This window comes from Phalacrocorax carbo, chromosome 2, assembly GCF_963921805.1.
Source record: "Phalacrocorax carbo chromosome 2, bPhaCar2.1, whole genome shotgun sequence".
In the NCBI taxonomy this organism is placed as follows: Eukaryota; Metazoa; Chordata; class Aves; order Suliformes; family Phalacrocoracidae; genus Phalacrocorax; species Phalacrocorax carbo.
In genome coordinates, this window is record NC_087514.1 from 42,904,808 (window position 1) to 43,037,614 (window position 132,807).

The 132,807-nt window shown below is 41.7% G+C and overlaps 4 protein-coding genes, 1 long non-coding RNA gene and 1 other non-coding gene across 14 annotated transcripts; 5 read left to right on the top strand and 1 right to left on the bottom strand.

The window, feature by feature from the left end:
* Positions 1-4,022: 4,022 nt before the first annotated feature.
* On the top strand, positions 4,023-5,174 carry MOS (MOS proto-oncogene, serine/threonine kinase). Its single transcript, XM_009513315.2, has one exon. It carries the CDS (start codon positions 4,125-4,127, stop codon positions 5,172-5,174), a length of 1,050 nt encoding a protein of 349 aa, XP_009511610.2. The 5' UTR covers positions 4,023-4,124.
* A 16,939-nt stretch (positions 5,175-22,113) lies between these two features.
* Positions 22,114-24,847, top strand: RPS20 (ribosomal protein S20). The gene is made up of 4 exons (XM_064442696.1): positions 22,114-22,265; positions 23,300-23,399; positions 24,143-24,216; positions 24,624-24,847. The coding sequence occupies exons 1-4, from the start codon at positions 22,263-22,265 to the stop codon at positions 24,804-24,806; spliced, it is 360 nt and encodes a 119-aa protein (XP_064298766.1). The 5' UTR covers positions 22,114-22,262; the 3' UTR covers positions 24,807-24,847.
* On the top strand, positions 24,007-24,071 carry LOC135312323 (small nucleolar RNA U54). The gene has a single exon (XR_010371894.1). It is a non-coding gene; the product is annotated as a small nucleolar RNA U54 (small nucleolar RNA).
* A 2,619-nt stretch (positions 24,848-27,466) lies between the features above and the next one.
* Positions 27,467-53,241, top strand: LOC104040591 (kinesin-like protein KIF20A). Of its 2 annotated transcripts, XM_064442697.1 has the most exons (18): positions 27,467-27,941; positions 29,082-29,156; positions 31,907-32,026; positions 32,950-33,088; positions 33,193-33,377; positions 36,819-36,915; positions 37,365-37,559; positions 37,644-37,755; positions 39,402-39,473; positions 41,466-41,612; positions 42,288-42,453; positions 43,774-43,944; positions 44,609-44,748; positions 45,957-46,122; positions 47,749-47,866; positions 47,950-48,017; positions 49,693-49,812; positions 51,885-53,241. In XM_064442697.1, exons 1-18 carry the CDS (start codon positions 27,765-27,767, stop codon positions 52,164-52,166), a joined length of 2,550 nt encoding a protein of 849 aa, XP_064298767.1. In that variant the 5' UTR covers positions 27,467-27,764; the 3' UTR covers positions 52,167-53,241. The 2 variants fall into 2 exon arrangements, with proteins under 2 accessions (XP_064298767.1, XP_064298768.1); XM_064442698.1 differs by lacking the exon at positions 37,365-37,559 and having other exon boundaries at positions 27,469-27,941; positions 51,885-53,240.
* A 979-nt stretch (positions 53,242-54,220) lies between these two features.
* On the bottom strand, positions 54,221-109,337 carry LYN (LYN proto-oncogene, Src family tyrosine kinase). 8 transcript variants are annotated; one of them, XM_064442700.1, is made up of 13 exons: positions 109,056-109,337; positions 87,528-87,601; positions 86,194-86,242; positions 85,995-86,100; positions 85,550-85,648; positions 85,340-85,443; positions 83,776-83,925; positions 82,343-82,495; positions 73,507-73,689; positions 72,489-72,565; positions 62,729-62,882; positions 60,957-61,088; positions 54,221-55,890 (listed from the first exon to the last, which is right to left on the bottom strand). In XM_064442700.1, exons 1-13 carry the CDS (start codon positions 109,294-109,296, stop codon positions 55,688-55,690), a joined length of 1,725 nt encoding a protein of 574 aa, XP_064298770.1. In that variant the 5' UTR covers positions 109,297-109,337; the 3' UTR covers positions 54,221-55,687. The 8 variants fall into 8 exon arrangements, with proteins under 8 accessions (XP_064298770.1, XP_064298769.1, XP_064298775.1 ...); XM_064442699.1 differs by having other exon boundaries at positions 87,465-87,601; positions 109,056-109,336; XM_064442705.1 differs by lacking the exon at positions 109,056-109,337 and adding an exon at positions 108,812-108,917.
* On the top strand, positions 109,125-112,747 carry LOC135311918 (uncharacterized). The gene is made up of 2 exons (XR_010371468.1): positions 109,125-109,283; positions 109,902-112,747. It is a non-coding gene; the product is annotated as an uncharacterized LOC135311918 (long non-coding RNA).
* The last annotated feature ends 20,060 nt before the right edge of the window (positions 112,748-132,807 follow it).

Here is a 132,807-nt window from a genome sequence, read left to right on the forward strand (position 1 = left end):
CAGATAATGATACTGCTTACACCTGTGTGATTCATCATTTCAGAACTGCTTTCAGGCAACTCTGAACATCATTTGAGGTCTATGAGGTGCGACTGGAAGCAGCATTTGGACGATGAAATACTATATGCATCAGGAAGAATATAGGTTCATCACCAAATCCTAAACTGTGATCACAGGGACTGACAGTAAATAGGGAAAAAAGAAAACTTTGGTTTAAAACTGGGAAGAAAACCTCTCAGAAATCACTAAGGCACAGGCTAAAGAACTGTGTTGCTTTGAGAGTAGGACTGTAATTTAAGTACTTAAGAGATAAATTTGACTCCTTTAGCAAGATTGTAAAGTAATTTAGTAGAAACACAATGCTACCTCTGTACTGTAAAGCAGTTCTTAGAAGCCACTGAACAGCCAGGCCTTCAAGGGTTTGTTATAGGGTACACCAAACAAATACACAAAGAAATAACGTCATGATTGTGGAGAAGAAAATAACTATACAGTCTTAAACTCTCCAAAATCAGTTCCAATCCCCCAGTTCTGTCCTTCTGGCTTAGTCAAAACTTCGGCTACTAAGAACTACAGCAGCGATGCACCTTGATCAGAATCAAACTGGTGCTTGGCGTGTCCCCTCTGTTGTGGCAGGTTACATCCACATCAGTCCTTTCAGGCCCTCGGTATTGGGGCTGACTTCTTCTGTCCAGCAACTCAATGAACAGCAGTAGTAACAAACAGTAATGGCAAACAAAGAGTTTCTATCTTCTTCATATACAAGTGAAATATAAATGGGTGAGCTGAGCGAGACTGATTCTGTATTCCTTCTCAGCCGGAAGCACAGATGAGGTTGGGCAGCTGTTGCAGCATCAGATGCACAAGCATGTTTTACTTGTAGAAATATGACATATAAGCCTGGAACAAAACCATCGCTGCCGCAGGTTATGGAAACTGTGACATACTGCAGCCCTCACGACACAGACCGTGTGTTTCCCTCTTGTCACTTGTAAAGGTTCCTGTTGCATTCTTTGCTGATGACTTCTGGTTCATACAGTTCCTTCTTACTTGTGGAAATAGCAGTGAAATGGGAACAGCACGGTTGAAGGCTGCCATGGGTGCCTGGTGTGATGCTGTGGGTTCCTCTGGGGAAGGGTGGCTGGGAGGGAAGGGGCAGCTTGTCCCCAGCAGCTCTGCTCCCCTCTGAAAATGGCTCCCCGAGCCATACTGCAGCCCCCTCCTCTGACCCGTGGTAATGCTGTGAAGTGTGGCAAGGATGTGCTACAGCTATTGTGTCTCGTGGGAAGTCACTGGGCCGGGTCATCAACTGGATCACAGGAAAATAATGTTTATTAAGGATACATGCCTGTTTGCTTTTAAATCTAATTGCGTTCACATTGAAAGACACTGGATGTCCCCCTGCTCCAGTCCTCAGCTGTCAGCTTGAGACAAGACAGTAAGTTATATTACGTCTGTTTAGATCCCAAAATATGCCCCTCTTCCTGTTCAAGAACTCGGTGTGTTCCCCAAGAACAATGCAACATCCCTGCCGTAACGGGCAATCAAGGTTTCTAGCAGAAAAGGATAACAGGAAAATTACTAAAAGGACAACTGGAAAGAGTGTGTAGGGGGCATGGAGTTTGAAAAGAATAGTACGGAAGGTCTGCTATATCTTTCCAGATGAGACTTCAACCAAAGAAACTGGGGAATGGCCCTAATCCTAACCCTGTGTTTTATAAGCATAGAGTTTACTGCTGTGTTCTGCAGCATTCAAAATCTCCATACGCACTCCTATAGTTGTCAGCTTAACTCGGACCCTTCATCCATCCGTCCTTCTCCCTCAACCAACTTTCCCTTTGAGCTTTCTCTGCCACCTTAACCTGGTGAAAACAGGTTGTAACAAGTGCACTTCTCCCATGAGAAGGCTGAAGTTCTTGGAGAATATATAGCAGAGATTGTCTCTCTGCTGTATTTATATACTACATGGCACAGAAATCCATGCCAGAATTAGAGCCCTAATGGCTCTGAGAAAATACGTATAAAACCCCCCTTTCTCTCTCCAGTATAGCTTCATCTGCTATTGCAGCTTTTTATTTCCATCAGAACTTGCCTTCCTAGAAAAATTTCTCCGCAAAGATCAGAAGTGAAGACTTTTCCACAGAAGCATAAAATCACACTGCTGCTCAGAAAAGGAGTTTAAAACACCTGTTGGGTCCATGGCTTACTTCACTGCATATTTAAAACTACACTAAAGCTCCTTTGGTCTTCCCCCCACCCCCAAAGCATCCCTGCGTAGCAATGCTGAAGCAGTGCCTCAGGCCAGATAGCCGCCCCTAGGAGAGGGCATTACCTGGCTGGCTTGTGCTTTACAACAGAAAGCTCGCCGGGTGTGACAGCACCAGGGGAGTCCAGGGGTCTTTTGTACTACTAGTCCTTTCTGGGAGGGGCAAAGGAAGAGGAGCCTTGTGTTGTCAGTCCCTTCTGGAGGGACTGTCCCACCCAGGGCCATTGAGAGGCCCTCTGGCATCCCTAACTCTTTGCACTCTCACTTGTTAACAACTCCTACAAATGCATTTTAGCACCTATTTATCTCGTTCTTCTCCAGCCTATCTGTTTCACACCAGCAGGTGACAACCCAAATTCCCCATTCTCATTCATCTCTGGCCCAAATTTGCTTCCCTGTGAATTGCAATGACAAATTTCTCCTGACGATCCTAAGTCTCAGTGGGGGAAGCTCTCCATTTGCTGATTCACTATAGAGTGATGCCTTTGAAACCCTCTGGCTGAGCTGATCTAGAGTTCAAGTAGGGTCTGAAGACGCCTTTGGGACATTAGGTTTTTCTGTTGAGGTGAACAACTGAACCCTTCTCAAGGTGGAGAACACTCCAGTTCTGTTTGCACATGTTCTGAGCACCCCTGAAACCTCCCTCAGCCCTTCTGTGCTGCATCTTACTCATCCAGAGAAGCAAACCAAAAAGATCAGAGAACACCAGGAAAGCTCTGCATGAGCTGCCTGCAGAGCTAGTGCCTAGAGGTAAACTATGGAGAAACAGGCAGCGCCAATCTTTGAAGTCCCGTGGCAGCATCCCTATTGGCAAAGCTGACATCCAGAAGAAGGTTCTGAAGGGCGAGGAGGTGGGAAAATAGCTTTCCAAGATATTTGCCAACATGTACGGAAAGATACTTACTGGGATATGCAAAAGCACTTAGCTGTGTAGGCCCCGTAAGGGTGCTCTGATGGAAGGGCAGAACAGCAGGTACCAAACACTTAAGGCAGTCAGCATGAGCATTGTGAATATGGAAAGCAGGGCCAAAAGAACAAAAGCCCCTCTGAAAAAACATTGGAACCAGCAAGGCAAAATTACATTTGTTTGATTTCTGCCAGAACAGCTCCATAAATTTAGCAATAAGTTTACTAAGGAGGATCTAGGAATAAAATACACACCTGTAGTAACTGCATGGGATGTGATGGGAAGATAACCAAATATTTGTGTATAATTACATTTATCCAATGGATGATGCAGAGCAATCATTTGTCTTTATGCTGATATTAAGCTCACTGTCCTGCATGGGCAGAGTCAACTAGTCAAACGGGTCCCCTTGTCCCAGCCACATTTAAGGAGCAGGTGTCTGCGAACACACTTTTATACTCAGTGGTGCCTGCCATAGGCTACTGAAATGCTAGCACTCACCATTTCAGCTACTCCCTCTGACAATGACTTTGAGCTGTTTAATGCATCTGATGGTGATCATTCTTGCCTGGAGCCATGGTGAAATACTTTAATCAATCACTGCTTTATTTACTGTCGGGGCATTTTGCTAGAGGCATTCGATGGGCAGGACATCTTTCTTTTCTCCTGAAATTAGAGATTATGTGAAATACATGTGAGTTAATATATTTTTTAGCTTTAAATCCATTCGCCTTGACTTTCTAGAGATTTACTTCAGGGTTGGAGAAGAATGTTTCCAGGTGAGCCTGATTGGGTTCAGCTAGTTGTGACAGATGCAGTTCATTTGGGGGTGGGAGGGAGAATGGTGAAGAGAGGATAAAAGGCTTTGGAAGGCACTGCAGAGTCCTTTCTGGCAGGGGAACTTTTCAGTTTTCTGTCTTAGTAACTCTCTGTTGTTTTTTCCACCTTATTATGCCATCACCTATTCCCCTTAATTGTTTTCTTCCTTTGGAGTTTTCCCCATCTGCAGATTTGCGACCCTGCAGCAGCCCCTTAGTTATCCCTGGCAAAGATAGCAAAAACTTCTTAGGGGGCGTTCCTTCAGCCAGGACCCGCCGTTTGCCTCCACGCCTGGCCTGGTGCTCCATTGATTGGGATCAGCTCTGCCTCCTGCAGCCCCTAGGCTCTGGTGGCTTCGGTGCTGTCTACAAAGCCACCTACCATGGTGCAACTGTGGCTGTGAAGCAGGTGAAGAAGAGCAGCAAAAACCGGCTGGCATCACGACAGAGTTTTTGGGCTGAGCTGAACGTAGCCCGGCTACAGCACGATAATGTGGTACGTGTGGTGGCTGCTACCACGTGTGCCCCGGCCAGCCAGAACAGCCTGGGCACCATCATTATGGAGTATGTGGGCAACATCACCCTGCACCATGTCATTTATGGCACTGGGAATGCGTGGAGACAGGGTGAGGATGATGAAGGAGGATGTGGAAGGAAGGCCCTGAGCATGGAAGAGACTGCGTGCTATTCTTGTGACATTGTGACTGGCTTAGCCTTCCTTCACTCACAGGGCATTGTGCACTTGGACCTGAAGCCTGCAAACATCTTCATCACTGAGCAGGGAGTGTGCAAGATTGGAGACTTTGGGTGCTCCCAGAAACTGGAGGAGGGCTTGTCCCAGAGTCCCCATGTTTGCCAGCAAGGGGGCACGTACACACACCGAGCCCCTGAGCTCCTCAAGGGTGAGAGGGTCACTGCCAAAGCAGACATCTACTCGTTTGCGATCACCCTCTGGCAAATTGTCATGCGAGAGCAGCCCTATCTGGGTGAGCGGCAGTATGTGCTCTATGCTGTGGTAGCCTATAACTTACGGCCTTCGCTGGCTGCTGCTGTTTTCCATGAGTCGCCAGTGGGCCAGAGACTCCAGAGCATTATTAGCTGCTGCTGGAAGGCTGATGTAGAGGAGCGCCTGAGCGCAGCCCAGCTGCTTCCCAGCCTCAGGGCCCTCAAGGGGAGTCTCTAGGAAAACGCAGGACTCTTCCCGTTTCTTTTATTGTCGACTTTTCTTTCCCTTTGCCTTTCTTCCAAACATGATGAATTTAGCCCCTGTGCGAGCTAAAGGGTCTGTTGCTGTTTTTATATATAGAAAAAAAAAACACAACCTGCTTTGTTATAAGAAGATTATAAATAAAGAGATTTAACAAAACTGTGGGGTTTTACCGTGGGAGGGGTTAAAAACAAGGAGAGAGACGCTGGCAAATATGACTTTTTCTGGTTGATCTGTTGTGTGCTGACTTGTTCAGGGAGATAATGGGGAATGTGATGTGCAGAAAAATAGTTGTTTTCACATAAGTGAAGTACAAAAAAGGGCTGCTTTTGGAAGGGTTTTTGTACATAATACCTTTTGGTATTTCCAAAATGTCAGATATGAATAGTTCTTTACACTAGCTAGGTTTTGCGTTTGAGCTTTTCCTCTTCATTTACCAAGGAATGAGTACGTATCACAAATGGATGAATGCAGAGAAACAGAGTGTCAGTGGGGGTTTGTCTTGTTCTTAGATGTACTTCATTTCAGTAAGTATGCTGTTTCTGAAATGGAAAATGTGAACTACCCTGTCTCCCCTTATTTCAATGAATCTTTTTGACAGTCTAAGGCTATTAAAAGTAAGAAGACGCATTAACAACCTCTGCCTTTATAAGCCCTCCATGCTACCAGGTGTGTTAGGTGCAACTTGCTAGTTGGTATATTGTAAACTTTAGTATCTGAAGTATTATAAGGACTTCTTGTGTGGAATAGAAAGTTCCCAGGTTTTGGAGGTACTGGGAGAGTTTAAAAAACAAAATAATTGGGAAAACATGAAGGGAGATATATAGATACAAAAACCCCTCATAAATTGGGGTAAGGGGGGGATTACTTGCCCTTTGTAGTGTATGGGTTGGTATTAGACAAGGTACTGGAAGTACTGAAAAGGCAGATTGCTTAAAGCAGTAATGATGATACTCTGCTGGTGCTCAAAGCATATGCTATTGAAAATCCTCTGCGCTGCTTATGTCTTATCTACTGTCTTTCCTAATCTGGTTGTAACATGTCTGGAAGAGGAAGTGCTGTAGGTGATGCTGAAGACAGAGAGCTCTGATCCCTAATTTATCAGAACTGATAACTATAGATCTGTCGAGATCTTAACCCTTCTCTAGAGCTATGAAGATCTGACTGCTGTAGCTGATATCGCCATTCTGCTCAAAGACTCTGCTTCTTTTTAAGACAGGAGAAAGTCTGATGTTTCAGACAAATTGTTTTTCTTCTTTCCCCTTCCTCCCCCTTGCTTCCATTCTGGAAAAAAAATCCCAAAGGAATTGAGCCAGTTTCCTGATTTCTGACACACATCTGTTCTTAGCCCCGTGAAATCCTGGAAATGAGCAACTATGTGAATTTGAGATGATTCTGTAGGTCTTTATGGTATTTGGGTTGGTCATTGAAATTAATGGTTTATAAAGTGAATCTAAGCTTAACTATTTCTTGCTCTTCTGTCCGCCTGAAGTGGAACTGTAAAATGCCGGCTAGAATCAAAAAACCGAACGTAAATTCTGGAATAGATTTCCTGTGTTTTCTCTGTCAAAATAATTATGCTACAGGACCATAACTTATGTTTTTTCATGTTGCATAACTTCTTCTAATGAACAAGAAATAGCCTATAAAAGTTAATCATAATAAGCCAGTTACCTTTTAAAATGATTAGCTGAGGGCATGTAAGGTAAAATGTCGGATAAAGCCATTGGCATGCCTCATCCTAAAATCAAACCTTACATAAAAATGTTTCTCCAGTCTTCAAAATAATATTATAAAAACTGAGTTAGTTTTTTTTAGTTGTTCCTAAACGCTTATGTGTTGTATTTATTTTGCCAATCTAGGTAGCTTGTTGTTTAAACTGCTAGAAACTTGATATTTTGTGCTTAATGATACTTTAGCATCAATAAGTGCTACTTGAGTCTCTGAAAAATCAAGCACCCTTCAAATTCTCTGTTATACTTGTCAGAAGAATACTGGATGGCCAAGACCTGCTCTTGAAACGTAATCAGCTCTGCAGATGTCTGTTAACTTCACTGGACTCCTTTTCGAGAGGGAGTGAGAACTGTGCACAGCACTCAAGATGTAGGCACATCATAGTCTGCTGTCATAATGATGTTCTCTATTTTTAAGTAACTTCTGAGATTTGATTTGCTTCTTTTTGATTATGAGCATTTGGTTAATACTAATCAAGAAACATCTCAGGCCTGATAGCTCAGAATCCATTGTTTCATGTGATAAGGATTATTTTGCCTGTTTGCCTCGCTTTACATCAATTTACCTTGAATTTCCTTCTGCCTGTTTGTAGCTGGCCCTTGCACTCACTGTCCTAAATAACTCCACCATCAGCAAAGTTGTTTTCCTCATGGCTCACCCTCTTGCCCTTCACTTATGAATGTGCTGAGCAGCACAGAACCCTGTGAACCACCACGGGCACTTTCTCCAGTTGAGAGAACTGACACTTTGCCTTTCATTCTCTGTTCCTATCTTTTGACTTATCCAGCCCAGGATTTTCTCTTAAACATGGCTGCTTAGTACCTTTAAAAAGTTTGCAGTGATTTTTCAAATACGTTTGGAAACCCAAGTGAACCATATCAACCAGCTCCTTATCTGCATGCGGTTGGTACTCCTAAAGAATTCCAATACAATTCAACATAATTGTGAAGCACAACACCTTCCAACCAATGCAGTATTGGCTCCTAAAGAAATCATATATCCCTGTCTGTTAATTCCTTTAAAAAAGTATCTGCTAATGTATCTTGTACAGATGTAAATCATAGCATTTAAGTTATTTCTTAAAGACTTCCATAGGCTATGGTCCTGTAGAGAAGAGAGGCCCAGGACACCTGGTTGATTTTGAAGGATTGCCTTTTCCAAGGTCAAGATTGGTCCATCCCAAACGAAAAGGAAATTGAGCAAAGGTGGTAGAATGTGTCTGAGGATAAACAAGGAACTCCTGATAAAACTCAAACATTAAAAATAAACATAAAAGAGGTGGAAGCAGGATCAGATCACCCAGGAGGAATATAGAGACAGTGCCCAAATGTGCAGAAATGGGGTTGTAAAAGTCAAAGCCCATCTCAGACTAGATCTGGTAAGGGATGTGAAGAGCAACAGGAAAGGTTTCTACAAGTGTATCAGCAGCAAAAGGAAGACAAGTGATAATCTGGGCCCACTGATGAATGGGGCAGGGGAGCTGGTGACAACATTGAGAAGGTCAAGGTACTCTTATAAGGTTTCTTCATCCTGGTATTTAATGGTAAGGCTCGTGTTCAGGAATCCTGGGCCCCTGAGACCAATGAAAAGTCTGGAGCAAGGAAGACTTACCCTTGGTAGAGAAGAATCAGGTTTGGCAACATTCAAACAAACAGGACGTACACAAGCTCATGGGACCTGATGGGGTGCACCTACAAATGCTGAGGGGGCTGGGTGATGTCATTGTGAGGCTGCTTTCGATATTATCTTTGGAAGGTCATGGCAGTCAGGAGAGATTCCTGAGGACTGGAAGAAAGCAAATGTCATTCCTATCTGCGAGATGGTCAAAAAGGAGCATATGGAAAACTACAAGCCAGTCAACCTCACCTAAATCCCTGGGAAAGTGGTAGAACAAATAATTCTAGAAACCATTGCCAAGCTCATGAAGGACAAGAAGGTGATTGAGAGTAGTCAGCGTGGATTTATGAAGAGGAAATAACGCTTGACCAAGCTGGTAGCCTTTTATGATGAGATTACTGGCTTGCTGGATGAGGGGACAGCAGTGGTTGTTGCTCATCTTCACCTTACTGTGGCTTGCAGCACTGTTTCCCATTGCATCCTTATAAACTGATGAAGTACAGGTTGGACAGTGAAAATTGAAGACTAGCTGAGCTGCTGGGCTCAAAGACCAGTGGGACACCAGTCACTGGTGGTGTACTCCAGAGATTGACACTGGGCCCAGCACAGGTTAACATTTCCATTAACAACATGGATTACGGGACAGAGTGTGCGCTCAGCAAGTTTTGAGATGATACAGAATTGGGTGGAGTGGTCAATACCTCAGATGGTTGTGCTGGTATTGAGAGGGACCTTACCAAGCTGGAGAAAATGGCTGATGGGAATCAATGCAGGGAACTGTGAAGCCCAGCACCTGGTGCAGGATAGCCCCACGCACCAGTGGGGTTCCAGGCGACGGACTGGGACGCAGCTCTGCAGGAAAGGAGCTGGATGGAGCTCCTGGCAGACACCAATTTGAACGTGAGCCAGCAATGCACCCTTGCGGCAAAACCGGCCAACAGCATCCGGGGGTGCACTGCAAAGCTCTTCCAGAGCATTGCCAGAAGAGATTATTCCCCTCTGCTCACTCTGCACTGGTGAGGCACATCTGGAGCACCGTGGCCGGCTCAGGACTCTGCCCGCACGAGGTCATGGATGTACCGGACCAGGAGTGAAGGGCCATTAAGCTGATTAGGGGATCGGAACCTCTGCATGTGAGGAGAGACTGAGAGATGGGGCTGTTCAGCCTGGCAAGAGAAGGCTCAGGGGGCTCTTACCAGTTTCTATAAATACTGACAGGAGGCAGTAAAGACGGAGCCGGGCTCTTCTCAGTGGTGCCCAGTGACAGGACAAGATGCAATGGACACAAACTGAAGGACAGGAAATTCCATTTCAAATGCAAGAACAATTTTTTTTTACTGTGAGGGTCAAACGCTGGAACGGGTTGCCCAGAGATGTAGGAGGGTCTTCATCCTTGGAGATTTTCAAAACCCAACTGGACACGGTACTGAGCAAGCTGCTCTAGTTGACTCTGCTCTGAGCAGGGGGTTGGGCTGGACAATCTGCAGCAGTCCCTCCCAACCACAAAAGTTCTGCAACTATAATAACATTTATAGATGTTTGAATTTCAGGCAGCTCCTGAGTTGTCCCACAAAAATGCTTCTAGCATGAGCCTATTTTGTGTTTTCTCCAGGGACGACACATGCAAGGCACACACCGATTCTTTGCAATGCCTTTGCTGTCCTGGGGGGAATCAGATTTCAATGATTAGAGGTTTGTTTTTTTTTCTTTTAAAAACCTGACAGGAGTAGATCTACCAGAGAGGTTTGACAGATTTCTTGTTCTTGATATTCTGAAAATTATGAATTATGGGGTTTATGTTAGTTCCTTGAAGTTTTTTCCATCTATTTTTATATTTAATCCACCAGAGTTTTATCCTTTCCATTTTCTTCATCTGGACATGGATTCAGGTTTTTAAAAGATGCTTTCTTCCTTCTAAAGCTGGCACAAAAGCTACTGTAGCTTCACATTGGTCTTTACCTTTGTCGCTCTTGCATACCTCTATATAAAATATGAGCAGACGGCACATGATGCTAGCAGAGAAGTTGCAAACAATTGTGTTACAATCCTCTTACGGGATTCCATTCATCCAAATGTTTCCCCAAGTATTTCTAGAAGCTGGTTTTGTTCTTTATCTCTCCTTCTCCGTACATATGTATGCAACACACTTCCAGGTGGTTAGCAAGACATAAGTCAGGATAAACTTTAAGGTTTATTTGTACCGACTTTATTTATTGTCTTCGTTCCTGGAACTGATCACCAGCAGCTCGATCAGCCTAAACAGAAGATTTGTTGAAGGCCTGGAGGAAGCACTACAACCAGGTAATAATCGTAGTTTATCAACATCTTACTCTGCTTTCTGACCATGAAACACTCGTGAAGCCCATCTGTGGATCCTTTGTATGGCTGCCCCGATCACCCAGCCAACCAAATACAAAAAGGGACATCACTTTTTCTTTCTGTGGACTAAGTGCCTTGGCAGGGTATACATAAAAGCATAATGAGTTTGAAAGGCTGAACCAGCACTCACGTCCTGGTCAGCTCTGTAGGGTCTAGCAAATTTGGAAGTATGGGATCCAGTATTGCACAGATTCAGATGACGCAGCATCAGTGTAAGCCTGGGCACAGTGATATTGTGATATGCCTTTGGGCTGTGCCCTCCCGCCCTCTGCCAGCCAGGTATGCTCTATTCAGGGCACGAGTTATCCGATGCTAAGAACAGGCTGATCCTCCTCAGATAAGAGTGACCATGTATCTTGATTGTGCTCTTAGCAAGGAACAAAGCCTCATTTGTCCCAACTGCTAAATGTCAGATCTCTCATGTCTTACCATCAACCAAGTTCCACAGCTTGATAGAATTATTTTCCTTCGAAACCAAACTATTATTATATTTAGGTTTGGAGGTTTTTTATCTAATGCAGCAACTTAAGTGCCATTTCTGGGACCCTGGGATGCCACGTCACAGTGGCCATTATCTCAAGGTGAGCTTTTTTTTTTTAAAATGTTATCTTTTCATAGGTAGCACAAGCTGCCTTTCAAACTTCCAGCTCTGCAGCACTGAGCGCTAACTATTCAAAACCAGGTGGTTTAGCTGCTGCCTCATAGCAGTCTGGGGTAACCACATGGAAACTTCAGCTAGTTCTCATTCATCTCCCAGTACCAAATCTGGCTGCATTTACTGATTTCAGAAAGTATGTGTAAGGAAAATACTGTCAAGTGCTTGCATCCTCATGTCTAGTCATCTACAGCGGTAGCTCCAGGCATATTGACTGTATTAGTGTGTTGTATTTTGTGCTTTCTTGGTTATACAGAGGGCATTGTCTACCAAGGGAAAGCATGAATTAAAAGTTCTAATTCTGGCCTTTTTTTTTTTTTCCAACTAATGGCATCCCCCATCCCCAAACTCCCCCACGTGTCTCCGCTTTTCCATCAAATGGGCACATTCAAGCCCATTTCACTACCATGGAAGCATGGTGGTGTTGGGTTGACGGTTGGACTTGATCCTAAGGGTCTTTTCCAACCTTAATAATTCTACGATTCTATGTGCAAAACTTGACCAGATGCAGTAAAGAAAGAGATTTTATGTAATTTTATCTAATTCAAACTGAAAACCCAAGTAAAAGCAAATACTAGTTAGTGTTGAAATGGTTTTAGGTCAAAATTAAATTTTTTCAGGCTTTTCTTCACGATGAAAGGAACTTCAGCATGCCCTCTTGAGTTCTGTGAATTTCAACAATTACTTTAGCATTCAAGATATTACAAGTAAGACAAGAAAAGATGATTAGAAGCACAGGAAGTATGCAGTTGCAATAAACAGTTTCTAGGAAGAATGAGAAAGAAGAAAAAGAAAAGCACAGAAGTGTAAATTCTCTATTACTCTTCACTTGCTAGAGCAATTACTGAAGGTTTAGTGTCTTTGGTTCCCAAACAGAAATATCAACAGATATTTCATAACCAGTTTTAAAAAAAGTAAGCATCAGCTACAGTTCTGATGCTACTTCGTTATTTGGGGCGGGGGATGGAAGTATTACCGCTAAATGTGTTTGATAATTAAACGGGGAATAGTTGTCCGTCTTTGACATAGCTTCTGGCTTCCCATCAACAAGGAGCCTCTGAAACCCTGCTCCTGCCTTGTTCTGTTGTTTGCTTCTCTTCCCTTGGAGGATTCTTCTACACTCACTTACTTCATATTCTTTTTTTTTCCATTTTTTTTTTTTTGGTGTCATGCTTTATCTCAGCTTAGAAAGAAAGAGGTAATAACACTACCTTCAAGTGATAAAGTACTGTATCACTTGGAGGTAGGCACATCCTTAATACAGAAGGAATGATGGGAAGCATGAAGGCGTAAGTGTGAAGATGAATGGGTTACTTCTGTATTCTGTGGTAAGATATATCTGCAGCAAAGGAAATAAAACAAAAAAATGTTTTACAGAATATACCACAAATATTTGTAAATTCAATAGGACTTAAGTGGATGCTTAATATTTGACTTGTATATCAATTTTTGCAGCATTAGCATCTGTGTCTATAAATTCATCCCCTAGAACAAAGACGAAAATGGGAGTAGAAAATGAATGGTTATTTTAAAAATTAACTAGACTTTGAACATTTTACTTATACTTTATTTTAGCCATTTATCTGCTGCAAATACCTTAATGCAGTGCTCAAAGAGCCTCTTTCTATGCTTCAGTTAACCCAGCTGCCAAACATTTGCCTGCCTGTCAAATGAAAAGCCTTAAAACCAGTTAAAGAAGGCAAATGGAACAAAAAAAGTCTACTGGCATCTATCCCAGTCTGCCATCAGCTAAGGATGCCATGGGACAATTTGATAGTAGAGGGACCATCTGCCCCTGGACTTCTCCAGGCACGAGGCTGAATTACACTCCCTATCCAGCCTGAAGTTCAATAGCCTGAGTGTTCAGCAGAGCAGGGAGGTAACTGCATTTGCCTTCACAGGACACCTGGGATAATAGGGTAATTCATAACCTAATAAATATTCTACTTCACACGTGCCAGGCTACAAAGAACAAAGTAGGCTTCAAATTGGAAACGTAAATGTCCAGCTCTTTTTAGGTTACTACCCCCAAAAGGTGGCAGGAAAACCAGTTTTATTTTCAAGCCATGTATTTTTCTCAATCACTTACTTCAAAAATGGTGAAAGGGTTTTGATTCAGATATGGCAAAAGTGAAGCTGGCCCCAGAGACAAGTAGAGAAAGTTGCATCTGAACACAGTAAAAAAGCTGACTGTAAAAATGGGAATTGATAGGCTGGGGAGGCTGGATTTTTTTTTAATAGTAATTAATAGTATCTATTAAATAATATGGTAAGTTTAGAGAGATATCGTATACTTTGGCCACATCCTTGTTTCTCTGTTATCTAGCAGTTCCATTAAAATGTTTTACAGATAACACAAAAGCCACACACAAAGCTTTTGAAGGAATGTATCATTGCACTGACATGCCAGTAGACAAATGTCACCCCAATTTCTCTTTGTATAGAAAGTGACAGAACTTCTCCAGACCTCCCTTGAAGTTTTCAATCCTTGTACAGCTTTTGGGAGTGAAATGATTGCTATTATTACAGAATCACAAGTTGGAAGGGAACTCAGGGATCATCTAGTCCAACCTTTCTAGGAAGAGCACAGTCTAGACAAGATGGCCCAGCACCCTGTCCAGATGACTCTTGAAGGTGTCCAACGTGGCCGAGTCAACCACTTTCCTGGGGAGATTATTCCAATGGTGACTGTCCTCAATGTGAAAAATTTTCCTCTCATGTACAATCGGAATCAACCCAAGAGCAACTTGTGTCCATTCCCCCTGGTCCTTTCCATGGGACTCCTTGTAAAAAGGGAGTCTCCATCTTCTTTGTAGCTACCCCTTAAGTGCTGGTACATGGTGATGAGATCCCCTCTAAGCCTCCCTTTCTCAAGGCTGAACAAACCCAGCTCTCCCAGCCTACCCTCGTATGGCAGCTTCCCAGTGCTTTGACCATCTTGGTGGCCCTTCTCTGGACCCCTTCCAGCCTGTCCACATCCTTTTGTATAGAGGTGACCAGAACTGCACACAGTACTCCAGGTGTGGCCTGGCAAGTGCTGAGCAGAGCGGGATGATGACTTCTTTATCTCTGCTGGCGATGCCCTTTTTGATGCAACCCAGCATCCTGTTGGCCTTCCTGGCCACAGCAGCACACTGTTCGCTCATGTTGAGCTTTCTGTCCACCAGGACCCCCAGGTCCCTTTCGACAGAGCTGCTCTCCAGCCAGGTGGATCCCAGGCTGTGCTGCACTCCCGGATTATGTTTTCCCAGGTGCAAGACCTTACACTTCTCCTTGTTGAACTTCATAAGGTTCTTGCTGGCCCACTCTTCCAGCCTATCCAGATCCCCCTGCAGAGCGGCTCTCCCTTCTGGAGTATCTACTTCCCCACTCAACTAGGTGTCATCTGCAAACTTCATCAGGCTACACTTGATGCTGTTAGCCAGATCACTTATAGACATTGAATAACATTGGGCCCAATATTGATCCATGGGGGACCCCACTTGTGACAGGCTGCCACTTGGAAATGGAGATATTTACCACCACCCTTTGGGTGTGGCCTGTCGGCCGGTTCCCCACCCACTGTATTAGATGTTTTTTAATTTAAAGGGGAGAAAAAGGATATTCTTACCATTTAAATAACCATTCCTGTCAACAGCTGACTTTCAGAGGCAATAAATGTTTTTAATATGAAGAATTCAATTAATTTAAAAAAATATTTTCATACTTGCATAGTTCATTTAAAAAGTTGTTTATTGAACTGCAAACAGCATTCGAAAAAGCGTCCTAACCATAAAAATTAGGGCTACTTGACAAAACACAGCAAGGGTGGTGTGAAAGAGCCATTTGGACAGGAAGACAAGGGAGGTGGCTGGAGGAGGCAATGAGACAAGCCTGAAACAGGGGGAGGGGAGACACCCCCAAAAATGAACCTATTTGCTACAAACCTTCCAATCAGTGAAGCTCTCCTTCAAAAACTAAGTTCATGCTGGCACATGACTTTCTGTGTTGTATGCTACAGCTACCTGCCCACTGGACTGTCAGGATCCCGTATGACATAAACTAGGGTCTTGAACCAATGCTTAAATTAGACGAGGCCACTGATTCAGTACAGAGCAGTCACCCATTACCACCAGGTTGCTGTAGCCATTAAAAGAAGTATAGCCTTCCCCTTGCTGCCAGCCCCAGACCTCCCAAACCCAACTGTCCTGGTCCACCAAAATAAAAAACTGTCTAATTTTAAATGTTCTGCAAACTGTTACCAGCCTCCAAACTGTCTGTGAGGTTTTTACTTTCTTTTCTTGATGATTGCACTATGTGCTAATTATGATGACAACTAGTTAGCGCTATACTTTAATTCCACAAATGATTCAGCAATCTGTACTAGTACACAAGTAATGGTAAATTCTTCAGAATTCATATATATAAAAGGAACTTCTTTTATATACAGGAGACTTTAAGAGTAAAAAGCTCAGTTTTGTGACCTTTTCAAAGGTGTGCTGGGTGTGGTGTTTTTTTTTTTCTTCCAGGAAAGAGGAAAATCAATCCCTAGCATAAGCATTTGTGCCTGCCAGAACAAAGTGGTTGACTCTACCTCACATCAGGAACATTTCACAAGACTGTATAAGAAGCAGTTCTTCCTCTGAACACGTAAGGGACTCTCAAGAAGGAAATGTACCCACTGCAAGGGTGCGGGAAGGGGGCCATTGGTAGAATGAAGTACTTGCTGGTGGTCCCATGGACATCTTCCAACAGTCATAATTATTGAAAAATTATTTTATAATATATATATTTTGTGTTTAAAAGAAAAACATGAGATCATAATGCTGAAAAAATTACAAGTATTAATATTTCTCAAATATTTTTCAGGAGGCATGGCTACCATACTCAAAACCAACTTCCATGTATACCACAATAATTAATTTTATTTGCCTAAAAATCGAATGCTTGACCACAACCCTCTTAAGTGCTAATACTATCTTTTCCTCAGTTTTAAACCAGTAGGCAATACTGCTCCCCTTGATCTGCACCTGGAAAACCTACCATTAGAGTTCTTGCTGTGCACAGATGTAGGAATGTTGGAAGTGCAATTGTGTACATCTACTTATAGATGCTCTTAAAATACTTCAGTGTTTGTTGCAAGGGAAAAAGACTTTTCTATTATAGTATTTCCTGGGAGGCTAACCAGGCCATATTACATATGTGTAACAATGATGTCTTGTAGGCTGGTGTGAAAGGACATGTACAAGCCCTGTTTTCATTACAAGTGAAGCAGGAACTTCTGCTGTGTATTTAGGTGAAAGACAAGTTTAATAGACTTGCTTTACTCTCCTCTAAGTTGTTCTCTCAAACAGAAGTGCCGGGTCTTCTAAGAAATAGCATTACAGACTCGACGGCTGTTGTTCCTGCCCCCTCTACCACAACCTCATAATTTCTACATAGTAGGCTGCAGCTGCTGCTTTGCCACGTTAGCTTTTTAGAGTTAGCAAGCCCTTTGAAACCAAAACTGCTTAATATTTGATGCCTCTTGGGTCACTTTCATGATACATTGTGGATCCGACCAGCTGTTCTGAACAATCACAGTGTAATAATTTCCTCCGTGGCTAATAATTCCTGTTTCTAAAGCACATCTTTAACACCACAGTATCTCCTTTAGTTCCAGGTCCTAAGTTTTATGTTATTATTCCTGTTTCTGTCAGGTTTTGAGTAATTTAACTTGCCTCATTTGCACAGGGTCAGGTCACAACAGGAGAAGCATTACTGAATTCTCTTTAGTCTTTCTTTACACACTCCAGGGTTGGGAAGGGCATCTCTCTGCAAGTCCCACAGACGTCAATCTGACACCTGGATATAATCTAGATAAAATTGTGAGATGCAGCTAATATCCTGCTCTAATAGTTCTGTACCAGCAAGATGGTGATTCCCCCTTGCTTTAAATCCCATCATCATCCATGGCAGGCATTTGCTAAATTTTGTGCTTGCAAACATTCATCGTCTGAAAACCAGTTGGACGAAGAATATCGTAAGGAGGAAATTAATCTTAAAGGGACAAAGAAAAACTTCTCAGAGGGAAAAAAACCCCACCAAACCATGATGCAGTGATGCATTCTATATCAAGAGAAGTTTTTCCTCTAGTTGTAAGGCAGTGTGAGGTCAGGATCATTCCTTAAATTATCCCTGCTCCATGATAGAGAGGCAGCACAAGCACCATGAAACAATTCCCTCCTACTCTGTCTCGCCAAAGAATTACATTAGATTAAACTGGTCTTTGGAAGAAAAAAAAACAGCGATCAATGACTTCATAACTGGGCTTTAAAACAGTAGACAAAGTATATGTGGACTACATATACTAGTAACCATAACTGCTGTAAAATTAATCAACTTTTTCTTCCTCAAGGACAGACATCCAACCATGCAAGCACCCTGCTGCTGGTAACTTCCCACAAAGTCTTTGCAGGAGACAGACATAAGGACGAAAGACAACTCCGAAGTCTTTATCAGCACAGTATTGCAAGGGTTTGTACGCACTGGCATGTACTGCTTGTTCCTAAATGGTCTGAGTGCAAAGCATCCATAGAGAAGCCAGGGAGGCGAGTCTAGCAAACCAATCTGTGTCCTGGAAGCCATTTGCAATTCAGTTGCTAAAAGAGCTTGCTATGTTCAAAGAGTCACGTGGATGTTATTTGACTAGATGCAGCTTTTCAACATGTGCTACAAACCTTTGCAGTCTTCTTGAACTGTCTGTTTTTTCAAAGTAAAACAGATCACAAGAAACTGTGCCAAGCAGTGCTGCTTCAAGTGACCGTATCTGGATTGGAGAGATTGTGTAGCCTGGAACACTTTTTTTTTTATACTTGATTAAGCTTTCCACACATGAAGTCTTCCCAGGTGATTTCCAAAATGAAAACCGGATGCAAAAATACCAGTTTTGTTTGTGTGTCTGCTAGTTCTGCTTTCACCAGACCAATGCTGGGGATTTTTTATACAGGAATTGCATGCCCCTCTCTTGGTAATGTGGTCTGGATAACAACAGCTGATATGGCCAGAATGTGCATGTAAATAGCGTGTGTGAACAGAATACCCAAACTGGTATGTTCTGAGAGGATGTTTGCCCAAAACCCAATAACAGTAAGAGGAAATTAACAATAACAAAGCTTTCTTAAGACAATGATCACCCAGATTAAACAGTAACCGGGGGATTAGATTACCAAAGACCCTTTGAGAAAAATTAGTTTGAAAAGCAGCATGAGAACTTGTGACTGTTGGAAAAAACTGTGGGGTGGGAAAGCAGTACAAGAGCAGCAGGCATCATTACTTCTAAGGCCAGACAGCATCCTTGCCCTTGGACACAGTAAGTAGCTGCCCCCAGTACTGGCTGAGGGTGGAGTATGAGGCACAGCAGTAGGGATCCACCTCTCAGGAGCACTTATGGGAACTCACAGGGTATGCTGGTGCAGGCACATGGATGAGCTGCACAGGCACATGCGCCCACATCTCCAAGAAGAGGGATTTAGAAACAGGGGAATTGGCACTTTCAAAGGTGGGAATATGCATTTGTGACCCACACTTCCTGTGAGAGAGAGGATGCACACAGAGCTGTGTCGATACGTAAGTGGGATCAGTTGTAGAAGGGTACGTAAGAGATTTGTAGGTGTTTATTAATACTCTAAGCACCCAGTATCAGGATTTCTGTTGTATTGTCAATACTGATCACAATATATAGTTCACTGATTACTGGCAACTTACATGTTGCTAATCAATACACTGCCTCAGTGCGGTCAAGACTATGAGCGTTATTCTGTGCAAAAAGTTGCCATTTCATTATTACAAATTTGAAGAAGCATCAAATCTGCAAAGGAAGGAGCGGAGATGCAACAAACATTCTTCCAGACAAGCAGAGAAGACATAATTTGATTTGAAAAAAAATCTTAAGACTGAACATAAGTTGCCCTGAGGGCAGGACAAATTCAAACAATATCTTCCTGAAAGCAGCCCAGATGTACAATCCTGTTTCAATCCTGAGTGTTCAAAGACATGTTGCAGTGATGTACCACAGATTCAGTGTCACTAGAAATGCTGTAGTGTATTACCAGTTAAGTATTTTTGTCACTGTCGTTTCTGTCAGAAGAACAAAAAGCAAAAAAAGGCAAAAAGTTTTATTGACAATGGATATTTACCCATGTGAATAGCATGAAGGAGGTTTTCTTGTAATACTGTATTTCAGAGAAAGCAGGATAAATCAGATCAGATCAATTTCTATTCTGCATTTGTGGAGAACAAACAACATATTTATATCCCTAAATTACAATAATAGTAAGGAAAGCCTTAAACATAGGAACAGAAGTAAGGTGATTTTTAAATCCGCAGCTCCAGATAGTTTGCATCCAAGAATTTTAAGAGCTGGCAAAGGAGACTTGTGTGCTTTTAATGCAGATTTTCCATAAGCTTTGAGAAATCTGGGGAAGCCCAGAAAATAAAATCTCAAAGAAAGCTGAGGTGGTGCCAATACTAGGGAAAGAAAAGAAAGGAAGGAACAAAGTTAGGAACTTACTGTCAACCTTGTCTTAATCCCAGGGAAAGAAAAAATACCGATATAGGAACAAGAAATAAATGAGGAAATTTTACTTGTATTACACAGCTTAAATATATGGAAAACATATCTTTTCAGATTGCCTTTTTTCTCATGCAATTAGAGAACATTTGGTAGACAATAGGAACAGTGTTGATTTGCACATTGTTCAGCAGGACACTGAGAAACGGGTGTAGTTGTGCACATACACTTCATAGTAAGTAAATTAAAACTAAAGTTACAGGTCTGTGTCATCAATAAGGAATCCGTCAGATGTATTTCTAATTGAATCCCACAGGAATTAGTTCTTGGCACCAAGCTATTCAATATCTTATCTGGAAATAAAGTTTACTAAGGACATTCATAAAAGCTCTCTGTAAATAATGTAGCAAGCTCGCTGACTGGGAACCATCTGGATTACTGGAAAAATAAGTGTTTCAGCATGATCACTGTGAGGTCATGTATTTAAGAGGGAAGAATATAAAACACTTATAGATGGAAAACTTCCTCAGGAAGTAGTTGGAATAGCTGATAACAGAGTAAACATGGGTTCCTTATGCATAAATGAGTTCAAAATTGTTAATATAATTGTTAAATGGCTCAGAAAACAAACCACCAGAAACAAATACTGCTTTCCTTGCAGGAAAGAAGAGGCCAGAGAAATAGGACTATCACCAAACCAGATTTTTCAAGTGCTGATCTACATTAGCAAAAGACGTTGCTGCATTTCAGGGAGCAGTGACAGGATGACTACTACCGTATCTGTGTTTACTGGAACTGCTTTATCAGAACGTAGCATCTAGTCCAAAGAACTTATTAGTAAACCAGAGATTTCAAAGAGCAAGAACAAATGATCCAAATGCAAAACAAGTCTAAAATTGACCACTACAATGGAATAATTGACATACAAACGTTATCTCCATCACATGAGGTTTGAGGACCATACTGAAGACCTACTCAAGTTTGGGTTGGTTTTTTTTTGGGGGGGAGGGAATTATATTAAGTGCAACATGACAGCTGAAAGTAAATTCAGATTAAAACTACCAGAGTCTTTTTTGAACAGCTGTAGTAATGACTAAGTTTCCAAAGGTGGCAGTAGCTTTGCTAACAATATACATGTCCAGTAATCATAGACAACTCCCCCCTCCCCCCCCCCCCCCCCGACTAGAATTAAAGTATCATTTTTACAGGGTAATCACAATGACCTTATTACAGGTCATCATTTCATGCGTTTCTCCAGCCAGACATGTCTCTCAAGAAACAGGCATCCTCTCAGCAAAATGCTTGTTTTGGGATTGACATCAGTATCCAGGCCAAATCAATGACAGTTATCATAAAAAAAAAAAACAAAACCCCAACCACAAAACAAAAAAGCATCCCTTCAACACCCAATCTTAATAAATAAAGGGACTTCGATAAATAAAATTAAGTTCTTATAGTCGGCGGGAATGAATGAAACCAGCGTTTTTACTGAAATCTACTTACAACTTCTCACACCTCTGCTTTCAGTAGTGACTAAAAGGAAAAAGAAAGAGGGGGGCTCAGATGGAACACGCCCACTGGCACTGGAAGCAGCCAAGACCTGCTCGTGTATCAAACCCCCGAAAAGAAAGCCCAAGTCTCCTAGTAAAGCCCTCCAGGAGCGCAGGACGCCGGCGGGGGCCGGGTCGCTGTGCCCCGCTGAGCCCCCGGGCCCGCTGCAGGGGCCGCGGCGGCCCCACCAACCGTCCCCGCCGCGGAGTCCGGCCCATGGCGGGTCCGGAGGGCTTAACCCTGCCCTCACCACCGCTCCCGGGCCCCATCTCCCTTCTTTGTTCGCCCCCAGCGCGGCGAGTAGCGCCTACGGTGTCGCTACCGGCGCCCACCCCGGAGGAGCCGAGCCGAGCCCAGGCCCCACTAAGCCAGGCTAGGCCGCCCCGGCGCTTCCGGGCCGCGGCTCGGGGTGAAAGGTCCCGCGGCGCCCGGATGGAGGCGGCGCCGCTCGCTATATAAGCGCCGGGCCGCCGCCGCGCCCTCCTCTCCCCGCGCCGCCCGCTGCTGCCGCCGCCGCCTCCTGGCTCACCGCTGTTCGCTGGGCCCCGCGCCGCCCCCCGCCCGGGAATAAGTCGGTCAGGAAGGCCTTGCTGCCGCCATGGTGAGGCGCTGGGGAGGTGGGGGGAGAGGAGAGAGGGGCCGCCGCCGCCGGCAGCGCCGCGTGGCCGCCAGGCCCGGGCGGCCGCGTGCGTCCCGCCGGTACCGGGTCTCGAGCCCGGAGCAAGGCCGCGCGCCCGGGGCGGCTTATGGAGTGCCTCCCCTGAGCCCTGGGGCCGCGGCCCGGCGCCGGCTGTCCCCGCAGCCGGCCTGCGGGAGGGCAGTGCGGGAGGCCGAGCTGCGGCGCTTCCTGCCGGCGGAGCCCCCCCACACCGGGAGCGGCGCCTGCGGCGGCGGGCGCCGAGGGGGCGAGCTCAGCCCGTGAGCGGCCGTGGAACGGCCTCTTGCCCTTGCCCTTAAAGTTGGCTTTTCTGAGAGGAACGTGCGCCAGTTGACGCCACAGGTAGTGCCTCATCAGCGTGAGGAACGCCGCGCTGCATCCACGGCTTTTTAAGACCTTTCCTCTTCCCTGTTTTCACATTCGTTTTCTTTCCTCAGTTCACCTGGTCCCCATTAACGCCCAGTTGTTTGCAGGCGTTTAATTGCATGAGCTTGTCACATCGGTCTCCCCAGTGGCTGAATTAGTCTTTCTGGCCAGATACCCCTTTTTGTTCTCGCTGTTTGAGTTGCTGCTGTTTTGTTGGTACTTTTATTGTTTAATTCGTGGTGAGGTTAAGGTGTGAAATACAGAGAATCTGAAACGTGGGGTTTTTTTGAGGAGGAGGATTCATGACTGGACAGCCTACGGTATGTAGGCAAGCCAGGGAGGGATGTTCTTGCAGCTTCCCACCACGAGATGCAGTTAGCTACTAAAAAAATTGCTTTTCCTCAGAGCAGTTGGGACCTTGCCCTTCCTTTCTGTTCCCATCCCTTCTTCCATGCTACTGTACCCTTTGGATCTGTCATCCGGTCAGTTGAATAAAACAGTCCCATAGCGAAATGGTTCATTGCACTCTAGAAGTCTGTTTTTCTGAGGCTGCAGAGAGTGTTAGTTGGCGTTGACTTTCGTGTCTCATATTTGTAACTTCAACATTGTAGGCGTTTAAAGATACTGGCAAAGCACCTGTGGAACAAGAGGTAGCAATTCATCGCATTAGAATTACTTTGACAAGTCGTAATGTAAAATCACTTGAGAAGGGTGAGTGATGCTTTTTTTTTTTTCAACTGGGGTAGCTGGTTAAGTAACGAATGATATATATGGTATAACAGATTGCAAAATACAATGTATTGAAGCCAGTTGTAATTAGTGATGTTAGCATTTGCCCATTTGTATGTGACTTGGCTGACAAAGTCAACCCAAAGCGCTTCATACGCTGACAAGTGGATTCTAATCTAATTTTTAGTGGAAGCTGGTGTTTGGGGTTTTTCATCATGCTGAAAACCTACGTCATAATGACTAACTTAAGAGAGTGCAGCTTCTTCACTTTAGTTCTTGTGGGGGGGTTTCAGTTGTCACCATTTCAGGGTGTAAGAACTGAAAGGCACCAGATTCTTGACTGGTATTTTGTCACTCTTGTTATGAAGAGTTTAGAAGTTTAACATTCTTTAAGGAATTATTTAATCTTGACTAGGAATTGGCTTTGCCAATGTTTTAATCATATAATGTAAATGTTGTAGAATCACTGATGCAGGATATTCAGGCAGATAGCAGCATAAATACAGCTTAAACTTGCGTTAATGTCTTTTGTTTACTGTTATGATGTGATTTTGCTAACCGTGGCGTAATGCTTCCACTTGTATGTGGTTGGCTGTGAGGATAACCCTTAAAATGAATGGCAATGATCATTTCATACGCTATTCTGAGCCAACATTTTGTTTGAAATCCTCACTTAAGAAAACAAGCAAAAAAAACCCTCACAAATCTGAGCTTTTTTTTTTCAGTCTGTGCTGACTTGATCAGAGGTGCTAAGGAAAAAAACCTAAAGGTGAAAGGACCTGTTCGCATGCCCACCAAGGTACTTAACGCTGTTTTCCTGTCTTAAAAGCTTTTTTCTGCAAATGTGTGCTTAAAACATCTTTTTTAAAAAAAAAAAAGTTGAAAAGAAATACTGCTAAATTGAGGGTGGCCCAGTGTAAAAGGATAATGACCTCGCAAGTCGTTTTTGATGCTTGGGGCAACTGTTCAGTGCAAAACACATTGAATATGGGAGGGTCTTTTTTGTCCTTCACTTTATTTTAATTGTGTATTTTTTAAATTAAACTGAATATAGGGAAGGAGTGTTAACTTCAGTAGAATATAACTTCGGAAGTAACTTTCCAGTGACATAGATACCATACAGTATTTTTAGGTGGATTGATTTCATTGTAGATCAGCCTTCCATATGCATCAACTAAATACCCTGTGTTAATGATTTCTCTTCAGACTCTGCGAATCACTACCAGGAAGACGCCTTGTGGTGAAGGTTCCAAGACCTGGGACCGTTTCCAAATGCGTATCCATAAGCGGCTCATTGACTTACACAGCCCTTCTGAGATCGTGAAGCAGATCACTTCCATCAGCATTGAACCAGGTGTAGAAGTTGAAGTTACTATTGCCGATGCCTAAATGATGGTCATCGTTGAATAAAGTTGATTTACAAATTTTCATCACTGTTTTGTTTTCATATGCGTACCAAGAGTGTTGGGTAGCCCTATGATGATTTTCATGAAAGACAACAGAGATCATAACCAAAAGGCTGTGTGAGAGGATTCTGTGGTATTTAAGGAAGAATATGCTACTTGTAAACATCAGGAAGATGAAACTTTGGCATCGTAGTTTCATTGGAGGTTGGTGACTGTATAGGTGTGCAGCACTTAAATTATTAAATAAATTATTAAAAATATATTTTCCATAAAGGGTTTAACTTTGGCTGAAATAGTAGTCTATCCCCAGACCAGCAGTAGCATTAAAATTAATGTTTAAATTACCAAATTTTCAGTTCTTTGTTTTCGCTCTGCAAGGCTGAACTAACCCTTAGTTTACTTGGCCTTTTTTTTCCCCCCATGCTTTTCACAGTCAATGGATCCTGAGGATGTTAGACATAAAACTTCATAATTTGTGTTGAATACGTTGAATTCGGCAACTGCTTTCTTTAGACTTGCATGTAGAGTCACAAAACTAAGCTGTGGATCTCTAGTTATCTTCCTAGGTTTAGATTTCCATAGATTTTAAAATTAAAGGTAATATAATATTACAGGAAAGCTTTATATGTAAAGCAACAAACCAGCCCTTTTCATTGCTGCTACTTAAGCCTCTCAAGTTTTGTTGTAGGTTTTTCTTCTGCAAATTTAATCATAGTTCCTTTAAGGATTAGTCTTAAACCTACAAGACAAAGACCTGAGTTAAATAAAAGAACGCCGTTGCATTTCATCCATTTAAGATCAAGTTGCTGCTTCTGCTTCAAGCATAGGAGAGAACTTGAAGTCTGATCAAACAGAAGTGAGGAAATGTGGTTTTGTGGACCTTGAGGTCCCATTTGTATTTGCTAAGACCCAGAACAGGGGCCAAAGCTTGAGCTTTCTTACTGAAGAGATTCAGGAGTCCCTCACCTGGCCACTTGTCTTAATTTCATTACATGTAAAGCTTTAGAAAGATTCCTTCCCTCTAGTTAGCAGGCTGAAGAGCTTTGGTAGAAGGGAGTGATGAAAAACTTAGTTGCGTTTACACACAGATTATTACAAGCCTGCTTCCTTGGGAAACATCACAAAGAACTGTGTGAGCAGAGAAAAAAAAACCAAAACCAAAAAACCCCTATGCCTTCCTAAATGTCAGTTTCTGGTAATAAGTTATAAATACGAGCTGCCTGACAAATACTTCTAGCCTTAGTTTTAAAATTATATTTTATGGGGTGCTCTGAAAAGCATGGTAAGAACTCAACTTTGTGACACCAGCCAGATTAAAAGGGGATAAACAGGTGAACAAGCAACAGACTAGAAGTGTTTCTAGCCGAGGTTGACTGACCTTTGTGCATTTACTTAGACCCAAGTTGTCTTCCTTCTGCCTAACCCAATAATCTGACCGAAAGTGCTTGGAAGGATGTAGGGAGGGGAGCGCTGGCTAGGTTGGACATCATTTCTGTCTTTGGTCTGTACTGTTGGTCAAAACAATAGCTTTTTATCAGCTTACAGCTGGCTGTGCCTCTGACTTAGAGGGTGCCCCTTAAACATATCTAAACGACCTGAAGTCCCACCTGTGTTCTTTGAGCAGCTGTGGCTCTTTAAAAACAAGTTTTCTGTGGCCTTTTGAGTGCACTTCTGTCTTCTCGCCTGCCTCCAACTTTTGAAAACAAGGACAAATACAGCTTTGCACCTGGGTCTTGCACTTCACAGAAATAAAACTCTCTCCTAGCCTCTGAACAGACGAGCTCATACATCACGGTTTTCCACTCTGCTGGAAAATCAGACGTTTGGTTGCTGAGGGGGGTGGACCCTGGGCACTCGAGTTCCTCCAGCGGGGTGCCGGGGCCCGCCTCCCCTCGGCAGGGTTCATCCCCCGGGTACTTGGTTTGCTCCACCTGAACGTTTTGTGGTTTGTTTTCTGCTTTGTTTACGACAATACGTCGTGGTGTCGAAACGGTTACATAACAGACATAAGAACTTTATGTAACAGTTTTGATGGAAATATTTAGGTATCTGTATGTCGTATCCCGTCCCCCCCCCAGCAGGCTCTCAGTCAAGCAAGACACTCCTCTGGCCGCTGAGCTGCGGCTCTCGGCGCCGCCTCACTTCGCCGCTCAAACCCCTTCCCTCCCCCGCCCCTTATTAAAAACGATAAATAAATCTGCGTCACGAGCACACGCCGCGGACGCTCCCCCTCTCCTCCCCCCCTCCCCCCGCCCGTTCTCTCCCCCCGCACGCCGCGGCCGGCGGCGCGGCTGCCTTGCGCTGTGCGGCGGCGCCCCCTGCTGGGCGGAGGGAGCCGCGCGCCTCCCCGCGCGGGGCCTGTCCGTCACCGCCGCTCCGCCCCGCCCGCTCCCTCCCTTTCGGCCAATCAGCGCTCGCCTTCCTCCCGCCCAAATGCTCCCTCCAGTCGGGTGGGGCTGTGTGTGGCGGGTTCCCGCGCGCGCGCGCGCGCAGGTAGCGGCGGTCGGTGCGGCTGGAGCGCGGTGCCCGCCAGCTGCCCCCGTCCCGTCGCGTGAGGGCGGGCCCGGCGAGCCGTCGGCTCGTTGAGGCAGGGCACGGTGGCCTCGGGCGGAGCGGGGGCTCGGGCCCGCCGGCCGATTGCCCGGCGCCCCGGAAGGGGTGCGCGTCTTGGGGGTGGGGGCTGCGGGCCTTGGCCCGGCGCTTGCCGGTGGAGGAGAGCAGTGCCCAACGGGCAGTTCGTGTGCTTTCACTTGCATGTTTCTTAGTATAACCCAGCTGCCAGTTGAGTTTCTTTTAAGTTGTTTTAAATTAAGTTATTGTGTCCCCTTCATATGCCCAGACTTCTTAAAGGACTTTATTTTCTCTGAAAGTGCTTGTTTATATACAAGCTACCCTGATCTCTACTTTGCTTTCTGTGTATTTTTGCCTGTTCTGTGAGAAAATGATGGATTGTTTTTTTTCCTTACAAGTTCCTTTGCACCTAACAATGGATCATGAGGGGAGAAACTATGTGCCTGCAGAAGTTTCTGATAGGTTGGAATCAGTTTCTTTCCTGAATGTAGCTGGTAAACCCTCGCCTGTGGAGTCAACAGTATTACCTAGCACAGAGGAACAGGAGGTGTGGATTGATTTTGTAATGTCTTTGATTTATTTTTTTTTTTAAAGCTTTAATTCTGGCAAACATTTATTTGGTAAGAACTGCTGTATTCCCCTGCCCCAAAGATGCGTTTGATTCTTTGGCTTACTTTGCATTGCTTACAAACACGTCATAGCCAGTAGCGAATGCAGATGGCCGATGCTATGTGATGCGTTGTGCTAAGCTTTTGAGAAGAAAGTAAAGGACTTCAGTAACTGCATTTTAAATGTAATGCAATTGTACTGTTCCTTTTAGTAAGCTGAAAAAGGGTGTAGATCCTTGCTGAAAGCTTGCTAGGTGCTTGGAAATTAAAACCTATAATGCTGTGCTGCAGTGCACTTTTGAAGACAGCATAGCCATCTCTGCTTTTTTAGAACGGTAGGTTTCCTCATTAACTTCCCTCAGGTGACTTAATTTTGTGTGGTTAGTAGAGTGCTGGTCATGGGAGGGCTGGGGAGACCTCTGGTAAGTCCATCAGCTGAATGAACAGGTTGCCAAAGTAGGGAATTTAAAGCCTCATGAGAAAGGAAGGAATGCTGGGATACCTCTAAAAATCTCCCTGCTGTTGTTGCTTCACCTGGATGGGGAGACCTTTTATAATGGTGTGGGATGGAAACACCCACCTCAGCAACTGAAAACTGTTTCATGGTTGTTTCTGTGAGGCAGATGAGGGGTTAGTGCCTGGATGGAGGTAATGAAGTGGTCTCTTGAGGCCAAGAACTTGTTAATCTATCAACAACATGCTCCATACAAAACGGAAGTGCAATAGTGCAGAGCAACTGTTAGAAAATATAGCTTGAATTCAGTACAGAGGGGAGACCAGAAGGTGGAAGCAGTGCAGCTTATGCCTCCAATAGTGTGCTTCTTTTAGATCAAAATCTTGGCTTTGTCATAAAAGAACATTAAGGGTGGGGAGGGGGAAACAAAAAAGGGGTTACTTAAGGACATCCGTAGGTAAAGAAGCAAATGAAAGCATAGGGTCCGAACTTCACAAGGAAGGAGAAAGTGAGGCAGTAAGATAAAATAGGAAATACTGCATTGGAGATGTATGCTGATATGATTTCGGGGTGTTCTGTTTAAAAAAGTGGCCATTATAACTATGTATATTTTTTTTATGAATAGGTGCATCAGCCTTTGAAAGTCTTCTTGAGAGTGAGGCCCTTTGCTATATCAGAGCTTGAAAACCATGAATCTCAGGTTAGTTGGAGAACTAAGAAATAAGTTTTTCTTCTCCCACAAAGAACACCTAGTATTGTAAACCAGGACTTTCTTTTATAAAAGCTGTGTACTTCTTCCAGATAGAATTAGTAGACAGCCGGATAAATGTGTGGGTTTTTTTAATCACAATTTTTACTAAGTTGTGTGGTATGTGCACACCTGTAGCTCTGCAAATTACCATGGGGTATGTTATTTCAAAGTTGGTGTCACTTTTGACTCTGTACAGTGCTCAAGAAACAAAGCCATTTCGTGGAAGAGATTATACAATTCTAGGAGAAATTCAGGTGCCTGACCCTTGAGTTTCTTTGGAATGCCTGAATATGCTATGTTGTCCCGGTCGTGCCAAGTTTTTTTCTAACCTCTGCAGCTTATATGGTCAGATGCAGACGCTTCAGTGTTTTACACACATATGCATGTGCATGTGGAAGCACACAGAAATATTTCCTCCCTCCTCCTGCCACCTTGCATTGTGAATACTGATGCAAAGAATTCATTTAGCTGTCCTTGGAGGGCAAGGTCTCTGCAGCATAACTCTCAGCCCTCATGTTTGCAGGGTCTCCCAGGCTCTCTGATAGACCTCTTGTTCTTAATCTGTTCAGAGAAGGATTTAATATTAGTTCTGATTTGCTTTTAAAAAATGTATTCTTGCATTTACTCTGCCAGAGTTGGAACATCTGTGGTTTTTCCACGTGGATTTTTTTTCCCCGCTCCCTCTCAACTTCTATTCACCTTTCCTTAGGCAGTTCTTGCTGAGTAGTATGCACTGCCACAGCGCTTCTGGTTTGGTATTGTTCATACCAAGTCGGTATTGCTGGTTGTAAGGGTAAAACCAAATCGTTTTAAAGTTGTTTATCTTATTCCTCTTTGGAATGGGTGATTTCTGACTACCTGACTGTTAGTGAAACTTTTTTCTTAAAAGCGGGGAGGGAGGAAAAAAGTAATTGTTGAAGTTTGTACTAATTTTTTTAAAGCTCTTGTCTTCAGGTAGTTCATGACAAAATAGTTGATTTTCCAACATATTAGCTGTATAACCTGTTTTGTGTGGTGTGAAGGCTTTTTCCTCAGCCTCCAGAAAATATGAATGTTTGAAAGGTCTTCAACTTCTTCAATGTTTTCTACTCCCTTAACTATCACTTGAATCAGTGAGGAAGATGTTTGGTAACAAATGAAAAATAAAACAAAACAAAAAAACCACCAACAACGAACCCCCAAACCAACCAACCACAAAACCCTTCCCGTCTCTATAATCAATTGGAGATCAACTGAATTTTTAGGTTCTTTTTTTCTTCCCTGCCATGTGTAATTTTCAGGAAAACATCTTTGTTCCAAATATGCAAAAAAACCCAGGGCTTGGGCTCTACTTTTTTTTTCTTAGAGAAGTAGACTGTTAATGGAGACAATCAACAGGGGAACTGATCTGTTGCTTATAGTGAGAATGATTTATACAAGTAAATCTTTCGAGCTCTGGATGAAGTTCTGTACTCTTGGTACAGCTGCCAGTGATTCTCCAGAGTCACCTGCTGGAGAGCAGGAAGTTGTGTTATTTGGATATAAATGATGTGTACAGTGCCAGAAATGGTCCAGCTCCTGCCAATTTACCTGTGGGGTTAGCTGCGGGAGACAAGAAGAGAGCAATGTTACCAGCTGGGTTCCAGCTCTGCAGGTCTGACTACTTCAAGGTCTCTACTCACGAGCATCTCTGAGGCTGGTGGCAGCCAACAGCACATGCTGCAGATATTGGATTCTTATGTAGCTCTCTAGGATTTGGTACATCTGACCTGCGTTCCTGTTCCTGGCAATGTGGGAGAGGAATGTTAGAGTATAAGGGTTTAGAGCCTGGCCCAGTGAGCAAGTGATTGGTCTAAATTCAGTACCCAGCTTCTTAGAGCTTCTATACCAGTTGATAAACAGACCTGTTAATTGAGACTCCTAGGAAGAGGAGTACTTCTGTGTGCATGCTACATGTGGATTATTAGTCTTACCAGCTTTGGGCAGCCTCTGAACATAAATGTGAGATTTAGTGACAGACAATTCTTGCAGCTGATGCTTCAAGACGCTGTTAAACTATACTGGTAGTTCAGTTTGTATTTTTGTTAGGCTGTCTGGTGTAAAATAAATTTTCCCGATAGACTGCATTCCTAATTTATCTAGTTAGTGAGTGCTAGGTAATTGCATCTCACCTTTACTTAATTGAGATACAGCAATCAAATTACTTGAAACTAATTCAGTTTTCTTCATGACCAATAACAGCATCTACCTATAAAAGGGTAATGCTTCAAACTGATTTTACTTTGTTTGTGCTGGTCATAGCTTGTTTCACGCTGCAAATGGTTGAAGTAGAAAACCAGTAGATTTCTGTGTAGCTTTGTTTTCATAGCTGGGATTGCGCAAGCCACAATCACAAAATACCAGGGTTTAGAAAGTTTTTTTAAAAAAATTGCTGGAAGGAATCCTAGAAAAATTTTTTACCTCTAGGAAAGCTCCAGACGATTGCCTTAACGTTGTCTGCACTCTGGCTTTCATGTGAAGTGGATATCTCTGTAGTTATGTGCCTCAAGAGTCTATATGTAAATTTTGCAACCCTTTGTAGCTCTGGTAATAGATGAAAACACTAGGGTTTTTGTTGTGAGGTTGTTTGGTTTTTGGTTGGTGGGGTTTTTTCCTTCCCAAATAGCTTTCCTCCTAAACAATTGTGTGGCATTTTCGTTTACCTTGTCTTGTTTTTTAAGGGTTGTGTAACTATTGAAGATCCCCAGACAGTAATTCTTAATGCACCCAAAGAGTCTTCTGCAATGAAAAACAGTGAAAGAGGGATTGGTCATTCTGTGCACAGGTTCACCTTTTCTCAGGTAGGCAAACTTCTTTCTATTTTTTAGTTATAGTTTGTCTTTTCTACCTGTAATGGTAAAAAAATGAATTTTCTACTGTATCATGCAATGTGATTTTTCTTTGAATTACATGTGGTGATACTTGCCTTAAAAAACCCAGACTGCTTATTATTTACTGTTAGGCTGTAAAGAAAGGTGTATTACAATGGAGGTGCCTATTAGATGAGACAAGGAAGCTTCGTTGGTAGCTTTGTTGCTTTCTTTGATTAGATGGCACAGAAGCTTCTTGTAGGCACAAACTTACAGCGGTTCTGCCGTTCCTGCAGATACCCTTATCTGGGAAGCGTTACAGGAAATCACCTGTTTAAAGGGATTTACGTAAGCATATGTTTAGGGACTTAGTTTTGAAAGAATAGCAGCCTAACTGCTTAAACCTTCTGTACGGGAAGTACGTTTCTTACCTCTGTTACCTACCGCAAGAACTTCTGTTCTTACAGCATCAAAACATAAACAGCTCCAGGCATTTAGTCATTCAGACCATTTTAATGCTGGTTTTCCCATCAGTTGTGGGTGACTGGTACAGAGTGAGGAGGGAGTCGTGCATCACTAGCAGAGCTCTTGAAAGTATCCACTTCAGTGGATCCACAAGTGTCAACAAACAGTATGTGCTCGGTAGCATTATGAGTAGTTTATTTTAGGAGTAGGAAAATATTCAAAAACAAGTACAAACCTGAGTGCCTCCCTGAATTAAGCAGACATTCCATGAGAACCCAGCAGAAAATGTTGAATCAGAAGGGCAAGACAGAAAACTAAGCTGGTATTTCCTGCTCAGCTTGCTCTGAAAAACTGGTCGCTACTAATCAGTGCTTAATATTTTGATATATTTAACTTCTTTGTGCCATTTATCCTGCCTTTTTTCTTCTTCCTCCCTCCCCTTCTCCAAGGTCTTTGGACCAGAAACTACTCAGAGCGAATTTTTTGAAGGCTCAATGAAAGACATGGTAAGAGCGTACGTTAACGGAGTGAATGGGCTGGTGTTCACTTATGGGGTTACAAACGCAGGCAAGACATTCACTATCCAAGGTATGAAGTGTTTGCCAAAGAGCATATGTTGCTTTTTTGACCAAGTAAAAATCCAATGAGAAAGTTATATGAACATCTGTGTTTTATCTTTTGTTATTTTTAAGGGACTTCGAAAGATTTTGGTATTTTACCTCGCTCACTCGATGTGATTTTTAATCACATAAGGGGAAGACATTATCTGAAGATGAACTTCAAACCATATTTGAGTAACGATGTTAAGAAACTAGAAGATACACAAGCTAAGCACGAAGAAGCCATAAAAACTGCTATTCTTGCATCACTGAAAGAGGTCAGTGATCAAATACTTCCTTGTTACTGAATGAAGCTTCTTAAAAACTTCCTGTCTAACAGACTATCTTTAATAAAATCTCTGTTTCACTATTGATTCTTTAGATTTATCTGAAGTATGGACACTTGGTGAATGTTGGAATAATAAGGCAACTGGCTGTTTTTTGAGATCAGGGTAAACTCAAAGAACTTTCCACAGCAGGCAGTGCACAGTTCAAACTGAAAACCATTGCAAAGCCTAGATTTCCACAGAGCAGCAGTTCTGACACTGTAGTGATGCTAGCCCTTGAAAAGTCTGAGAGCTGGCCTACCTAAAACCTGCTGCTAAGTGACTCTCCTTTTTGGTCAGGTTCCCAGGCTGGATCTCTGGGCATCTGCTCAAATTCCGGTACTAGCTCAGGAGAGGTGATGGCAGTGTCTTAGCAGGGGCAGTGAAGGTGGCAGAAGAGTCCCTTTCAGTAGAGGACAGTCTTAAGGCAGATTAAAAAGTTGATAAACCTGTGATTTATGTAACTTCAGACAGAAACTCTCTGATACAGCAGGTGAAGTGAGATGTCACAAAATGAATTTACTAAAAAAATTACAGCCTGCTTTAGAGGATTGTTATGTATCTTTAACTCTGGTCTCTGAAGATTGTAGGTAGAATAGAGGAGTCTTTACTGTGGCAGCCTCCTGTTCTCATTATTTAGTCATTTCTGTTTGCAGCGTAAGAAATTACTCTCACCAGAAAATGGGCACCCTTGTGTGTGTGTCTCTTATGTACTTCTAAGCCCAGCTGCAAACTGTCACAAGATGTCTGGCTTTCTTTTCTTAGGTTCAGAACATTTTTAACCTGAACTGTGAGCCTACTGCGTTTTGGGATTATCATTCAAAGCTACTCTGAATTCTGGGAAGTATAGAAGCAATGATTGACTAGGTTTTCTTTTTTCTGTGGTCTTCAATACCAATGTTGTTAAAGTACTTCAGTTAGCTCTGAAAGAATATCCTTCTGTGAATCAAATTAATATGTAAAGTGCCACTGTAAAGTCTGTTGCTTAATTTAAACTCTGCAAACTGAACTTCATTTAACCTGAGTCTGATTAACTTTTGAGGAAAGACCTCAGATGAAAAATGCTAAAGATTGCGTATTTATTTGAGAGTGTCTTAAGCTCACTCACACTGTGTGTGTATGCGCAGGGGGTGATGGTCTTAAAGAAAAATTGAGATGGTCAGGAGGATAGTAGGTAAATAAGAACTCTACAGAACCTACAAACTTGCAAGAAGGAACAAGCAGGAGTTCAAGGTCTAGAACAGGAGGACAGATATCTTATTTTGGAGATGACTCTATACTTTACAAGTATTTATTTCTGTTAAATCACAGTTTGACTTCATTAATAGTTTAGTTACTGAATGTTGCAGTAGGTGATCTAGATGCTGATGCACTACAGTGAAAAGCAAGTAAGACTCCACCATCAGGAAGGAAAGGTAAAAATGCATCCAGAAAATAATGTGACAAGACCTTGCTTCTGTGTTACAATGCTTCCATAGTGATAGCTCAGCTATCCCCAGTACGGAGGCTGTGCTTCCTGAGAGATTGTGAATAGCATCACTGTTTGGATGTTCACTCAGGCATGTAATCTGAGAGTAGATATGGTTTAGTGGGCTTGGTTTTGGTTTACGTGGATTTCTGAAGGCCCTTTTCCCAGGCTCAGTTTACGTGTCATGCAGAAAGAGCCTGCTGTTCCTTTCATTCTCTCAGTTTAAACTGCTCTGAGTTACTGCAATGGCCTTGTATTTAATGTTCTGCTGTTATGTTCTCTATACAGTACTGCTGCAGAAACTCTTGCTTGGCATGGTTCACACCCCCTCTTTCCTTCCCTTTGCTTTTTCTATCCAACTGATTAAATACTGGTTTTTACTGGATTAAAAGCTGCTTTACTTGCATTCTTATTCCCACCTGTCCTCATATTTTCTATTAAATGTCAGCTTCTGTTGCTGGCAAACAATGTCAGTTCCTGCTCCCGCTTGTTTTGAGGCAGTCATCTTCATGTTCTTCCCTGTATTTGATCTTAGGATTTGAAGAACAATATAGCAACATAGCTAATTCAATCAGTTTGGTTGAAATACCTTTACAAAATCTTACCATGTGCACAAGTACTGTGGTACTGAGTTTTTTACATTCAGTTACATTTTTGACATGCATAGATGTGCTGACACACATGGCACCTTACACTGCTTTAGGATTCTGCTTTGTACCTTACAGAAAGAATTAATAGAATTTGTGCTTGTCATTATACTTGTTCCAGCAACATAACATATAGACAGTGCAGTCTTTGCAGAATGGTCATTTATATAATAATTGACAACAAAATCATATGCTATTTCTCTTTAAAATATAAGATCTGAAAGTATGGCTTCATACTTTTCTGTTTGCAAAAATTCTGGTTTGGATATACCAAGGTGAGTAATGTAGGCATCAGCATACAATCTATAACGAACTTAGCACTGCATTCTAACAGCTATAACATTGAGGTTTACTTCTTTGAATCTGTTCCCTCCTTCTTCTGTAGGATAACCCCGTGTCAGGATTGGGTTTTGGGAAATCAGGGTGAAATGTCCTAATGAAAATTTGTATTGGTGTATAAAATATGGGGAGGGAAGGTGGTACGTGGAGATGTCGGAGTATAAATAGTGGGAGTTGCTACTTCATTACACCAGTTTTACTAGTGGTAATTTGAAGCCTATGCTTTGGTAAGCCTTGGCAGGTTTTTAAATAATTTTGTTGATGTAAAGAAGTTCAGCAAATGTGTCTACTTAAAGAAACTGTACTGTTATCTATACAGGATTTCTAATGGTTTTAATTCAGGCTGAATTAAACCAACATAGACTGTTTGTTTATCAGATCTTTAATTCCTTTATGAAGCTGTCATTTGACTCTGAGGTCTTCAAGTAAGTTTGACTCAAACTCTCACAGACCTGGCACAAGCCAGTGACTTGCAAAAGTGATTGGCAACAAGTAAGCAAATTAGAAATCCCTGTTGCTTTAGTCTGTCTGCCCATCATCCTGCCATCTGCCCCTGAAAGAAACTTACTTCTCCTGTTTTTGGTTGACTTAAATACTGTTCGTATTTGTCCAGTTGTTCATAAAGATGTTTTGGGCTGTTGAAGTCTCAGAGGATCTTGGTTCTCCCAGAACTGTGAAGTAAGTCTACTCTGTTAGCAGCAATTGGCCTCCAAAACAGGTTGCTGGGAGTAGCAGAGAGCAATAATTCTTGTGAGGGGAAAAGAGCATTTATTGATTTTAGTTTGTATTGTTAAAAACACTTCATTTGCAGCCAGAGTAAGGGGTAGCTTAAAATTACTTCAATATTCAAATCTTAAATATTGGAATTACTGTCATTTTTTTACTTCTGCTATTCTCATAGTCTGTCATGTGAATGTAATGGTCTCTTGTTTTCTCAAGGAGACAGAAAGCATCTCAAATACTGTTACAAATACATGTGATGTGGAGTCGGCTTCTTCCAACTGTACTTCAAAAGGCGCTTCTTCTGATTCGCTAGGTAAAGTGGAAAAGAATAGAAATTTAGGAATATAAATGGGTAACTATTGTGGATCAAAAAAATCTTTATACTATACAACAAAGTAAATATATATAGTTTTAAATGAAATTTTAATGGCTTAATTCAGGAGACAGAGTAAGAACATAAAAATAGTTTGATAGCTTTGCTCCTTTTGGGGGAAGAGGGAGGATTAGTTCTGCAAAGCTAATGTATAAGCTGCTGGAAGCTTGTGGTAGAGGGGGGCAAACAGCTCAGAACTTGAGCATGTTCTGGTTACAGGTGACTTCTGAGAAGTTTGGACGTTCTTGGGTAAACTCAGTTATGCAGTACTGTGTTGCATTGTACAACACAGATATATACAAGCCTCCTCCATTTAGAAGGTTCTATATAGCGCAATTAAAACTTATCAATGAGTTGTTTGATCACTGAACTCTGTTTTGGGTTAGCAGAGAACAACTTTGTTCCACTTGACATATATAGGACTAATATACACCAAAAAACACAAGCATCTGTGTGGATTTCCTTTTGTGAAATTTATAATGAATATGTGTATGACCTATTAAATATATTACCTACATCAAAAACTCAGAAGCGCAGAGTCTTAAGAATTTGTGACGATCAAGGAGGAAATTCTTACATTAAAGGTAATAATACTGTTTTATGACCTTGGCAGTTCCACAGGAATCTTTTGATGATCAGAAGTGTATATAAAAGGTTTCTTTTCACAGACTTAAAGTGGATTAACATTCAGAGCACTGAAGAAGCCTGCAAAATACTAAAAATAGGGAACAAGAACCGAAGCTTTGCTTGTACTAGAATCAATGAGCAATCAAGTAGGAGGTTTGTTCCTCTAATTATAAGCATACTCTGTCTCTTTTCTTTTAAGGGGAGGGGGCGGGAGGAAAAGACTTTAGAATGTGTTTTAAATGAGCCACTCTTCAATAATAGCTTAAGACTTTCCTTGGTTATTCTGGTTTTACTATGAAATTCTTTCTGGAAGAAAGCTAGGAGAGGCCTTATAACTTTAACAGTATCTGGTCTTGGGTTGCTATTTGTGGCTTTGGACAACCAACAAGATCAAATCACATTTGTTTTTGAGTGCCAACAGGGCTATACATCTTGGCAAATGCTAATGAGTGGGAATAGCTGTGTGAGAATGCTGAAGGAAAAGCTGGATAATTCTTCATCACTGGCAGTATAATCCTTGGAAACGTGGAGTCTGTCAGTAGGGGATGGGGGAAGGAGCAAGTCACACAGTACCTTTCAGTGCTGCTAGATTATCTAGATGCTTTTAAATTGCTGTGTTCTAGCTGAGCTTACTTGGGATCTTAAGAATTAAGGCCCTAGCTCTTACCCAGCTCTGGTAGGTGGATCAGGGAGAATCTAGTTTGAAGTGGGAGGAAACAAATAGAGGAGGTGGTACACTTTCTGTTGAAAATGCCTTCTTACTGGATTTAAATGCCCACTTATTAATTTGTTCTTTAAGTGTAGAAGGGCCATGTTGTATATTTAGCTAATATACTGTTACTAAGCCTGCCTTTTTCTCTAAAAAGCAAGAGTTATGGTGTTCTGTATTAGTTGAAGACAGCTGCCATTAAATTTCATGCTATGATTCCACCTGAATTTCACTCAGGCCCAAAGTAGTGCAGAAAAGAAAAACCGTGTTTTTCTGGCAGAATTTTGTGTCTAGAATGTCTTTTTGCTCCAGAGAATATGCTGACTTCCACTTAGCTTGTTTCTAAATTGTGTGGGTGGTGTTTTGGGCTTTGGTGGGGGGTGTGTGTCTGTGGTTTTTTTGGTTGGGTTGGTTTTTTTTTTAGAAACTCCATTCTTGAATTGTGGGTTGGTGCTGAGGAATAAAGCACTGCTTTAAATATATACTAGAGAAGTTTGTCTTCTGTGCTTCCTGAATTACTGGATAAACTGGGGACAGGGCACTTCTGGTTCTGGGGTTTTTCTCTTTGGTTTCAGACAGTATGTCCCCTGCCTTTTGTAGCTTGATGTCTAAAACAGAATAACTGGATTTTCAATTGTTACAAATTCAAGCTTTCTAGAAAACAGGAAAAATTTCAAAACTGAACAAATAACAGTGTATATTGAAGTAGTTAAAATTACAGGACTGTTAAACCTTAACTTAATCCCCCCCCCCCCTTTATTTCTAAGTTAATTCTTCAGATTTACTGAGTTCAGATATTGTCTAAAGTTTGTACATGAAGTGGCTACCTAAGTGTACCGATTAAAAGATGGATACTTACATGAACCGCCTTGTTCTTTCTCTAAGGCAGCTTGTAGGCTTCATGTGATGTTTTTCCCTCTCCTGTGTTGAAAGAAATGGAAAGTCATACAACCTTTATTACTGCTTTTTGAATTAATTCGTGTATTTTCTTTGGCACTGGACTTTCTGTAGCATACAAATTTTACTTTGCTTCAGTGACTGCTTAATTTTCATAATTGTAGTTATTAAAAAGGATTTCTTTCCATTCCAGTCACAGTATATTTTCAATCAGGCTACTAAAGCTAACTGATGAGCATCAGCCACGTGTTCTTGGAGTTTCAGAGTAAGTGAATGCTTCAGCTCATTACCAGAATGTAAATATTTTAGAAAAGTTGATAAGGTGTAAGCATGCTAAACTGGTGAACTTTCTTTTAATAAAACCTGTGAGAGCTGAGAAGGAAATCAGAACTCTACTGGTTGCATAAAACTGACTGGAAACCTGACAGGAATAGGTGTAGAAGTGTTTCCCTGTCTCTTTTATTTTGTTAAAGTTTGGCTGAAGAAACCTGTTTAAAAATCTCAGTAATATATAAATTGAGAGAAATATATGTATATCTTCTTAAATAATGGGGAAGTGGGAACAGAGCAGTATTACATAGTACCACACTATATATTCCAGTAATCAAAATTCAAATGGCTGGCTAACAGATGCTGATGTCTAAAGTCAGAGTGCAACAGCTAGTGCTGAAGACTCAAGGTGCAAGCTATGCCAGTTTATCTTTCTACTTTGGGACCAGACTAGAGTTTATGGGTTGAACGTTTGTGGCAGCACATTTGACGTGCTCCTGGAATGCAAATTGAAGTCTGTCATCCAAAAAGAATAAAGGCAACATGCTCTGGAACTGCCCCATGGTACAAGTAAGAGGTGATTTGCTTAAAAACTGTTCTCCTGATCTAAAATTGTAATGTAGGTGCACCGAGACCAGTGCTAAGTCCTCACACACCTCTGTTCTTTTGCTGTTTAGAGGAAGTGGCTTGGAGCCGCTTGAAGCTATTTAGATAGCTTTTTCAGTTCTTTTTTCCCTGATTAATTGTTCATTTAGCTTGATACGGAAAAATGAGGACAGTCCTGTAACAGTGTTTTAGTTCAGTCATAGCTCCTACTGATTTCTCTCATCTCTGCTGAGCAGAGTTGGTAATAAATATACCTCACTGTGAGATAACCCTTTTAATGTCAGATGTTATGGTGATAAATAATCTAAGGAAAGATAACTTGAGGAAATGACTGCACCTGTATTCCTTGCTGTCCGATGTCTTGGTGTATTCCCCTGGCAAAGCATGCAGCAGCTGTTAGATGAATGACAAGAGTTTGTATGTTGCTTAAGGAAGAAAAAAGCTCTTCATCTTGTACTGAAAAGGATAAAGATCATAAGATCATAGCCTTTCACACAGCTGAAATGTCCCTTAGTAATAAGTACATATTAATACTATACATATTTCAGCTGAGAAAGGCTATGATCTTACAAAGGTGTTATTTTATGTAAATAAATGTATGTATAAGTGAGTAATAGATGGGTTACATAATTTATCTAACTTCCAGAGCTTCCTGTATTGCAAGGCTTTTCTTTATATGAAGCAAAAGCGATGAAATTCCTTGATGATCCAGAATCGTTGTCTCTGATTGTACCCTTTTGTCCATTAGGGACAATTCAGTGGCCTGAGTTTAGTAGCACTTAATTGCTACTAAAGAGCTCTAAGATGATCTGGGAAGGACTTCTGACCTCTTATTTGCGATAGGAGACAAATTGTTCCACATCCAAGAGGCAGATTGCAGTGTATGGAAGCCTACTGATATCTTGCAGTCCTCTCAGTGCTGGAACAGGTGAAGGTGACAAAGTGCTTCTGTAGTATAGCCCCACTATGCAAAACTATTTCAGCAATTCCCCTTGTCTTGTCTGGAAGCACGTACTCTAGGATTGCAACAAAATTTGGGTTCCTAAACTGAATTCTTCGTGTTGGAATTCTTAGAGTTTTAAATGAAGCCTGCAAGCAGACTTCTTTGAATGTGCTGAATAGACTGTCTTAGAAGCAGCAATCTTGTTCAAGTATCTAAATACAATGGGAGGATAGGTTAATGCAGTTATCTTAAATACCTAGTGTAGTGCGTTCCAGACAAAATGTCAACATTAAAGTACAATTTATTCTGTGATCTAGGTAGGCTGAAATGAGTCACTCATTTACACCTTAGACATATAAAGAAATACAAAGGCATGCAGTTCTATTTTCATACTGTTTAGAAATAAGTTTGTATGTTCTGGATAACTCTTTCATGCAGGTTGTCTTTCTGTGACTTGGCTGGATCAGAGAGGTGTAATAAAACACAAGCCTTTGGAGACAGACTAAAAGAAGCAGGAAACATTAATAATTCTCTTCATATCCTTGGAAAATGCATTGCAGCATTGAAGCAAAATCAAAATCCAAAGTAAGTGACAAGTTGTAAACAACATGCTGAGTTTTAGGTTGAAACCCTAAGCATCCCTTTATGTTTCTGCAAGGGATTCACATGGTCAGAGGAAAACACAAATCTATAGAATCTTGTAAGCTGTCTTTTTTCCAGATGTCACTGGAAAACCTGAAATGAACATTCCTTCTCTAAAACTGTTCGGGTGGTTTGGTTTTTGGTGGCTTTTTTGTGGGTGGTGTGTTGTTGTTGTTGGTTTCTTTTTGCGGAGAATGAAAAAAGCAATTAGCAGCGAACTACCAAGCTTTTTTCAGTGTGCGCGTATGAGCAATATGCTTTGTGTACCGATCTCTTGTTTTGTTCTCTTCCCTCCCACCTCCGAATTACACAGGCAGACTCATCTGAGAGTTGACAGATAATCCTGTATTTATTAGCCTTTGGCTTGTTCCAGGATCTGTTTCTCAACACTAGGGAGCTGTGATGTAGACATTTTCTACTTTTCTTTTAAATACTTTAGTTTGTTGTAGGGTTTATGAGAGCCGGGAAGAACTTTGCTCTTTGATGTGAAATAGCTTAGGCTTAAATATGAGCATCCTACTGGATCTCTTTCCTGTAAGAGAAACAAAATTAACCTAAATTAGTGCTGCACATGCCTCTTAAAATTTTTTTGTTCCACAATTTTATTTTCTCCATGAGGATGAAGCCAAGCTATATTCCATTCAGAGAGAGCAAATTGACTCGTCTGTTTCAGCCATTCTTTTGTGGGAAAGGCAAAGCTTGTATGATTGTAAACATTAATCAGCATGCTTCCACATATGATGAAACACTGCATGTAATGAAGTTTTCAGCTATAGCCAAACAGGTAAGAGTGTACCTACTTTCTCTGCTCCTCTGCATTTTTTTGTTGTTATTGGTCTGTGAAGTGATCAGGTTGTATGGACTTGAGTGTGATCAGGACTCTTGATGTATCATATTAATACTTCTGCATGTGGCTTCTGCCTAAAAGGCTTCCAGTAGTCTTGCCCATCCTCAAACCTATTTGTGGTAAGAAGTTCAGATAGCTGCAGCTGTCTGTGGCTTGTTCCACACCAGAGATATTCTGTGGTTACAAAAAAAAACCAAACAAAAATCCCAAAAAACAGAGTAGTCAGGGCACTTTCAGATATGACTGGTTATACCAGCTATCTGAGCAAATGTAAGATTTTTATTTGAGCTGTTGATGAATTGTTTAACCTGTGTGCAGTTAATAATCTGCAAAAGATGACAATTGTTCAAAACTTGTTGGACATCTAGTAGTGGTAGTAGCCTCTTATTTTGTAGTCTGAATGAGACCTGCATTGCTCCTGTTTGGCTAAGTGCAAGTAATTAATAGCAAACAAAAACCAAAGGCTTTCTTGTAAGTTAATGCTTGAAGGTGGTGTGCTCTTCTCCTTTGAAGGCAAAAAAAGTCTGCTAAACCTACATGCTTTCATGCTGCTTCTGCTAGCTCTGCTTGTCAGCCTCCCATTAAATTCAGGAGTTGGGGCTGATGCCAGGTCTTAAGTTCATTCAGCTTCCCTAGAAGCTGCATCTTGCAGGGAGTGGGATTGTGAACTACACTGTAGCATAAATGAAGTCCATTTCTAGTTTGGAAGCAGGGATTAGTTCTGACATGTTCCAAGTCTGTAACGGCATGTCTAGTATGATCTGAGAGAAAGATTCTTCTAACTGTTCAGCTGCACTTCCATCCTAAGATAAGAGCATGCACTCAGGATCAGCTTCTCTGATACGTTGTCCTATGACATACATACTTAAAATCTTTATGTAACTAACATGAATTGTTGAATCCTTGTCTCAGTATTTCAGGAAGGAGCAGATGTTTTAGGGATTTGCTGCTTTTCATTAACTTCCCCGGAAACTACACCAAAACCTTATATTTTAGTGGGAGAGAACTCCTTTCTAGACAAGCATGCTAAGTTTGTTAGTAGATAATTTTTCCCATTTTCACTTTGTTAAAGTACTGAAGTCTTATATTGCTATAAGTTTGTCTGCTAAAAGCCTTGTAAAATTTTGGTAATGTTCTTGTTATCATTAAATATAGTGTAAATACAACAATGCATTGATGCCACTACTTCTTAGTTTTCTGATATCTGCAATATTGACAGCATTGACAAATCAATGCTTTCAACTCTGGGCTTTCCAGGTAATCCAGACAATCCTACCCAAAAGCTGTGGTTACTTTTCACCCAAGTTAGTTGGAGGTGATGGCAAACCTATCGTATGCTTTGATGCTAACACATATGTAGACGACTTTCCTGACAGTACTGAAACCTCCGCAGAAGAGGAAGTGGACATCACCATTCTGAGTCATGAGGTAGAAACAACTACTCAAAATTGTACCCAAGAAAGCCATTGCTATTAGTTCTAATATTAGAATCTTTTAATACAAGAAATGTGCTGGAAGCTGTGTCAAACAAGAACTGTATGCTTCTGCTCAGTGTCAGGCAGACCTAGACTTGAAGTGGTCTAGTTCTGAGGGAACAAGTGTAATTGTCGAAGGCTGCCTGTGCCTTTGTAGTTAGGTTAAATGCTAGATTTGGAATTCAGTTGATTTGTGCAACAAGAAGAGTAAGCAAGCAGTAAGTGTGTTTAAAACAAAATCATCTAGTCGTTTGTGCTCTTTTGAGAACAGCAGGAATAAGTTAAGATACAGCATTTTAAAACCAAAGCTATATAAACTAATAGCAATAATTTGTAAAAATCAAGTAGGCTTTATGCTAAACAGTTGTACAAATTAATATTTAAATGGCAAAGCAGCAGTAAACTTTTTGATAGCAGAAACCATCAAGGTGGAGAAAGGCTGTCTTTGCAGTGGAAATTCACGTTGGAAAATATTTAACTTTTGGTGCATCCTCCCTGAAAATACAGGCTTGTAGAAGTGTCCTCTCTGGATGGCTGTCTGTATGAATGTTTCATTTGACATGCATATCAATATGTGTTTCTAGCTCGTTTTCTGAACTGAAATATGTTAAATTTAGGATCTCTTGAAAACTACAGAGAACCTAAAGGAGAAGCTAGTTGCAGAAAGGCAAAGTAAGCTCCTTCTGGAGGTGAAGATACGTAAAGAGATGGCAGAAGCAATGTTCCGACAGCTGTTGGAAACAGAGGAAGCCTGGAGGCAAGTCATATTGCAGTCCTCTTTAAGACTGAAAGGGTTCCACATATATAAATGCATACATTTACATATACACACATATGTGTATATATACATATATGTATGTGCAAGACATGCATACTCATGTTGGAGAGGTTAGGGCTGGACAGTTTCAAAGCTTCTGATGAAAAGGGAAGAAGGAACATTAAAATAAACTAGTACAGATCAGCCTCTTCCCATGTTCAATGAAAAAATAATGCTGCTCCTGTTGAATTTTCCTCTGTTTAAATTGTAATTACTGGAGATTGTCTTGACTCGTTATTAGTATTTAGTAGATGTGGAAGACTAACAGGGAACAATCACATGCCTCAGTGGGGTTCAAAACTCACACTTGGCCATGTTAATAGGAATGCATGTGCTTCCAGTAGTTAGAATTTTATCTCTCTGAGCGCTCCTGGATGACTTATGAACCATTGTTAGCTTACTATCTCATAAATTACTCTGGCTGTCTGCACTGATGTTACTAATATAGGGATTTTTTTCAAGTCTGTCGAAATTGCTCAAGCTGAATTTACTTCCTCTTAACTCTTTTCTCTTGAAATCAGTTTCCTGCTGTTTGAACTGCTAACAGAGACTAACCTCAAGTTAAGTTGCCAGCTGAGCACGCTATGGTTTAACACCTGCACTGACTTTAAAATTGTTTGGGTGCCTTTGTCCAAACACACATAACAGGAGTGGTGCTTTTTTCTCTGATGTGATGTTCTGTGTCACTGCTGGGGCATTATTTTTAAATTTTGACAGGACTAATGTGTAATGTGTTAAAATAATAAGGCAAAATGAACTTGGCGTTTACCTTTTAATGCAGGGGAAAAAAAACAACCCAAAACCCAACATGAAAGACACCCCCCAGAAATACACTTCAAATACCAGGTCTAATTGGGTGTAGTCATCTCTATCACTACATGTTGGTGGATTTTTTTTTTAAGACTATTGTTTGACAGATCTTAAGCATGTGTTCTTCTGTAGCACTTTTCTTGGTATATGCCAAGTAGAAGTTAAGCCTTGGTGCAAGTCTGTAGGAACATTGAGAATAAAAAAAAGGGAGAAAAGTACTTCTTGGTCTCTTAACTTCACTATGATTAGATGAATAACTTTGATACTGCCAGCTGAACATATGACAAATTGTAATAGCTGGAATGCTTAATATAAAATAAAACTAATGCTCTTTTCAGCAACCGCTTGGAAGATATGAAAGACAGTTATGAAGAAAAACTGGAGAGCAAATTTGAAATGTATAAAGAGGCCATCAAGAAACATGCATATGTGTGTGCCATGGAACAAATTGAAGACCATTACGTTCCCATAGAAGAATTTCTAGCTGAACAAGAGAAAGTTGAGGTATGATGTGACTGCCGCTAAAAAATGCATGCTAGCCTTTTAACTGCAAATTTTGATTTTCCTTAACAGAATCATTTGGGAACTCTAAATGTAACACTGAACAGTCAAAATAACTAGTAGCTCAGCCTAGCTGTTCTGGTGTCCAATGCTAACCATCAAGATAGAGATGTCTTCTGCCTAAACCTACCTGTAGTGTATACCTAAAATTCCTGATCTTTGATGGCACTGTTCAGTTAAATCCAAGTCATCTTTATCTCTGCCATGTGATGATTGGAACACCTGGAGGGATGGGGTATACAGCAGTCTGGCTTTGTGGAGATCCTTGGGATTGTAGGGTGTAGAGTAAGAAGCTAGTCTGAAAGGGCTGGTAGGGAATTCAGTACAGGGTAGCTATTTTAATTATAATGGATCTCTGCTTTGAAGGTTTAGAGGGAGGATTGTGGGATAAGAATCTCTGATGAGAAATCAAACTTTATGCAGGGGAGAACTAAATCTCCTGAATGTACTTAGAACTGCTCAGAGTTGGCACCAGTAAGTTGCTATTCGTCTGGCAGCTGAGCCACGTTAGCCATGTGCAACTCTATCAAGTCTTTACTTCTAGCCTCTGCATTGATAGCTAGGAGCATCCAGGCAACAGGTGAGACCTGTGGGTCTCAGTCTTTTCAGGAGGTCTGTAGTGGAAGAATAGAACAATTGAGGTACACACCAGAGGTGCTTTCTCTCTGCTCTCTCATGTCCAGGAACCGATAAGACATCTCACTCCACTGGTAGGTGGGTGCCTTTCAAGACATGAGGGAAGTGGGTTTCTGTTGTAGACTGTGGTATATAAACATTTCTGCTTTTACAGCTCTCCATTGAGGTGCTGACAAGCAACTCAGTATTGTGTAATGGCCTCTGTTTTTCCAGCTCTTTCACGCTCGTATCTCTTTCCCCACTTAGGGCTTAAGTGAACATAAAAACAGACTCTAGCTATACACCATGTTGGGGTAAAGGAAGAGTTTTAATAGTGCCCTCTATTTTTATAGCTCACTCTTATACTGGCTGCAAGGCTGCATAAGGGAAGATTCAAAGAACAAGATGCTTTTGGTAGCAAGTCAGATAAGAAACTAATGAAATCCCTAAGATGTAAAAGTCTTGGTTGACAAAGCACAACATGAAATCTGAGCAGACAGCTTCAGAGAATCAGAATTAGATGAATAACTTTTCTTAATGGTGACGCTTTTTTGATTTCTCACTCTAAAATACCCTAGCAGTCTGACAGGTACTGAAAAAGAGACTGAGATTAAAACTTAATTCTGTGAAATATGTTCTTCCTTATTTAGCAGGGTAATGGGCAACAATGATTAATACAGATGCTCTAAAGTTTCCTTTCTGCCATATGGTTACTTTTAATACAGTTTGTAAATCTTCAGACTGGAAGAGTTGACTCCTGTGTAAAGTAACTTCCTCCTAGAAGATCTCATGATCTGAGTGTTATTCCTTACTGTGATTTCTCAACCATAACCATCACAGCTTCCACCTGAAATGATTTTAACACTGAATATACAAGTGTAGTGTAATTGAAGAATGTGCATCAGGTTAAGAAGAAATTTAGACAAATTCTACCCTGTGTCCTTCTTTCTTCAGGATAGAGAGAAGAAAATACTGCAGTTGGAAAGGCAGCTTGATGAACAGTCAGGGAGGCTGTTGGCTCTGGGAAGTCCAAATTCAGATACGCTGTCTAATGAAAATAACATGGAACTAGGTAGGAATACAATCTGGATGTTCAAAGTTCAATTTACTTCTGGTATTGTATATAAACCAGCAAACTTTTTGTTTTGCCTATAGATCTTATGAACAAGACTATGAAGAGAGCCAATGAAGGACTGCAGAAACAATGCAAAGAGAAAGAAGAGGTAGCTCTTGCTTAGCATTTAACAAATCTGAGGATAATGGTCCTAAACTCTTGCCATAGTTCAATGCTTAAAGATCTGCACTGTAGACAACAGGATGTAGATTCCTGAAAATGGGTGTCAAGCTTACAAAAAAGCCGTTGCCCAATTGTGATGACTGTTGCCAGAGATTGGCTGTGTTCTGGCTTTACTCTAGTTTGTAAAGGCATCTACAACTGTAACAAGTCACATGGTGAACGTGATGCGAGTTGGAAGTAGGGAGGTATACGTAGCCTTGTATTGCACTGTGTTGTAAACTTCGCTGCCGTGGCCTCAGTGCTTTCCTTCCTGAAATGCTGCTTGATCGTGCGCAGGGGAACAGTTACAGAATCTGGTAACAGTTCGGATCTAAAGCCAAAATAGTGCCTTAAACCAGTCCTTTCTGTAAGTACTGAACTCTGCTTTTCCCTTAAAATTAAAGGGTAGTATCTCTGTTCTTCAAACAAGATCCTCATGTTCTGAATAGTATAGAGAGGTGGAATTTAGGAGCTTCAGGCCATGTTATAGAAAACAAGTATTAATTATTTTTAGGTATGCATTTTTAGTCTATAACTTGAATGAATTTCTTGTAAGGCTACATTTAGTTTCCCATGTTTAAAGAGGATGGGGAGGGAAGAGACAAGCCTTGTTCCTTTCACTAATAACAAATGGGAGTAGGGGTTAGAGAAACAGTTCCAGCTGGTTCTAATAAACCATGTAAATGGAAAGTGAACTTAAATCCCTTTCTATTGAAAAAGTGTGCTCCAAAAATAACTTTTTCCTTACCAAGTTTAATGTCTCATGTTATGGCCCTGGCATTTGTTCTCCACTCCTGTTCTTGAGAGCTCTACATCATTTTCCATTTCCTATGTCAATTTCAAATTTTGATGCTAGAAAGAAGCTTTGGCTTTTATGCTTGATGTGGGGGTACCGTATTGATTGTTTTGTGTGGCTAGAAAGTGTTAGAACAATGGGATTGCTGCCTCGCAATAACTGAAGTGAGAGCAGTTTAAAGCAGCTGGCTCCATCAGTGCCCTTCTGCTGCTTTGCCTCAAATATCTGTGCATGTGTGATGAGTAATTCACTACTTTTTTTACTCTCCCATTCATCCATTAAACATGGGCCAAGGGTGGTTTTTTAGCAATCTAGGTACTTTTCCTTCAACCTTGTAGAAGTAAGTATATGATTTAACATTAATTCTGCTGGTTCAGAGTTTCTTTTCCATCTCAAGACTTAATTACCAATATTCCCATCAGAAAGGTGAGGTCTTCTGTTGTAACTGTAATCCAATTCATTATATGAATAGTGTTAATGAGACTGGAGCATTCTTTTAACTACCCTTGCTGAAAAGGAGCAGCCTGTTCCAGAAGTAGCTTAGTCTGTGTGGCTGTTCTTTGATTGACAGGTCTGTGAAAATGTAGTAGCTCCAGTACAATAGCCCTTGAATGCTCCAGCTGTATTTTATCACCAGAAATTATGGGTTGGGACATAGGAGGTTGAGAGAAGCAGGCTTTGTCTTCGTTGCTTTGATCTTGCAGTTTGCACTGTTCAATATTAAACAGAAATGCTTACAGTGTCTGTATGAGTTCTAGTCATAAACAAAATCCATGTAAAACATGCTGTCTTGAACTTCTGTGTGTATATGGGTTTTGTTTTTCAGCTTATAAAGTCTCTGAAGTTTAAAATACAGAAGTTAAATGAAACCCTGCTAGAAGCTAATGAAGGCTACAGAAGAATGGCAGAAGAGAACAGTCAGCTGAAACACACAATCATGCTCAAGGTTTGTCAGCAATTTAAAAGCAACTTTAATATGGCTTGTATCTATATCTGTGCTGAATGTTTCTGCATCTTTATACAAGTAAAAATGTTGTTTAGTCTTAAGGGACAGGATGCCCTCCAGAGGGACTTGGACAAGTTTGAGAAGTGGGCCTGTGTGAAGCTCAGGAGGTTCAACAAGGCCAAGAGCAAGGTCCTGCACCTGGGCTGGGGCAACCCCTGGTGTCATTACAGGCTGAGGGATGAAGGGATTGAGGGCAGCCCTGTGGAGAAGGAATTGTGAGTACTGGTGGATGAAAAGCTGGACATGAGCCAGCAATGTGCGCTCGCAGCCCAGAAAGTCAACCATATTCTGGGCCGCATCAGAGGAAGCATGGCCAACAGAACAAGAACAAGGGCGGCGATTGTGCCCTTCTACTACACTCTGGTGAGACCCCACCTGGAGTACTGCATCTAGCTCTGGAGCCCTCAGCACAGGAAGAACACGGACCTGTTGGAGTGAGTCCAGAAGAGGGCCACAAAAGTGATCCAAGGGCTGGAGCACCTCTCCTGTGAGGACAGGCAGAGAGAGTTGGGATTGTTCAGCCTGGAGAAGAGAAGGCTCCAGGGAGACCTTATTGCAGCCTTTCAGTACTTAAAGGGAGCCTATAGGAAAGATGGGGACAGACTTCTTAGCAGGGCCTGTTGCAATAGGACAAGGGGTAATGGTTTTAAACTAAAAGAAGGTAGATTCAGACTACATATAAGGAAGAAAATTTTTACAAAGAGGGTGGTGAAACACTGGAACAGGTTGCTCAGATAGGTGGTAGATGTCCCATCCTGGGAAACACTGAAGGCCAGGTTGGACAGGGCTCTGAGCAACCTGATCTAGTTGAAGATGTCCCTGCCCATGGCAGGGGGCTTGGACTAGATGACTTTTAAAGGTGCCTTCCAACCCAAAGTATTCTATGATTCTATGTTAACAAAATGTTTTTACGTAAGTCAGTTTTTTGCTTTCCTTTTTTCTGTCCCTAACTTCCTGAATTATGAGCTCAGAGCCCTTGTGTTTTCATTCCTTGACTTTGTATCTTGTAAGACAAGACTCATTTTTCAGTTTAAGTGATTGTCTTGGTCAGTAGGGTGACCCTCTGCTGACAACTCTGGCTCATCTAAAGATACTACAAATTATTGTCAAGCAAAGAAAATACTACTTGGAACTCTGCCCTCAGCAAAATACTTCATGACTAAGCTAGCTTTCTGTCCACAAACGTTACTGCAAGAAGACCTAAGGATCTATGGCTTTAAAGCTACACTGATGGTCCTGCAGAGTGGCCAAGTTGAATAAGAGAGATGGGCAGGTAAACTGCTTAATACTGAAATAGAAGGAATCTTTCCTTAAAAAGCAGGGACAGCAAGTTGACAGCATCTGACCTCAAACATCAACTAGATTCCTAAATAAAAAATGAAAATTTTGAACTCCTGACACTTTGCATTTATGCCTTATTTGTAACCTGCAAATGAAGCAAGGCAGGTATGACTGCTTAGTGAAGTTTTTCTTTGAACATTAAATAACCTTCTGCATACTTTTTAGTCTAAGTCTGAGACTGAAAATTATTTGTCTTGAACTTTGTTTCTTAACTGGTCCTGAGACACAGGAATGTGACTTTAACCACTAGGATTAGAGAGTACTCTATATCCTGCCCACTCAAAGCATTTATTCAGTCCTGGCTAGCAGACTTACAACTATCATAAGAGTTTTGATTTGACCAGTTTTGCTTCCAGTAATTGCAGCTTAAGATAGGAAAGCCTTCTTTATTTGGTTCCTAGAACAACAGTGGTTCTTTGCGTGGTATGGCTAAGCATTTTAGCATAAGCTTCTTCAGTCAGACTTAGTCTCTAACTGGATCTGATGGCCCCATAGTCTGCTGTTCTCTAAATTACATAGAAGTAATTCAGAAGAAATGGGTACTGAATGGCCATTTGGCATAATAATAACAGGGGTGTAACTGGTATAGTAAAATAATCTGAAACAGAAAATGAACTACATGAAAAAGACTTCAGGGTGTTCACATACCTAACACAGCTGTATCCTCATAGGATCAAGAAATGAATAGTCTTCAGAACTGGGCCAAACGTGTTCTTGAGCTTGAAGAAACAGTGTCTTCCCTGCAAAAAGAACTGGATGAACGGAAAAAACATTTCTCTGTAGAGGAGCCAAAACAACAAAAACCCAAGAGAGGTTTGCTGGCTAACCTGAAACCCACAGTAGCAGCCACTCCCTGTATACCTCTTGGTAGAGGCTGGGGGAAGTCTGAAGATGCTTCACCCTCTTCAAGAAAACAAGTATTGTGGCTCATAAGGCAGAAGAATAATACTTGATTAAGCAGTGTGCAATTACTGGACTGCTTTATTAGTCTTAAACCCTTTGTAGCTTTTTCTCACTCTCAGATACCATCTTTGCTGTCGTGTTAACTGACAAAAATGTTCAATACAAACTGTTTTAAATGAATCAGGGCTGAATTTAGAGTATAGACCTAAACTTGTGCTTTTATTGTTGATGTAGGGATGTGATTTGAGAACTAGAGGGGTTTTTTATATATATATAAAACTTTAATTCCTGAGTAACTGCTATCATGGTCTTCTCTACTGATAAATGTGTGGTTCATGCAAAGTAGAATGCTGCTTTTCTTACCTTTTTAAATGAAGTATTTCATTATTCATTGTTCATTCCTAGAAATCAGAGGGCTTGTAAGCTTAATTTCAAGTAGTCAAAGTAGCTTGGTTCTTCAGTTAATATTCTGGCTTTGACCTGGAAACTGCCATCTTGGGACCAAACTGAGCAAACTGCTAAACATAAGGCCTCATAAAAGAGGCAATAATATGAGGTCTTATCTATCTCCTTGCTATTTTTCAGCTAACTTGGCTTTGTAAAGGAACTTGCTTAATATAATTTGAATTTCCACTAAGAATATGCATTAAACATTGAAAAATCTATTTATAATAAAATTTTCCATTGCTAAATTACGCTCTGACTGTTCCTCTTATAAAGGTGAGAAAATCAGTGAAATCAAGATAAGGAAAGATCATATAACATTCTCGAGTTGAAAGAATCATTGTCCTGATTAGATTAAGGTAAGTAATATATCAACTCAAGGAAGGAGGACTGGAGCATGACAAGCTTTGAAATAGCTTTCTCTAAAGCCATTTCAGTCAGTGAGGGTGAGAGGTTTTTTCCTGACTACTGTGAAAGTACCATGCCTGTAAGTGCTGGAGAATTGCTTTAGAACAAGGCAGAATCCGTAAGTAAATTGGATTGATCAGTCCCTGTAAGGCTGTTTCTCACAGTGGAAGGAGACCCAGTTCAGAGCAAGAACCTCACCCTCCCTGGGGAGACACTAGATGGTGCAGCCTTCCTGTGTGACACTGAGACCAGCTCTTCCCTAGTGAGGATGTTCTTGCCAGGTCTTTTGGGTTGGGCTGTGTGCAAATACAGTGGTAAGTCATCACTCTGACATGTCTTTAACGAGGCTGGAGGTGTAGCACTTGAGCCAGTGCTGTTCTCACGATTTGAACTCTGTTAAATATAGGTCATCCGGCTCCAGTAGTTCTAAAGGCCTATAATCCCTCCAGGGTAGAATTTCTAAAATATTATTCTACTCCCACACAAACTATTCCAGCTATTAACAAATATTTTTGTGTAGTGCTACAATACACTGAGTGTTGATCTGTTGAATAAGAAGACTGTTGTGTACAAATTGCTCTAAGAATGGCAATATTTGAACAGAGGTTTAAACAAAAAACAACCCAATCAAATCAGGCTAATGCTGGAAACTTCCTATAGTGCTAGATTGTTTGAAATGGTATTACACCTTGACAGTCTCACTTGTCTGAGAGCGTATGTTAGAGAGTTTATGTATCACTAACTATAACCTCTTATTCCCTGAACAACTGCTGTTTGCATATTCCTTCTGACTTGCCAGAGCTCTTTGGTTGGCTATGGGAAATGCTTTGAAAGACAAGGTTCCATTATCTTAAAGTAATTTTTTTTCCTTAAAATAAAATGAAGTCTGTAGTAAAGTACTGACCAATTCTTAACCGTAATGTTTTCCAAAGAGTTAAACTGGATTGTGTTGCTATTACATTAAAGACTTATGAGAAGCTGTTTTAAAGGACAGCTGGGGGGTGACTTCCTCTCTTCCTGCCTTCCATACCAAAAAGAAACACTAACACGGATGCAGAAATGGCTGGTTCAGTCCTTTTCAGCTTCTGAAAGCTCACTGAATGTAAAGAAAGCAGAATCCATTAATATTTACCATTGCAGAACAATCCTGTTAGTGATGATGAACAGATGTTCCCCTGTTTTACATGAAGCTACCCCTCTGGATAGACCAGCAGCCATTTGTTTTATCTCAAATTACTACCATACAACTTGCTTCAGATTAAGTGTTTATTAAAATTAAAAATCACAGAAATACAATAGAAACTATTTACATATTTAGCTGACAGGCTGCTTAAACTGCACAGTTTGACTGAAGGAAGCCAATGGAAAAGAAAAGCAATGAATATTTATGCTGTTGAACTTCAACTGCAGGCATACTGAGGCTTTATCGAAAGGGATTTAAGCTTCTGCAGAGTACCGTTGCCTAAATAATTGGGCTGAGGGGTGGCAAAGGTCTACCAGGTTTCAGCTGTAAGAACCAGTGTCCCTTGAGGGGATGGGGTGGGGGGAGGAAAAAAAAAAAAGAATAATCTATGGTGTAGTTACATTGCAACTGCACTAGCTCAGCTGTTTGCAATTTGATGGAACAATTCTATATGTGCCGCTTAGGAAACTGCATTCACTTTTATGAATTAGATTTCTATACTGAGCAACAAACCTATAGTGTCACTGCACTGTAACTTGATATCCCATTGCATATTTCCACAAATTGGTTTTGATAGTGCTAGGGCTAGTTTTAGCTTTAAAATAGATTTGAGGTTAGTTGATTAAAGCAGCAAAAATATAAGGAATATGCTTTAATAATCACAGATGATTAAAAATGTAAGATGAATATATTTTCACTGAGCAGTCTCAACAACTGCAACAAAAGTATTAACTTCCTTCAAAATCCTGTGCTTTCCCATGGACTTCAGGTGGTGACTTTGGCCTTGTGGGAACATGAAGGCTGGATACAGAGCTAGGTGTGCTGTTGCTTCTGCCATCGGGTGTGGTCATATTGCACTTCTGCTTCTGTGATGGCTGTGCGATGTGTTGAAAATGATTTTTAATTTGAGTAATACAGCAGTAATGCAGAATTATCTTCAGTGTAAATAATTACTTACATACATAACCCTTCCTTAAAGGAAATTATGACACAATTTAGAAAGTCTTACAAGAGGTAACAGTACTCCCACTACTACTGTGAAATAAGGAGGATATAAAAATGATTTTTGCAATATACTGTATTTCAAATAAGATTAAGAACATCACTATATCTTACATCTGTAAGTTCTCCTTCATGACTCTTTCTTTTGAAAACAGCTGTTCATGCATCCTCTCACCCCTTTTATAAAGGTCTCTGTGTAATGTATTCCATGACTTAGATCCTAAGAAGTCGTCGTCAAACTGTACCAGTGCGCGATCGCTTTCCTCCTCCCTCCCCACCCCACAAAGCCTGCTTGGTTCGGGATGTTTCTGTGGATGCAAAACACAGAGCATTTAAGGAGAACTTCGATCTTTAGAGGAACTGTTCTAACCAAATAAAACCATGATTATTTCTCTGCAGAAGTATGCTTCCCTTCCGCATTTCAGCTTCCACACTCAGTTAAGACATCCAAACTTGAAGTAATTGGTTTGACCAGTCTGTTCAAATAATAGTCTGTGCCAATGATCCACGTCAACAGAAAAAATGTTCTTTGTTCTATGGCTGTTGTTGATACTGCCCTTCTGTTGCTGTGTAGAAGTCATCAAGCACGCTCTGTAGATAATCAAATGTTGGCCTCTCTTCTGCTTTGTCTTTCCAGCACGTTTTCATGATATCGTAAAGCTCAGCTGGACAGGTTTCCATGCGTGGCATTCGATACCCACGCTGCAGAGCAACCATCACATCTGAATTGCTCATACCTTCAACAGAAAAAGGACGTTTTGATCAAATAATGATCTCAATTCTGAAAGAAATTTTTTATTTACTTTGCACTAAGCATCTTCACCCAATACTATAAGACTATTACTACTTAAAGGTAGCTACTACCATGAGATCAATAAACAAGGCTGAGCAGTGTTCTGGAAGTGAGAGACTTGCTTTGAAAATCCTAGGGGAACATTTCTGTTTCCCCAGTTGAGTGTAGCAACCTCTTTAGTGCCAAGTCTAACAAGACTGGGAGGGTAGATCATAATTCTTGTCTCCAGAACCAGCTCCGTTTGGTTCCTTTGACCAGCCCTGCCATGTTTATTCTGCTTCCAGCATTGGTGAGATTCACAGCAAAAGCCTTTGTCTCAGCTGCAGAGCTTCTAACCTGCTTGCTGTGGACCCCATCCGTACTGAGACAGGGAGCAGCCTGCCTGTTTGCCCAGGCTCTCAGTCACCCTGCCCAATGTAGTAACACACTTTCAGATTTTCTTCCACATCAGCTTTTGTGTAAGTGCTGCTGATTGCAAGATTAATGTTGTCACTCATGATATTGTTACTTGTAGCAGGCAATTTCCCCTCCCTTCTTCCTCATCCTATTCCTATTGTGCAAAACCATCTTGCCAGCTGTGCAGTGCTTTGCTTTGTTTCCCTGTTACGGTTTTCTTCCAGAGAATAAGAACTCTAATTAACTAGCAGAAGTGCATTCTGACATGCCAACTAACGTCACGTGAGAGAGGCCTGCCCTGGACTCCATCCTCCTCCTCTCTCCCATACCTCCCTTTTTAAATCCTGGAGAGATTGGTTCACTGAACGATTTCGACACCTATTCTCGGAAGGTCAGCTATATGGCAGGGCCAACGAAAAGGCTCACCACTTCCTACCCAGAAACCTGCCTTTTAGCTTGTCTCTTCCTCTGCAAATCCTATGCATCCCAGTGGGTAACTGTGCCAGGATTACCTTCTCCAGGACAGACTCTGAGCTTTCTGTACTCCCGTGAATGCTGTTTCTCCCGATGACTGGGCACATGGGAAGCACCTGTGCTTCAGCCTAGATATTTGCTACCGCCAGTGAAGACTCCCCCTCTGCCGAGAAGGGTATGCCAGAACCCACAGCCACTGGCTGCTCCGCAGGCTAAGTGTTCCAGGTGCTGCAGGGCTGCCTAGGTCTACAAGTTCTCATGGTTTTTCTCAGGCAACTCAGCTTCCAGTGAGGTGCGTGTGTGAAGCTCACTGCTCCTGCTTATGCCAGTTCCCCAGAAGTCTGGGGAGATCAGATACGCTCTGCTGAGAGGAGGCAGGACAGGTCCTGCTCCGCACAAGGTCGGCAGCGGAGGTGCAGATGCGGTGCTCCCCCTAGTGCAGCTCTGTTGCTGCAGACTGTGCAGATCTTTGTGCATGTTATCTGCCTACTAAAGCTATGATTTAAGCCACTTGGCAGGTAAGAGCACATTTGAATTACAAACAAATTACAGCTTTATCCAGTATAACTACTTTCATTATTCAAGATGCCTATACTTCATAGAGTTGACTTCAGTTCAAGCCTTGGAGTCTGGGTCTGGAGCAGAGTGCTTACTTTGGGCACATCTTTTGTATTTTTAGTTCCGGTTTGGAAGGAGGAGTGAAGTTTTTCTGAGCTAACATTGCACACGTGCGTAGAAAAACAGTATTTTGAAGGTAGCAGTGGAATGGCATGTTGTCACAGAATAAGGAATTACTGCTATATAAAGACAAAATAAATATAGGAAGTAAGCTGACGAAGAATTTTACAGAGAACAGTGACTGCTTGAGCTTAAAGAAATGGATTGTATGTAATGTATGCAATAACACAGTTATTCATATTATGCAAAGTCTTAGCAAACTGTGTAATGCATGAGGACTGCTACTACTGGGTTGCACAGAACGGGGCTGATTCTCTGGGTTTAAGTACTTTATAGGATTGTGATTAGCTCTAGTGTCTGCAAGACTGATTGTTAATATCCTGAATGCCAAGGACAAAGCCGGTGTTTCAGCTAACTTGCAGGAAAACTATCTATCTGTTAAAAATAGTTTAAAAATAGTTTAAAGATTTTTGTCTTGTGAACTTAAATTATTATTTATCAGTATTCCATAGTAAATACAATGTCATGAACATACTGGTATATGTTTTGGGTTTTATTTAAAACAGAAAGGCTTACCTGTCTGCCCCACAGTCCATGCAGTATTCTCAAAATAGCTACTTTTTAAACTTTTCCTTTTTATTTTTAATTTTCCTTTTCGTCTAGAGAATTACCTGTCTCATCAAAACTATATCCTAATCAGTTAAAGAAATATATTCCACGTGCACATTTGTTACACTTACACCCTCTTAAATGCTAGCAAAGGACGTTAGCTCTAAAAGTTTGTTACGTGTCTGTTAATTTACACTGGGTTCTACCTCCACTGTGAGCACAGTGGTACGGAGGAAGAATCCCACCATACAGAAAGTGGCATATCTTGTGAAGAGCAGCTGACATAACTGGAATCACAGAATGGTGGGCGTTGGAAGGGACGAATGCAAGTATGGATCTTGCCAGTACTCAACATACTATATAATCACCTGGAAATCAGTTTTAACAACCAATTCAACTTACTTATTTGCCCAGAGATTCAGATACTTGTTTCTGAAACTATAGTCCCACTAACTGCTTTGAGTTTCTCTGGAAGAGAAACAGCTGTTGGAATTTAAGAACAAAGGTCACAACAGCCCCAAGTTTCTTGGCTGGAAGTGCTTCCTACCAAGTTGCCTGCCTAGATTTTCTTCACAGGTATTAACTACTTGCCAATTTCAACTTGAACTATTTCATATGCAGCTTTATGCTGAATACTGTCTAGTTGCTGGAGCCGGTTAATAATTGGAAATAATATCTTGAAGCATTCCCGTTAGAATTGAAAAATCAATTTACTGATTCTCTCCAGTGGCTGCTTATTACAACCTATCACTGGTTACTCTTGCCGTGCTGGGCTAATTTGCCCAAACCTCTCACATCTCTTCATGTAAAGTAATTTGGTCACCCATTTAATTTTGCCGTCCTTCTGATATTCAGTATCATCTTTCAGTCTATTCAGGCTATTTCAATTTATACTTCCATTTAAAATAGACGTATATCCCTCTTCCATTTTAATCCAAGCAATGCCTGCAAACTATTACAATCTTCCAGTATGCAGTCAAGAAGCTTTCCCTTCTAATTGCTGGTTGACAGGTGAATCCACAAGGTATGGGCCTATTTATGGTGCTCTTAAAAATGCTCCCATATGAAAAAAAAAAAATTGCCCAGACTTCCCCTAGAAGAGAGATTTTCCCACAGTAGAACACAGTACAGTGTCTGCTGTGCAGATCGATTTTTTTCCTTAAAATAAAAATACAATATGTTTTATGGAGGCAAAGAGAGAGCAGTCTTCGCTGCAGAATTAAGCATTGGATTGGGTTTTGTATTTCTGTAGTGATGGTTTCCAGGCAAGCTCATAGGTTTGCTCACGGAAGGACAATTTTCAAGGCATCTAGAAATAACTTTGTGAGCCCAGCTCAACTGTCGGGATACATAGGCATGTGCTAACGGGGAAAAAAGTATCCCGACTGTGGGAAGAAGCATGCATTATTCGGCTGCATACAGCTCCCATCTGATCTTTCCTGGGGACATGAGCAGTGTTTAGAATAGCTTTGGGAGGACCTGCAACTCAGTCACATATTTTATAGCTCTTACCTAAAAACCAACCCAGATCATATGTTTAAACACTTAGCTGTGCAAGCAGCCCTATCATCTCTTGAAATTTAAGGGGGCTACCCTTGAGCTTACGTGCTTTCCTGGTCTGGAGCCTTACCGAACAACGAGAACGTCTGGTTTGGCTCTACCTCTTGCATGGAAAGTTGATATATTCTTCCATAGTATAGTGTAAAGCCAGCCACCATCACCCCTTCCCCGCTGCCTGAGTCTAGCGGGAGGTCCCGTCTCCCTGTGCCCGGAGGTGTTGTGCCTACTGTCGTTTCAGGACCTGGGACACGGGTCACCCAGATCTGCCCCTTTGACACCTCTGGCAGTTCAGGATGCAGAATTCCAGCTGCTCAGGAAGTGGTGGTGAAAATATTTTACCCTGTTTAAACAGCAAGAGCTGCTGCACTGGAAGCGCTGGGAAAGCTTTGCTTGGATGAAATTATCTGCTCTCCCTTTACTGCCTGTAAACTGCAGCATCCTAAGGGTTCTTCTCCATCTGGTCACTCCATCTATGAGATGTGCAGTACAGGTGAATATGGCTGTACTTTCCCCGTTTGCCCACAAGATCAGAGAATTAAGGTTAATTTTCCGTAACCCCAGTAAGCTTAAAGGAATGCGGTCTGCTACCCTGAGTTAATCAGCTATGCCTGACATGTGACAATTGTGTGTGCGAAAATATCCTTCATACAAGTTGCTTCTGTGTGCTGGAAAAGTTAATATGTATTCTGTTTAACAGAAAGAAAAACGAAATGTAAAGCACACAACCCTTTCACAGCCACTTAATGCAGCTATGACTGATGTACTCCCCTGTGGTCTCGTACCTGAACCGTATGGCACAATGAAGAGTCAGTATTCCTAGCGGTACATCAGCGCTGCTTCAGGGGCTGCTGTCATATTTGTTTAGATTAGCTAACACTGACAAATTATTACAGCCTATTTGCTTGTGAAAACACACTTTCTTAGTACTTTCACATATTACAATATTAAAAACCCCAGTAGCTGACATAGCACCATTAGAGACTGAGCTGCTGACCATAAAGCCACGATCTGTGACAATTCGGCATTTGCTGCAGTTGTAACACCTTTTGAATATGTAAAAATGACTACTTGTTCATGGTGCCATTAATCTGTTTGCTAAAATTTACCCCAGAGAGGCACGTGGTTTATGCATATGGTGACTATAAGTTTTCAAAGCAATAACGTTACCTGCAAGACATTTTCCAAATCACTGCTGTCACTGCTCTCGGGTGCCAGCTCTTTCCCTGCATATTTTCTTTGCTTTTTAACACCAAAGTATAAATACAGAGTAATGGTATAAACACACGCCCGTACCTGGATAAGGAATCTTTCCATATGTAACAATTTCATACAGGAGAATCCCAAATGACCACACATCAGATTTTATTGTGAAAGATCCATAGTTAATTGCCTCTGGTGCTGTCCATTTAATAGGGAATTTTGCACCTGAAAAGAAGTACAGACTCAATCAGTCAAAGGCAAATTCAAACACTCAACGTCAAGTCACTAAAAGGTCTTAAACGACTTGCCTATGATACCCCTAAATGGGCAAAGTTACCAGCAACTCCTGTCCAAGAGTTAGCAGCAGAGATGTGCTGCAAGATGCGTGTTGCCACACTGCATGTCCTGTGTCAGAGGTGCAAATAAGATGCCGAAAGTTACATGGCACCTTTTGACTCTAAGGGATGGTGAATTTTTGCTAAAACCAGTCACCATTTTCCGTTCTGCCCAGTGGCCAGGCAACAATCTTACAGTTCCCATCAGCTGGAACTTTGCAAGACTTCAACTAACTTTTACTATTTTAAAGAAAGTCAGTCTACCTTCCGCATACACTTGGACACATAAAATCCCATATAAAAGCAAATTCCTTCCAGTTAAATAAGAAAAGTTCAAGCAGCCTTCATAGGGAATATACATTAGCTGTTCAGACAACAAAGACTAATATAGGCAGATTCTCTCTATGCCCTTTTTAGTCTGCTCTATCGTTCTGGCACAAAACACCAGGTAAGCTAGGAAACTTTTCTGAACGGCAGAAAACCCATCCAAGAAATTCGGCATAAAGAACATATAACCTGAAAGGTTCACTTAATCAACACAAAATGTGCAGAGCTAGCTAAAAAACACAGGTATGGGTTCTGTACCTCTGAAAACTGCTTAATCGGACCCTTCCCTCTGATCTGTTGTATTACTGTTACCCTGTAACTGCTGAAAAGCTCATCTTCCTTTAATCTCAACTGTAGTGCCTCGTTCTCTTTCTTCCTCGTACCTTAGTTCTTCCCCTCTCGTCCTACATTACCACAGTTTCCACCCAGACTGTGGGAAAATATGAGGTAGCGTCTTTAAAACGAGAGGGTGATAGCCAGCCAACAAACCTGCTCAGAAAAGGTACCCTAACGCAATCTGCGCACGGAAGCATAAATAAAAACGTCTCACTACAGCAAATTGACTACGCGCTTCTTGGCAGCATTAGCAAAACCGACATGGCGAAACCCAGACAAATTTCTTTAACGGTGTGATTTCCCCTCTTCCCAGTCCTGCCCCTGCTGCGATGTTACCTCCTGTCCGTGTGCTGAACAGGGACATGGACCCAGCCTTCCCGACACGTAGCTGAACATGCAAATCAGTGCTGCGGCTCTTAAAGCAGCTTCAAAAGATAACCGGTTCTGCTAAAAGTTTTCTTGTTACCAGCAACTACACCTGCTAGGGCTCCTTCCTTTCCCAAAGTGAAAGGAGGCGTATATGGCGCTTAAAGATGTGAAGAGAAAATAAGATCATATTTTCTTGGCATTTAATTCAGGGGGATGGAAGCTGTGGGTGTGCAATTAATTTGTTCAGTTTAGAAAAATTTGTGTGCAGTTAAGTACTCTCAATTTTCTTTGCTCTTCAAATTTATTTAAAACGAACTTTTTAAAAAGCCTGGGGAGCACAGAAAGGTTCTCTCTCCCCTTATCCTTTTTAAAAGTTGTTGGCGTTAGAACGCTTCCTCTAGGATGTTGTTATGGCACTGTCTGGCCTTGTGACCATATTGTCGTTAGATACAGCCTCACAGAGGTTGAAGTTTTAACGACAAAAATAAAAATACCTACCTTCCCTTGCTGTATATTCGTTGTCTTCAATGACTCTTGCTAGTCCAAAATCAGCAATTTTGCACATCAGTAAGTCCGAAACCAGAACATTCGCTGCCCTCAAATCTCGATGGATATAATTTTTTCTTTCTATGTATGCCATCCCTTCTGCAATCTGTAACAAAAAAACCCGACTATTTTGATATTTCAACACCACACAACACCATCAGCAGGTCTGAGCTCTCTGTTCTTTCAGTGTATGAGCAAAGCCGCATCCATTTATTCATTGCCAGCATCTCTGGAGCAATTTTTAGATGGAAGCAAGGAAAGGGTGATTGCCATGGAAAACGTATGTGTAGATCCAGTCATGCAAAACTATCTTTACAGTAGCAGCTTCAAAAGAATTGTTTGGGTGACTAACAGCTGGCAGGATTAGAGATATTTATTAGAGACATTTCCTGAAACAAAACCTTAATTAAAATGTTCCTAAGATTTCTACTGAAATATTCTCTTCCCCAAATTATTACCAGTTTATTTTCAAAATACGAAGAAAATGGAAGGAATTAGTAAGTTAAACAAGATACACATGTTCTTTTAAAGATTGATGAAGCAACAGCACAGAGACAGTTAAAAAAAAAAAACCCAGCAACTTTCTATTTACCCAGTATAGGCCTGGACAATCAGGAAACAATTACTAAGATAGGGCAAACAACTTTATTTTCTTCAACAACATGTACCCGTTCATACATGAGGAGTGTTTGGCAACAGCCAGCTCTCAGATACTATCATAAGTAAATTTAATTCGTATTTCAGCAGCCCAAATTAATTTCCAAACCGAATTAAAGATGATTAATGTCCTCAAAATATGTACTGGGGATGATTTTTTCCCAGACTAACTTTTTTTTCCCCCCCCCGTTAAAGAAAAACATTTTACTTGTCAGAAAAAAAGAAACTGAAAGAATAGTTTCTAAAGTCAGAGCAACAAAACTGATGTGTAGATCGTATTCTGTCCAAAAGTTTAATAGGAGCTAGGGAAAAAAAGAAAAATAAACCCAGTGCCCGTGAGCTGTCAGTTTTTCTCTCCCTGTGAGACTGCGGTGGTGGGCCATTCCCAGGCAAGGCCCACGGTCCGACCTGTGCCACAGGTACTTCTCCAGGCCGCCTGCGGGTGGGTAACAGCTGGCTCTGGGCCAGGTGGCCTGGGGAGTGCACAAGCTCTCAGATTTGCTAATGAAGCAGCAGCAAAGCAGTAGGGTCCTTTTCAGGCGCCAGCTCCCCGCACACACATACACGGGCTCTCTCCACCTCAAGAAAAGACAAGTGCACGGACCCCTTGTCAGCACCGGCGTTGCTCCTTTAGCCGTGCGGTAAGGTAGGCAGGAGCACCTGACCAAATTTTAAGGAAACATTAACATGAGTTCTTCTTACCCATTTTTAAAAAGGCCCCGTGTGGTGCTGCAAAGGCACACACTGACACCACTTACAACACAAAACCACACGGTCTTCGTTCCTCTTTTTCGGTTTAGGCAATGGAAAAATAGAGACACTTGCCCTCCCACCTCCTTCCACTGTGAACCTCTTCTTACAATGCAATATATTCTTCAGAGCAGAGCGTTACGTTGCCTTGTACAACACAGGGGGGTTCTGGTTTAGAAAGAAACTCTGATGATGAAGAGAATGAAGAACACCTGCATTTCACATTTTCTAGAAATAAGTAAGATGTTTTATAATGGAGGAAGCAGCTACTAGTGAATAATTGCCACAGAGAGTCTCACTAGAGACGTACAGACAAAATAGAAGAGTAGCATTTGATCAGAGTCTGCTCTGCCTGTCTCTCCTCCCCATGCGATTACTTGGATTTGGGGACGAAGGAGAGATGAAAGGGAAGGTCTTGCTGTAAGATCAATGCTGAGATTGGACTGGTCAGCTTGGCAGATATGACCAAAATGAAAACATTAGGTCCAAAACATCAACCATCACAAAGGAATCATCTTTCCTCCTACTTCCCTGCACAGATTTAACATTTGGGCAAACTGCTAGTGGCTGGGGAATGAAGAACCACTTCCTGAGAGAGACATTCATAACAGCAATATTTAGTTTCCAACCCCAACCAAGCAAAGCCATTGGAAAGACCATTTTATTTCCTCTTACTTGTGCCAGACTCACTTAAGTCATCATCTGATTAGTCACAAATGAAGAATGTGACATCAAATGATCCATTATGTTTTCCGTAAATAAAAACTACATTTCTGTGAAGTTCCAGGGCAATGGTTTTGACTGCATTGAATCAGAGAAATTCAAAGAAGCGACGTATGTGCAAGCATTTGGGCATGCAGAAAATTCCCAAGTAGGAAAAGAATAATAAGCAAGGAATTTTGAATGGGAGAAGGAGGGGAAACACAGCAACTGGACAACTGAATTCATACATCTGGTCACGTTAAACCTTTGCTTGTGGGAAAAGAAAAGAAAAAAAAAAGAGGAATTTTTTATCCAGGAAATGGGTGCCAGAGCCCATGTGATAACCCTTTATGATAATTGTTGGGTTTTCATTGCTAAATGATATGTTAAAGGTAGAGAAATTCATGTGAACAAAAGAAAATTAAAGCCTTTTCCCCCCTCTTTTAATGATCATTGGTACCTGTCAAGACTGTTCACCTACATGTAACTACTACTAAGGAGCAGGATGGGAAAGCTGATTTGGGCTTCTGCAATACGATTTATAGCCTTTAATAGAGGATTCTGCCCACACTGCACAAGTGTTACTACCAGGAAGGGAGCAGTTTCCCCTTCACCTTTAATGAACTACTGACACGCTTCTAGAAATACCCAAGTTAAATCCTTTTAAAAACAACCAACCAACAAATCTCTCAACGCTAAGAACCATGCACCCAGGGTAAGAATGGAAGAAAAGTTTTCTGGAAGACATAAATCACTCCACAAGACAGCCTCCGTACTGTAAAACTTCAGCTAAAAGTCACGCACTAAATGAACGACTGAGCTGCAGTTCTGCAGACAGCCCTGCCACCCATTTGGGGCGCGATTTCAGCTGGCAGCGCTCCTTCCTCTCTGTTCCTGCTCCTTCTACCTGTAAAACAGGGTAATTACTTAACTTTCCAGGACACTTGTGGGCCATTTCACGAGCAGGTATAAAACTCTTTCAGAATCCTGAAAGAAAATGGTAGCAAAAGCGTGGTGCATAGGATGGTGCTCTGAAACATGCATTCCCCGCTTTCTGACCCATACTTTCAGCTTCTGAAGGTGTTCGAGGAAAGACGTAAAAGCAGCAGAGGACTTTGAAGTAGGGAGGGGAGAACCCACTGTCACAGAAGAGCTACACTTTCTGAAAAGCAAAAGCGCTTGGTCACAACTCGAAGACTTCCGCGGTGAAGCATCACAACGAACATTAAACAGCACGTAGAGAGATGGGCAGTTTTGTGTTTTTTTCCAAAGGTGAAACTCAGCTAATATTTTTTTTTACTGCAAAACCAGAGAGCTTCTGGATTCCTTCTCTTCCTTTGTTTTTCAAATCAAAGACATGCTTGATTTCAACTTCCATTCCAAAGGGCTGTGATCCTCTTTTGCAAGTTATTTCAAACAAGGCATGTTTTACACTTAGTTTGCCATGCTGTTTCTTCACGCAGAGACGGGCTTACGGAAACTCGTGTAATGGATTCCGCTTGTGCATTTCTAGGCTGCATGTAAAAATGTGGAATACTAAAGAGGCCAGATGTGTTTGCTTAGGGTCAGCCTGATTGGATGTTTTTACCTCATGCTGAGAATGAATTACATCATGTTGAGAAGGAAATTAAGTGACAGGGATCATGAAACAGAGTGGAATGAATATGAAAGGGAATGAAAGAATAGCAAAATATGAAGATTTTTTTTTTTTATTAGGAAAGCAAGTTTTAAACAACCTGGAGCGCTGACAGGTACAACCTCATGGAAAAAAGTCTCAGGAACAACCACACCATCAAAAAAGCCCAGCAATTACAAGTGCAAGGGCAAATCACAGTTATTGTAAAGACAGTGCCTGATGAGAAAAATTTAGAATAGAATAGAATAGACTATTTCAGTTGGAAGCGACCCACAACGACCATCTAGTCCAACTGCCTGACCACTTCAGGGTTGACCAAAAATTAAAGCAAGTTATTAAAGGCATTGTCCAAAAGCCTCTTAAACACTGCCAGGCTTGGGGCATCAACCACCTCTCTAGGAAGCCTCCTTTTTGGTAAGAAATGCTTCCTAATGTCCAGTCTAAACCTCCCCTGGTGCAGCTTTGAACCATTCCCACACATCCTGTTCCTGGATCCCAGGGAGAAGAGCTCAGCACCTCCCTCTCCATCTCCCCTCCTCAGGAAGCTGCAGAGAGCAATGAGGTCATCCCTCAGCCTCCTTTTCTCCAAACTAGACAAACCCAGTGTCTTTAGAAGCTCCTCACAGGACGTGCCTTCCAGCCCTTTCACCAGCTTTGTTGCCCTCCTCTGGATATATTCAAGGACCTTCACATCCTTCTTAAATTGTGGGGCCCAGAACTGCACACAGTACTCCAGGTGAGGCCACACCAACGCTGAATACAGCGAGATAGTCACCTCTTTTGACCGGCTGGTTATGCTGTGTTTGATGCACCCCAGGATGCGGTTTGCCCCCTTGGCTGCCAGGGCACACTGCCGACTCATGTTGACCCTGCTGTTGACCAGCACCCCCAGATCTCTTTCTGCAGGGCTGCTCTCCAGCCACTCCTCTCCCAATTTATGCTTGTGCCCAGCATTACTCTGTCCTAGGTGAAGGATCTGGCATTTGGACTTGTTAAATTTCATCCTATTAATCATAGCCCGATGCTCCAGTCTATCTAGATCCCTCTGTAAGGCCTCCCGTCCCTCAAGAGAGTCAACAGCACCTCCCAATTGGGCATCATCGGCAAACTTGCTAATGGTGCATTCAACTCCTGCATCCAGATTGTTGAGAAATATATTGAACGGAACTGGCCTTAGGATTGAGCCCTGAGGAACGCCGCTGGTGACCAGCCAGATGTAGCCCCATTCACTACAACCCTTTTAGCTCTGCCCTTCAGCCAGTTCTTCACCCAGTGCATGGTGAACCTGCTCATCCCACAGCTGGACAACCTGTCCAGAAGGATGGTGTGAGGGACAGTATGAAAAGCCTTACCAAAATCCAGAAAAACTACATCCACTGCCTTCCATTTATCCACCAGGTGGGTGATCTTATCGTAGAAGGATATCAAATTAGTTAAACAGGATTTTGCCTTTGTGAACCCGTGCGGACTGTGTCTGATAATTGTATTATTCTGCAAATGCCTTTTAATACTATCTAGTAAAATCTTCTCTATAATTTTTCCAAGAATGAAGTCAACTCTGGGAAAAAACAGAAGGGTGTGACCTACAATTTCCAAAATAATGAGGAGCAATTTGGCTCCTTCCCAAGAACCTCCCCAGTCCTCTCCAGCCCTATTTTATCTATGATTTTAAACAGAAATAATGTAGAAATTATTACTTAGAGACGGTTTAGGTATACTTTTAAAAGATTTCCCTTTGTCTTTACAGATGTGGCTTTCTCCTCTTTTCAGGATCCATACTACAAAACTACATGTGGAACCACAGGCAGTAGAAGGCAGGGATTCATGCAAAAAGGCAGCTTCAAAATTCTGACTGTATTGCTGCTGCCTGCAAGACAAGAGGGGCTGAACCACTGTGCTCGCTCCCTGGGGCTGGGATGCTGCCCCTGAGGGTCCAGCCATGAACAGGACATCCCAGTCACATCCCTCATCCTTTGCTCAGCGGGTGGGGGATGGTGGCCTCAAAGCTGGTCTCAGCTGCCCACCAGCTCAGGCCCAGGGCTTGGCGGACGCTCCTGCCAAAGCAGGTAAAGCAGCGCGAAAACCAGATTGGAAATGAGTCCAAAGCACTTAGGGTGGGAGGGAGCATCCTGCTGGTAGAGTTTAAACAGAGGAAATAATAGAGTATTTCCTGAGGTTCACACTGCCTTATGTTTGGTAATTCTCAGGTCCTAGGGAAGAGCCTCATTAAAAACAGCAGTTTTGAAAGGTTTGAAGCAAACATGTGTTATTGATCTGGACAAGATCATCTTTGGTCTGGGATTAACCAAAACCAGGTTCCTTTAAATAATGTCCAGATGCATAATAAAATAAAACATACTTCTTGATCACAGAGTTTTCAAAAAGAGAGTTCATCTTCACGTGACTGTCTATGAAGAGGGTGTAGACCCTTTGTATCTGGCAACTGAAAACTGTTGTGAAATGGTCACATTTTAATCTTCAAGTGATGTATCAGGGTAATACCAATTTTCAGTTTGCAGTGGTGCTTATCCTAAAGGTGAAGTCAGAAAAGGCTGCTAAAACATATTCCTCTTGCTCAAGTCATGCAGCTATGTACTCAAAGCAGATCCACAGGGGGAAAAAAAAGGATTATTAAAGTAACATATATAATTATGCACTGGAACATTAGAGGGTATCATTAAAAATTAAAGAAACCTTAAAAGGAATATGGTGAGACTGCAGTGTAAATCTCCCAATGCCAAATAAGAATTAAAATTAATTCTGATTTAGGACTTTCCCTTTTCCCTTTAAAAAAAGGAGAGAGAAGGATTAAAGCACGGCATCAAAAATATTAATTTTATTCTAAGTGTATTATAATTTTAATTTGTAGCCTCAAAAGGCAGAAAGAAGAGGATAAAAGTTGTCAATGAAGTTGGAGGTCGTAGAAGAATTAATGAAAGCATCAGCGCTGCACGGGAAAGAAGAAAGACTATTTTTGTGACAAAGCTTTGACCAGTCTGAAAGGTGTGATGTGAGTATGTTCAGTAACAACTGATATCATTTTCTTAACCACAGCCACTACACGTGTGTGCGCTACACGGTAGATAATGGATTTGCATAAGCAGCAGGAAGAGTTTACACATGCAAAAGTTTCACTGAATTTGCGTCATACATTTTCAGCAGCTCTCATCAAACAGAAGCAAGTGTGATTTCAAGAATTATCTCTGGGGCAAGATGAAAACCAACTAGTAAAATCCAGAGTTTGCTGGTCACTTTAGTCCTGAAGGAGCTAGGCTGTTGCCTGTAGACGACCAAGGGGAATACGGGCAATGTCCCTGGGGACTGTCTTGGACCGCTGCATTAGCAAGACTTGGCAGTACAGCTCATGGACAAAGCAATGAAATTCGCTTCTCCTCCAACTCATAACTGGGAACCAACAGCACCTTTGGGTTCCCTGAGCCCGCTGGCTGAGCTGACGGGCAGAAGCCCCAGAAAGGAGAACCGCTTGTCAACTGCGTCAGCTAATGCCGGCCAGACGTACAGCAGTTGCGAGACCAGCTGATGAGGTTGCCGTGCTGCTGACCCTTGCACCAGCACTGGTCACGCAGGCAAGGAAACGGGCTCAGATTTACTTTCTCCATATTCCTGGCTGGTTCTGGCATGTCTGACATACTGACAGTTTTCCTGACTTCTACGGTAGATGCCGAAGCTCTGCTCTGTACTAAAGCAGATAGTATGTGCTTGAAGGTATGTTTGCAAAACTCAGCTTCCTTTTTAAAAAACACTGTTTTCAGAGACTTCTAGCATTCATCTCTAGTGGCCAAAATCATCTTTGCCAGGGCATAGCTAACACGAGATTTCCCCAGCACCTACTCATATGCACTAATTAAAACACAAAAGAGAAACTCCAGTTCTTTCAAAGGGCAGATTGCTTTAGAAACTGAGCTGGACCACCTTCCTAGGAAGCATTTTCTTTCCATGTTTTCCACAAACCCCATTTCATAAATGGTGATTCTTAGTACAGAAGAAAAACCCCATAAGAATACTGAATCCACAGCTGTATGCCAACATAGTCACTAGACAGACATGTAACTAGAGTAGAATCACAGAATCATAGAACGGTTTGGGTCAGAAGGGACCTTTAAAGGTCGTTTAGTCCAACCCCCCCTGCAGTGAGCAGGGACATCTTCAACCAGATCAGGTTGCTCAGAGCCCTGTCCAACCTGGCCTTCAGTGTTTCCCAGGATGGGACATCTACCACCTATCTGAGCAACCTGTTCCAGTGGTTCACCACCCTCATCATTAAACATTTCTTTCTTATATCTAGCCTGAATCTACTCTCTTTTAGTTTAAAACCCTTATCCCTTGTCCTGACGCTATAGGCCCTATTAAAACCTCTGTCTCCAGTACTCAGCTATCGCTATCAAAAATGGCACTCAGTGAGTGTGGATGTTAAGCTAACAGAACAGCAAAATCAGTGTAGCAGAGTAGTATATTTGATTACTTGCTTGAAAAATGCCATTTTTTTACCAGGTGGTTATTTCACCAGGGGGAGCAGTCCTTACTTTTCTTTTTGCAAAATCAGAATGTTTCACCCCTTGTAAATGCAGATTTCTTTCAAGACTGTTTAAGGCAAAGGTGTTACAAAAACAGCGAGTGGAGCACTAACAGCAGTGTAGCAATGGAAACACCAGCCTACAGCGCTCTTCTACACCGCTTGGAAACTAGGCTTCAGCTGGGGGTTCATGTTCAACTACCTGCACTACATTTTTCAGTTATCTGGTTGTCACAGAGACCACATCCTCCCCTCCCTTTCTCCCATTCCCAGTCTCTCCTTATCTGAGGAGGCCATTGTAAGGTTGCAAAAGTCATTCCTCTGGATAAAAAGGCAACGTGCTAAGTGGAACCTCCTCTTGCCCCTTTTCTTCCTGCTGTATCACAAGTCTGTTGCTAACGTACCCTTGTGCAACGGGTCAGGTTCTTTCAGTAGTTTTTGTTGCAACAGACGTCTTGTCTGCACACGTGTGGATGTGAGTCAGCCAGCTGTGTAGCGCGGTGGGGAGCCGGCCAGCCTAGTGCAACGATGCAGATGCATGAGGGGAAAAATAAGCCAATCCTCAGCTACCATTTTTTTGCATTTTCAGTCTTTCTGAGAAGCTGGGATAGTCTGGTAAACTGCCTTGCCAGAATGGTGTGATTAAACAGTCAGGAAGAGCTCAAGTGTGTGTCCACCAAGGCAAAAAAAAATATGCCTGATCTCATTTAAGTAGTTCATGATGAGCTTCCTTCCATGCTTTTTTTTTTTTAACCTCTTCTGAAACATAGCTGTCCAAATTTCTTTCCCTTTAGGCTGTATGGAGAGCTTAACATCCCTGTTGTAAGAATAAATTAGTGTTCCATTTGTACAAACCAGAGTCACACTAAAAATACTAGATGCATTTTATATTCTCCTTTATATACAGCCTGCATTCTGCAAAAGTGTGATCCACAGGTCTGCAGTAAAATTACCATTACCTTAGCAGTAGGCCAACACAGTAATTTCACAGTAATTTACATAAGAATTTGAAACCAATAATAGTCCCTTGGGTTAAGAGAAGTGTGACCAACTGACCTAACTTAAGAAGACAAAATGACACATCTATTAACACTGAAGGAATCTCATAAACACAAACTCACAAAACTTGTACCTACACTTTCAACACACAGCCGCTCAAATTGAAAGCAGCTTTTCCACAAAAGAAAGTGGCCGCGTACCACTGCCATCTAAGTAGGGCACCAGCAGTACCTAAGAGTTAAGCGTAACTTCACATAATCCCTTTGAAACCTCTTTTATCTATTCCTTCCCTTCAAGTAACCTTATTTACTCAGACCAAAACTTATCTGAAAATTAATTTCTTTTTTAATGCAAAAAACCTTTGGATAGAGTTTCCCAGCATGAGTTTCAGACCATAAAGCCTATTATTTTTGAGCATATTTCTCAAAATTTACCTGAGCAGAGAAGTCGATTAGCTTTGGAAGCAACAATTTACTTCCTTCATCACTCTTCAGAAAATCCAGCAAACTTCCTGTTACAACAGAGAAAGATTAAGTCAGTGTAGCTTATTACCAAAACAAAGGTCGCGCCAGGTCCCCGATTTTCTGGAACACAAAATTTTTGCAGTGAAGTGGATTGATGTATTTTCAAGTTGACTCCAGAAAGGCAGTTTTTCTTTTTTTCATGATTTAACAACAGTAACATCCAAGTCAGCATGTCAGGCGTCCAAATTTTGCCATTTTCCTGGGTATAGAAAACTCCCATCAGAGTATACCTTAGTTCACAGTAGTGTTGAGTTTGATAAGTACTCTAGTCTACAGGCTATCAGGAAAGCTGTCTAGGAGAATCACACATATCAATCCTTTCCAAGTCATAAAGAATAAGTGGTTCAACACTTGTTTACGAAGTTATCAGCAGAACTGCTTGAAAACAGAACAAAACAAGAAACACTACCACCCAAGACAATCTGAGAAGGAAACCTCACTTATTTTGTGCAGTAATGCTCTTATAAAGGCTGTCCTTTTCTAGTAGTGCAGCCGCCCTTGTAGGACCACTCATCAGTCACCTTATTACAGACATATTTATCAATTCAAGGGACACATAAGGCCATTTCTAAGGTTTATTTTAATTGCCTTGCTATGACACCAGAAACAAAGGTTAGGTAGGGAGCCCAAAGGAACCAAAGCTATTTTGGGGGTTATGCCCTGCATCTGAAACAATTAAAAATGCTCTATTTAAGAAAACTGTAAAAATAGTTTATTTCACAAATGCAGCAATGAATCATAAAATTAAAGCCTCAGTCCACCTCTAGGATAGCTGGTCCTTCATTTCATATCAGAGCATTCAAAAGAATAACGCTAAAATCACAAGTTTTCCCTTTTTTATTCCTTTGTTTTTAAAGAAAGGGGACTGATCTATGAGAAGCAGAAGAGTTTACCAAAACACTGCTTGCAGATCCAATGTTGTTCTCACCTTTAGCCATGAATTCTGTTATAATATATATAGGTTCTTCTTTGGTTACTACAGCATAAAGCCTAACGAGCTTATCATGCTGAAGTGTTTTCATGAGGTTGGCTTCCTCCAGAAAGGCTTGCACAGACATTGTTCCAGGCTTCAGAGTCTTCACAGCCACTTTCGTACTGTTATGATAGTAACCTGAAAGGAGGGACTACGATCAGTGCACTTGAAGTCACTCTGCGCTGCACAGCGTCTCGACTAGTAGGAATTTGTAAAGCAGGTGAGGTTGGATTCCAGTAATAACTCAGAGCCTGAGAGCAATTGCCAGACGAAGCACAAATATTTGCACTGGAATTCCTTTTACTTTGCAACTGATACAACATTGCAGTGAAAAAATCATACATTTCCTAATTTTAGAAATCAGTTATCTGAAAAAAAAAATTATCTTACTTCTTACCGAGTTTTCATTTACAAGGAGCCCATAAAATATTCAAAGAGTCAAGAGATGTTTTAATGAATGTCCACATAAATTGTTTCAGAATCTAATAGAGTCCATGGATTACTTGCAAGATTCTGGAGCATCTTTATATGCCATTATTATAACCATATTATACATGTCAGTCTCATGCTTATAATCCTTTCTCTAACCCTCAGTGCTCAAAATGGAGCATTACAGAAAAGTGCAATCAAATGAGGATTCTCATGGCCAACTAAGATATGCTGACAGGACTGCAATCCTCCAGCATTGAGAGTAAGATTTAAAATGTGGTAACTTCTTATCCCATAGCCCATGCCAAGAGTGGAAGAGACTGTGGCTGTTTCATTTCTCTGTTTATCAAACCTTCTAATGTGATATTTATTTATTTATATAAAAAGCAACTCTTAGTAAAGAGGAAAAGCAGTGAATTATTTTCTGCTTTAATGTTTTCCAAATGTAAAATAAATGTTAAAATATAGTTTTTTAGAGAGTAAAATGCTCTGTAAGGAGTAGCAAGCGCTGATCCTAAAGTCTATCTTGTGAAGTAATTTAATTTGAAAAACAAAAGAAATAGAAGGAAAAGAGAGAGAGAGAGGGAGGGAGGAATGTAAATGCAATTCTTGTCCCCGACCATACCCTTTTCAACATTGTAAAAATGTTTCTCGGAAGAGGTAAAACTTTCATGACTCAGTGAAATAGCCTCATTTCCTTATTCAGCAACAACCCAGTATTACCACAATGGATACACCTCTAAACTGGAGTCCACCATTTTCTTATACAATTTATCATGCTATTAAATAATTTATCATATTATTTATTATGTTAGGATAACATAAGAAATCAGTGGCAAAGCAAGGAACTGATTTCCAGATCTTAAGGGATTGCACTAATCACTGCATCTTCTATCACCTTTTTTAAAACAAGGAACATCACCTGAAAAGCCATTATGTCTATCACAAAATATTCACCTGCATGATTATTAAATATATTTTTCCAAACGTGGTCAGGTCAAAGCTGTACAAAAGTATGCCTCTAAGCAATCTCATAAGAAGAAATGACAACTACAGGTTAAATCTGCTGTAAAAGCTCAGGTATAAAATTTATATCTATCAGAAAAACAGATGTTAATATATTGCATAATTATGTATAAATTATATTATTATAAAGTGAGTGTTTCAACTATATAGAGCTCAGCGATTGTGATTATGAGGTCGAGTGCTTATGGGTAAGGATGAGGGGGAAGGCGACCAAGGCAGATATCCTGCTGGGGGTCTGTTATAGACCACCCAGCTAGGATGAAGAGGTAGATGAAGTGTTCTACAAGCATCTGGCAGAAGTCTTACAATTGGTAGCCCTTGTTCTAGTGGGGGACTTCAACTTACTGGACATCTGCTGGAAATACAACACAGCAGAGAGGAAACAGTCTAGGAGGTTCCTGGAGTGTGTGGAAGATAACTTCCTGATGCAGCTGGTAAGTGAGCCTACCAGGGGACATGCCTCGCTTGACCTGCTGTTCACAAACAGAGAAGGACTGGTGGGAGATGTGGCGGCTGGAGGCCATCTTGGGCTTAGTGACCATAGTACGATTGAGTTCTTGATTCTTGGCTAAGTAAGGAGTGGGGGTCAGCAAAACCACTATCATGGACTTCCGGAGGGCAGACCTTGGCCTGTTCAGGGCACTGGTTGGGAGAGTCCCTTGAGAGGATGTCCTGAAGGGCAAAGGAGTCCAGGAAGGCTGAGCTTTCTTCAAGAAGGAAGTCTTGAAGGTGCAGAAGCAGGCTGGCCCCATGTGCCGCAAGATGAACCAGCAGGGAATAAGACTGGCCTGGCTGAACAGGGAGCTTTTGTTGGCACTCAGGAAAAAAAGGAGAGTTTACCACTTTTGGAAGAAGGGGCAGGCAACTCAAGAAGAGTACAGGGATCTCGTTAGGTCATGCAGAGAGAAAGTTAGAAAGGCAAAAGCCCAGCTAGAACTCGGCCTGGCCACTGTTGTAAGGGATAAAAATGTTTTTACAAATATATTAACAACAAAAAAAGAGCCAAGGATAATCTCCATCCTTTATTGGATGCAGAGGGGAACATTGCCACCGAGGTTGAGGAGAAGGCTGAGGCACTTAGTGCCTTCTTTCCCTCAGTCTAATAGTCAGACCAGTTATCCCCAGGGGTATTCAGCCTCCTGAGCTGGAAAGCAGGAGTGGAGAGCAGATTAAACACCCCATAATCCAGGAGGAAGAAGTTTGTGACCTGCTGAGCCACCTGGACACTCACAAGTCTATGGGGCTGGATGGGATCCACCTGAGAGTTCTGAGGGAGCTGGCAGAGGATCTCGCCAAGCCACTCTCTATCATTTACCAGCAGTCCCAGTTAACAGGGGAGGTCCCAGGTGACTGGAGGCTTGCTGATGTGACGTCCATCTACAGGAAGGGCCAGAAGCAGGATCCAGGGAACTACAGGCCTGTTAGCCTGACCTCGGTACCGGGGAAGATTACGGAACAGTTTATCTGGAGTGTCCTCACCAGGCATATGCAGGACAACCAGGTGATCCAGCCCAGCCAGCATGGCTTCTGGAAAGGCAGGTCCTGCCTGACTGACCTTATCTCCTTCTATAACCAAGTGACCCGCCTAGTGGATGAGGGAAAGGCTGTGGATGTTGTCTACCTGGACTTTAGCAAAGCCTTTGACACTGTCTCCTGCAGCATCCTCTTAGAGAGGCTGGCGGCTCACGGATTGGATGGGTGTACTCTTTGCTGGGTGAAAAACTGGCTGGGTGGCCAAGGCCAGAGAGTTGCGGTGACCAGAGCTAAATCCAATTGGCGGCTGGTCACGAGCGGGGTTCCCCAGGGCTGAGTTTTGGGGCCAGTCTTCTTTGATTCTTTATCAATGACCGTGATGAGGGGATCAAATGCACCCTCAGTAAGTTTGCAGATGACAGCAAATTGGGTGGGAGTGTTGATCTGCTCAAGGGTAGGAAGGGTCTGCAGAGGGGTCTGGACGGGCTGGCTGGCTGGGCCTAGGTCAATTGTACGAGGTTTAAGAAGGCCAAGTGCCGGGTTCTGCACTTTGGTCACAACAACCCCATGCAACGCTACAGGCTTGGGGAAGAGTACCTGGAAAGCTGCCCGGCAAAAAAGGACCTGGGAATGCTGGTTGACAGCCGGCTGAACATGAGCCAGCAGTGTGCCCAGGTGGCCAAGGCGGCCAACAGCACCCTAGCTTGTATCAGGAATAGTGTGGCCAGCAGGAGTAGGGAAGTGACTGTCCCCCCGTACTCAGCGCTGGTGAGGCCACACCTCAAACATTGTGTTCAGTTTTGAGCCCCTCACTACAAGAAGGACATTGAGGTGCTGGAGTGTGTCCAGAGAAGGGCAACAAAGCTGGTGAAGGGTCTGGAGAACAGGTCTTATGAGGCTGACGGAACTGGGGTCTGGAGAAGAGGAGGCTGAGGGGAGACCTTATCACTCTCTACAACTACCTGAAAGGAGGTTGTAGTGAGGGGGGTGTTGGTCTCTTCTCCCAAGTAATGAGTGATAGTACAAGAGGAAATGGCCTCAACTTGCGTCACGGGAGGTTTAGGTTGGATATTAGGAAGAATTTCTTTACTGGAAGAGTGGTCAGGCATTGGAACAGGCTGGCCAGAGAGGTGGTGGAGTCACTATGCCTGGAGGTGTTCAAAAAACATGGAGACGTGGCACTTCAGGGCATGGTTTAGGAGGCATGGTGGTGTTGGGTTGACAGTTGGACTTGATGACCTTAGAGGTCTTTTCCAACCTTAATGATTCTATGATTCTACTTTTCTATCCCATACCCTAAAGCAAAGCACTAGTTCCACTCCCAGTTTGTTGAATACTTTACTAAACATACTCATTAATATCACTATTTCTGTGAAGCAATTGTGAGCAACACACTCAACATTAACGATGTAACTATTTTACATTCACTGAAAAGATCCATCAAACTATGGTTCTACTTACAGAAAGTTTATGTTACTACAACACCTCACCCATACTGATGTTTTCTGCAGGAAAACGGTCCACCCTGACCCTCTGGTGGTAACACACAAAGCAAATTAGCCAACGTGAGCACTAGAGAGAGTTGATTCTGATCTCTCTCACATCCATTTATTTCATCAGGTTTTGGCAGGGATGGGACACCAAAACACTGAGGAAAGGCGGTCAGGAACTCTAGGAGCACACACAACAGCATCTGTATAAAATGGACCTTTGGCAGTCTGGCAAAACTGTTATTTGTCACTTCTCTTGCCCACCCATTATCAATAAAACCAGCGTTAGCTTGATTTGGGCTGAGGACCACATCAGACCTGGAGCAGGCAGCATCTTTTAGTATGCGTCTGCACCACCCCAGTTTAACAAAGTCCTAGGCCTCATGTCAGGTCACCTACCATTACCATGAAAACCTCTGTGGTAGTTTCCATAAAGATCGCCTGCTGGCAGACTGTACAGGTAAGAAACTGCAGCCTTTGTGCAGGCAGAGGGAAAACTGGTGACCTCAAAGTGCTTCAGCTGGTGACAGCAAATTTAATGTTCAATCTGCATCACAGAAGGGTTCCAGTGACACACAGGGAGCTGTGGGAAGGGGTGGCTACATCACTCCTTCATACAGTACCTGCAGCTCTGAACCCCTCACTAACCTCTGCCTTGGCTGAACTGAACCTGGCTCTAGGTGTTAACCCAGCACTTGCTGTGCCATGGTGTTCTTTGCCATATAGTATGAATGAACATATGGTCAGTTTGCTGCCTAAACATGAATTAAAAAAGGTAGGTAAGCAACAACATTCTTGCTTACATCTAGAACACCTGACACAAAAGTCAGATTCTTTGTAACATTCAACTCATGTAAAGCTCATGTACTGTAAAAATCCATTTCCAGTACTGATGAGATGTAACAGAAAGTTTTCTTGGTTCATTTTAGATGCCTTTTGTTTTAATAATAGAAAAATCAGAGTATATCATACAGCAGAAAAACTAACAACTGCATAAGAAAATACACATCCAAAATGTGTATTACTTATATTCTAATTTGGGGGTTACCAAATGAGAGAATCTTTTACACCTGAGATGCAAGCAAAATGTGTCTCATTAATAAAATACACTATAATGGCTCCATTTGGCTTGTTAACTTTTCTCTTAGCCCTGCTTGAGAATTCTCTTCATGGATTATTAATATGACAGAGCATTATGGTTCACATCATATCAGTGCACACTAGGAACAAAAATGCATAAAACATAGACCCTGCCCTTGCAGTGCTACTCTGGTTGATCACATCACTAAAGAAGCTGCCCAGATGCACTGAAATCCACGGTCAAAAAAACCCTTTCATACCATGGCAGGAAGCAAGTCTCTCTGCAGTTTAGACTTCAGTTAAAAATGAAATGTGATGCAAGCAAGAGTATGCAAATCTGAGGAATGTAATGATGTCTCACATGGAGAGCCATGTTTTTCTTTACATGTTAGAATAGAATCCTCCAAAAATTGTTAGTGTTTCAGGTATTTATTTTGGAATTCATTATGATTATTTTGACAAAGCAGTATCTTGGACAGCCAGGTTGCCCCCAGTTTCTTGCATGGGCTTAATCAGGCCAAGCTGTGATATGAATTTATAACAGACAATGAGGTTGAGCCTCAGATCTCCAGGACTGAAGATGAACAACTTTGTGAACAAGCCTACAAGATGCAGCTTTCTCCTCCCTCTGCTTTCACAATAATTCCCTGCAAGGTTATGCTGAGAACAATTTGTCTGAGCTATGGAAGTATGACACTGTTAGAAGCCAGATAATGTCTCAGGTCATTACAACTGCAGGAGGTTTTGGAGAAGAGATTGAAGAACAGCAGCTTCTCTGCATCCTGTTGTGTGTCAGCACATCAACCCTCCTTTACCAACTACAGCCATCACTCAGCTGAAGAGCAGAGGAATGCGACAGTAGCTCCATCTCTAGCTCATCTCCATACAGCCCATTAAATGTGAAGGCAGAAAGCACAGGCTGCAGCTTTCTAACCGCTTCCATGGTGCGGGGTATAAAATGCGAACACAACCCTGCCATGCTGTTTTCATCTATCATGTCAGGACAGCTGATGCCCAAAACTCACACATAAATGCTAACTTGGTAGCCTAAAACCAGGAAGTCTTTATAAAATGTATAAAATTACACATAGCTGCAACAAAGCAAGACATTAAATGCACTTGCAGTGATAGAGAAAACTTGCTATAAACGACCATCAGTTTCCCAGTTTTGTCTGTGTTGGAGGAGATTTACCTGACCACTTCATAAATGACAACGATTCCCTGCACAGGTCACACAGGAGCGCAGCCGAGTGCTTGGGGGATATGGAGGTCTGCTTTTTGCTCCTAGGGTTTTCTTAGTCCTCCCATAACATAAGCTAACTCCCTCCGAAGCACGCAAGAGGAAGATGTTAACTTGGAAGCCCAAAGAGTACTTATGGACAAACTAAAAAGACAAGGCAAACCCTTAACCATGCTCCTGATTCGAGAGGACCTGTGCCATGCAAATCAACTTCTGTCGCTTCAGAAAGAAAGCGGAGAAGAGGAAACACAGCCATCGCTTTCACAGTACATTAATTTTTCTCACAGTGCAGCAATTCGAATGCAGGGGTGAGGCCCAATTTAGATGTTAAAATAATGACACAAACAAGAGGAAACATCTTGAACCAGAAACTCCCTTTTAAAGTTTTACGCCTTTGTATGTGTATGTGCAGTAGTAGTCACTTCCCAAAATGATCTACGTTTTCAAGCAGGTGATTACCTTCTGCCACAAAGTCTTTCATAGCATTTCAGTGTCAGTTAAATATTTCTTGCCTGGGTTTATTAGACAGAAAAAAACCTGCAGAATGGCTGACACCTGTCTTAACTAGTATGTAAATTGTCACTCATGTATATCATAGCTAGAGGGTTTCGTAAGCCTTTTCTCATGAAGGCAGATAAAAGGCTGCATTTGGCTATATTATATTATAGAGATGCGTTGCTTGCATTTTTTACATGATTTATATCAAAAGATTGAATGACTGAATTAGAGCTTTCTGATTGACACTATCGCTGCGTGTGGAATTTGCCACTCAAACAGCACCACTCTGTGCTTTACTTTCCTAAATGAGAGCATCTCTTCAAAGCAATGACATTCCTGTCAGCTTGCCACACTCCCCTGGGTCATCAGAGACCCCTTTGTAGATTTGCTTCTTCTAATAAATTTCGGGATACGCTTTTAAGTTGCTCAGGAATGCCCTGCCTGTACAATCTTGGTGAAAAAAAAAACCAAAAACCCAACATAAAACCACAAAAAAAACCCCAAGAAAAACCTTTCTATTATTATGGTAGCCATTTTATTACTATTTAACCTACAAAAAGGAGATTTGGGGAAGAGTTAAAACAATGATCTGGCCTGAAAAAACAGCGTAATGAAGACTTTGGGAGAAAGGTATAGTTTACCTCAAATAAGATGATAACAAGTAACAAGCGTGTAAGTAATGAATAGCACAAAGAACATGCAATATGGAACCCAAAAGAATACTCGGATCCCTGAATAGACAGCATTTCAAAAGCAAAAAGATTAAATATTTTTGCAGAATGTGATCAGAGAGTGATCATAGCTCCCTGCCACAGGAAGTCACTGAGGCTGAGAAAATAAGATGGTTCATAAGCGAACAAAGCTAATCATGGTTATAATAATTGATGTTATCCTTTTTTCTAGGTATATATTAACATTTACAACTTGTATGTCTGATAGCACTTTGGGAACCTGCATGATAGTTCAAGGTAGGGGTGATATCTCTAATCTTCTTACTACATATATCACCTACTTTCTCAGCAGCAATCTGGCAAGCGATAATGTTGGATTAATTATCCCTGTTTTTCACCCAGTATGGCAGTCCCATGCATTATATTGCAGCCTCTTCTTTACCTAGACACAGTGAAAAATCTATACAAAATTCACTAAAAGATATTACTTCTTTCTATTTCAGGTTCTTTACTGCTTTCTGATTTGAAACAGAGTTCTGAGATGCCAGCTGATTTTGAGAATCAGGAGTCACATCTTACTATAACCTTCTACTTCCCCCACAAAACACAAACAAAAAAAACCCCTATTGTCTTCAATCCTCTAAATTACAGTTCTTACTCACAAATTGTTTTTTCTTTAAAAGACACCAAAGGATTTATTCCATGATATCAAATATCTTCCCCCTTGCAAATCCTCTCTCCTCATGAGAGGGTATATTCTGGGCCTGGCTGTACTGTTTCACAAGTATATCGGACCATGCTCGTGTCCACTATTATTCTGAATGACTCTGAAATGACACTTCTTTCAGCAGATTTAATTACTCTTTCCAAAGGAATAAACTTACCCATCCAGACTTCTCCAAACTGACCAGCTCCAAGTTTCTTCACTAATTTAATTGATTCCCGTGGAATTTCCCATGCATCTTTATCCCATGGTTTTTGAGGCTTGGGACTAATACAAGCTTTTTCCAACTTTCTGCATAAGCCATCTGATTGCTCTGGTTTTCAGAAGAAAAACAAAATACAAAACCTGTTACATTTCTGTGCCTCATGACTTGAGATAAACATTACTTAATTACAGGTGTGCAGTAACCAGCTCAATTTAATTTTCAAAATAATCACGTTTTGATGAACATGTACCCTTTCTAGTGCTTTCATGTAGTTGTAAGCACCTCTGAACTGAAATTTGGTATTCAGAGACAGATTTAATAAAGAAATGTCACGTGCATCTGGGTACCATCAGATTATTAAGGGGTTTTTTAGTATAATTTGTACCAACCAAATAAAATACAAGACCTGCTTACTGACAGCATGTTAATGAAGATGCACACTGGAGTAGCCTTGGAACCCGTATTCTGAATTTGTGATTACATTTTCTTTTTTAGCATTGTTTCAGACACATGTGCATACAAGCATAAGTAGGTCACCATTATTTGTGTTCTCCAGACACTGTGCAGCTACAACTTTAATACAAATACATAATAATTCTCAGGTTTTCCAGCTGTGCCAAAGAATTACCACACATGTCTAACAACTCAGAGAAATCTCATGGCCAAGTCTTCAGCAGGGCTTTGAAAAATCACTATGCGATTTTCTGTCCTACCTTTTTAATCTCCTCTGTCTTCCCAGTTACAAGACTAAAACCCACGTATTTTGGAGCTATCCACCACGAGGTTATGCAGAATGAAAAGTCACTTTTGTAGCTAAATATAGTTTGAAACTTGTCCCTCCCTCCCCCCATTTTTAAATAATAAATGTATACACTCTATGTGGGTGCAATTTTCTTTCTTTGAAGTCAATGGACTTTTACTTTCTTCAAAACATCATTCACAATAAACAAACATGCAAATAAATAATTTTATAGGAAAAATAAAAACAATTCCACACTCAACACTGTAAGAAGACATTCACAAGTCCATACGTATTTCTGCTAATTGTGAATACAAATTTACTTTCAAATACAGAATTTATTTATTTACAATGCAGTCAATGCTAACTGTAGTTTCACATCATCATAAATTTGATGAGGTGTTTTATAAAGCTGTTCTTTCTTTCACCATGGTATGCCACAGAGTAAGCAGCATTAGGTCTGGTTATGATAACAATGTTTCCTGGGTTCCAAACAGTTTTACTTTATCTTTGATAACATGCGTGCCTGGGTTATTTAGGAAAAAAAAAAGATGAAAACATTTGAAACAAAACAAGAAGCTATTTATTTTCCTTCACAGGAAATAATGGCTGTATTCTATTAAATAATCCATCAACCGATTTAACTTACTTTGATAATGTTTGATCATATCATTGATGCTGGGAAAAGTTATTCTTGGAGAGATGTAAAATCCTCCATTGTCTAGACTCCTAATTTTGTAGTGCTTAATAACATCGCCATGCTGTGGATCATAGTCTCTTATGGAGAGAGAGTAGCTGCCTGTGGACAAAGAAAAAACGGTCATTAACAGATAGCAAAAGTCAACAGTGTCCAGGCGTATACAGCTGAGCCTAACAAAATCACCTTTTCTCTGTTTTTCTTTTTACTCCCTTATTTCTTCAAGAAGCATTTTGCAATCAACATGAGGAAGTTAACCAATAGCCGGTCCTGAACCAGTCACCAAAATGCTTACAGTCACGCTTTCTTTTTCAATCTTATTCAACCAAGTTAGGAGTTCCATAATCCAGACAGCTCTACATCCCATGCCCACTTCTGCAGGAAGTCCCCCCGGCTCAAGTGGAACCCACTGGGAAAGCAAGGCCAGGGCAGAAGCTGAAATTCACAGATCAGCATTTCAGAAAAGAAAACCTTGGAGATGGTTTGGGGGACACAGGAGGGAGGGCAGATCTGTTAGTTCTAGAGAGCCTAACCTCACCTGGGGTTTAAGATGGGGCAGCAGAGCATCTACCCCAAAACTACAGAGCTCTTAATTTCTTCTACTTATACAACCCTTGAGGTCCATTTTCAAGGCTAGGAAACCACCGTAGCCCCTTCTCTCTCCCCACACACAGATGCAGTGACAGAAAGATTTTAGGCGTATTTTGCCTTAGTCCCAGCAGCCTATGTTGAATTTAGATGTCTGTCTTCATTGGAGAGCACAGAAACAGCAATATGGGCCCATTACAGAGAGCTACCTAATCAAGAATCTGCAGCGTTAGAGCCAGAAAAACCACCCCTGTGGGAAGGATAGACATACAATCCACAGAAGGGGTCCATGCATCTTCCTCTGGAGGATGCAGTGTTAGAGTCTCCAGCTGGAGAATCCAGTCAGGCTGCTCTCGGAGTCTAGAAGCTGGGGCAGAACCTCCTATGCTTTTCTGAAAGTTCTAACCAAAGAGTCTGGAGACTTCACTAAGCTTTTCAGTACAAAGAACTCTGTCTACAGCAGAAACCTTTGCCAAAAAGCTTTTTTTTGGGGGGGGGGGGGAAAAATCACACTACAGTACAGAAGTGTAAACCCTCATTATGCACTAACTACATTTTAAAACTATAAACCGAAGCACCTACTGTTTACAATTAAAAGTGTCCTTCAATAGAGGAATCACAAATGTTAGGAGAGGAAAAGATCTCTCCGTTCATTCCTACTCCTTGTCAGTGCAATCACGCAAGCATACATACACACACACTTTTTTTTCCCCTACCTCAACTTTAGGTGTTAACCTGTAATTCTCTTCTCTCTTTTCCTGGTGATTTTCTCATCCTTCTCACTTCTACAGAACTTCAGAAAATTCACACAATAGGACACACTAGGACTACTCCACACCCAGTGTCACTTGATTCCAATTTTTGTGAAGACAGACTGTATGTTTTCAATTCTAGTATCGGTTCCAAAGTAACCCACCCCAAAGCCTACCTTTTAATGTTTCACTTTCCCTGATAAGGAAAGCTCCAGGACCATTTCCAGGAGCCAGGAGTTGTCTTTCAGCATCTTTTCGGGTTATGTCTTTGAAGAACCATCTGAAAAATATTTCAAACAGTTAGGACTCTTTCTTTCCTCCACCCAAAAAGGATACACCACCAGGGCGAAAAAGTTTGCCAGTATTTAGAGCCTGGGAGAACTTACTCTTCTGTTTCCAAGGTGTTTACTTTTGCTACGTAGTTGCTGGGAATGAAGCCTTCCTTCCTTGTCGTAAGAGATTTTGCTTTCCACCATTCTCCCAGTCTGCAAAACAGAAACAGTAGTATTTACAGGAGAGGAAAATTACAAAGTGTTATTTGGGTTCTACTGTGCTGAGAGCTTTGCCTGTGCTGGCGAGAGAAACAGCATCTTTTCTCTGAGCTCAAGCCCCCTGAGAAGCCATTGGCTCCATCAGATCAATGTTTGATTGCTGTTACCAAGGGCAGCTGCCAAGTCCTACCAACAGCTCCATATGCATTTGTCTTTTCACATGTAAGGGAGCTCTCTTACCATTAATACACTCATGTTATGAGTAGGATATAAAAAATTATAAAGGGAATTAGATGAATCCAAAGAAAAACTACAATACAATCAGCACTGTCATACTTACTCCTCAATAACTTTCAACTTTTCTCCTTTTTTGAAGGACAAGTCATCTTCATGAATGCCATCATAGGGATACAAAGCTATCACAATGACTCCATGTTCCTCTGTTTCTACAAAGGTAGAAAGCCAAAGGCACGCTCACGTTATTTCGCAGGCTGATATGGGCATAGCACACAGCTCTTCAGATTCCTATGAAAACGTACCTTCACTGACAAACCTCTGTCCTGGTAACAGTTGCACTTCTTGATTTGCCTACAATAAAATATGTCTTTAATTAAGCAGTTTTAGATCTTTGTGACAATCTTACATTACAATTATATATTATTCACTTTGGTATCATCTCATGCGTCAATTTAAAAGGAAACGCTCCAATTTTTTCCCACCGTTCTTCAAAAGAAAATTACAACATATGTAAGTCCCCACTAGAGTTTGAATTACGCAGCTCAGACCTCAGGAAGGTGTGGCACAAGCTGTGGGGAGGAAGTTCACAGCTTTGTTACTTCTGCTGGAGAGGCTTTAGGCAGGGCACTCTAACAGGACAGTTATTAACATGTAGCTGTCATGCTAAAGAATGACAAGCATGGTTATGTTGCTAAGATTGTGCAAGAAAAAAAATAGTAATTAGAAAATAAAAAATGGTAGTTTGTGATGTGTGTACGTTGACTGAGGGCCCGCTGAGTCCACTGTGTCAGCTGGTGAGAGGGGAGAGAAGGGTGTGATTCACGCGCAGAGAGCACGGCCCCTGAGTAAGGGCAGCCATGAAATAACAGTTTCCTCAGCACAGTAAAGAAGGCAGAGGAAGAAAAGGTACCAGTCAATCTGCGAAATAGCAAACTGATTTGGTACCTGACGGGATTCCCCTTCCCGGCACTCTTCCCTTCTAATGCCAGGCAGCGCACACGGAACTGCCATTAGCTTGTTCCTCCTGCAGCTCAGCCCTGCTCCCTTCGCCGCTGCACCCTCCGCTCCCGTCCCGCCCCTACCTACGCACCTCATGCAAGGTCAAGTAGTGGCCTTCAGTGAGCAAAAGGAAAGTTGACTAGAGCTAGTAATGAATCACCCCTGATTACTTCAGCCTTTTTAAATAGAATAATCGACACCTGGAACCCACAGCTATTAAAAACCCAACACTGATGCTTTTAAAAACAGTTCTAAACTACTTCAGGTTTTCTAAAGTCACCTAGCATTCTTCTACAGATGTAGCTATATCTAGATCAAGCATTATCAAGGATTACTGTTTTCATGCAGAAAATTATGACAAACATAAAGTAATTAAGTAACAAACCACCAATTTTTACTTTTTATTTCTTTAAGTACTTATTCATTGAGGGTGAACTGCATAACACTAAAAGCCCAATTGTGGACTAATGATCATTTGAATTTCTCCATGCATGTGTTTTGGATTGAAATTTAAGTTATGCCAGTCATGCTTTGATCTTGCTACTGGAATTCTCCCCTGAGACTATCTACTTACTGGCCTTTGCTGTTTATTGGACGTTGGATCCCTCACATAAATAGTTCGTTCAGTTTTACGTACTGGTTGATTCTTCAAATCTAGCCCATCTCCATGCAGACTGTCTTTCCTTTTTGATTTTATACATCCCATATTTCCTGTTGGAATAAAAAAGGTATTAAACAAAAAACATTATGCCGTAAACCAAACCATTTCCCATGCAAACATCTGGGCTATGCAGCAAAAACGTGCTTCCTTTTAATACACAATAGTTCACGGGAAGAACAACTGAAGGTTAGGAACACAGGCTGAACGCTCTTTTCTGCTGCAAAGAAAAGAAATCACTTCTTGTCTCAATTGACAGATGTAGTAAGTCTTTCAAAATAGTTATTTACCATTTCAACATTTTCATTTTTTCTCCCCAGGCCACCCCGCTCCAAAATGGCTTACATATTTCTGATACTTCTGTGAGCTTCAGAATAGATAGAAGAATAATATCATTACTGTAGTGACAACTTATTTCTGTATGTTTTAGAGAAAAGGCTGCTTCGGAAGATGTAGGAAAAAAATCCAGTCCAAATGATGAGAACTGCAGCTGGAGTTAGCAACACCTATATCTCCCCACTTCACAACGCGTATGCCGGTCTAGCAGGGAAGTCCGTTTGATTCAGATCCCCATCTCACATGAGCCTGATGACTTGGGCAGTCCCAGCTCCAGGGCAGATACACTGCTACTCTGACCTTTAGTAATGAATCTCCTTGTTCAAACAGGCATGTTACGACAGTCTAAAATAGCAGATGTGTGTATCAGTGATGGCAAATCACCACACAAGTATTTCTTCTTCAATACAATTTAGAAGGATAATCCTTCTCTCAGGATGTGCATCCATGCTAAATCAGATGAGATACAGCTGTTAGCATCTACATGACTGGAACCTGACTACTAATCCCATGATGTAATTACACAGTTCTTCAGCAAGCATATATACATTATCTCTATATTCCTCCCTCAGGGGAGAGTAGTTATACTTACTCTTCAAAGAATCCACTGTGAATGCTTTTCAAACCTCCTTCCTTCCTCTCTCCCTCCTTTCAGGTCAGTGCTCTAATGCTAGGTTCACAGTCACATTTTCCCTTGCAGGCACACACTCTCACTCCCTCCCCCCCCCGCCCTAATTAATCTTTAAAGCCAGTTCTTTGAAGAACAATGTAAAATCTAAAATAAGAGCTCAGTACATATACAGACTCAAGTAAACCAGCACTGACTAAAACACAGCTGGAGAAGCTAAAGCAGATTGTAACACCCTGTCCTACATCACACCTTTACCTTCATCTCTAGGATAGAACAGGTCATCATAGCAAACAGTTAAAGTAGTAGAGGTGTCCACTTGCAGGCACAACCATTTCAATGGGACGGTGCCTTACGCACCCCTACCCCTGTAGGTAGAAAAATTAACCATATTGTTCTGGGTTCGTATTAAGACTTGTACTTTTGTAAAAATACTGATAATAACCATAATCCTAACTGCCTATAACAATAAACCAAGGCCACAAGCACTCCCACGTGGCAGGTCTCAACTTCCCGCATCACCTTCATTTAATCTCCCCTCCTGCCATCGAGGAAGTACCACGTAATGACAGATGCAGTATCCTATCCATGGGCTGAACATTTGCTTCTAAACATGAAAGGAGGATACCTTCTCTCCTACCATTTTTGCAAATTATATGTCACCTATTGTCAACAAACCTTGGGCATCCATAAAGTTTCATCAGTGACACAGTGAAGTGTGATACTGCTTTAAAAGCAGCATGAGAACTCATTGCTCCCCTTCTCATCTTCTCTTGGAATAAAAATAAAAGGAATCATACAGAAAATCAACAGGCACTGACCAGGCATCATCATCCCAAAGAGGCAGAGAATACAGTTTTCTCTTCTTGTGTGTCAACATTTCAGTGTTCCCATACTCGTCTGAAGGCACTGGGGGGGAACCTTCAGCCAGGATCTTCCCTTAGAAGCAAACATCTTCACCGCTTAATTTTAGTTTGTGAAAACACCCATTGGGAGATTTTTCCAAATTCTCAGCTCTACACGGGTTACATACCGGTTACTTTGAAATAGTGAGAAGGCTTTTTAAAATTTATTTATTTATAATTGTGAATATATAGATGACTCTTGTTCTGTAGTTAATGGTTCATAGGAAATTTCTGTACACCCACAGGCAGGCTGGTGTTTGCATGCTCACCTTAGACATCAGGAAGCCCAGTGTTTAATTACCTGCTGTATCTGCAAGATCAGGTATTTAGCCACCTAAGTGCTAACCTTTTGCTCTTGAATAGTTCTGCTTCTACAGAACAAACAGCTAAAGTGGAGGACATAAGGTAATTTGATCTAACTTGTCAGCCAAAAATCCCTTTCCCTATTGCTGTAAGAAAGCTGAAGATATCTTTAGAGATGGCAGCTTGCCCAGTGCCAGTGTAAACTCCGAGAAAAGCATTTTTGCTCAGATTTTTTTCCTGCAGCTTAAAGCACAAAAACAGCTGTGACTTAAGCCTACTGTGCGGTTGTGCTGGTAAGCTCAAGGTTAGCATTTATTCATGACAGTAACAACAACGGATCAGTAGTGCCAATGTGCAGGTGCTCCGCAATCACACAAATACAGTATGTGAGTTAACACATGCGATGGCACCAGAAAAGAGAAGATCCTGAGCCTCATCATGAAGCACTGTTGGTTTTTTTCCTCATGGAGATGAAAGCCTGTAGTCCTCAGAGGACTTAGCTAGGTCTACATCAGCAAACAGCCCCAGCAGTTGGTGCTGAAGCCCACACCTGCTTCAAGGGCGGTTGTTACCCCAGTCACTCCAGTACAGCCCCAAGGACCGAACATTCAGTAGGAGCAAGACCACAGCAAGGGTTTATTTAAAGGTAAGCCCCGCACTGCATCTTCCTAAAGCAGTCCCATTCTTGCACTCCAACTCTGCTCCACAACACGAACTGCAGTCTAGCAAGTGGGGACAACTGCTTCAGGAGTGGGATCCCGATCTAACTAAAATGCCAACATAGACACATCCTGAGACTTTCAGCTTCTATATAAGACAAGCCTCCTAAATCTTGCAAAAGAAACATATGGAAAATACGCAATACCATAAAATGAATGTTTAGCCCTTAATATATATCAGTATAGTTAAGTAGATGATAGATAATTCAATATTAAATTTTCTGACCTTACGTTATTTCTAAACAAGTATAGCCAGACAATGGAGACAAAGCATAAACGAAGTTGAAAAATAGTTTTTAAGCACTAGAAACTGGATCAATAAGCACATGCTCTGATACTGTGAAACAAAATGTTAATGAACTCTTCAAAGGCCACAAGTTCTTATATTTCTGTACACGCCAGCCCTCTATAAAGCTGTGTGCACTGCATTGCAGACTGCACATTTAAAATTCCATAAAATCAGTCCTATGGCCAAAGCAAACGTAACCATCTTGGTTTCAAAAGCTTCTGCTCAGTGACTGCTCAGTTCTTCGGCTATACCAGATGTATTTGTTTCTAGCACAGTTTTATACATTTTTACTGAAATCTGATCCAGGTCTTTCCCAGGGTTTTGAGAGTGGTATCAAAGTAAAGGTTCACAGGGCCAGTATAAACAGCAGGCACTGACAGGAGAGTTTCAATCAACACATGTAATGGATTTCAAAATACAAAGTGCTGTATCATTACCAAAGTTAACTTCACAAATGTTCGACTCCAGCAAATTACCCATACAAAAAAGAAGCTTTGAAATACAAAATGTGTATGCAGTGTACATCTTTCTTAGTTTATACAGTAGTCATAAGGAAAATCTGAAGGGGAGAAGTTCATTCATGCATAAATAAAATATTTCACGCAGTGTAAAATGTTTATTTGCATAGCTCTCTGTTGCCATATCACAAGGAGCATCAAGGAAGAGTTTTGTGCAGATATTAAGAGAAAGAGAATATGGTAAGCAAAGAGCAATCCAGAGAGCACAGCATCGTTACAAATGAAACTATGTTATTGTGCATCGGTGATAAAAATAATTTAGACATCAGAGGAAATTCTGTCTGTCCCTACTCAGGCGGTTCCCATTCCAACAGTCTTGCAATACAGGAGACACTACTTTTCATCCATGCTTTTAATTTATGGGCCTGTCCGCACCTCTAGACTTGAAAGATAAACATTTAATTAGAAGAAAGTCTATATAACATAGCTGCTAACTTTTATAAACAGGCATCTAAAAAAGTAACAGCTTCTCTTTTAACAAAGAGTGTATTGTATTTCATGGCTGAAAGGCAAAATACAGGTACTTGAGATAACATCTGCAGTGTTGTGACAAGAATCAAAGTTCAGGCACCCTTTGAAAAGCTACAGGAGTACTCATAAGAACCATGACACAGAGCTTCTGCGGCAGGTTGTTCCACAGACACTGATTTTGATGTCTACAGAGGCATTAGCTTTGCATTTTCCCTCTGAATCCCCTATTTTGTCTCGCTACAGCAGCACTTGGGTCCTAATTCCAAAATGGATTGGGGGTGGGGGCCAGGAGCTCGTACAACATTTTTCCAGGGTTAAAATGCTTTCTATCCCCAAAATACTATTGCTTTATCTGCATTTTGCTAAATTACCAGCAGAGTAATGTGTCTAAAGCCACAACACTTCCTACTGCAAGCAGTCAAAGTTCGTGTGACCATCGCCTGCCCATCTACCCTCAGCAGCATTTGAGGTTTCGTTTCCTCACAGCGCTTATCCTTTGCATCCTCTACAAAGCCAATCTCATCTTTCGTTTTGCTCATGGTCACAACTATTCTCCTCCTTGTGATTCTATTACATACAGTATTTACGGTTGTACATTAGAAACCTCTCCTAACATTTCCTAAAAATCCACCTCACATGGCCGGGCTTTTCTTGATCAAAGTCATGCCTTCATAAAAATGATTCTCAGATCTTTCAACAGTTTAGAGAAAATGCAAACTTTTAAAAAACAACTAAGATTTTACTTTGGCTTTTCTGATACTAAAGTAAGTTTTAAAAGAATTAGAACTACAACATGGAGTATACATGCTACTCTTTTATCAGATAAATATCTGTCGTTCAAAAGGTCAGTAATCATGTATATAAACACCAATTCTGTGGGTGGCTTAGGCTTTTAACAGATATATACATATGTATTTTAACCGGTACATAAATAAAATAAATTTGTATTCAATTACAAGGTTTATAAGCAGTAAATTCTTCATTTAAGTCACAAAATTTCTTATGCAGGTATATATACATGAAAGACGTTCCTTAGCAGTTCAAATAAGAGAGACAGTGCATTAAGAAGTATAAAGACAAAAAAATTTTAAAAAATTAAGACCCCCCATATTATTCTGAGTCTTGAATGTTACTCTATATTTAAGCTTCTGACTTGAACAGGAAGCAATTGTTTACACCTATATATAAAAAAACCCAACTGGTTTTAAAGCTGGAGCTTTAAAACAGCTTAGAGAACAGAGGGGCAAATTTTATTTTTAACACCTCTTCCAAAAGTTGAAAAGAATATCTTTTCCCTTCTCTGTTTTAGATGTTTTATTTTGGCCTTTAATGACAGCTGATTTGTTGCTACTTCACAAGTTATAAAGCCAGAGGTAACACACTGATGCCTTCATCAGGTCTCCTGAATAATCAAGAATGTGAGACTTCTCTGCATTATCCTCAAGGTCAAGGCAGAAGTGTCTCGAAAAACAAACTCAGTGTGATCAACTTAGACCTAAAACTTATGGGGAGGAAGAATTTTAAGTCCACTCTGCCCATGGAAACAAACACCTGAATTCTAAGTACACCATCCAACTTTCCACATCACTTCAATCAACTGCTCAAGTTTCTCATTCCATGAAAAAAATGGGAAAAATCTTAAATTTAAGGAATTCATTTATCTTAACCTTTATTGCTGACTTCCACTCTATGTTGATCTGCTTCCACATTATCTGTGGTACCTGAGTGTTGCAACAATCTTCTGTACCTCTGCTATTGGGACTATGAGGAGGACCATCTCTGAGGGGCCTGGGTTCACTTCTGACCCATCATCACATGGTGCAGAATGGCAAAGCAACCTCCAAGGAACACAGAGGAGGAGTTTTATTTGACGCAGTAGAGCTCAGCAAAGCCTCATCAGTACTGCTCTATACGTATTTGTCCCAGTGAAGATGTGCTACTAGACTGGAGTGAGAATAAGAGTGACAAAAATAAATTATCTGTGGTCAGATGTAATGTGAAAGAATTAAACTGGAGAGCAACTGAACAGAAGTGGATTCCTACTTATTGCCTGTCTCAAAAATTATCAGTTTGGGTTCTGTGCAGCCTTGTTCTTATACCTGCAATTCATAACACATACATATATAAGAATTTATAAAATATCTATATAAAAATAATAATATCTATAATATTAGATAGATATAAACACATTTAAATTTTACTGTAAGTCCTGACTGCGTGGTGACTTTCATCAAACTAGACTCTTGCAAACACAGAAATCCTGGGTCAGCTTTCATCTTGGGCTTGTTTCACTTCCTACATCTTGTTTTTGCACTGGAGACCAACTAGGGGAACTCAGGCAGTTTGTTCTTCCCTTGCCTTTCTGCTGAAACAGTTAACTATGTCTCAGTCACTCCTTGCCTCATGTACTGTAACTTCTTTTTTAATTTAGCTTATTTCTATAGGTCCAGGTTACATCACCTCTATGCCTCCCAAACTAAATTTATCCCTGATATGGTACACATATACATGGGCATATGTATATATACACACACACACGGGCTCCCTGCGATGCATATAAAAAGGAAGATGAATAGCCTAAATCTGCTCAGTGTTTAACCATAACAGGCTTGCCCAGTGTAGGGTCCTGTTGTTCCTGTGATGTGAGAAGCAGTAGTCCAGCTGACAGAATTTTTTTGAAAAGGAGAAAATTTGGGTAATTCTTTAGCTGCTTCAATCTTTTTTGGGGAAAAGGTGAGACAAAGCTAAAACAATATTTTGACATACATCTATATAAACAGGCAAAGAAGAGAAACAAGTTAATCCCCAGTGTAACCATCAAAACCCAAATATTACTGTAGTGGAAAAGTACGCAACAAGCACGTTACTGAGAGATTTCCTCAAACTTATTCATGTTTAAGTCAAACCCTCAAATTTTCCAAGGGTGCACTTCTATCAGAGCAAGATAACAGAGCCACCAAGTTTATCAACAATGATTAGGGCCCAGGACTAAAAATTACTTTCTGGGAAAGGCAGACCTGTTCTGAGCAGCACAACTGAATCATACAAGCTCAGAAGCGAGTTTGCCGTGCTCTGTTTTTAGAGAGGTTAATGGGTAGTGGTGGAGAAGAACAAAATATTACTGCTGAAAGGTTGCAGGACCTCACTCCACTTGGCTTAGAAGCTGTCTTGTAATTCCCAGTCTTAGGCATGTTTTGGGGACAATAACGGCATTTAGCCCTTCATCCTCTCTGGCAATTAGAAAAAAGTCGCATCTCTTTCAGCCTCTTTTCTAGGCTTTAAGGACCAAGCCCCGTCAGTCTTTTCCATTTCCACTGGTTATCCTAGGAGCTGTTCTCCACATCCGTTTCAGTTTGAACTCATCTGTCTTAAGGACAGGAGGCTGGAGTTTGGTCAGGCGTTCCACGATGACTTTCAGCAATGCCTTGCAGCAAATAGTATTAATATTTCTTTGACCTACCAAAATATGTTGCCCAATAAACTCCAGAAATTTATTATTTTCACACTTTCATCACACTAGCCTTTTATAATCATCTTGCGATCCAGGTTTGTCTCATTTTTCATAATGACAAACTTGTCACAGCAGACTTTCGTATCTCCAGTAGCATGACTTTACACCCTGATATTAAATTTCTCCCCAATATTTTGCTAGACCATTCTTTCTGCACAATATTCTCAGCCACCTGTGTGTTTCTAATGCCTCCTACTATCACAAGGGGACTCCTATTTTTTCATTGCAAATAAAAATATTTTTAAAAAAATGTCTTAATGTAATGCTAATGTAACATTAGGCAACAGAGAGTGGTCTTGCCAAGAGTTTGGGGAAGTGCAGCAGACAGGCACCACTACCCTGTTCAGCTTCTTTCACAATTCCTTCCTTCGCAGTTGCACCCAAGACAAATGTTCCTTTGTCTATGTTGTCTCAGATTATTTTTTACGGTTTTCCTCTATCAGTTACAGAAAGTATCACCCTGTCACCTTCACGATCTCCAACATTTGCATTCCTACTACAATTACAAATCTGTCACATTTCTACTTCCTCTGCAACATTGAGTTTTAAGCCCCACACCAGTATTTCTGCTCCTCCTCTTTATAGCCCAGATTCATGGCATTAGCACACAAATATCTCAGTCCAGCTAAACCAATCTGTGTTGGCAGGATCCTTTTTTGAACTCATTACCAAGCTGACTACGCTTCTCATTGACATTCTCAACACCCATTCTTCCCACCCTTTGGTGTCCTGCGTCCCCTTCCCACATTGGCCTGCATATTGAAAACAGGGGTAGAACTCTGCAGCATTCTTAACTCAGGTCCACTTCTTAATTTAAACACTTTTCATATCAAAATTCAAGTTAGAACAGGGAAAAAAGGTGTGCTGCTACTTGACTAGAGCGGAAGTGGACTGTGTATTACATCATACAGCAAGAATCCCCAACAGCTGAAAAGAGAACAGGAAACTTTTGGTGAGAAAAAATACCTGGAGCTGCTGTATTGAGGTGTTTCTGGAAAAGGCAGACCCGTTCTGAGCAGCGCAATTGCATTGTACAAGGAAAAACCTTTTCTCCTATACCACCCCCTTTTTTTTTGTTACTTACTAGACCAGGCATTTTAGCTATGCAATAACCAACATTAATTAACACATTGCTATACTAAATGGAAAATAAGCAACAAGTTATCACACCTCAAACTTCCAAGTATGAAGCGATCCAATACAGCTATACAGAAATCAGGTGTGGTCAGGCGAGGTTTGAGGATCATGTACTTCCCTCCACAGCCTTTGAAATAGGAATGCTTTGGTAAAAACAACTGCGTCAGATCAGGTAAATGGTTTTCTGTATTTAAATGATACTAAGCCACAGTCCAACCTTTGCCTGTCTTGCCTTTAAGTCTCTGGGGAGAGGATAAGTTTATTCAGTGCTCAGCTAAATGATACACAGTTTTTGTTGGAACTCACAAATGACAGCAGAACATATACAATAAATATCATCATAGCTGATGACAAGAAAGATAGCTCTAACAGGGGTGGGGGGCCTTGGTCAAGAAAGAAGCATCTTCTGTTCTTCTACAAATCCACCACAGTTTTTGCCTAGATTTGTTAAAAGCTTCGTTTCATGCAGGGATTTAGGCTGTGTTAAAAAATAAATTAAAATTAAAATTAAAAAAAAACACTGAAAATAACTAATGTCATTATGGTGGTATAATAATGTTATAATGCTTGCAAAAGGATGAAAATAAAATTCTGAAACAAAACATTAGATTGAAATGAAGTGAAATATAATTTATCCAAACTACTGATCCTTGTTTATTCAATTGAATAAAAATAACAAAACACAAATAAGTTAATCCACACAAGATTGTAATTTTGTTAACATTGCATAATAGACTTTATATATTATGAAAATGTTCCAGATTCATGTAGTCAGTATTTTTGGCACTAATTTTAAACCAAGTCTTACATTAAGCTAACATCTGTTTTCTGACCTTATAACACTCGCTTCATTTTATTACAATCATTTGCCTCAACTGCATCCTCCAGAATTTTGAATTGATATCAACAATGAATTAATTCACTTTGCCAGCCCTTGGGCAACCACATCTTCTATTTCCTCAACTTTTTTCTGCTGCACTATATCTTTTGAAGATAGGGGAAAAGGTCAAATAATATCTTAATTTGACATGACGGAATAAATACTTCTATCAATTCTTAAAAATGAGCATACGAAATGGAACAGAGAAAAACTACGCCAACATGTTAACCAACTTAAAGGGAAGGTTCCCAAAATACTTTTCAGACTTAAAAGTGTCATGCAAACTATAAGCAAAAATGTCATTTTCTGTACTAATAAAAAAACTCAGTAACAACAAAGAGCAGCTCCATATAATAAAATCTCCATTTCCAGATGAAAATTTGGCCAAACCACTACATTGAAGAGGATCGACATTTTTCCTAAGTGCTAGGAAGTGTCCCACTCGAGCTAGCAAACCCCAAGGACTATGTCTACAATCCAATCTGAGTATATCTATGACTCACATACAATTTTTTCAGCTTTAAATTGATGGCTTTGGCCAATAATGCCAGTATGCTAAAGTTTCAGGAGTCTAATATTTGCCCTGAGTTTTTTAGATGCTTATGTCTACCACTAGTATAAGGATCCTTCTCCCCTCCCTTTTTAACGATTAGAGCAATCACTGTGGCATAGGAAAATGAGAAACTACCCATAAAAAGGACAAGGTGGTGGGGTGAAGTCCAGGAGCAGCCCAAAATCATCCTCATAACAAGTGATGCGACGGAAGGGCAGAAGGACAAGCTTCACACAGTTTCTCTGGAGAACACAGATCTGGGACACATCCTTCTTCACCCCCAACAGTACTTACCCAGCTCCTCACTCTCCCCTTCTCCTTCACGCACACACTTTGCCTCCCAAACCAAGGTATAGTTGAAAGGCGAGCAATAAGGGTTTCTGCAGCAGTCCAAAAGGCCTAGTTCATACTCACAGTGGTTTTACTCAGGTGTTGATTCCAACATACCCATCACTGTACTTGAAACCAAAGGCACAGCCACACAAATTAGACTGAGTAACAAGTGGCCCTGCACGAGCTACTGTGCAGTACCCAGTGTCTGCATTTACTATGTGATACATAAAAGAGAAATGAGAGTTAGCTTCTCCCTGTTTCATGAAGCCTCAGAAGATAACATGTGACGAAGCGAGCAGCTTGCTAACGTTTAGTGAGTTTCAGGAAAATTAAGGTGTCTCTTTAATATCATCACCTGGCTGTACCCCAACTAGCTCTTCAACTGAAACATGTCGCTCTGTCCGCCCCCTCCAGAGGGTGCATAGAAAGGTATATTTGCAGGTAGCAGCTGATACCCTAAACCTTCATCCCATTCAAGCAAGGCAGCCTAACACTCAACCTCCACATGCCCAGACAAAGGTATTGACAGGACGTTTGTTAGGGAGAATCATTAACGGCTACTATGACTAACGGGAGAAGATGGTTATTTACAAACGTGGCCTTTGACTACTTAAAGATGTTGTTGGCAATAAAGAGTATTTGCAGATGTAATCTCTTGCTTTGAGATGTGCCTGTAATTCAAACCCATTGCTATACTGTAAACAGAACTCGAAGATCTTGAACTTATCACCACACATCAATGAAAACATGATGGGAGACAGCAAATTCACAGCCAACAAGCCCCGACTGAGGTTTTGAGGGTGGCCTCATAGAAAGTATACCACTTCTTTGGGTTTATCTTCTGTTTTCAGTGTGTTTAATAAAAGGGGGAAAGGCAGAGCAGATCATTAGTGCATATTAGCTTTTGTTCTCTCAAACTCAGGTAACCGTATCCCCTTGGAATAAATCAATTATTATAAACCTTAGCTGGCTTTATGCTTTCTACAGTCTGCTTTCAACATGGATTAAGACAGTTATGACTAAATTAGTGCAGAACGACTTCTGTGTCAATGGCTCCCAACTCCGTACTACTAGCCCGGACACTTTGTAACTCATATTACTTTGCACAACGCTACATTTACTACCCTGCTCTACTAGTCAGAGGGATGCTTCATCTGCTGTCACCTCCATGTTTATATGCTGACATGTACTCATGACCAAACTTGCAACTTAAACATAGCATTCGTGCTATAATAGCATCATATTATGCCTTGGGCACCTGTCTAAAGCATTGAATTTCACAAAAGAAAAACAGATATTTTTTTTTCATCCCCTTCAAACACCAGTGTCTAGTTGAGTGGCAAAAAAAAGTTACTTCTCCAGCAGACTGTTTTGTGTTTCATTAGCTGTACAGCATTAGATATACACAGAGGTACCCTCCTGAAACACAGGCTATTTTACTGGGGTATGTAATACGGATTTCAGAATGAACTCTAAGCTCAGATGAAAATTTGGGGTTAAATCATTCATGCTGATGTGGGCTAACACTCTTATTCAGAGTCCAGTTCCTCCTAGAAGTTTGCAAAACTTGGACAAGTTTTCTTAAGTCGCAAGAGGAAGTTGCAAGAGTTCTTGAAAAAAATCAGACAGTGTCGAATCCGGTGCCAGTAAACTACACTAGCAGAAATGGAGTTGTGTGCTATTTGATTTTTACAGGGGTACTGCAAGAACAATCAGCACTAACTGTGTAATTATTCCTGTGAGAAACCACCCCGACTTGTTCTCACTGGTGTCAGTAGCAGAACCTCCCTTAATTTCAAGGGTGTAAGATTGTACTCTGGGTTCTGGCACTTCACAGAGGTCTATTTATAACTCATTTATTTTACTTAATTTTAAACACTGTGTTAATTATATTCCTTTGAGGCCATGAATCTAAAACAGGCACGTTCCCGTTGATTTCTCACCCAGCTCAGTGAACTGCTCTAAGCAACTGTTGCAATTTGGGGTACATGTGGGGGGACCAAAGGATATTGTCTGAACCAACAGTTTGCTGCAAATATGATAAATAGAACTAAGAGAGCTATATCATGAGCAAATTTTGGAGGTTTTTTTATACTAAGTCCTTGAGATCAGCGTTTTTTAAAAAGATCTGAGTACACTTTGCATAGCCTACCAAACATATCCTGAAGGACTACAATTTGCCACTGATTCAGGTCTGAAAGCCTGGCGTGTAAAGACAGAAGCACACTTTAACTAAAGGCTTGTGAAACTACGTGCTCAAGCTGGGGTGACAGTGTGAGTGTAAAGGAAATACGTCACTGGGTGAACACAGAGTAAGAATTCACATCCAAGTTTCTAAGCATGCTTTTCACATTTGCTGCACACATAAGCATGGATAAGAAGTTTCTCTAAAGTTAACCAAAATTAAAAATATTTTACGTTCTTTCTATTTTCAGAGAGAAGTGAGAGTAGGAATCTGGAAACTCTCTTGTAAGGGAGGGTTGCGACTTGCTGGTGTTACAGTTCACTTGATTGTTCCTGCTTCAAACATTCTAAGGAAGAACTGGAGACCTCCAATTTTAAACACACATACACCTTCGCATATTATCTTCCTCAAGGGCAAGAATGAGCACAGAGTTCCCCAAATCATCACTACAGCAGCTATGCAAGAATATTAACTTGATTAACGTTCTTTTATATTTGAGAGAAGTTACTCTATGCTAAATAGAAGTTCTGAGAGGAGGACTGACCTGAAGAAGCATGTTGCATTTGCTCAATATGTGAATTTATTTCATTTTCAGAAACCGATTAATACTTTGACTACTGCTAGTATTTTGACTTTGCCTTGACATTCCTTGTCTTCTCTCTCTCAACACAACGAACATTGCTGTATTCGCAATGTATTGTTACTGGATTGCACAGCATTCAGTATTTTCTGTTGTTTCTGATCCTGCTTAACAGTTAAGAGCCTTGCAATTGATAGCAGATGAAGACCTAGCAGTTGCAACCATAGCCAGTTCCACTGAACCAGACTCTGATCCTGTAAGTGACTGCGTACGATTTGCAAGAGCTCTACAGAATTTGAGAGACTCAGGCTGGGAGTTTCTAAACGAAAAGCAGGACACAGACCTTCATGAGTAGGACAGCATGCATGATAATTTTGGCAGATTTAGACTCATGGTAAACTGGAGGTCCATGACAAGAATTATTTTCACATTTATACTGCAGACTGCAAGAATTTTACAGCAATCTTAGTACGACCACACTGGCTGTTCATTAAAGTTTATAAACTTCGTAATTTCATATATCAAATATATAGCTCATAGGCAGGCCACATGATTACACTGTACCTAACAAAAACATCTTAGACTGTGCACAAGCCCCATTGATTATATATGACTTTAGCACTCACGGCTCATGCAGCTGACTTTCCAAGTAAGAAGAAAGAATAAATTGGTGTTCGTGATGGTTACCCAAGTTTGTTTCAGGAGAACTGTAATGGGTTCACAATGAATTTACATTTGAATTCCACAGAATTAAGCATTGTGCAAAGAAGATGCTTTAAAAAACAGAAAGCCCGCTTAATTATTAGGCATACACAGGAAGTTCTGAGGATAACACAAACAGTATAAGAAAAGGTGTAGGAGAGGAGGCTGAATTCCCTGAGACGTCAGAATTGGGGTTGAAGCTGAGAAATAAATGAAGAGGGAAGAATGTGTAAGCAAAGGGATAAAAAGAGAAAAAGCAATCAAATAAGAATGCAAAGGATGATAACTAATGGGATAGAGACAATTACAGTCCCTAGGAAAGCACATAATCTCAATCAGTACGACAAGATACAGAACGTGCAATAAACATAACATAGTCACATCGCTGAAACTGTATTCTGTGCTCAAAGGAGAAATTACTTTCCTGTGTCACATCGTACCAAGCATCTTGATATTTTTGCTTTTATTGCAGGAGGAAGGAAAAGGACTTTTCACCCATCTAAACCTAGCAAAAGACTGCCATTGTACATAGACAAATACATTACAGAAGGGAATACTGTTCTGATCTCCGATTCAAATAAGCTATTCAAATGACGAATTTTGCATTTTCTGACATTTGTATCCCAGTGCCGTCAGACTTGCTCAAATGATCTATTGAGAGCAGAAACATCTCACCTGAAGCACCTTTTTCCCCACTTGTTCACTCCACCAGCCAAATGTCTTTTCTGCTGGTGCCGGCTCCGCTGAAGTTGGTTCTTCAAAAATTGCACTGCCTCCCCAAAGCTAAATTTCTTAAGTTTCACTTTCTGTGGGGACAGATCATATGGGGCACGTCAACACTGAGGAGCACAGCACAGAAACCCTGGAACAAGAACTGTTGCCTTAGCACTGCAACCCCACAATACCAGCCCTTGGTTTCTTCTTCCCTGGCCAGCACCCGTACCAAAAAATCCACGCTTTGCTTCCCTGAACCAGGTAGATTTACAAGAACAGTCAATGCTTGCTCAAAAATCTTTTACATGTGTCACCACACAGCACAGAAAAACTCCTGAAAACAACAGAAATGAAATTTGACCAGAGAAGGTCAAAGTAACATTGCAGAATGGCAGGCAAAGGGGTAGCAGACAATCCACGCTGACCATCTTCAAGATAGAAATTAACCTGTTCCAAGTCAGGCTGAGGTCACCATTTTAAATCAGATGTGGTAAACAGAAATAGTTGGCTCTGAAGACAGATCACACCTACACATAATACATGCTCTAGACAGAAGAGTCTTGCTGGCCATCTATAGAAATACAAAGCTTTCTTTTAAGGAGGCACAGGCTTCATAAAACACTGTGAAGACCACGTCAGTAGTGCCAGGTTAGTACTCCATTGGACTTCCTACCTCTTCAAGAGGCTGGGGGTACATATTTCTGAGTGCGTATTCCCTGATAAAGTAGTACAAGTAGATTACAAATTATAATTAAATTATTAAAGGAGCTGAGACTTATTTTCTTGGAAGGGGAAAAAGAAAAGTTGCTGCCCAGAGATCTGAGTCAAGAGATGAAATAAACAGCTTATACCACTGGCAGTCGTGAAGACAAAGCTGGAGAGAGAAAGAAGCAGCAGAATGGTGCTGGGGAAATAGAAGAACGATGGGAGAAGAAAAAAGGAAACAGCGGTAGGAAGGGAGTACTGCCACAGCAGGGTAAAGACTGAAACATGGCTTTTTTCCAAGAAACTGGTGAGAAAAAGCCCCAGACAAACAGCACGTTACTACCAGTGAAGACATTTGAAGCAGTGTGGCTCTAAGACTTTTTCAGACACACTTGTAAGCATGATGGCAGAGGGACGGGAACTGCTACCAAGGAAATTTAGTAGGATATTTTCAGAAGCAGCAAGCTCTCCTGGTCAGGCCTACTGGCAGTAGTGCTGTCCACCACCTGCCTAGCAGAAACCATCAATCAGGTCACCTACATCCCAAGGGAAACTGGCTTTGCATTCACCTCAATATGGCCTGGTGCTTCTCCACTGATGCCAGGACAGCTGCCGCAATCTCTCTCACGGTCAGTGCAAGTACAGCGGGAAATCGGTGACAGAGCAAAGACCTCACAAGACAGAAGAAGGAAGACAAAGTGCTGCGCCAGCAATACAGCAGGGGAGTTGCTTAAAAGGCGAATTTTCCTACACCCCTCGCAGGCTGCAATGCTTCTCTCTAGCCTTTGCATAGTTTAGAAGATCTTTTGCAATGGTAGGTCTCTAGTTACAAAAATGTACTTTGAATCCTATTTGCATGCTCTGCTACGCCATAATGACACATTCAAATTACTTTTGCAAGGTATTTTGAACAAGTTGAACTCAGAACATCCAACATAGGATTTCCTCTTTCTCCTGCCCATCCCCTTCCTGTGTGTTTACGAAAAACTTTCACTTCCTCAGTGGTGCTGACACCAGCTCTGGCCATCACTTAACCCTGTTCTCCAGCTCTCGTCCGTTCACACCTGAATCACAGCTACCCTAGGGCACTCAGCACTTACTGAAGGGTTTTCAAAATCCTGTCAAGATACATGGCTGGGGTTGCCCTGAAGAAAACCATTTTCTCTCCACTGGACCTAATGAATATAAGGCTCCTGATGCTGGCAAGGGACACTTGAGCAGGCAGTTTCAATAAATGCAACAGATGCACTACTATCCAGATCTTCTCCTACTCCGTTGATACTACCGGGAAATATTTTCTTTGTCTGAATAGAGTAAAACTTAATCATAGATATGTCAGACCTACTGATTTATAAATACGTTATCATTATGTAGGAATTCACTCAAACATACTCTTTACCTTTTAATGTTAATTTTGTTCTAAGACCCTAGTACAGTTATCCATGGAAAGAACAAACCTGCTTAGCAGCCAAATATACTTCTGCCCTAATTCCTGTAATACCGTGTTGTTTCAGCTTATGTCCAGGAAAAAACTTGAATAAGATTTCATCAAAAAATTGATCAAACAGGTTTGTATACACCTATCTGCACAAACTAATGAAGCAAACATGAAAAGCAAAGCAATATATTATAGATGCCACATCAGAAAGCCCACTTAACAGACTATGCCTTTGCTGACTAACTTCCTGAAACGGCTTTCTGTTAAACCAACAAAGGAGTAGTTAAGAACACATCCCAGAGGGAGTCCATTCCCTCTGAACTTTTATCATATCCAGACTTCCAGCAGCCCTCTAGAACAGAGAAAACTGCAGAAAACGCCTTTCCAGAAGAGTAGCTGCATCCCATTCTTCAACTCCTGTGGTAAGCTATCATATTTTCCAGATTAAGATCACACAATTTGCTATCACAGGCACGTTCAAGAAATGGCTTGGTCACAAGAACATGCACAGTAAAAAGGAGGCCTTTGCAAATTAAAGTAGCGAATTCTACAACATATCAACCACAACTTAGACAGGAAGAAGTAGCCTCATGCTACGCACAGCAGAGACCATAGAGGAAGAAGGACACATTGTTTAGACTGTTTATCATTTGAGTCCTTTGAACTGAAGAAGTAAGATAGTATGCTGTGCAAAGACAGGAACCAATTGTAGATACTTAAGATGCCAGCAGTTTGAAAAAGATAGACAATGCTGACCTAACGGCATAGAAAATACTGGCCTGAATGGGGATAGTCTACCCTTTTTCCCCCCAGAGAAAGGAGATCTAACCATTCCCCCCTTCACCTCTCCCTGGTCTCCTAATCCTTCTCTCCCCAGTGAAGTGTCACTGTTAAAGTACCATCTCTCTTCTGATGTTCGGCTGACAAAAATAACTAATCTATTTACCTCTATGAGTAGTTCTTTAGGGGACGCAACAAATTCAGTATCTCATAAATATTTGGAGGAAATGCTTCCAACACAAGATGAATTCTGCCTTTGCATTTTGTTCCATGAACTCACATTTTCAGGAAAGATGCTGAAGTTGACCGTGAATGATTCAGCTTCGGAAATTACAGCATTTAATGACAATGTCAACAGGAAACGTATTTGAATCAGGCAAAAATAAATACGAAAGCACGGACCTTTCCATCCTTCCCTGAAGGACAATTAAGTTTAAACTAGGAACAGTCACACTAAGGACAGTTACACTGTATTTGCCTTTTATTAGTAGAAGCTGATTTCTTTGAGAAGGTACCATTACTGTTTACAGTATGGCAGTCTCCTTCTCCTTGTATGCTTCACTAAAGACTGTTTTCATACAAATATAATTTTACATTTTTTTATCTACATAGTTTCCTGTAGCATGGCTCGGCAAGTCTGGAAGCCTCTCTCTACCATCTCTAGCACTCCTACACTCTCATGAAAGAGGGGACACAAATAAATGGGAGAAACAGGAAATAGGAGTATGATCAGCAGGAGAAAAATCCTAACTCTCAGCTGGGCAACAGGCTCTTCTACAGAATGAAGCTGGTCTTCTTAGAGATAGAAATCCTATAGAGGTAAAATAACAATAAATGCTACTTAAGAGAGTCATGTGGTTTGGTGTAATTATTTACACAGTCAGCTCCACAGCTTCAGAAGGAAGCATCACCTGCTGCACACAAAGCTCACGCAACCCTCAGGATCCCCAGCTAATGGATTCTCCTCCCATCCCTTGCACTAGCACGTGACGGCTCACATCCTTCAGGGCTCACTGGTGCTGCAGAAACACACCTCCGTGTACAGCCATGCTAGTAGAGCAGAGTGCCAGGAATCCAAGTCTACACCCAATACCCACCCCATGCCTTCATTTATTTGTTTATTTATTTATACCTTATCTGCTTGTTTTCTGTGTTCATGCAGTTTTGCAAAGGGCTCCCTGAACCCCAGGAGTAAAACTGGCTCTACAATTCTCTGGACACAAGAAATAAAGTCACTCAGTCACTCAGAATATATGCGCATATGGAAAGGAGGAAAGACCTCATCCCCTGCCAGGTTGCATAACCCTCTGAGAAAAATAAAAATTGGTTCATGGTCAACATGTTTCCATCCAAAAACCTCAAAGATCCCCATTAAGATTCCAAACAACGTGCAAATTACAGAGAGGAAAACACCTCCTTTCTGCAACAGAAATGGAATCACACCTGAGATTAAATACTGCAGTTCTTAAACCATCCTGAATATCTACAGAAATGTCAAACGCTGCACAGGAAGGGCCAGATGCGGTGTCTCTGGCCTTGTGGGCCACCGCACTGAAGACCAGCTACCAGGCTGAGTGAGGAGGACCTTGGGCCTTTTTCATTGCCTGTTTTAGGAACTGCTTCGCACACCACTTGCTGTCCTGTGATGCTATTTATCTTACAAGAGCCAACAAGGCCATAAGAAGATGGCTCAATTCAATTACATAGATAAAATGGGGAGAAAAGTATTATGACAGTTACTTATACATTCATAAATACGTATTCATAAATACATGCAAGAAAGAATTTCACGTTTATGGAAACTCTCTTGAAAGGGTAGCATTAAAAACTGGAATACTAAATATCTTAAAGGCAATGGGCTTCAACCTCATATGCAAAAGTTTCATAATTCATTACACTGTCAGAAGTCATTGTGCAACTCCACTCGACAAGGAACTTATAAAGAAAGGCCTAAGCCTTACCTCACCCTCTGTATATTTATATAGGGAAAAACCCATTATTTACTCAAAAAAAAAAAAAAAAAAAAAACACAGAAGAAAATAAGAACAATTTCAAGCCAGCCAGCTACTGTACAAAGACAATTGTTCTACACCATTACAGTTTTAAAAAGTATATCTCAACAGCACACAATTAAAACAGATTTTTATGTTGTTAAATGAAGCATTCTTTTCTAACTAGTCTGTAGCTCACAAAGCTGAAATGGAGAAAGAAAAAAACTATAGAACTCAGAAGAGGTCCGTAGAATGAGACATCTGTTGATCTTGGAGTGCGTTAATTTAAATCCTTGCCCAAGATTTCATAACCTCCTATTAACAGTATCCAACTGATTTCTAGCCTGTCGCTACTTTTTCAGATAAAACCTTTTGATTTTTTCTCATCCATACTTTCAGTGCTGTTGATGGTACCTATTTAAAGATACAAAGTTCCAACATATCAAAGATAAGTAACACCTACTCTGAATTCAATACCGGGTTGGAAACAATTCACACAAACACAGTTTGACTATCCCTTTGGTAAAACTGAGTTACATTTTCCCAACATAGCTTTGCAGTTTCCCAACAAAAATCTTCTTTTTTTAAAAAAAAAACAAAACCCACAACTCTTTAGTGATACTATGATGAGTGCAGACTCATCTACCTGGCACTCACACTTTACAGGTACTTGCACCTAATGTTAAGATTCCTAAGTTACAAAAGTTAAAAAGTTACAAAAGCTAAAAACTGTAATTTCCAATTTGTATTACCATGAGCTAAAATACATTATGATTGGTCAGACTGTTTCTTTTTTTCAAAGGTGGGAATGAAAGGCAAGAGATGGGATATTCATTTGGGGTTTCACATGAAACAACAGAATAAGAGCTCAACCTCTGTGCTCTCTATGTGTATCCACAGTAAAAAGATCTGGCTAAACAAATTTGAAGTGTTAATCTCCTTGGTCTTTAGTATCAACAGAGACGAGCGAAGCAGCAAGATGAGTTCTCCCAGACCCATTCATGACAAATTCTTAAGAGATGCAATTTCAACAAAAACTCTTAACCACTTTACTGAAGGTACAGTATCAGCCAGGAAGATCTAGCTTGACTTTCAGATCCTAAATTAAAATCGGAAGGAGAAAACCTCTCCCGGCCATTCCATAGGCACACAGTACCATTGCAATAGTAGCCAGCAAGAAACACCACGCACCAAACATCACCGTGCCATTTTCTCATCTTTCTTTTGAGCTAAGGCACATTTGAACATACAGTTAAGAGGAAGCAGCTTGAACTTGGAAGACGCTCCGGGAATTACTCTACTTAGAAAAAAGCAGTGTAAGAAGGAATACCCAGAGGCCACATTATGTCTCCTAAGTCAGGGCTATCGCCTTGGCTCGAAACACCGACTGCAGACTTTGATCAGCTAATTTTACACGCTTTCCAGCACAAAACAGCCAGAAGGCACCCCAGCCCGCAAGACCATAGCAGAAGCCGGGCAAAGCGGCAAGAGGAAATCGTGCTTTTTGAGAATGATGCTTTTTTTTTCTTTTTTTTTTTTTTCCTCCCAAATGCCGTATTTCCTTTACGACCCCATCCAGTCCTACCGGGAAGGTCAGGCGGCGGCGGCGGCAGCAGCTCCTCCGGGAGGCAGAAGTGAGGGCAAGCCGCCCTGTACGTGCCGTGCCGTGCCGTGCCGTGCCGTGCCGTGGGTGCCGGGGCCGGGCACTCCCCGCTCCCGCCCCCCCCCCCCTCCGTGGGAGAACCCGGGAGACCCGGGGCTGCCTCCCACTCATCCCCGCCCCCTCCTCCCCGGCCGCTCCCGGCGGGGCGACGGGCGAAAACACTTACTTTCCCGGGTGCGAAAGTTGAACGGGCAGCGAGCGAACTCCACGGCTACCGGCGGGGCGCGGGGCGGGGTGTCGGGGGTCCGGCGGCGTGCCGGTGCGGCGGAGTGGCTGCCCGCGGGGCGCGGCGCCGCTGTCCCGCCGGCCGGGAGAGGGGTTCGGCCGGCGGCGGAACCTGGCGGGGCCGGCGGCAGTTGGCTCTCGGCCGCGGGGCTCGACTTCCTGGTGCCGGGTGAGATTTGCATGCGGGGCTGCGAGGGGAGAGCGGAGCGGGGCGAGGCGGGGGGAGGGCGGCCGCTCGCTCGCCCGCTGCCAGCCGCGCCGGCGGCTCTCGGCGGGGAGGCGCGGCTCCTCCGGCCGAACGGCGGGACGGGGAGCGGGGGGACGCCGTGGCAGGGGCGAGGTGGGGCAGGAGCGGTCGAAGTGGGGGGGAGGGGGGGGGTTTTGCCTCTGAGGAGCTGCCTCAGGGCCGGCGGGGCTGCTGCGCCCCAGGAGTGGGCGCCCCCCCCGCTGCGCCGAGGAGCGGGGTGCCCCTCCGCTGCGCCCAAGGAGCAGGTCCCCCCGTGCCCCAGAGCAAGCTTTGTGAGGCGAACGAGCCTCTGTTAAAAGTTTTAACTAAATAAACCCGTGTTAGTCCGAGAGGCAAAACAGAAAAGGCTGTCCTGTTCCACCAATAGCCTTAAAAACCATCATGAACTTCTCCAAAACTCAACTATAGCAACTTCTAAGGTCTGTAGGAGGATGGGTAGGAAGAAAACAAAAAACGAGAAACCTTACCTTTTTTAAATTTTTTTAAAAGATTTTTTTACTAGCCTGTTGAAAAGTGCGGTAAGATCTCATAATCTCATAGGTCAGCAAAACAGGAAGTGTGAATGTGTGGACATAACACCCAGAGGATGCAGCTGAAAAGCTCTATGAGAACTGGAGCCAAGGTGCGCTATGTGTACTGCCAGACCACCTGGACGAGTTCAGGTCATGGAGATTTCAAAGGCAGAATTTATAAACAAAGACGTTTAAGCTTTCAACATAAAGTGCAGAAGACAGTGGAATGAGTTTGGGGAACAGTCAGGGTGGTACAAGATGCTCAAAGGTATCTCTGTGACCTTTCTTGAAGTCCACCAACAAGGCCTAACGAACAGTGGGTTGGAGCAGACTGAGGAGCTGGTGAGGACTTCCAGCAGACCATCCAAATAGCTGGAAATGGCTCGATGCAGCTCACACCCTATGGGTTTAAGAGGAGAACGTGATTCGATTCATGTCAGTAGGACTTACGGATCTTTGGCACTGATGTAAAGGCCTGATGCACGTGGCCTTGTGCAGCCGGCCCAATCGCTTCACTCTAGTCCTGTCCCGAGGGTGTGACTCCAGTACACAGGCCACTACCTTGATCCCTCAGAAGATGCAGTCCATAGAAGCAGTCAGACCACAATCTGCCACGTTTCTGAATCAGTCCCAGATGTCCTGGGGCATCTGTAGAGCTCTGAAAAGTGGAGGGCAATAGGTGCATGTCATCTTTGAATTATATCATCAGTGGTTCAAATAATGTCATGTAGATGCTCAGTGTAGGACCAGCCTCTAAAAATATTGTAGGGTAAGACAGTAAGGAATTCCTTCAAGTTCTATTAATACAAAGTTGGTAAATGTTTTCTCCCTTCCCCCAACTTATTTGAAGGTATTTAAAAAGAAAGAGAAAAACCCCACAGAACAACCTTTTCCCCTATGAAAAGATTATACAAAAAGGAAACATCTGATTTAATTTACATTGTCCTTGTGTTTGGGGATTTTCTTTTTTTTGTTGTTGTTGGAAATTTGGATTCCAAAAATTTATGCAAAATGAGCAATCTCTGTTTGGAAGTGCTATCACAGAAGATCAAGAGAAGGTACTGATAATGCCTCATGTTTCCACTTTGCTCTATAGGATAAGCACCTCCATCTTATATATTTCTTCTTAGGGAGGAGAAATGGTGCACAGATCCCACATCTGTCTTGGCCTCCCTCTTTTCCTCCTATTTCTTCTTTCCATTATCAACTGTTCTGGTGGGTTTCAAATTCACCTTCTCCTGTCAAAGCATTAGTGTAAATAAAACAAAATTTAGTTTTATAAATGCATAATAGACTCTAGCAGCCTAGTGAAATACAATCTTACCTGTAATGTAAATAATTTGGAAAAATAAAAAAAGTGCTGTATTACCCTTAATAGCTGCTGTGCATATTAGATTGAGGAGGCATAGCATGAACTCATCAGTTCTGCCCTGAAAGAACTAATACGAAGAAGGGTCGGAGTAGAATAAATACACTGCTTTATAAGACGAAAAAACAAAGACAGGTTGATAGTATCATTTGAAATAAGTCACGGTTTTATGCATCCTCCTTCCCACTGATAAGATACGTAAGATATGTACAAAATCTACCTTAGAAAGCATAAGAAGGAAAGGAACTCACTCTCTCATCATATAGTCACGAAGAGGGAAAGAAAAAGCTCCAGCTTTTAGGTTCCCTTTTTTTAGGTTCCAGCCTCCCTACATCTCTAGATCTACTGTTAGTCACATGTTTTAAATGTTGTTATGTATAGATCAGGAAAGAAATTTCAGGCCTGTCACTGAAGTGGAAGTTCTTATACAAAGGGCTGTGAGCCGCATTAGCCAGCTAGCGTTCATGCTCAGCAACGGATTTTCTGCTTTGGGCCAGCTTGACTCCCAGACTATGTCTCTACTGCTGAATTAAACATGGCTGCAAGACAGTGCAGCAGTACTGAGGCCAGCTGGTGCGCTAAGAGTCCATGTCTGTGCTGTTAAATTCTCTTGGCATCCAGAACATGGGGACTACACCAAACTGGTGTTTGAGTAGTCCCTGGCCCAGGTTAACTTCCAGATCAGCTCTGGAAATTTGCTGAGAGTGGTAAGCAGCCTGGGCCAGGGATCAATCCTGCAATTTGTCAGTAGGCTCAGAGGAGCATCCAGGAAAGTTTCCTTGGGCACTGTTAATTACCGGCCTATACGTAGCCCTATAGACTCCAGACCAACCCAGCTACACAGCTGTGTAGGTAGCTGCTGGTCATTGTTTGGATTGTGTCCAAGAGTATGAAGTGGCACAGACTGCAGGGGAGAGTGGCCCTGGGCAGTAAATCAAACTTGGTCACAGACAATGAAAACAGACAGCAGATTTCACTCTGTGTTTTTATATATTCCTTAATCCCATCTTTGCTGAGCACTTTCTACAGTATGCTTGAACCCAAAAGCAGAGCAGTAATAGAAGAATACTGGTTAGCCATGTAAATATAGGTAGCACAGCCAGAGCAGTAATTTGAGAGAGATCCTGAGGGATACTTGGGTTCATTCAATAAAAAAAAGGGAAGGGACAAGATCACTTTATTCAAAAACAGGTTTACAAATATTTAAATTCTCCGTAGAAGAACAGGGAAAGAGAGAGCAAAGGTACATAAAACTAAAACATTAAGACATCTGGCTTTTTTGAATGAGCCAGTGTTTTGGAAACTCATTCTCAATTTGTTGACTCAGTAAAACGTCTTTTTCTAGAAATTCCAGCATTTACATGGTCACCGCTTGCATTGTTTTTCTGTATTTTATTGCTTCCTCAAGGGATTATCATTAAGTAGTTGAAGTCTAAATTGTTAACCTGCTTTGGAATAATGTAGCAATTTTTAAACAAGTAATAAAGAGTGGATTATAAAAATGAGATCCAAGTCACATGCTTGTTCTTCACACAATGTTATTGGACAAAAAAAACCCCAACCCAAACCCCAAGAAAATAAGAGCAGCACATTTTGGCATTCATTTTGCATTGCTTCCTTTCTTATTGTAACCTATGATTTTAGAGAAGACATATTGACCTAGGTAATAACAATATTTACAAATTTTATTCTAGGAGATGTGCTTTTCATGTAATGAAAATGGTTTGCTTTTGTTTGTTTGTTCAAAGAAAAAGAATATAGGAAAGAAATGTTACTTTCAAGTATGAAGCAACAAGTTAATACACTCTCATGTGTGGATATTAATCAGCTGCTGTTCTTGTTTCCAGTTTGGAGCCTGGGAAAATAAGTTTTGTGACACCAAAGAGAAATGAAAGCAAACAAAAAGTCTTAATTTTTAATTGTAGTTCCACTGGGATTATTTGAAATGTATTACACATTGTAAATTAATCTTCAGTAATTTTAAGGCTAAAATTTTGGAAATTATTTAAAAAATCTTTGGGGAATAACGCACAGATCCCTATAGTGACTCAACTTGCATTTGACCTGTTGTTTAGACTAACGCTACACATACTCAGCAGGTTAAATGAGGGAAAGCTGGCATCTTTCCTGTAGACAGTGATCTGCCTAATGCACAGCCACTTACTTTTTATTGCACTGATATTTTCTGGCCATAAATCCTAAATTCACCCTTTTTTATTTCATCTGGTTAATTCTAATTCCCATGAACGAGCCATAACAATACAGCACATTGAAAAAGTGTTTGCCTTAAGATACTCTAATTCTAAAAGTTAAGAAAAAAGCTGTTTCTCTGGTGTCTTTGCTGATTTTAAATATTTTATTCACCTGCTGTTATCTGTCTTTATGCACAGGAATCCATCCCATTTTGTTTCCACTTTTCCATGGCTGTGAGCAGAAAAATTGGTAGCAAATCAAAATGTGTTCAGAACTGGAAGACAGTCTGAGAACTGGTTGCAATGAGCTAGGCTGTGTTGGTGGGACAGCACTGGTACATATCCTGATGGAGACTGAAAATGGCCTACGTGTGTTCTACAGAACATCCCAATTGCCATTCTGTAGAAATGACAGCTCAGATAAAGGGTCGTGTTGGTTCTCATAAATATCATCTTGCTCACAGAGCCAAGAAAAGCAGGCAAACCAATGGGTTCTTCACAGCTCATTCAGGTAGGCAATAGTAAGGGTGAGCTGGCAAAGAAGTGGTTCCAGGAGCCCTTTGCTTTCAAAGATTTGTGGTCATTTGCAGATATTCTTGTTGGTCTGAAGAGGCTGCCCACACTATTAAAGAACGTGTTTAATGTGTTTGCACTGGTGAGGCCACACCTTGTGTACTGTGTTCAGTTTTGGGCCCCTCACTACAAGAAGGACACTGAGGTGCTGGAGCGTGTCCAAAGAAGGGCAACAAAGTTGGTGAAGGGTCTAGAGAACGAGTCTTATGAGGAGCAGCTGAGGGAGCTGGGGTTGTTTAGTCTGGAGAAGAGGAGACTGAGGGGAGACTTTATCGCTCTCTACAACTACCTGAATGGAGGTTGTAGCAAGGCGGGGGTCGGTCTCTTCTCCCTAGTAACAAGTGATAGGACAAGAGGAAATGGCCTCAAGCTGCGCCAGGGGAGGTTTAGGTTGGACATTAGGAAAAACTTCGTCACCGAAAGGGTTGTCAGGCATTGGAACAGGCTGCCCAGGGAGGTGGTGGAGTCTCCATCCCTGGAGGTGTTTAAAAGAAGGGTAGATGTGGTGCTTGAGAATATGATTTAGTGGTGGACTTGGCAGTGATAGGTTAGCGGTTGGACTCCATGGTCTTAAGGGTCTTTTCCAACCTTAATGATTCTATGATTCTATGATTCTAATTTATGCTTAATTTAGTACACAGTTCTGTGATCACCAATATTTAATTACCTGAAAGAACAGCTTTGAGCTAATTCAGGAGCAGGTGTATGATCATTTCAAATTTGCAAGATTACACAGTGGTGATATATTTGTCTGTTTGTTTGTTTGCTGCCTTGTACTCCGGGCATTATGCCTAATATCACCAGTCTGGATGGGTGTCCAGCCTGCTTATTGCCTGCCCTGCAACACATGGAGGCAGCTTCCAGGATGGGCTGCTGTTGAAGTATAGCTTTCCCTTTCCAAGATCAGCCAGTTGCTACAGAAAATTTCCTCACAGAGGGGCACTGGACCATCATTAGCATCTCCGCTGTGCAAGAGGAACACAGTGTTCAAGCTGCTCTTGAACAGCTGCAGCAGCAGTAGGAAGGCGGTCCTGTTCCTGGACACAGTCATACAGCAGTATGAGGCATCCCTGCATCAAGTGCAGCTTTCATTTTCCCCTGGGACAGCGCAGAGCTTCAGGCAACATATGTGGACATTGAGTTAATGAAGTCAGAGCTAGTAGCACTGATGAAAACATTTGGTACCAATTAAAGTTATCAACCCCCTCCCTTTGTTGCACAGGATTTGTGACAAGTAGCTCTTATCTGGGACAGATGATAATTATTGCCGGAGTGCCACTTGAGTATCAAGAAGAAGGTTGCCTTGGTTATGTGAAACCTGGGAGCACCTAACTTCTGCTGGTGCATTGGCTAACTTGGCTGGTCTGGCAAGGCATACGGCATGTACATCTTTCATATATTCTGCCCCTCTGATGCTGTGCAGCCATGACAAGTACAAAATTGCTGCTGAGCCCATTCGGAGCAATGGAGTTGCTGAATCACCTTAACACTGGATGGGCCTGCTTACCTCATCTTGCATTTAGCAGCAACCTAGCTGTTGCTAGAACCTCTTGCATTACCACTCAGGTAGGGCTTCAAAATACCTGTGCAATGTGTCTAAAAGGATTCTGGAGGGCTACTAAACTGCCCTCTGAACCAGGCTCCTGTTTGGACGCTGTGTCCTTCACAAAAACCCAGAGAACCAAAAGAGCAGATGGTGGCAGGGTAGGAGTACAAGTGGAACTACGGCCAGTCCCTCCACCAGCTGCAGCTCACTTGTTTCCTGTGAAAACTGGGGGGGTCACATTGTCAGGGACAACCTGACTAATTGTTTTCTGACGAGTGTTTGACAGCTGTTTGCTGTAACTTGAAATCATGCGTGTGTTGAACATGAGCAGTAAATCAGCTTTTCTCTGACTTTCCTGTTCGCAGTTGTTGTTTCCCCCTGAAGCCCTTTGTATCCCGTTCTTGGAGCCAAGCTCTACTGGCTTTGAAATCCCAGCTGTGCCGTCCCGTGTCCCATCCATAGCAGCTCTGCAGCTCTTTGCCCCAGGCTTTGAAATGTTTGAAATTTCAAGCCTTAACATCTCTGATGCCATCCAGCCCTGCTGCGAAAGCCCCCAAATAAGGCGCTCAGCTGGAAACAAATGAAAAGTAGGAAGTGACTAAAAAACAAAGGAAAAAAGAAAATAAAATCTTGAACAAAACTGGACAGAGCAGCTATTTCCAGACATACTTGAATTGAAATGTGGAAGACGAGCACTGCCCAAGTTCTTGTCTGGCATGGGGTTGTAGCAAGAATCTCACACAGTGTCTCCTGCTGGCAATGCCTGCTTTATTAGGAGTTGTTCCTTAGCAGATGCTGAGTGTTGGGTACATTTTCTGGTGTGGAGGTGTTTAGGATGGGATATGAAGGAATCAGGAAGGCTAAGTCTGAGGTAGCAGGAGCTTCTGAGGGAGTAGGAATTACTGATGTTCGTTACGGCCACTATCAACTTCCTCTGAGTCTATACTAGCGCTTTTGATCTCAACATCAGCTGTGTTTGTCACCTGGCTCCTCTTTTTGGATGTCCTAGGATATTTTATGTAGTCTGAGACAGAGTCTGTTCTCTCTTATCATCATAACCACCTCTCTCCTGCATCTAACATTTGCTGCCACAGAACTGCCCAGCCTCTTGGCTGTCGTGCACACTCGGCACTTGCTGTTCTGTTTTCTGCCACAGTCACCAGAATTGGTTCAGTAAGAGAATAGAAGTAATCCTTGTTCTTTCCTTAGCTAGACAAGTTGTTAACATTTCCACAAGTTATTTGAAGATCTACACCAGCAGCTTCTGCCCTGCCTGGCTCAGCTCAACTGTTGGCAGCTTCCATGTGCATATTCTTTGGTTAGGTTGCTCCTAAGCCGTGAAGGGATGTGGACTGGAGTCAGTGAGGGATGGAAAACCTATGTTAGTGTTAGATGTGGGGGGAAGAGACCTTCTAGGATGAGTGGAAGCATATACATTTCTGAAGGATGCATGTCATGATCTACTGCCTTCAAGATAGAAAATATGTGGACTTGCAACAAGGTGGAGGGCAGTGAAGGTAGATGCCTCCACTGGTGGAACCTCTTTTTTACAGGCATGCCTATCTCTTGATAATGTGGCTAGTGGCTGTTCCCAAGTGAGGGGACTGCTGGGGAGAAAAGAGCAATACTGGCACATACTGGCCTCACAGACCTGGAAGGCTTGCAGGAGTATGACATGCAATTCAACCTGACACAAAGTATGGTGGTGCAGGGGTCAGAGGGACACGCTAGGTGGTAATGGGGAGGCACGTGGGCGCAAGACTGGGACAAACCAAGGCAGAAGCCTCTGGCACAAACTTAGGATCATGCAAGAGTTAGGGAGCAGCATTCCTTATGTACTAGTTAGTTAGTAAAGCACCTGGGACCAGAATGAATACCTAAAAAATGCTAAGATTACCCAGGAAAAGAAAAAAAGCCACCTTCAAGCATTTGGGATAGATGGTGCTTTTGGCTGCCAAGAGTACTTTATTTCTCCTTGGCTACCTTTTCCATGTGGGCAGGTTTTTGCACTCAAACTTGTCCTCTGCCTTAAAGGGAGTGACCTCAAGTACAACAAAGAGAAACCCTAGATTCTTTGCCATGGAGTCCCTTTTCTTCTCTGAAAGTATGTGTACGTCCCCACTCAGGATAGAGTCCACCACCATAATGACAGTAAACCTGTCACCATCATCTCATCTGTCCTTTCCTTTCCACTATTGCCCCATATCACCTAAACACCTTGTAGAACTTTTCAGAGACATGTCTTTTGCCCTTAACTTTTCCAAGTGCCTTTGATGTTCCCACTGAAGCATCTGTGGGGAATGGTGATATGTGTTGCCCACAAAGGTCTGCAGCATGGTGCAGCATAAGGGGTGGTTTCTGAGAAACATCAGCTATATCTATGGTTCACAGAGATTTATGGCTAGACTTCAGTTAGCTTGGCTGTGAGTCAGTGACAGTGATGTACTGGCAGACTGGTTGTGTGAATGCTGAAGCAAAGGCAAGGGTTAAGGAAAAGATCCGAAGAAGAGATCTGATGCAAGGCAGGAATCTAGGATAAGATCTATGACAAGGAAGCCTGACTGGTAAGTGTCCACTAGCGATGGCCAGCACATGTAAGATTGCAAGCAACATCCAAGGATCATTATCTTTGAACAGAATGAGCAGCGCAGAGGCAAGAGGACATTGGAGCAGACTCCGGGGATAGCACTAGCTGTGCGAGAGCCACTGAATTTATACTACAGCAAATCCAGTTTAGAATTCATTGATATGAATTTAATCCACTGGAATGTTCTACTATATGTATCAGGGCAGTGCTTTGTATTAGACAGCCACTGCAATTTTGGTCCAGTAGTATTTAAAATGAAGTTTGCTATTGTGTTGGACCACAGCCTTAGAGGTAAGTGTGGCTCTATAAACACAACTCAAATGTCAAAAGCAATTTAAGACTGAGCTCGGGGCGGATTAGGTTTATCTTGTAGATAGCATGCTTGTTAAGAGATGTATGACTAAATAAGTTAATTTTAGTCCATATGAAGTAAAATGGTTTCTCATGTGGTTCCATACTGTAAGATAACACTTTATTGACCAGCTTCCATGAACAAGTCAAACAGTTCACCCTACTAACACGAGGTTATTAGTGCAACCTGCAACTAGGTTCTACATGCGCACACATTATTGTCACTAAGGCAGCCTTCTTGCTCATAAAGGGTTAAATTTAAGGTAGGTGGTACTCAGAATTAAATTTGCTCACAAAAAGAAACACAGAAGTGAACTGTGTAAGCCCCCAGTGCATAGAAAGCCATACATTACATTGGGCATGAAAATTGCTTAATGATAAGTGTGGCTAATTTACTATTTGTGTGCATATATCAGCATTTCTTCAGGTGCAGCTGTGAGGGTGCTTGTGAAATGTGCAAGCTCAGAGATAAACTGAATGAACCCAATCTTTAACGTTCTTAACTAAAATATGTGATACGTGGTAGATTCTAATCTAATTCTAATCTACTACCTAAATTACTGTAGAGACACTTTTTCCAACCTTATGATTTGTGCTAAATAAAGCTGGTGAAAGTAGGTGGAAAAAAATTATTTTGGACCTGAACATCTCTTAAAGGCTGAGAAATCAAAAGGATGGTATGTCTTTTCCAAGCCTTTCACCTCCCAGGAAGGCCACCAAAGAGGGAGCTACAAGAAGCGTGGGGGTGTCTGAACCATCCAGAAGAAGGTAAGGGACTCCCAGCACCTTGGGAGTTCATCACCAAAGGGCTTCAGCTGGATTCCATCTCTTTCAAGTTCTTAAAGGGGCTCAGGTGGGACACAGCTGACAGTATCTGACCCTGCATGTTCTCCTACTTCTCTGACTTCTGATTTCCTCTTCGATTTGGCATTTAGACTTAATAAGAGTGTTCAGAGCTATGAAGATTTTAGCTCTTTCTGTAAATTTTCGAATGCTTTTTATTGATAACATTATTATTTCAGTATAGATCACAGTTTTGGATAACAGTTCACATTTCTTTAGGTGATAAAGCAGATTGATTAGTCATTAAAAAGATTTTAAAAGTGGAAGAAACCCCACCTACAGCAGAGATAGGTATATGTTTCATAATTCGCAGGTATAGCTGAAAATATAAAATATCTACTTGACTGAGTAATACACTAAATGAAAAAAAAAAACCTATCAGACAATCCCTAAAACAATATACCATTTTAGATTTGTAGATAATTACACAAATGTCTTCTCTAAAAAGGCGAATGTCCTTTTTTTTTTTTTAGAATCAATAATACGCACACATTTTAAAACATGGTAGCTGCTGTCCCATTGCTTGGTTACTCAGAATGTCACTCTGCTTTGCCATCACCTCTGCACGAATGTAGTGCATTGCCAGGGCCTGACATTACCCGGCCTCCAAAGCAGCTGCCTGCCCTGATGTGTCAAACCAATGTCTGCCAAGGACGGTGCTGGGGTCATTGAGCAACAGCCAGATGATCTGTCAAGCTCATGATCAGAGGAACGGTTCACAACACTCCCAAAGCAGTAGAAGAAATTTCTGTTAGTGACAGCTACAGCCCTGATGACCACTTTGAGCAAACACTGCCAAGTGACTACTATGCCACTGAGATAGAGAGTGGCTTCCAGAAGGTGAGGATCCTTCAAAACAAACAGGAATGTGGCTGCACAGCAAGCTCATGGCCATGCCTGCAGTAGTAAAGAAAATCAAGGAATCAGAGCTGGGGCATCACTGTCCTCCACCCCCACATCTCTGTCTCAGAGTTGTCTTAGACATCTGTGTTCGTGGGATAAGCCATCTAATGCAAAACCCAGTATCAGTCACGTTTCTTGGTAACTATCTTATGTGAATAACCTCCTATTTCATACTCTCCAAAACTCACGCACACTACTGCAAAATTAATTAGATTTTTAGTAAGGCATTTTTGAAAGAAATCCACATCAACGCTAACCTTTGAAATGAATCAGTGAAATAGAAGCGCTCTCAGATAAAATCTTTTTGGGCCAAATTCTTGAGGTGCTCTAGTAACAGAGCTGCTACAGGGCACAGCTGGAACTATGCTTTTTGCCTTCCCACCTTCCATATTCTTTTGCATAGTGTCCTAATTGCTCTGGGCTTTGCTTTTTGAAGGTTTTCCTCCCTGTTCTCTTTTGTCTCCTACTTTCTCTCCTATCCTATTATCTTTTACCCCTTCCTCATCAGGGATCAATTTGCAAACCGGAGCAGGTTCAGCAGAGGGCCACAAAGATGATTAGAGAACTGGATCGCGTGATGTATGAGAAGCTGCGACCTGTGTTCATCTTGGAGAAGAGATGGGTTGATGGAGGTCTAATTATAGTCTTCAGCTACTTGAAGATGTGTTATAGAAACCAAGGTGCCAGATTCTTCGAGGTGTGGAGTGAAATGACAAGAGGCAGTGGCCAAAGTTTCAGCAATAAAAAATCCAGATGGATCTAAGGAAAAATGTTTTCACCGTGTGAGTGGTTAAGCCTGCAACAGGTGCCTAGAGAACCCATAGGGTCTCCATCCTTGAAGATACTCAAAACTACAAGACAGAGCCCTCAGTGACCTGATCTATCTTTGGAACTAGTCCTGATTTGAGTGGGAAGTTGGACGCCAACCTATTCTGTGATACTGTCTTCAAATTTGTTTGGTCTGTTAACCTCCATTTTCGTAAGTTCTTCTTCTCAAACAAGCTTCCCTTTAACCCACCCCACTCAATCCTCCTGCTCTTCCTGGTCAGCCATCAGCAACACTGGCCCCATAGTGAGACCATGCCTTTGATTTATGTGCAGCCTTTCCTTTCTGCAAATTTTGATCATGCTCTCCCATACCCAGTTGTCTTCAAACTGGAAGAAGTTTCTTAAGCTCTCGGCTGCTCTGCAGGTAGCGGCTGGAAATCTATTGAATGATAAGAAAACTGCTGAGTGAGTCATACCCAGCTTGTTGTGTTCGAGGTTGAGCCCACCCATCCAGGCTGCATCCAGATGCTGTGCAGCTATTTCATTGCCTGATGTTTGAAAGACAGATTTAGAAATATTACTCTTAACATCCAATTTAATGTAATTACAAGAAGAGCAAAATCATTATTAAAAAAACCATAGAAATGTAACAAGGATATTAAGAAACATTTGTTCTCACCCCAGTATATCACTAAGGCAAAGTGTACAAAAAAGGACTATTAATTGCATAGGTTTAACCTTGTCTGCCAGAGCAAAACATCTGTGCTCCATTTAAAGACCGAATGGCATTTAAAAATCAAAAATCAAAGTAGCAAATATCTGACATGGTAGCTGTATTAAGTAGTATATTGTGTCTTGAAAGGTAAGATATGGATAGCAGTTTTGGCAAGATCTGGTTTTGGCTAACAACAACGATTTGAACTTGCTATTATGGCACGCAGGGCAAAGGTAAGGCTATTCGCTAATTGTAAGCACATAGAGAAACCTAACAAGCTGATGCTTCCTGAAAGAGTTAGTCCAGAATAGAAACTGTTTAGAATTATAAAAATATTAAGTTATAGCACTTAGGAATGTCATTGGCCAGAGAGATCCCTCAGATCCCCATTTACTTTTGACCTTGTAGCTTCCCTATCTATGCAGTGGAGAATATGAATGAAGACAAGCAGGAACCAGCACGGGCTACTTCTTTAAAATGAGAAACACAAAAAATCTCTGTGAAGGAGTCCCATGGGCCTCCCACTGCTCACAGAAACTGTCAGGTTGAGCGAGACAGACAGAGGAAAGAGGGACTTGGTGTAGAGGACTTCTTCACCAAGCAGTCACACTTCGATGGCATGTGCCAGGAGGGAGCTGACAAGGATCTCCCGAGACCTTGTGGACCCTCAGATGGGGAGTGTGTGAATTTGATGAGGTCTGGGGAGAAGCCAGAGCCCCCAGCTATGGGGGGAAGCTTCAGCCAGCTTCCCTGGGTGTCACGCTCGTGAGGGGGAGTACGTCTGCCACACTGTACTGTGGCAGGATGTGAAGGCAAAGAGAGGCAGAGGCAGGTGTTCATGAGGCACAAAGATGTCTGTAGGACAGTCTGATGATTATTGTTCAGCTGGCTGTGTGGGTGAAGGGAAGGCTATGCAGAGGAGGGGTGTTTGACCCAGACTTGGTTCCAAGGCGGTCAGGAAACACCTGCACAGGACAACCACACTGCACCTACCTCTGCCAGCAGCTGCCTACAGCCTTCTGAGGCTGAGCGCATCAGCCAGGATCAAAATCCTGTGCAGAGGAGTCATGCAGGTCTGCCAGAGCCTCGTGCAACCGCAGGCACAGGCCATGGCTGCTGGGAGGCAACACCACATCACCTCCCTAAATGCTGCCGCTCGGCAGCTCCAGGCTCCCTCACCAGGACTGTCCAACCCCAGGAGACTGGGGCGAAGCTGAGCCATGAAAGGACAGTTTCATTTGTTTCCTTATAATTCTCCTACTTAGCCTGTAAACAATGATGTGAACCCTGAGAATGGTTCGTGCTGTATTTAAGTGGTGACCTCCATAGAAGCCATCCACGGGTTCTCTGACAGTGATGCATTTTGGCTAGACTGAAGTAGGCTAGACATGGGCAGCTGGTGATCTCTCATTCAAAAACCAGCATGCTGCTTCTGAATATACTGCTGTGTAGGCTTTGTGAGTATTACAGCTCTTGACACTTCTTGACATTATCCAGTACGTGGGCTCCACTGAAACAGGCTTAACAAATATAAATAAATACAATGATAAATGTAAAAACTAACAGCAGCATAACACAAACTCTCTTTCCCTTCACAGCTTCACTATTTGTTTCCTGCGTCAATTTAAACAACCTTGTCAATTAACTACTCAAAAAGTAGTCACTATTTTTATGAACTGGCTGAACTGTCAGTCATCAAAGATAAAGGAAAAAAGTACAATCCTAAACTGGTGTATGAGGTGTGCTCTGATGTACAAAGAGAAGTGAAGGATTAAAATGATTACACCAGACTGGGCAATGAGAACGTAACAGAAAATTGATACCATGATCACCAACAACAAACACTGAAAGCAGGTTAGTAGGTAAACTAAAGAGAGCTCCCAGATATTACAGAAATAAAAATACTGTCTGGAACAAAGCAACAATTTCCTGTGGCATTTTTCATAGCAAGTTTTACTAAGCCAGCTAAATCAAAGGTATTAGAAAACAATTGTGTGAGAACAATTAGGAGAAGATGATTAGGTTCAGGTAATATTTGAAGAAAAGCAGGGAAAAACCAAGTTATTCAGGAAGGCTAGCGCAATTAAAAGGGAGAAAAAAGAAAAGGCTCTACCTTAGTAGTCTCAAACAGCCTCAGGAGAGGCTGCAGAGCCTGAAGCTGGATCAAAGAAGAGCCCAAGGGTTAGAAGGGCTGTGAAGAAATTGATAGTAACTTTTATCTTTTGGTCAAGGCTAGAAAGTAGTTTTTCAAATGGTTCCTGGAATTAATTGGTTAAAGCTGTTTCACCCACACTAGCACTGTAAAAGGACTTTGAGGTTTGGAGCTGGTGCTTTTTGAGGATAAGTAAACATACATACATGTCAATCCAGAGGCAGTCCCTGCCCCAGAGACTTCCCAGTCTAGACATAAAGCATGAATCCTGATGTGGAAAGCAGATAGGGAGTGGAAGATGTTTTGTTGACAAAACCAGTTGTGAAATACACGGCACTGGGAGACAGCAGGAGAACTGGTGATTGAAAAGTGGAAAAAAGAAGTTTGCCAATATAAAGAACAAAATGCCTGCTGCTAATATACCTGTGATCAGATCAGAAAAAGACTCAAAGAATGGGGGGGGGGGAAGTGTGTATGAGAGGTTTGTAAAAGGACTACAGAGAAGTTCTCACCGTAGAGAAAATGTTGATGTAAATAGCAAACGAAACCACAGAGCCTCACCTTTATTGTTCTGCCTCCTGAGGCTGTATCTGTATGGGAGAGAGAGGAAGAACACTGCCAGAATTAAACATGTGTGATAGCAGTTAGACACTGACTTTTCCTCATTTCGCTGTCAGATCATGAAGTTATGACACTTATTTATTGACAGGTTTGGTTCCTGGTAATTATTAATGGTGTTTATTGAAATTACCACTACAAGACCACTGTGCTATGTACTGTGTAAACACAGAAAGGCATTTCCTGACACTAAGTAAAGGGCAACAATAATAATAAATATAGCAAGTGGCAATGAGAAATTAAATTAAATCCTCTGTACCTCAGTAACACATGACCATTCAAGTTTCATCAGCTAACTGCTTCTGAGTGTCACAGTAGGAACAAGTCTTGAAAAGGGATTTTGAGGAGGAAGGTGAATTTCAGGAGATTCCAGTTGTTTAATGTGAAGTCATGCCTCTGAAATTCTGTCAGGAATTATTAGTGAAAGTTAGGCTTTATTCTTTTGTTATCTCTCCCCTAATTCCTTTTCACTTGGTCTGTCATCGTAAATCCATCTGTTTCATTTTTGGTGATTACATATGTATACTCACACACACGCAAACTGTCTCTCAGGCTTACTCTAAGATTTCTGACTAGATGTTTATCTACCTGATATCAGATATTTTTTTTCCAAGTCCTTTGGGTAAGATCAGATTGACCTCTGATAGATCTAAGGCTCAAAGCACTGTTTGTACTTGCAGATAGAGTAAAAAGAGGAAAGCATTTTTTTTTTTTGCCAGTTTTTCAACTTTTCCTTCTTTCTCTGTTACCTTTAAATATGCCAACTCTATGACCAGAATTATTATGTTCTGATTTATTCTTTTCTTTTGTTGGGAGCAGGATTTGTTTGACTTCGTTACACCACTCTTGCTGGTATTCTAGTCAGCTGTATGCCTTTATCAGCATCCAGAAGAAAGAAGAGAAATCTCTTAGAAATTCTTCTACCGGCATGCAAGAGCTAAAAAAATGGTTGGGGTACATTAGTCTTGAAACTGTGGGTGAAAGAAAGGACTGCTGGCACAGAAACCCCCCTCCCAGACCTTTTCCAGGAAAGCTCCAGTGAAGACTCATAGCTACAATCTCCTTCTGGTGCTAGTAACTCCTGAAACTCTTCCACGAGCAAAAGGCTCGGGAAAATAACATCAGCTTCTCTAACCTCCCTCAGGAGGCTTTGTCTTTGAACTCCCTGCCATGGCCAGGAGGAGACCACAATCTGTCTGTATATCTCAGTACCAAGGTGGGTAGTCACCCCAAGAGGTGACTTGTGACTTCCCTCTCCTGGTGCGGGAGAGGACTCAAGCATAGAGGAGTGCCACTTTCTTCCCTACTTCACTATTTATGTTGCAGGGAAAAAAATGTAGAAGTTAAAGAAACTGCACAACGGTTACAGGATGTCCTGTTGCATTTATCTAGCAATGCAGGCGAATGACTCACCCAAAATATTTGATGATCGGAAACTATTATGTTTTTCTTTCTTTCTGACATTTCTTCCTGAAAGCATCAAGCAAACTCTGAAACATGGTTAAAGATGACATCTTAAAGGTGCAAGAATTCAAGGAAAGAGTAAGAAAACTAAGCCTGTCTTTAAAAGCTTATCACAGTCTAGAAAAAAAAGTCACGTGAGAAAATGTGCCTGCCCATCTCTGAAAGCTGTGTTACAATATCATCCAGATCACTGGAAAAAGTCCTGCCCAAAGCATATTCTTTGACACAGATTATATACTGAGTTTATTATCCTAATTATTTTTTTTTAATAAAAAGGTGTCCATGAATGGTTAGTCACGCCAGCCACAATTCACACTAATATTAACAGCCTTAAAATGTTCCCAGTTTGTGTTTTATGGAACCCACTTCAAGGTTACTCATCTCTGAGTATCCAGGCTATAGACTGCTGGCATGTGGCCTGTGCACAGCTATGGGGATGCTTTGGTGTCTTCTTCCTCCTTTTGCCACACCTCCTCTGGACCAAGCTGGGAGGGGAGAAACCTGAATCCCAGTCCCTGCTCCAAGGGACATATAAAGAAAATGGAGATCAGTTATAAAGCCTGGCTGTACATGGCCTTGTACGTACCTGTCCAAAGGAGTCAGCAGTTCAACACAGACCAGGAGAGGAAATACAATTATCCTCATTTCATAGAGAAAAAATGGAGGAACTGTTACAGTGACTTTCCCAAAGCCATGCGGGAAGTCTGTGAGAATGGAGGCTATTTCCATTGAGTACCGGGGTGATAGCCTGAGCACTCAGTGTTTACGAAGAGCCTACGAGCCCTTTATTAAAAGTACAGAGAGAACAAGCCATGTGTAAGTTGTGAGGATATTCAACACACGTTGCTGTTGGCTGACTATACATAATACAAATAGCACATACTTTTGGATCTGTAAAGGAAAAAAGAAATCATAAATGTGGCTGATTGGGGATGAGAGCAAAGACTGTTAGAGGATATTTCACTAGGAACCAATTTTTTGTGTGGTCATGTCTAAGAAGCAGCCAAGAAACATTAGGCATGTTAACCCAGGAGGAGCGAATAAAGGGTCAGAATGACCATCAGATGATTTTATTTACCTTCAGGATTTAAGACTGTCTTGCTTCATATTTTCTCAGCAACCAGAAAGCTAGAAATTTACATGTGATTTTTTCACTGCGTTAATGAAGTCAAGATTATCATGTGGTTCCTCGATTACCATCAGCCGGAGAATTAAGAAAACATCAGATCCCATGACATTCACAAGATTGTGAGAGTTGATAGGGCTGGGTCTAAGCACACAGAATTATGTCTACATGCTAAGATTATTTTTGGTACTGAGTGGTCAGCTATTCCTGGGTAAACTTTCTACCTCTCTCTTTTGCTCAGGAGAAGGAATTTTTCAGTGCTATGCAATAGAGAAACAGATAAATAGCAGTTCATCTCCCGGGGACAAGGCAGAAAAAAAGGTGGGAGGCGGAAGAAGACCAACTTAAGCAGCTCAGCAGCTTGGCCAGACACGGAGCTCTGCTCTGGCTTTCAATTCAGAGCTTTGGACCCCAGCACCATTTACACAGAAGAAACTGTTTTATAGAAGTCCACTGGTTTATGCAAAACAAGGCATAACTAAAGACAGTCTAAGAATATCATACTTAAAACTCACAAAGTCCATGTCTTAAAAAGTCCTTTTATGGGCCTTTTCCAAAATAATAGTTCCCTCAGGCTCAAATGCCTCATACCCAAGTAAAGGTTTTGTTTAATTCATAAAGAAGTTGATTTGTCTGCTAGATTGTTTCCCGCGGATCAGCCTGTTCGCAAACACAAAACATACCGGCATCCAGCTGGGTGTTACTGCTGCCAATTTCAAGACAATAAATACTTCAGTACAGAGCAAAATTCAAAACTTTTATTCCACAGAGCAATAAAAGCAGTAGACATTGCCTACTGACACACTGCCAGAGTAAATATTACCTACTGTCTAAGTTTCCATTCAGAGCTTTCATCAGGTCAAAGTACCACCATGGACATTATCAAGCTTTACGCTGCATTAAAAGAGTTTTCATGAATGATTGAAAAACATTTTAATTAGATTTTCAAACATATTACTCATTGCATCTTAATGAGCTACAGTCTCCTTCAATGGAAGTATATATTGGGTTGGTGCTCTTCTCCTGAAGATAGGGGGTGTTTTGGGGATGAAGCCTTAAGGGAAGAGTTATATGGCTTCCATAGCATTTCTGGCACCCCAAAACAGGTGTCCCTAGCACATAAAAAAAACAAGGGGAAGTGCCTGAGTGCAGCACACCTACAACGTGGCCCCTGGCAGCAGCCAAGCCAAGAGCAGATATTTGAGTTCACTGTTATTATTTGATTGTTTGCTTTATTATTTGGTTGTTTGCTTTATTATTTGGTTGTTTGCTTTATTAATACACCCAACTGCCACAGGAAGAAGGATGTGTTGATTGGACGCAATAAGTGGACCATTGGTAGGTTGGGTTAGGGACCTGTCTCCTAGTGTTGGTGGAAACACTCACTGCAAATAGACCTGCTAGGTTCTCAACAAACATGCTAGAAATAGGACCATTTGTATATTTTTTCCTTAAAAATAAACCCAGTATGTTCCAATCACATATTCTTGCACATATAACAAAAAGTCAGTTTGGCTCTGTCTGCACCTTCAGTAAAGCCACATACCAGTTCACAGCTTCATCTTGCAGCCGGAGCGAGATGCCCTGTGTGCAAATACACCCAGGCAGTGATCAACAGACCTGGTTCTGTCCTGAGCTCCAGCATGAACATTTCACCTCTCCCCATGTTGGCAGTTAAATGGAGGATGTAGTTTCTATTTGAGCAATTCGAGCTATTGCACAGACAGAAAACCCTGTATCAGCTGTGTTAAAAACCCAGGCTGTGTAGTGGGTCTCAAAGGTGAAGGGACTTGGTTGATGGCAAACCCAAGGTGTGAAGCAAGTGTCAAACCTGATGACTTATCATAATGGATATCTGCCAGCAGCTCCTTTACTTTCACACTGTATGAAAACCAGCTGAGATGCTTTGTCTGGTAATATTTCTGGGTAGATAACAAGGGAAACAGGCTTTAACTTCTGAATAATATGCATGTGTAGCCTGGTGAGGAGGACGATAGTTTACCTAATGGAATATAGTTGACTGTACCACAGTTTGAGGGCTCTAGGTATCTCCCAATCATTACAAAGGCAGATTTTTATTCTCCCTAAGAAAATTATATTCCCCAGGCAGGAGATAGACCATAAAATGAATATGGAGTGTCCTAACAAGGCTTTAAAATAAATTAATTTATTTAATTTCTAATTTCTATTTTTTAATTTCTAATATCTAACATCTATTAGATAAGCCAGTCTCTTTTCCTCAGTTCAATGCAAGTCCTTGTGGCCCATCTTCCAAGGTTTCAGCTGGTCTGGATTTTTTTTCTTTCTTTGTTTTTTTTTTTTTTATTCCTTTGAAATGTCCCCTTAGAGCTTTCTCCAGTGAAATACCATAAATTTTTCAGGGAAACATTCTTCTGGTCTAATAACATACTGTTATTGCATCGAGCAGTGCCACACTCGAATCCTTCCCTCTCTTTGCTTTTATTGACTTGCTCTGCTACTTTGCTTCCTTTTAGGTCAAATTCAGATTTTTTTTTTTTAAGGCAGTTTTTAAAAGCAAGACTTTGCTCTGCTCTACCCACTGCCCACCCGCTTTGTTTTCAGCTAGAGGGGCACACACGGCATTTTCAGGCTGCTCCATGCCGTAGCCTGGCAATGATCTGAAGTGTCCCCTCCCAGGGCTGGGGAATGTGTGCACAATTGGTAGGAAACATAAGAGCAGCCCAGGAGGGGCCAATACAGAAGCTGTTCGTTAGGGCTGCTTCAAGTAAATGTGCTCTAAAGCAACATGCCAAGGGATGGGAATTGCTTAGGGACTGCATTTTTATTTTGGTCAAAAAGAGGCATTTGGTGGGAGAGAAACTCTGAAGAAATGACAGGAATGAGCCACAGAGGAGACAGAGGCAGAAAGAATGGTTTTTGGAACATCAGGAGTTAAAACTAAGAGGTTGTAATCTATTTATGGAAAAGAGCTAAGAGCTTTGTGTGTGTCGTAACCAGTCCCAGCTCTTGGAGCCATCGAGGTGGCAGAATCAAACTCAGAATGCTAATTACTGTAACTGAAGAACGAGTATACTTATTATCTGATATAAAGCAATTTTAGAAACACCCACAGTTTTAAAATAATAGTAATAACAGTAATTGAAAACATGAACTGACAAGTCACTAACAACCCATTATATCACAGCAGTGTGGAAGAGCCTCGTATCTTTACAAAGCACCCTTCTGTCAATCCTTGACAAATATACACACCCCAACGTGGTCTAAAGAGCTGCTGCACAGAATGAAATATGTCACAGCCCAACAGCCAAATCGTGGTGTTTCTGCTAGGTCTTTTTCTTACTGGAGTAAGGTGGAACTCAAAAAAACATATCAGGAGCTGGCTTCAAAAAGACATGGTTTGTCTAAACAGGTTTGTCCCTTGGTGAAAATCAAATTAACTTTTCTGAGCTATCTGTTTTCAGCTGGACCCAGGCGGGTTCTGACTTCTCTTATTTGGGCTCATATGGGATAAGAATAAAGCTTAAGACACCAGAAGCTAAAAGACTGGCCCTACTTATCACACAGAGGAGCGATTCAGAAGATGTGTTGCACAGAGACTTGTTGCTTAAGCCAGAACTCTCAGGTAAGTACCCTCTCCCTGGGGAGCTGCAGCTTGTCCTTGCCTGCATGTCTTCTGAGTCAAGGCAGACGAGAGGAGGGAGGAGGACGTGAGTCCCATGTTGCTCTGTGTTTTCTTAGCCTGCCTTGAAAGGGAAAAAAGACAAAAAGTTTTGCAAAGAAGCAAGAAACTTAGTCAAATACAGACTGGATGCGGTAGGAGGAAAAAAAAAAACCCGTCTTTTCTTCCAGCCATTCTTGACTTCATTTCATGGAATTCAATTTTTGGAAGTAGTAGCACAACGCAACTGAGAAAAACAGCTACGTAAAAGTTCCCCCTCCCTATTCCACATTGGCATTCAGCAGATCTAGGATACCTTATCCTGTGGCTGCCCATGGAGAGTGACAAGCAGAGGACGCGGGAGGAGGAAGAGGGAACGTATTTGCATTCCTTGTACTTTCTGAGTTTGGAATTTTAATCTGATATAATCTATAGGATGACCCAGTCTCTAATTAGCCTCAGAGCTAATGAGCTGCAAGAGCACTGTAAGTCGGTTTGCCTTCCTACCGCCCTTCTGTGTGCCCTACACCAAGAGCAGCTCAGCCACATCCAGGCTTGCCATTTCCTCCAGATCGGTGCAACCTTAGAAGCTGAGATCTGGCTGGACCCTCATCCTAATTTTTCAGTTATGCAGGGGAGGCTGGGGAATTGGGGTCTGACTTTGTCAGCGTTTTCCCGTGAGCTCGCACCAGGGCCGTGATTTGCAAGTTTCCATCTGTGGACAGACCCAGCCTGCTTACTGCCATGCACAATGCGGTTACGCTTTGCTCTCTCCTTGTGCCTTTCCGGATGCCTGCCATCTGGCAGACCCCGCTCACATTTACAGTACTCTCCGAAGAGGGTGACGGATTTGCTTGCCACCAGCCGCACAAACACACACATTGTACGGGGCTGGCTGCGTGCCTGGCTTCTCCCAGCTACAGCGTAGCCCACCCGTTCTGTACATCTCAACCCGGATGCATAATCAGTTTAGTATATAATAATAATTCATTCTTGTTTCAAAACAATCTTGCCCTACTTGCTACCACTTCATTAATTTCTTAGACCGAATTGCATCATTTCTTTTCTGAGTTACACCCAGCAGCTCCACTTCTGCATTGTGGCTCCAGAGCTGCACTGCCCGGAGCATCCACAGGCATAAGGATGGGAAGCATCTGTATGCGCACGGTGGCTCACAAGATCGAGGTGAATGGGAAAGAGGTGGAGGTAATGTGTGAGATAACCAATCTAGGTAACTGTGGTGTTTACATAGCAGCATCTGATATTTTAGAAAAAACCCACAGTAGATATATAATTAACAGAATAATATTTATTATTAAATGAATCTCTGAGCCAACACCTGTAAGGGTGGTGCGTATCTGCAGCGATCACATGAGGTGTCATACAGGTTTAGGCCATAGAAAATGCCATGGAAGAGAAGGAATGATAATTTTGGAGAGACAGCCAGGATTTGGGCACTCCCTGTCCTGTGCTATGCCAGTGATACTCCAGTTCCCCGCTGCCTTTCGCTGCTTCAAACCAGCCTTCACGGCTCAAAGCAGAACAGCCCTGTGTGCCCCACATTCACAGGGCCTTGCCAGCAGCTCGTGGGCCCTGCTTTCACAGTCCCATCTGGGACTGCTGTTCCCTAGAGAATAAGATACTGGTAGTTTGCCAACCAGCCTGAAATCACTCAGTTCAAACTGAAATGAATTTTAATGAAGGCAAAGTGAAATTACATTGACATGCAAAGTAGAAGCATTCAGTTGCTGTACGTAGAGACAGACAGACATAGAAATAAGGAGAAGCAGCACAGATGGCTAGCAGTGATTTGATTTTTTTTTTTTTTTTTTACCTCCAGTTGGCCCTCCAGTTCTTCCAGCTAGAAAGCATCAGGGTGCTGAGCTGGAGTTCAGTCCCTGGGTAAGGCACCCGTGTTCTCTATGTATCTCTAGACTGGTAGTTTAATTTGGATCAAGAACACATTTTTTAAATTAATTTTGTGGTTGCCCCCCTTACTGTGGCTCACATTGCAGCATAGTCTTGGGGTGTGCAAGCTGGATTCCTGCCTGGGGGAAAAGTAGCCAGAGCATTACTTTCAGCACCAG

What these genes read in the sequence shown, in the direction of transcription:
- MOS (XM_009513315.2), top strand. Translation starts at nt 4,125, where the DNA reads ATGCCATCACCTATTCCCCTTAATTGTTTTCTTCCTTTGGAGTTTTCC.
- RPS20 (XM_064442696.1), top strand. An exon ending in TGTAAAATCACTTGAGAAGG is followed by an intron (nt 23,400 to 24,142) that starts GTGAGTGATGCT and finishes TTTTTTTTTCAG; the next exon opens with TCTGTGCTGACTTGATCAGA. An exon ending in CTGTTCGCATGCCCACCAAG is followed by an intron (nt 24,217 to 24,623) that starts GTACTTAACGCT and finishes ATTTCTCTTCAG; the next exon opens with ACTCTGCGAATCACTACCAG.
- LOC104040591 (XM_064442697.1), top strand. Translation starts at nt 27,765, where the DNA reads ATGATGGATTGTTTTTTTTCCTTACAAGTTCCTTTGCACCTAACAATG. An exon ending in TTGAAAACCATGAATCTCAG is followed by an intron (nt 29,157 to 31,906) that starts GTTAGTTGGAGA and finishes TTGTTTTTTAAG; the next exon opens with GGTTGTGTAACTATTGAAGA. An exon ending in TTCTTGCATCACTGAAAGAG is followed by an intron (nt 33,378 to 36,818) that starts GTCAGTGATCAA and finishes TGTTTTCTCAAG; the next exon opens with GAGACAGAAAGCATCTCAAA.
- LYN (XM_064442699.1), bottom strand. Translation starts at nt 109,296, where the DNA reads ATGCAAATCTCACCCGGCACCAGGAAGTCGAGCCCCGCGGCCGAGAGC. An exon ending in TATGATCAAACATTATCAAA is followed by an intron (nt 82,496 to 83,775) that starts GTAAGTTAAATC and finishes TCTGAAAACCAG; the next exon opens with AGCAATCAGATGGCTTATGC. An exon ending in GTTTGGAGAAGTCTGGATGG is followed by an intron (nt 73,690 to 82,342) that starts GTAAGTTTATTC and finishes CCCTCCTTTCAG; the next exon opens with GTTACTATCATAACAGTACG.